Source organism: Calonectris borealis, chromosome 12 (assembly GCF_964195595.1).
Source record: "Calonectris borealis chromosome 12, bCalBor7.hap1.2, whole genome shotgun sequence".
Classification (NCBI taxonomy): Eukaryota; Metazoa; Chordata; class Aves; order Procellariiformes; family Procellariidae; genus Calonectris; species Calonectris borealis.
The window spans coordinates 7,119,332-7,263,510 of record NC_134323.1 but is presented as its reverse complement, the minus strand read 5'-3'; the positions used below and the strand labels follow the sequence as shown (position 1 = coordinate 7,263,510).

The 144,179-nt window shown below is 39.9% G+C and overlaps 1 protein-coding gene across 1 annotated transcript; it reads left to right on the top strand.

The window, feature by feature from the left end:
- Positions 1-26,726: 26,726 nt before the first annotated feature.
- Positions 26,727-135,664, top strand: NKD1 (NKD inhibitor of Wnt signaling pathway 1). The gene is made up of 10 exons (XM_075161175.1): positions 26,727-26,990; positions 27,131-27,163; positions 27,369-27,526; positions 97,525-97,582; positions 116,434-116,540; positions 119,130-119,225; positions 127,748-127,895; positions 128,941-129,025; positions 134,064-134,194; positions 134,956-135,664. Exons 1-10 carry the CDS (start codon positions 26,966-26,968, stop codon positions 135,528-135,530), a joined length of 1,416 nt encoding a protein of 471 aa, XP_075017276.1. The 5' UTR covers positions 26,727-26,965; the 3' UTR covers positions 135,531-135,664.
- Positions 135,665-144,179: the final 8,515 nt, after the last annotated feature.

The window sequence follows — 144,179 nt, the reverse complement described above, 5'->3', positions numbered from 1 at the left end:
CCACATATGCACAACATGAGATGACAGTGTCTTCCTCCACTGTAAGGTGATCAGTCGATGACTTGTGTTATTCAGAGTTGCTTTGAAACTAAACAATAGGCTATGAGACATTACATATAAAATTTTTCTCCTGTTTGTGAAAATTAGAAAAACTAACTGTGCAATAGATTCATACAGAAAGATGTGCTGTAGTTTAGTGAACATTTCATTGCAATCAATCTCAATGAATACCACAAAAATACTTCAGGATGAACATAATCACCAGAAATAAACAGAAATTAACTTTAATGATCAGCTTTTAATGTTTGAGTATCATCCCACTCTTATTTTATAAACATGCTTAGGTTTTCATGAAACTTGGCATGCTTTATGTCATACAATACATGTTGCTTTGAAAACAATATGTGCTTTGCATCTGGAAAAAGAAGCCATTTGGGGGGGGTATAAGAAAAAGTAAAGTCTATATGTTCTCCATCATTCTGCCATGGAGTAGATGTAGTTATTTTGAAACATATGCAACTTTCATTTCTTGGTGAAAGCAAGGAATTGAAACACAGTTTTCAGACAGAGTAAGAAGTAACATCACATGAACCAAAATTAGATATAATTTTTTAGTTATTCTACTAAGTCTGTGCCAGACTGTGGAGCATGAGAATGCCATTCTGTACACCTCAGTCCTGGTGGTACGAGTGTCCCAGTCAGTTCCATAGGATGGTGCGCATCTTTGTTGTGTCTTCATTTGGAGCCAGAGTACATCCTTGTGAGGTATGTGTACTGGTCCCACTGTAGAGTGCACTTGTCCTGCAGTGTAGACCCACTATTTACCATAGCTCTGACTATGCGAACCAAGATCAGATGGTGATTCTTTCCATTGCCTGGAGAGATGTATCAAAGGAGTAGGGCCTTGGCTTTTGGAAAGAAAGCATATCATATTTCTCTCCAAAGTCTTTCTCCAGCTGTCTAGGAACTGCACAGTGAGATTGTGGGATTATGTCTACACTGTGAGATGAAGAGTTGTTGAAGCGTGCTGAACCCTATGACTCATGCTTTCTTTCCCAATGACTATTAGCCCAGCTGCAGTTTAGACTTAGAGCATTCACGTATTCAGGAAGAGTTGGCTTGTGTTATGTCTTGGCAGACTATTTTGTAGCATGTATGGTTTGCTTGTGTCTGGTCCATCCAGACTTATGAACAATAGCTTGCGCCCGTGCTAAAATATCAGGCATGCTTCAGCAGCTATGGGCACTGTTTCCTGCTCTGATACCTGCCTTTTATTTTCCTTTCTTTTACTATCAAACACAGCTTATGATCTTAGAACTGATTTACTGTTGCTGTGTAAACTGCACAAACATTACTTTTTTTTGTGCCTCACAAAAGTACAGAGTTTGGGCTGAGACAGACTCTTAACATGCCATGAGATTTTCGCTATGAACTGGGGGTGGGCCAAGACCTGAAAACACATATAAAAAAGTCAGCAAAGCTGACTTTGTGGCCATATGCTGTGACAGAGTATATGAAGGATAAGGGCAAAAAAGCTATTGGGGGAGGATTCTTTAGGGTGGGAGTTGTTGAGTTCAAGATGCAACAGGGCTAGGCAAGAGCCCAACTTGCTGTCTGCAAAACGTTGTTCCCTGTCCCTACAAGAGCAAGTTGGGAGGGAAACTGCCTCCAGTCACCTCGCAGCTGTGTTTGGAACCAGACTGCACTGCAAGTTTTGAATGCTTCTTGCTTTAGTTCCTGTACGGTCAATTAGCAAGGGGAAGATATATATCAGAAGGACAGATGCAACAGTAATGACAACTAAATCTAGGGAGTCGTTATCTGGGCAACTGTTCTCTAGACTCTTAACTTTTATGTATAGAGAGTAGTCCTGAGGTCTCTAAAAACATGAGCATGACTGCACCGTGAAATATGAACAGAGCTAACTTCTTTGAAGAAGAGTGACATATTTTAAAGTTTTAATTCTAATTTTTTTCACCAGTTCATTTGTCTTTCTACTTTCCTATCTAATACCTCTGGAAATCCCCCTGCTTCCACAGGGCCTATGGATGCTCCTCACAGGCTAGCATCACTCCCTGCTAAAACACAAAAAGTTAAAAAGCTTTATGCTACTTCCATTCTCTGAATCTCTTGGAGTGAGTCTGTTTTATCTTCTATGCCTTTCAGTTTGTATGATCTTTTGGCAGGAACTGTTGGCCTGATTCTGATCTTATTTGAAGTGTGTAAATCAGAACAAAGCTCTGTGCCTTTGAGTGAGATATGGGAGCAAGCACCCTGGCACGGTGTATGGCATTATGTACTGCCAAGAATTCCATTTGGATTCGCAGCAAAAGGGAATTGTTAACCAGGTTCAGTTTATACAAAGGGCAGTTTGCTACTACAAAGGGAGTCAAATAAATAGAATGACTCAATACTGAAACAAAAGTGGAGGTAGGGATCACAGCAGTGAGTTTTAAAGGCATTTATTGGAAAGTCTATAGAAGGAGGAGAAAGTGAAAAAGAGGATAAGAGGCAGTTCAGCACAGGCATGAACAGTCAGTATAGACTCATTTTTCTGGAACATACTAAGCTGGTAAGAGACCTGGTATTTTGGCTAAAATCCGATGATTATTCTTTCACTGGCTATTATGACTACGCCTAAACTGTCAGAAAGGGATGGAGGTATGGTGGCATCAGACCGAATGGAGAGCAGCCATGGTAGTTAGCATAAGTAAAAGCACAATTTTAAGAAGAGTGATTTTCTATTTTAAGGTTCAGCGTTCTGGCGAGCAGTGATTTGGGCAGGAATATAGAAGAAAACATACAGCATTTTAAAGTGACTAGTGGTAACACCACAGTATTTAACTTTTAGTTTTAGACTGACACTGCTATATTTCTCTTGATAACATCTTTGCAATTTGCGATTGATCTTAAAAGTGGGCAAGGAGTTGTCTTTTAGGGGAAAAAAAAAATCTGTTTCCAAATTTCTTTCACTGCATTTAGGCAGTCAATGCTTATGTACATGTATTGATTTACCAGCCAATCTAGAATATATTATCATATCTGTATTGGTGTAAAATGAGGGTGGACTGGCCTATTTTGGAATGTCTTCACATGAGAAATTACACCACTAGAAGTCTAGTGGAAAAACATCACTGGGATAGTTCTGATGGTAAATTTTATTACGCAGAGAAATTCTCAAAGGATGCTAACATTTGCTATCTCAACAGTTTCCCTGCACTGGAAAGTTTGAAAACATCCTTGAGATCTGTTGCCACTGAAGTTGCATGAATCAGCTAGCAAAGTCATGCATCTTAGTCTCGCTTGCTTCCAGTACAATATTGCTAAAACTGAGAGAGCTCGGTTTGTTTCACTTCAAGAGAAGAAAGCACTTCTTCATAATTTATAATTCAACTACAGCACTTACCACCACAGAATTTTGTGGAAACAAAATAGATTCAGGAAAGGATTAAACCTATGTCTAATTAAGCACCACTGCTGGGTTGCAGACTCTAACTCAAGGAGTTCCTAAATTTCCACTTGTTGGAATCAGGAAGGATGATGGAGATAGACCTGTGCATGCCTTGTTCTTCCCTTAACAGCTTGTAGCGCTTAGAAACATGATACCGAATCATTAGCTTGACAAAGTGTTGCAGATGCTACACTTTTAATGAGACTCTTCCCAGAGGTGCACAGTGAAAGGTTGAGAAGCAGTGGTCACAGGTTGCACCAAGGGAAATTCTGAACAGGTATAAGGGTAAAAACATTTACAGGAGTTTGGACTAGATGACCTCGAGAGTCCCTTCCAATCTAGATTATTAAATAATTCTGTGATTATCAAATTGGAAGGAACTTGGCAGTATGTCCAAATCACTGCTATTGCAGGAAATATCCGCTTTCTGTCTCCAGTCTCTTTCACAAGTTGATCAAATTCCCTCTTCAAAATAGTTGGTAGGGTCAGTGGAAAAAAAAATATCGAGGGAACTTTCCAGCTTCAGCTTCTGTGCACTGCTCTTTTCCTCTTCCAGGTTAGGTCCAGTCTTTGTAATTTAAATGGCTGTTACATTTCATTGTTTTCCCCTTCACATAGGACCAAGGACCAGATACCATCAATCTAGAGCTAGTGCCCTTTGACCCACACAGCTGGGGATTCCCTAACTGAAGAGACCTCTCTCTTCCCTCCAGTAACTTAAGAGTAATAAGAGTTTATGACAGTGTGTCAACTGAGAGATTTCTAACGGCATATATTTGCCAAAATTAGACTTCGGTAAGCCTACCAGAAAGAGATTAGGACTTTTTCATTAGTATCCTTGCTTTGCCTCTTCATAAATATTGTAACTAAATTCCTTTTCCATTCATTATGCCTTTTGTTCCCAGACTACCAAACTGAGGATCCTGTCATGCCTGCAAATCCCCCGTCACAGCACTCACTCTTACCTCATTAGACAGCTGGATGAACTCTGCTCTGCTTTGCTGATACAGAAGCCCTAAGCTACTCAAGGCTCTGCAAAAGTGCAAACATCAAAACATGTGTTTCTCCATGGGGAAAAAAATACCAAGAAAACAGTAATTTTTTCATTCTTAGTCTTAAACCTGCGCTATGGTTTTCAGAACCCAAAATGTTATACAAATGTCATATATATTTCATGTATTTTCAGTATTTCACCATACTTTTAAAGAATAATTTATGCTTATTAGTTTACTCAGTATTGTTCACCCCCGAAATATTTTACTTTAGAAAAAAATTTTTAAAAATTGTCATTATTCCAGCATGTGCAATGTCATGTATTGTAGAGGTGTTCACTTGAAAGGAATATTTAATTTAAATACAATCTATCTAAATGTTAGAAATGTTTTTCCTTTACCTGGCTCATCACCTCATTGTAGTTCACAAAATACAGGAATTTATTCATAGTACTTTAGTTCATACAGTTTTTATTTTGAAAGTCTTAGATCTTGCGATCTGTACTTCAAGTCACAAGAACAATACCATCAGTCTTAACTTTTTACATCTGCCCGGTCCTCTTCTTGCTGATTTCTAGTTGATTTAATACTCTTCCAGATGAGCAATTGATCCCTTTGTCTAGTCTCTCATTTTCCAAGTGAAAAGAAGTGACCCTAATAACGTCCACGCTCCCAGCCCAGCCATGACAGAGCTCCCTGCCTGTTCCATGCAGCACTTCTCTCTCACAGCAATTTGCCTTCACAGGAATTTGTTTCATAACCAAGTTTGGCTGCACGAGAACGGACTGTGGCTCTCCCCTGTGGGTATGGAGCCACTATTTTTGTTTTGATTTGTTGTTTGGGGTTTTTTTTATGTCAGTGTTCTACATATTTGGCCTTGTCAACTATGTTTACTCTAGAGTAGGAAAAGAGAAGCTGGTCAGAAAATGACACAGAGTTGAGCAGTTGCTGAACTGCTGCTTGTATCATTCTTTAACTGGGTTATCAGTTCACATTCAGAGAGCTGAAACCTGATATTCCTGCATTAGGGGCACAAGAAGAGCTTTTGTTTTGAAGTGTATGTCCTCCATATCTAACTATTTCTTTATGATATTCATCTTGAGATTTCAAGGGGAAGATTAAATTGGAGACTTATTTTATATATGGCTTTAGGCTTTATGCTATGTTCACTCATTATGTGATGGGCTTTTCCTGTACCAGTGAAGTTCTGAGCTCTTCCGCAGCCCAAGGTGCGAACTCCAGTTTTCACTGTTCTGACCTCATTGTCAGAGTGTACTAGCTTTTCTGCCTTCTTTGCCTCTTTGAAGTGTAGAAGTTTGTAACCCAGAGTACGCTGCCAGAGAGTGAGGGACATCAGAATGAAAAAATACTGCGCCGAAAATATAATCTTAATGTTGTGTTCTAGTGTTAAAATTCATGTAAGTAGCTGTCAGCGTATGCAGACCAGGAGCTAAAGCTGTTTGTGTGCTGTGTAACATAGCAGGGGAGCCTTTTGATTTACTGCGCGGCTTTGTCTAGATCCATAACTGATTCTTTGCATGCTTAATATTATCTTTACAGTTCTAAGAACAGATGAGCTGTTCTGACCCTTAACAGGATCATCAGATAGATCTTCTTAGCAGCTATTATACTGATTATTTTTTTTTTGATAGAAAAGGCACTCACAATTCTGCATTAACATTGGGATTATTTTCAACAAACACCCTCAGAAGAGCCTTCAGAGTGAATAGGGCCGTTTTCCCATTCCGTTATCTTTATATCATCACATATAATCTGGCAATGAGTTTATCTGCTCTGATCATCCTCTCAATATCAGTTATTATGCCCCCATAGTCATGGGCTGTCATTGGCTTGGTACACTAGAGATTCATCTAGAGTATTAATGCTTTGTGGGTATCAAGGTTTTGCATACTTGCTAGATTGCTTTCAAGTTTTGTAAGTGTCCGGCAATGATAACTGGATAATTTGTGGTTTTATGAAAACATCTGTATGGTTAATACTTCAGTTAAGCGTGACTAACTTATTTCTAAGGACCCATTTAGTGACCTACTCGAGGAATCAATCCTCTTATAAACTATAGATTTATTTCTGTTACAAGAAGCATCTGTTATCTGATCACAAGCTAATATTTTCCATTTGTTCAATAGCCCTACTTTTACATGTGACTCTACTGATAAATACCTGGATTCCAATCATCATTACTGCTGTGATGCTGCTAATGTGTTTCATCCCATGCATGTTATACCTGAACCCAGTATAGTATCTTCACTCTAAAGCATTCTAGGCTCTTAGCTGGCTTAAGCAACTTTAACAATCTCTTCCACATAACTTCAGCATTTGTTTAGACCTTCTTCCTGAATAAGACTGTAACACAGTCAATTGAGATTATTGTACAGCACAGTTCTTCAGTACAGGTGACTGCTCCTTACCATTTACCTCCAACTGGCTTTCCTTTTCTTTCCATCATGCTCTGTGACAAGATGAGCTCATGCTCCATATTTTGTTAGCTGAGGCTATTTGAAATAATATCTAGGCTTTGTTAGGATTCATAGATGTTAACGCATTTGAGGAGTATAATAAATGTAGGCAGGGCAAGATGGCATTGTGGCAGGAAAATGAATTTTGCATGGATACTGTGAGCTGTGTTAAAAGGGTTGTCAGGCCCCAATTATGCTTAGCATGTGTTTTTTTTCCTGTGATGAAAACAGGGCCTACAGAATTGGATCTCTGAATCACTGTTGCCATTTCATATGGCTAAAACTTTTGGGAAAGCTTTGAAAATAAGAAGGAAATGGAGGTGACTTGACTGGAAAGCAGATATTGGGAGCTGTTAGCCCATAGGTCCCTTGATAAAGGCCCTATTTTATAGCAACTTTTTGATGTCTGAGCTGTGTGAATGCATGTCTCAAAGACACAAAAGTGTTCAAGTGTCCTAGAAATGTTTGTTCTAGACCTGGAACTAGCAACTCAGGGGCGCTTCCACTCCACTCTGTTTTGGAAGTTGGAAGTTCATAATTGAAATATGGTTTTCCTTCTCCTTTGTGAAAGGAGACCATACCTTATTTTTGCTGCAGGTCAATCTTTGTTTAGTAATCACATAATAGGATGAGCAAACAGCTTCAAAAGAGAGCTAATGAAATATTCATTGCTGGTCATTCAGAAAAACTCATGATCAGGGTCTTTAGTAAGACTAAAGAGTTCATCATCTAAACTAACATACAATATAGATGTTTGTCAGCTTGCCAGCTTCAGTGGACTCTTAACAGCAACAGCTTTAACCAGAGTATTTCAGTCACGTAAAAAGGCCAGTAGTAACAACTCATACATAGTTCCATATCCTGCACCTTTATTTCAGTTTGAAATACTGGGATTTCCTTCTGTGATGGAAAAAGCATTAACCATGATTATCTGAAGACGAACTGCATATTGGAGTGGAGTGCTTAATTTACCAGATGATTTCACTGTGGCATACTGTTTTGATATGGCATCCCTCTTAGGTAAGTATTTTAGCACTCTATAGGCTATTCTTGAAGGAAGAACTCCATTGTTCCAGTCAATGAAGTGGGAACATTTTCAGTAAATTCTGGGTGTACTCATGGTTTTTGATGAGCCAATTCTTTCAGGTGTATTTACCCTAGATATTAACAGGAGGCACAAGGAGCCATCTGGTTTTTGTCGTATGTAGTTTTGTTTGGATGACCTCACCTGGTAATTGCTCTGGTTGGGATAGCATTTGCTGTTAATTTTTCAACCTAGTGATAATGGACAAAGCATTATTACCATTCTTATATGTGAACCTGTTTGCGGTTTAAATCTATAAAGCTATGCCAGCAATGCACGGTTAGTCCAGATCGTCAAGTAGAAATGCCTTACTGATCTAAAATCTGTTGCCAGGAGGCAACTTAAACATTACCTTTACTAAAGCACCACTCTTAGTTCTGTTGCATGCTCACCCCCCCATCGCTAGACTCTGGGTTCATTCTGTAAAAACTTTGAATCATGGGTAGGCTAGAAAAGGAGCAGTCTTTGTGTGTGCATGCATGCATTTGTATGTATATGTGTATGGAAAGGATGAATGAACTCTTAAAACCACCAAATCACAATCTGCTGACCACTAAAAGGGTTTCTCTTTCTCATCCAACCTATGCTGAAGTTTTCACATACAAACTCAGAAATAAACCTCCCGTACCCTTCGAAGCGCTGTGTATCTATGATCATTTGGGGACTTGGCCAGTTCTTTTTAGGGAAAATTTTTTCATGCTACCAGGTTTAATGACTTCATTTAATGTTTCAATTGTTCCCATCTACTCTTTTTTCTACCGACTGAATTGATTGCTTTTGCTAATTGCACAAAAATATTTCAAAATACCTGAGACTTCCTCTTTCCCAGAATACAGATCAGGCTCTGCGTTGTGCTGCCTCACCTCACAGCAATCAGTTGGCATCTTTTTCAGCTCCAGTTGCCTTCCTGTTCAGTGGGCTGCTGAAAGGGAAAGGGAAAGTTTCAAGTTCTGTGGGAAAATCCACAGCCTCTTGGAGTGACTTTTGCTTCTTTTTTCTCACCTGATCTTGATCTGCAAGTCCAGATGCATCTGAGTGTGTATAAACTGGTTCAGTGCCTGTTTATCCTGGAAGACCTTACAAGTACTTGAATATGCCAAAAATACAAGTTTCCTCAAATCCTTTGCCAGTTCAAGTGGGGTCTCTTCCTTCCCTCCTGACTTCCACCTCTTAGTTGTGCTGTGGCCAGCTATGCCCTATGCTGGCTGGTTCAAGCATATCAAGGGCTGGTCCTGGATTGGAATAACTCCGTTTTTTTGGAGGGGAAAAAAATTTTGCAACATCGTTGGTGCTAGATCAGACTAGCTGACTGCTAAAAAAACTTCTGCCCTTTCTGACCATCTTGTGAGCCATTCATTTGGGTTTGACACTGAGCTGAAAAAATGCCAGAGCTTGCACTTTGGTTTAGCAGGGATAGCAACTTGAAATTTCTGTGCTTATACTTCACATCTCATTGCTAACACCACTAATCCCTTTTTGACCTAAGGGGCTTGCCAATTTTAGCTTGTTTCTGTTGGGAGAGGTTGACTATGGAGTGAAGTATTTCTCTGGGACAAATCTGTTTAGTTACAAAGAATATGCACTGGGGCCTGTTTGCCTGAGCACAGCTGGGATTAACAACAGGACTCGAAGATCCAGGCCTTTGTCCAGCCAGCCCTCTACTCTACAACTCTTTTTCTTAACTCTTCTCAGATCATATTGCCTCTGTTGCTTTGGATTTCTTTTTTGCTGCCTTCATTTGTTCTTTCACTGCTTCTTTCACATGCTCAAAGATGCAGCACAAAAATTCAGTACAACCCCCTCTATCGTTGCATTTTTTAATTGAATTCCAATTCGATTTTTGCCTGCAAGAATCAGCCCATTCCCAAGTTTTTCCAGGGCTTCTTTTTTTTCAGCTGTAACTTAACCAAAGGAAAACTAATGGAAATTATCTCACATTCAGTAGAATGACTTGCTTGTCTGGCGCCAACCAGAGTATTTTGAAACAAGAATTCTCCATTGATGTTCACTAGAGCAAGCAGCTAATAAATGCGGGCATACCCTGGAAGTTCATGCATGTCTGCAGAAACTTACCCATTTAGGAATTAACTGTGATTTTGGTCTTCTTGTGATGAAAGTTACAGATGAATTTATGGAGGTGAAAGTAGAATGAATGCATCACTTCAGTTTGGTAGAATGGTGCATCACTTTCATTCATCTACCCCAAAAGGACTTACCTCAGAAATGCACGCCTATGAAATCGAGTTGGGAGTGACTTACTTTTGACTGTATGTTTCTCAGATATCTTTTAGTGTTTGGGGAAGAAGGTGGAGGAGGATGTTCTTAACAGAGGATGTTGTGTCAAAGATTATGTCCTACTTCTTTGCATCAGCTGAATTGCAAGTACAAAGTGAGGATGGGCATTGGATTTTCAGGTGTAGTGGATAACCTCTAAAAGAGGTGGAAAAGAAAGTTCTGGTGACTGTTCAGCCTACAAGTTCATCTCTAGCAAACTTATGAACTAATCACGATACCTGGTCTGTACTCTAACTGTCTTTATTAATAATTTAAAATAATTTGTGATGATTTCATCCCAGAGAAAATAGCAGATTACACAGAAGTAGTGGTATCAAGAGCACATGGTAGTATATTAAGAGGTATTTTTAAAGGTTCTGTTGGGAAGGAAAAATCTGCAATCAGGAAAGTTTCTACAGCACAATACAACTCTAATATTTTAGTGGTTATGATCATGTTTCATTTGACTTCTCAGTGTGAGCAGTGCTTGTCTTTCCCAATGGAGGGCACATGTTAACTTCCATGGTCTAGAGCTGGAGCTGGTAGCTATCAGGTAACTTCCTTGTGACTGACCAAACATAGACTGTCTCACATTCAAATATTAAATTTTTATTTCATCAGTTATAACTGGGTCCATTATAAATGCTCTTCCTGGAGAGCTGATAGGAAGGCCAGAGCCCTACTCATGGCAATTTGGAAGTGTGGAGGCTCTTAGTAATTATTAATTTTAAAAAAGAATACTCTAAGGAACATGTTTAGTGAGCAAAAGAGTCAATGAAGGGCTTAACTGTAGAGACGATCAAGAGATATATTTTTGATCCTCAAATCAATGGAAGCTGAAAAGAGAAAGAATTCTCAGGCAAAATTCCATCTTTTCCAGTTTTGTGCCGACATTATTTTCTAAGTTCTTGATCTTTATATACCATGAACAAAAATTTTTCATTAAAATTTTTGGGTTTTTTACCCAAAAAAGAGGAATTTTTTCACTAAAAAGGCTGAATAACAAATTTCAGCCAGCCTCATTTAGTTTTTTACATATGTAGCCGTGACCTGGGATGGTCATGTGTTCAGAATACATGACATTTCTGATGCAACCCTGGAGTTTTCAAGGATGTTAAATTACTCATAAAAAAAGGAAAATTAATCTTTTTCCTCCCAGATATTTTGTTGCTGCTGAAAAATCAAACTGAGAAGCAGGACACGCATTACTTGGGAAGGAGGGAATCTTTCAAACAGTTTTGGGTTTTGAATAGGTTCACCATGATGTACCAAAGAGGTGCTACCTGAAAAGTGCTATGAGCAAAGGAACGGGTTTTGATGGTCCCTATGATTATTTATTTTTCCCCTGAACTCTTAGTACCATTTGTCATTCAGCACTACTTCCCCTGGACTCTTATGTTCTTGGTAAACATAAACCCAGTTCTATTTTGCATAGTAGTATGCTTCTGGCAATCATTGTGTACTAAAAAATGCCCGTCAAATTGGTTGGAGAAAGCCCTTATTTAAATTTAAAATTTGTGGGGCACCTATTAAAAACTTGGTCTGCCCAGTAAGACCAAGGCACACAATTTTAACCAAATGCTGCTTGGGGAGGGCCTTTGAATGAGAATATTCAGATTCCAAATCATAATGGCGCTCATTGTCTTTCACCTTGTCAGTAAAGTGATTTGAATCTACATGAGTAAATAAAAAACCACAAGGCAAATATGTTCAAGAACACAATCCTGTCATCTATAATTCGCATGACATCAAACATCAGAAGTGTACCCGTCCCCCCTCTCCTCCTGAGAGACAATTCAGACTTTATCACTATTTCAGACCTTTGTGGAAACAACCATAAATACATGCATTTGGGTGACAATCATAAATATGTGAAATGTATTGCATACTTTGAAGTCTGTAGAGTTCAGTCCCTGGAAAAAAAAGGTAACATGTAAAGAGTTTATAGAAATGTAGGAGCAAGGGAAGGAATTTGTGCTGAAAGCGAAATCCCCAACTCTGTAAATGTCTGACCATTTAAAACTAGGGGAATCACTGTAAGTGCTTCATATTCCCCAACACATCCATTCTCATATTAGATGATCTCTGTAGCCCTTTGTACCCATTGTGGCGAATTGCCAGAAAAAGGCATACTTTAGCTGCTCCTCATTAAGAAAAACATCTGAGGAAAATTTCTGAGAACTAGACTTTCAGCTGTATTTCTTCTACATTTTCATGTTCTTAAAAAAGAATTTTTATTGCCACCAAAGAATCTTCAGCACAAATATCTCCAGGCTTGAAAGCAAGAATGGAAAGCATTGTTTACCGATAATTTGTAAAGTTTTGTGTGAATTTTAGAGCACATTTTATGTATAGAGAATGTGCACATCTGCCAGCAGAATAAGGGCTCGTGTCTGAACTGCCAACAGCAATAGACTGCGCATGTATCAGGAAGGGTTTGTCAACCGCTCCCTTCTTTTAATTTGCACGGTTAGTGCTGTGAGGTTTATGCAAGGCAGCTCTCAGGGGAGGGGACTGAAAGTTCTTTGAAGTCCTTTGTGGTGGCTGTCTAATCTGGAGAAGAGGATTACTTTCTTTCTGCCAGAAGCACATGACAGTTTGGTAATTAATGAGCATCATAAAGTTCTCTTTTTCTATTAGATACCCATTAGTAAACCTGGGATGGTTGTCATTTTGGACAAAACCATGCATATCCTCATTTTATCCCAACATCAAAGGGGATCTCCTACTGTCTGATGCTGAATGCTCTAATTGTGTTTGCGTTCAGTGGAGTTGGTGCAGAATGCATCTGAAACAAGTCTTGGCATAAACTGTAGGTCCTGTGATTGGACACACAGCCTGAGCCTTCCCAGAGCTAACAGCTTAAATGGGTGGTGGGTATCTCTATTATTTTAAACATACTGCTCTCTTCCTCTCCCGTCCGTCTGTTTATGCTATTTGTTTTCCTTTGAGAATACAGGAATTAACATACTTTCCACATCCATATCATGCTGAAAAAAGGAAAGCACTGTGTTGGACTATTTCCCTTTCCCCTTTTGATATAGTATTACAAAAAGTCTTTCTTTAGGATTTAAGAGCATTTCAGGTATTAAAGCTCTCTTGGGTTGTCTTTTTCACATTATTCTGAAAGTACAGAATGGTTTCCTACTCTTTATATTTGGCTCTTTTATACTGAAACAGTTGAAAAGTCCTAGTCTGTGGACTTTTTCTTTTTGAGAAAATGTCACCCTTTCTTCCAAAGGGTCCAGTTTCTGAATGCAGTGTAGTTTCTTCAACTGCATTAAATCTCCTTTAGAAATAAGAAGAATGGCTAAGCAGCCTGTTTTATACATTCTGAATTTAAGATTTTTTTGAAGGTCAGATGCTCATCCTATACTTGAAATCTATGCCAAATACAGACAGGGAAAGAACTGAAGGATATGCAGGCGCCTTTTCTATAAGTGAGGTTGGACCAGAAAGCTCCACTGTCATGAAATGTGATGGCTTCAGAGGGACTGTACAGTCATAAAGCCAAAAGAGGAATACACATACTTAAGATTCCTTTTGTTTTGTTTTCTCTTATATTATTTTATCTTTTTAATAGGATTGTGTCTGTATTATTTGTGGTATCTGATGGAGACAGAATTCTTGTTCAGGGTTAGTCTGGATGCTGTACGTTGTGACTGTTAACTCAGTATTAGCAAAGTATTATTAACTTTTGCATCTCATGTGGGGAAAAAGCCCTGGTGTTCTAACAAAGCAACTGTAAACATATTCAGTATAAAAATACATAAAATAAAGCCAACTGGCTTTAGCTAGCCAAAATGTTTAGCATAATTGGAGGCACCCTGGAGTATTTCTGAAATGAAAGTGTACCTTCCTCACTAAAATCACTGGGAAGATAAAGTTAGGTAAATAAAGAGTCAGATGAATCAGAATTGGAAAGTATTTTTTTCAGATGATATCTTAAATCTTTAAAATATGATAAAATAATAAATATGATTATTATATTTGTTATATCGAGGGCCCGGACTTTCAATCATGATTTTCTGAGTCATCCTTGCCCTTAGGAGATGAAAGGGATGAGTAATACCATTGAAGATACAAAACCACTTGTAAATATAATCCCTGTATTCTCTCATGTTTCAAATTGGAACTGGTCAGAAAATTTGTTGTGGAACAGCTTTTTATTGCAAAATGGCAATCCATATAAATGTTTCACTTTTGACAATTTTCTATGTATCAAAAATATTGGAGCAGGATATTTGAATAGACTTGAAACAGAAGTTCTTTATATTTTTGGAATAGAACATTTTGACCTTGTGAATTAGCTTTTTAGCCCGTTGTTTAAAATTAAGAAGATAAGCTGTGCTTTGAAATATAAAAAGCCTAAAAATCAGAATGATCAATTTCAATCCAAAAAGATCATTAAAAAAATTATGAAAATTTCAAGGGTTTATTCCTCTTCCAGAATGATTGAAAAAATATTTGTGGAATTTCCTACAAAGCAGAAAATCTACTTTCTGCACAGCTCTGATCCCAGCTATAAGCTTGAAAAAGGCTTGGACCATTGTAGCAGTTTTAAACTCTTATATTTGCTTGTAATAATGAATGCAGGGAATCACATCTGGATTCTTTTAATTGCTAAAATGAAAATTGGGATGACTGGGATATTTTGTGGTCCTTGCAAAATCAGTCTCTCCTGCCAGTTTGTACACAAAAGACCATTCAATGTTTACTTCTGAGATTGGTACGTTACATTTGTAATTGACTCTAGACACAAACTCCAGGCGTGTTCCACAGTGTGGCCTCTGGCAACCCATAACAATGTGGGGATGGGGCTGGGAAAGCCAAAGCCCACCTGGAGTTGAATCTGGCAAGGGATGTGAAGGGCAGCAAGAAGGGCTTCTGCAAGTGTATCAGCAGGGAAAATGTGGGTCTGCTGCTGAATGGGGCGGTGGGCCTGGTGACAGAGGACACAGAGAAGGCCAAGGTACTCAGTGTCCTCTTTGGCTCGGTCTCTACTAGTAAGACCAACTTTCAGCAATCCCAGGTTCCTGAGTCCAGTGAGAAAGTCTGAAGCAATGAAGACTCACCCTCAGTGGAAGAGTGTAAGGTTAGGTAACATTTAAAGAAACTGGATGTACACAAATCTATGGGAGCTGATGGGATGCATTCACAAGGGAGGTGGCTGATATCCCAGCAAGGCTATTCTCAATTATCTTTGAAAGGACATGGCTATTGGGAGAGGTTCCTGAGGACTGAAATAAAGCAAATGTCACTCCTATCTTCAAGGAAGGCAAAAAGGAGGATTTGAGATATTACAGGTCAGTCAGCTTCACCTTGATCCCGGGGAAGGTGATGGAGCAAATAATCCTGGAAACCCTTTCCAAGCATGCTAAGGACAGAAGGTGACTGGGAGTGGTCAGCACTGATTTATGAAGGGGGAGAAATCATCCCTGACAAACCTGGTAGCCTTCTATAATGAAAGGTGGATGCTGCAGTGGATAGTGTTTATCTTGACTTTAGTAAGACTTTTGACACTGTCTCACCTAACATCCTTACTGACAAACTGATAAAGTATGGTCTAGATGAGTAGACAGGGAGGTGGACTGAAAACTGGCTGAACTGCTGGGCTCAGAGTGTTGTGATCAGCAGTATGAAGTCCAGTGGGAGGCCAGTCACCAGTGATGTACCCAAGGAACCAATACAGGAGCCAAATACTGCTTAACATCTTCATTAATGACCACGATGAGGCTATGTTATCTTTTAGGTTGTTAATCCTGTTTGACCTGATTTAAGAATGATATATTTAAACTCCTTAACTATTTGGCAGGGTGCCATAATTCTGAGTATACATTTCAATTGCATGAAAGATTAGTTATTAAAATATGAGACTTTATAGTAAAGAGAATATAGAATTTATAAACAAAGGTTACATTATCCATCTCATTGGTTTGTGCTACAGAAAAGAATTTGTGGAGAACCATAGGGTATTCAACATTAATCCAACAGTGGGGAAGAGCTGAAGTATATTCTTTTTCTGTAGAGATTTATGCTGATTTGTAGAATTTTAAATCCAGTTTTATTAATGCCTTCCCACTCTCAGTAGGAAATACTCAGAACGTATGAGGAAACTGTCTTATAAAACAAGATTTTATTTTAATAATGTGGATATTATTGCACAGCTACTCAGACTTAAAGAGAATGAATTGTACCTCGTGGGTCTCTTGGAATCAGTACGGAGTCTCCAGACCAGCTCAGTCGCTTAGTTGAACTCGGTGCAGGAATTTTCTTCCTCTCCTCCATGGGAACAATACTGACTGAACTTCTTCAATTGGTCTTAAATGCTCATGATCCACTTTATTTTTGGTGGTAGGTAGTTTAAGAATTGCTGTACAGGATGCTGGTCTCTAGCGGTGACCAAAGGCAGATGCCTAGGGAAGAATATAATAATAAGGTTACATTTCATGATACTTCCACTCAATCATCTCTCAGTCTCTAACAAGTTGTTATTTGGGGAATTCTTGAGTTTGAGATGGCTTCCATGTATTTAGAAACTGTCAGTAGATTTCCCTTATGTTGGTTTGCCCAATCTTTCCTTGAGCCTGTAAGCTAGGGTACTCCCACTGTTTAGTTGGTTAGGAATATCAGAGGACCAGAGATGACATAGCTGTTCTTTCATGTATTTTGTTTTCTGGAGGTCGATGGGAATGGTTGGTCTGTCGCTGGACAGTGCTGTTCCTGTCTGCACAAGAGATCTGATTAGAGCAGACCCTAAGATCAGAGCAGTTAGAAAAGCTTTTATTGATACAGTGGTTTTTATGCTATTGAAACTTTCTGCGGTGACATTCTTACTCCTTGCAGAAACAAAAAATACACCTTAAAACGTTCCACAACAGCCACAAGTACATGTACAGGAATTGGCTTAACGCATATGTAACTTACACGTTGACTGTCTTCTGTATGATGACAAAGGTGTGAGCTTTTATATATGGTTACTTGAGCCTTGTTTAGCTTAGTAGCAATTTGTTCCCTCTGATCTCCTAGATGTTTTGCAGCATGTAGCATGCGGGAGTATTATTTTTGTGTTTAAAAAAAATCATCTTTCCCTTCAAGACCAGAGGGAAAAGGAACCTTAAGTCTTACACCATGTACAGGGAGCGGAATGCACCTCACCCAACTCTAGCTGCCTACAATATCTTCACTTCATCTAGTCACCCAGTCTCCCCTTATAGCCAAGGGAGGGGAATAGCCATTTCATCTGACCTATTTTAAATGTCTATATTAAGATGAAAAAAATCATGTCCTAATAGGTACTTTTAGAAAATGATTCATGTCAACTTAATATAGACATATAAAATAGGTCACATGAACCACCTATTTCTCTCCATTGACTGTAGAGGGAGATGAATTCTACCTAGTATGTTTTCAGGAATTTGTTTGTATTTTTTAAAATCTAAATTTGGTTGAATAAATAAGAGACTGGGCTATTATTGCATGAAGGCAGTATTAGCCTCAGTGATCCAGCCCACAGTCCTATAACTGCCTCGAAATACTGAAGGAGTCCTATAGGGAAAGATTCCTTTAAGACATTGCAAGAAAATCCCACAAGTGGGGGCAGTAGGTAATGCTATGGGGAAGCCCGGGGTGTGTTGTTAATGTGCCAGAGGTCTTTCACCTGTCTAACCTTCTGCTGACAGAACAGAGACAAAAGGGAAAGCCTGCTATGATGCACCCTGCCTTTGCAGGATGCTGGCAGAAATGCTGCCTTGGTTAGACGTGGTCTGGCACTAGTTCAAAACCACCATGGCAAAATTACTGAATGCCAGGAGAAGAATTGGGGGCTTGTTAGTTTTATGCAAATCCCAGAATTCCTGTAGCTTCTGTCATGTATTTGAAAACATACAATGCAAAAGGACACAGAGTGTGGAATAGAGCAGCAAAGTGGATCTCCATGGGTTATCTTCACTTCATTCAAACTAGCGCAGCCTATCTGAATGCAATAATTATGTCATTAATGCCACAAGAAAATGTTGCAGAGGTACAGTGAAGAGGTCACGTATACAGCACACAAATTAGATCAATGTGCAACGTGCTGGGTAGATGCAAGGTCTTGTAACACGGACAGTTAATGGTAAAAGAAAATCAGAGAAGTATAAATTAAATGTTCAAAGAGTTTACTTGGTCATCTTATATCTGTCCATCTGCCAGGACTTCAAAAATTTCCTTGTAGGAGTGAAGAAGATTTTGGTTTTAAGTTCATTTAAGATAGTGTCTTACCTGTATGAGCCACTCTTGTGGTTCCATTGGATGTATTTTGTAAGAAAAAACTAAGTGAATTTTGAAAACAGAACTGCTTTACACAGCAAAGTTTAGAGAATGCAGGTAAACAACAAGGCCCATTTAGATCAAGCTGTGCTGTGTTGGTTGCACCAATATAGTTGCATTGCACTAGTGATTTCTGTTTTCCCTGCAAGGAATTCAGAGCACACAGGGCTCAGTCTGTGTCTCATCACCTGGAGCGTGTGTGTGTGTGCTGCTGGGCAGTGCTAATGGGCCCTTCCTTCTGGTGCATGTCGCCACTGCCCTAGGTCCGTGTCTGAAATGAGTGTATTACTGATTCAACAGCTGTGGTAAGCTGCACAAATGCTGAGTATTGAGCCAGGACCATGCTTTCTGTGCCCCTTGGATGAAGTTACAGAGAACCTGTAGTTAACAGTATGGATCTTTTCTGTTTTAAGTCTTGTGTAATTCATCACCAAGACTGTCTGTAGGCTACAGGCAGCCAGGCTCTGCTCTGTGTCCAGCGGAGCAGAAACACACATACTGAAATGGAGAATGGCTGTTGTCTTTGCCACCGTTACTCTATCAGTCGCTATATGCCTGCTGCATCACAAGCCTTGCATCAACACCATTCCCTAGTGTAAACAGAGCATCTGTGGGGAAAATCAGTAGTAACCAGATTCCACGTGTAAGCAACTTAAAAATAGACCTGAAGGTTTATTTTGCCGTATCTTAATGTTCAGAAGAAGGCATTCTTTTATAGCCAAGTTTATTTTAGAATGACAAAATACTTGTGGCAAGTTACTGGTGCCAGATTTGTACAGTCACTTGGTGGCCCAGGCATATTTTTTAGAGGGAAGTTTTCTTTCCCAGTATGATATGGTTATGAGTGAGTTTGCCAAAACACTTTGGAATTGTTATAATTCACTCAGAGCTTAAAAGATAGTTTTACTAACATTTTTTATCCTTTTCAGATATCTATTAAGTTAAACACTACTTATACTTCCTTATTTGTAAGCACAGCACCAAGCCTGCTTACTATAGCAACACAACTTCAACAAATATATGCTTATTTTAAAAAAAAAACATAGAAGTGCTGTGCTAAACCAACACACATTGAATTCAGGCCTTTCACGTTTCATGAGAGTTTTGCAAAGGTTGTCATATTGAAAATCAGTCCCGGGTGTCTGTCAAACTCTGTAGTTTCAAATCTGCTGGTTCCAGAGATGGAACCTAAATACAAAACATAGGTGCAGATCCTGATTCTTACATTCTCTTTCCAAAGTTCACAGCTTTGTCACATGTGACAGTATAACTAACTGTATAAGACTTTACCAGGCCATAGCTGCAAATAATAGGACGGTGATCAAGCAACTTTCTTTCTCCTTCCTCCACTCCTCACTCTGGGTTGCCACTTCGTCAGAAGTGACTTTACACAAGCAGTGTGCTCTGTGTGTTAGGTCTGATTGGTCTTATTCTGTACTCATGCCAGTTATTTTTCCAGACTCTTTTCTTAGAAAGAAAAGCAACAGCAAGTTACAAAATGAAGAATGAAAAAAAAATCCAGCTTCTTGTAGTTTAAAAAAACTCCAACAACATTGAGCAAGCAGCAGTAGAGTGGAGGAGCACAGCTGGCTTATCTGACAGTAGCCGTCTGCTTTAATGCAAGACACGTTTCTTTTGTCCACGTGCAATGAGTACCCTCTAGAATGGATATGAAAAGTAATACGGAATTGTATGATTTAATGGTGACCCTCAGTGCCATGCTTTGAACAGACCTATGTTGCCTATGTTGTCAGCTGTCAGGAATGGGGCTCTCTTCAGTCATCAAAGCATTTAGCAGAGTTTACAGTCTGCTGTTTACATTACTGGCCAGTACTTTACTCTCCTGAATACAGTTTAACTATTCCACCACCCCTGTGATGAGTATTCTTTTCATTTGGCGGCAGCAGCAGTCCTCACGAGAAAAGCCTTGGAACGTTGTTTTTGGACACAAACATACACAAGTTATTAGAACTCAAGATCAAAGGAGGTGTCCCACTGTCTTCCTTTCAATGCTCCCATTGTGTTTGTATGCTGAAGCCTGCTAGAGAGTTAGAACCAGAGAAGGGGGAGAAAGGGGGGGAACCTTTGTACAAAGGTACTTGTCACTGAGAGAAGCCCATAAAAGATGATGTGAGAAAAGACACCAGGTGGAGTATAAACCACCCTTATTGTTAAGAAATGCAAATAAAAATCCTCTCCTATATTAAAACTTTCTTACTTGTCATTTCTTAGATGCTAAAGGAAAGGTTCTGATTATTGAATTCATGGCACTACTTTTTACTTTGCTTCTTTTCTTTTTATATGTAGCACACTGTACATGATGTCGGCAAAAGTTATTTTTCCTCTTTTTCTGCATATTGTTATAGTTGTTAGCAAATTTCATGTCAGCAAAATATCCACTGGAAAAAACTCTCAGAAAAATCACACTTTAAAATATCTCAAGAATTGTCTTTTTTATGAAGGACATCCACAGTGTTTTGGATTTGTAAATAAACTGCAAGTTCATTTTATTTGGGAAGGAGCTGTGTTTTCCTTGGGGAAACTTTGACAGAAAAATTCCTGGTAATTCTGTACCATCTCTGAATTCTTTCTAGTGGATCTGCAGTCAGATTCCCAGCAAACAGATTCTAGATCCAACACCCATTAAAATGTACTGAAAGAGACAGTTGCTTCTAAATTGCTGGGAAAGCCCTGGTCCAGCTTCCTTGGTTATAGAGAGATAGATGGTAGCAAAAGTCTCTCGCTTCTTTTTAGGCAACATCTATTATTGTTTTCACCTTTTCCAACTTTTCTGATGAGCTGAAGCCTGCATTATTGAGTTGGTTATGCAAAGTCCTTTGACAGAAAAGATGCAGGACAAAACAGGTGACAATTAGCAGTTCACAACAACAAAGCATTTCTAACAGAAGCCTTCCAGCTGCACCAAAACTCAGGCCTTTACTGAAGGCAGTCGCTGACGTGGACTTTCAGAGTTATAGATGGTGAGAACAAAGATTAACCTGGCATGAGTCTATATCATCATCATTGTGGATTCTTCCATTTAAAGACTTTTTAGATTCATTTCCCTGAATACAATGCAAAGAAGATGTGATACTACCTGAAAAGGAGTATTTTAATGGAGGCAGTACTGAATCAGCACTTGTCACCCTAAACGATCACTCCTTAAACCCAACAGCTACCTCTACATGATGGGTTTTCTTGGCTTTGAAGAGAGGTGAAAGAGAAAATACTTTGATGATGGAAACTATATCCACTGGACTATGGAGACGTAGTGTTTTAACAGTCTGGGACTATGAAGTTTGCCAGGGTTTTCTCCAGCCCATCATCACAGGGTCTCAGAGGAAGTATAGGGATAATCTTGAAGAAGGCCTGGACAAATTTCTCATGGTACCTGAGCATATGCAATATCTGGCACACTTACACAGAAGGGCAGGTGATGTAGTGAATGTGCTCATTTCTGATAGACATCTTTCTGCTGCACAGACACTGTTTGAACTTGCTGATCAGTCTTTCTTCCCCCCTAGGGTCAGGGCAGTTGCTGACATCCTGAAAAAAACCAAAGAAAACCTGCGAAGCAAGTAGGTTTGGAGTTGAAAGGATGCCACAGTGCAGACTCATGCCAAAGCTTTGAGGCAATAAGCCAAGGCTGCAAATTTGCTAAAGCTAGTAGGTGCTGACATGCCAGATTGCAAAAATGCCTGAGGGAAAAATGCTGAAAAAACTGCCAAGACCATAGGTACCAAAGACAAAGACCCAAAAGCTGAAACAGTGTCTTGTGACAAGCATGCCATTTGTGTGTCTTGGGAATGAGCGATCAAAGCACTCATATGGTCACCAAAACAAATTTAAATGTTATTAAAAGGATCAGTCATACCTGCAAGACCAGGATTGTGACCCTAAATGCATCAGCAGGGTAGTAGTGGAAGCAATTGTTGAAGAGGTATTGCTGCTGTGGGCAATTCTTTGTTGATGGGAGTAAAAAGGATTTGACTGGAAGGTGGTTGACATGGAGGTTGAGTGTGGTTTGTGCCCCTCTTTGCAATTTTGAGAGGGACGGTGTTCAAAATTTTGTATCAGTTGGGTCCTGGAAATCTTCAGAGCTTAGATATATTTCAAATTATCCCTGACAATGGTGCTGAGAGCACCAGAAGCATCTTTAGAAACATGAAACTATATATATTTTTCCTTTCACAACTGAGCAGCCTTTTCTTAGAACACTTCTGTAAAATATAGACAGATCATTTAATGCAGAGGAGGAGCAGCACAGTTTGCATGTTACTGCCTGTGTGTGTACAATTTTTGGAGAATTACATGTTTTTTCAACTTTAAAAAGCACAGTTCAACCCTCACTTCTCTTGGAGGTGGTCTAGCATGACCTGCATGCCACTTCCAGGTGGAAGAGAATAGCACCCATCTGAGACCTTGGGAGGCCAATGCCAGACTTCTTTCATCTTCAGCTGGATGGGAACATGGCAGGAGAGTGGAAGAAAAGGAAGGAGATAAAGCTGAAGAACTGGAAAGCAGTATCCTACCACTTACTCCATTACCCAGACAGGAAAATCAGTGTGATTCTTTCATATATCGTGTGTATTTGCCCTCCTCCCTCTGCTCCTACATGTAGGAAACAGCAGCCTGCTGGAGGGGGTGCATTGCTGCTGTCCTGCCTCGGGCACCAAGCAGAGCCCCACTCTGCGGTGGGTGTCAGTGGTAGGCATGTGGCTTGTGTGCTGTGCAGGGCTGGGCCTTCTCCACTGGCCATATGGACTTTCTGAGTGTATCAGCAAAGCCTGCATAATGGGGAGGTGAACCCCATCAGCTATTTATGTTTGCCATGATCGACTACATCTGTAGGTCCATGTCTCATGTGATCCCTTACTAAATTTACCAGTCTAAAGCAGAGTACACCATTAGCCTGCTGTTCTGTAGCTAATAAGCAAATACAGAATCAAACTAGATATGTGTTGTTTTGGCTGATATCATTGCACAGAAGAACTCCACTCTGTCAGGACACCAGAACAACCTTCCGTGGCACAGGGTTCTTCTCCATCTAACTGATGATATAACTCTTGCTATTGCAAGTATTGTCATCAATTTTACTATGCTATTGAAAATTAATTCCTGGAGTGGTCTTATTCACTTGCTTCTTGGCTAAGATATATTTATTTCCTATCGTCAACTAGTTTATACTATATCAAGGTTCAAAAGGGTTTTCCCTCCTCTGAAAAAGTAGAGTCTAGTCAGCATTAATGAAAGGGCAATGAATAATACTCTACGTCATGGCTTTCAAACTTTAAGAATTCCACAGGGGTCACTGGGTTGAATTAGAGACCCTTTAATCATTAGTACAGTTTTATGAATGGTGTACTTTACTCTGATATTTTACTAGATGTCACTACTTAACACACTTCTGGCTCCATGGAAGGAAAAACAAAAGGCTTTGTGTGCCTCAAAGTCCCTGTAGTTTTGAGGATCATTATAATTCTACTGAGTAAAATCCTGAGGTCCCTGTTTTGTTGTTATACCATGCTAAATCCTCCTGAAATCAACTGGAATTTGTCTGAGCTAAAACACGCTAAGAATCTCAAGATTTGGCCCTTGAAGAGTAGCTAAAACTTTCTCTCTCCCAGGCAGAGGAAGAAATAGCTGCAGATGTAGTTCCTACTCAGTGTAACGTAACCAGCTTGTATTTGTGTTACTCCTGTGCCCAAGCATTGCAATCATGAATCCCATTGTACCCAGTCAGTTACTGACATTTGGGACTCTTTTGTCAGATTTGCTCTCCTGTGAAAACCTTGCTTTTGCAGGGTACATCACTGACTGTAATTAAAAAGGGCTTACTTTAAACTCTAACTAATGTTGCATATGTGAAAGCAATACTGCACAACAGTGACTGCATTACAAATGCAAGTCCCTTCGACTCCGTAACTGTGACACAAGTGGACCTCTGTAATCTGCTGTGAAAGCGAGGGCTTCTTCCCCCAGTTGCTCATTCAGACCTGCTGAACTCATGACATTTCTAAGGCCTCGTTTTGTTCCCAAGAGCTGAATGATGGGGGCACCACTTCACAAAATAAATGAATAAATCCATGCCATTTGGGGGGCACTTCCACTAAGGTGTTCTCTATTTCTCACCAACAGTGAAGATAAGTGATATCCCAAATAAAACATTTGCTGATGAAGTTAAAAAAGGGTATTCGAGTATATGCTAAGCTGAGGAGAAAATAAAATTATTATTACAATTTCAAATTTCTTAATATGCATCAGAGAGTTTTTACAAGTTTTCACAGTCTAGGTGAGGCTCATGCCCCAAGGAGTCTGCTTCATCTAAATCACTTTCTTCCCCTCTTTCTCCTCCCCAAAACAAGAGGCAGTCTTCAAAGGAACAAATGTGTCACTTTAAATACACAACATAAAAAATGGGCCAAATAAATTATTAAAATACATAAAAAAGAGATTCAAAAAAAATGCATGTTATTAGCTATTTTGACAAGCAATTGATGCTGTTGCAATGGCTGCATTTCACAACGCAAGTGTTTTCTTTGCTAGACAGATAAATAGTTGAAATAACGTGAGAAATAACTTCGCAGTCATCCAAAGAACAATTTGGCTTTAAATGGTTCATTTAATGGCTTTCCACTGGCTGTGCTGCGCAGTCGTTTCATACCAGACCTTCACCACATCCATGTGCTTTGGAATTCCTTCTCAAAATGAGCTCCAAGCCTGACCCTCCTCTCCCTGTCCCAATTCCCTGCAGAAGTGTTACTACATATGCTTTGAATCTTTTTTTCAGATGAGCTCCCAAGTCTAACTCCTTCCTCCCTGTGCTTGAAACGTATGGATTTGAAAGCACAGATGTGGCCTTGAAGTTTTTGGACCAGGCCCATCTGGGTCAATCCCTACATAGTTTGACTAGCAGTTTCTTGAGTAAAATTCTCAGAAGCCTTCATTTTTTCTTGTTCTGAATCTACTACACACACTCTTTTATCTCTCTTAGTTGAACTACAAGGATCTCAAGGGAGATGTGATTTTCATAAACAGAAAAATAATGCCCAGCCAGAGGAAGGAAACAAATTTTTAATGACTGTAAGAGTTGTCTTTATGAAACAAGTTTCCTTTTAGTTTAGTCTATATGTAAAAAATATACCATTGATAAACTGGAGAAGAAGGGGAGATGCTTTTTAAATCTTATCTACTCAATTAGTAACAATAATTAAAAAAAGCTGATAAAGACTTTGTCCTCCTGTTGCCAACATTTTGAATCACTGAGAAAGGGTTCTGGGTCTGACCCCGAAAGCTGCATTTTGGCATTAAGAGTGACTTCAGTAGGATCACTTGTGTGCGCAGAGCTGCCCGCGAAAAAACAGTTTGCAGGACAAAGTCAATAGAACAACTGCTTTTCCAGACATGCTGGCTTCCTCCTCAGCCAAGATGCTGCTAAGCAGGGGAGCGAGGGGTTCGGGAGCGCTTCGTCACCGCATCCCAGTACCGGCGGCGGCGGACGGCAGTTTGCGAACATCGCAAAAGGCGCGCAGGGTGTCCAGTGTCCGGGTCCCTCCTACACCCCTGAAGGGGCGGCCGAGCGGCGGCTGGAAGGGAGACCCTCTGGCCCTGTGGGAACGCTGCTTCTCCGCGGATGAAGCGGGCAGGCCCCCGGGGCGACGCGGCCGCGGAGAGCGGCAGCCGCCACGCCGGCTGCCCGCGGGGGTCGGCGCAGCCTGCGCAGGGCGGCGCTGCCCGGCGGGGCGGCAGCGGCCCGGGCCGGGAGCCGCCGGCAGCGCAGGGCGAGGCGGGCCGGCTCCGCGGGCGCGGGCAGGGCGGGGGCCGGGGCCGGGGCGGCGGGGGGCAGCGCGGCGCACTGCATTGTCTGCCCGGCGCCCCCGGGGCTGCGCGGGGAGCGGAGCGGGGCCGGCCCCGCCGCCCGTGCCTGGCTGGAAGTGAAACGCGCCCCGGCTGCTCCTTTTTCTTTTTTCTTTCTTTCCCTTTTTTTTTTTTTTTTTTTGGAGCCTCCAAAAGGCTCACTCGCCCCTTTCATCTGCCGCCGCGGCCCAATGGGAAGGCGGAGGCTGCCTGCAAGTGGTCTAATCTCAATGAGGTGTCAATCATGTTCCCCGGTGGGTGAAGTAAGGTCTTTTGTAACCGCCTCTGTCTTTGGGAAAGAGAGGAGAGAGGAGGAAGACTGGAGCGGAGAGGGGGACGCCGGACCGTGCTGCAGGAGAGGAACTGAGATTTGATCTCGCTTGTGCGTTAGCAGGAAGAAGCGGAGCACATGGATTTCTAAACGCGCTGGGATTTTATACATCTACACAAATAACAACAAGCGAACCTGACCCTACTGAAAACAGTCAAATGAATCGTAATTGCAGATCAATGCAGAGAGATGGGGAAACTTCACTCGAAACATGGTTAGTTCCTTTCACTTGCTACTTCCTTAGCCCCTTCCCCTTACTCGGATTTTACTCGGTTTGTTGCTGTGATTTTATACTGGTGTCTAATGATCTTCCTTTATTATTTCCCCCACACACTTTCCTCCGGATCTGCCTAGCTGCCGTTTGTAAACCCAGAGAAAGTCCAGAAGGTAGGGATGGCTCCTTACTGCTAATAACTTTGAACGCCTTGCCCTGGTCCCTGCGGCTGCCCCTGTCCCCCTGCCCTCTCCCCTCAACTTTCCGCCGCGGCTTGCGAGCTGCCTGCCCAGCCCCGGCCCCGGCCGCGGGGGTGGCCGCGGGGGCCGGGCGGGCTCTGCGGGCGGCTCAGCGGCGGCATTGTCTCTTCTTTTCTAGGTGATAGTTTTGCGGTGAACGCCTCTCTGGCTCGCAAAGGGCTGGAGGACTGGATGGTGAAGCAGAAATACTCCGGGGGCAGCAGCAGCGGAGGCAGCAGCTCGGGACTCCAGCAAGGCTGCCAGCACCGGGCTGTTTGCAGGCTCTCCAGCGCCAGGGTATGTTAGCTTCCTCGCTGCTCCCACCCCCGCCCCTTCTTTTTGAAATAGGGAAAACCAAAAGCTCTTTCTACATCCCTCTCTCCCTCCCAAGGGCCGGTTGTGCAAAGGAAGGGTTTTCTTTGCCCTAATGCTGCTCCAAGGGGCTGCCCCGTGGGTGATTTCCTTCAGTCCTTTGATGAAGTTAGGAGCTGCAGAGCAAACTTGGTGCTGGTACAAAAGCCAGAGGAGTAAGGGGACCTGTCTGCTGGTGTCTGGGCAGTACGATTAGAACAAAACCCTTCACAAACAGGAACAAACAGAGAATCTCTGGAAAAAGCCCAGCACCCTGCCAGTGTGCGCAAGTTTGTCTGACATTTTGGCAGAGGAATTCAGGAAAGGAGAAATCCCCAAAGAGTGTATTGTTATTTATTTGCTTTTTGCTAATAATGCGTGGCAGACTTTCTCCATAAGAGTTACTGCACATGTCACTTGTCCTGGCTGTTAGCACACTGGTCACTTCCCACTCTTTCTCTTTCCTCCAGTCCTCCTGTGTAAAGCTGGGCTGAAGGAAATGTTTAAGTTACCTTCTATTTGTTTTTTTTTTTAATGTCTCAAAAAGGCATGATGGGAGGTAAACAAACTTAACAATTCTTAGATATGGTCCTCATAGTGTTTCAGAGTATGATCCGGAGTTTATTGATGTTTACTGAAAGACTCCCATTGACTTCCATGGGCTTTGGATCAAGCCCTGAAAGCTTCATCAGTGGAAAAGTAACCTGAGAGATGGGGAGATTGGAATCTGTGCTTCCCAGCAAGGAATGTGGCTCTGAAAGCACAAGCAGAACAGGGCCACCAAACCTCCTGCTGGCTCTTCGCTTTGTTAGCCACCAGTTTTATTGTCAGAAGCCTGGACTTCTCATGTCTCAGGAAAAATTAACTCGAAAGTGGAGAATACTTCATTTTAGGTGGGGTGTTAAAGTGTGTAGAAGATGTGTAGAATGGGAAAAGCTAATGATGACTTTTTAGATTCCACCAGTATTGTATTTAGAGGAGGATAAATTGTTTGGGAGTCACTAGAAGTAAGGTGAAGGAGTGGGTAAGATACTGATCTAAGTGTTTGTAATTGATGAGCATAATCAGTTCACGTTCAGCTTGCAGGTATGGTTGGTTGAAGTGATTTTTATTGTGCTTTACTTGGAGACAATGTGTCCAAAGAAAGAAGTTATCATTAATAATGGTACATACACATATGATACAGATGCAAAGAATAAAAACACATGCTTTTAATTATTTTTCATTATCCCCCTTTTTGTGAGTCAAGCTTTTTAGATATGTTCTACCTTTTACATATATATATTTTCTAGGAAAGAAGCTCAACTCACCAAACTAAACATGGGTTTAAAATACAAGAGTTAAAGGTCAAAAACTCTGACTTTAGCTTTGTGAAATGTATTTTCTTCCACAAGGACAGTTTGCTTTCTGAAAAGAAAAAAATAACTTCTGTCAAAGATACTTTGCTATCCACAAAACTCTTCAGTTTTCAGTTCCATGAGGTCTGCTCAGCTGGAATGACAGTAGAACAGTATTTCTCATCTTACTCAAGGTGTCCTCCTCATGATAGCTCAGCAATTAGCAAGCCATTAACTAAAAATTAGTCTACAGTTTTGCTACATTATAAAACGGGAAATAGGTTTAAGTACGTTTAAAAGCACTGTTCCCATGAGGCTTTTTACTGTCATCCTGATAGAGATGTTTCTGAATGTTTGAAAATACTTGCAATTTATTGCCTAAAATATTTGTTGGTATCTGTATGCATATATAGCCTGCTAATTGATTTAGTTTGATTGTCATCCTGTCACAGGCATACTGTGACAGCTACATTAAAGTTCCTTTAAAATATGAACTTTTGGTAATATGGAAGGATGCATTTCTAATCCTACATTGGAACCAGATGTGCCATATGTACAGTCTTTTTGACAAGGATTATGGAGTCACAGCTATTGACTCCATAACTGAGATTGCATGACTTTCTCTTCTGAGATCTCTTTGATCTCTTGTATAATTATACCAAGATACAAAGCAAATTGTAGCCTAACCTCTTGGCTCTTCATTCACCTCAAGATGTAGAAATACTAGTCACTTCGACGAATGGTTAGTCACATGGGATTGTGTGGGACAGTTGTGTATTCCCCAATAGTGTAGTACTGTTGCACTTCAATTGACCAAGGACTCTTCTCCTTACTAGTTCAGAATTCCTACTAAAATGTTCAATTAGTTTACAAGGCTCTGTGGAATGGTACAGTTTTATTGTGTCACAGCTGAAACTTTGGCTTCTCATTAAAACGTGTTTTTTTCCTCTGAAATAGGTCCTAATTGCTGCATTTGTGACTTATGGCAGAAGGAGTTAGATCAAACGCTGATGAAAATACCTGCATTCAGAGAAACATTCAGTTGAGTTTAAAAAAAATAATGGTCCTAGAAATAATTTTCCTCCTAGGAATCCTTAACCAGAGTTTTGTTGATGGTGGTTTCATTAGTACGTAGGGCCCTATTTGGTGAAATCCAGTGTACTTCTAAAGACCTGTTGATGGGAGAAGAGAGCTCTCAGTTGCTTCCAAGTCTGAAACTTCAAAGATTTGGATCATTTTTATTAGAACTCGAATGTGATAGTGAAATTTGACTTACACTGCTCCCTATAAGCCCAAAATTCTGACTTTGTTGTAGTTGGAAGGCTATTTTCCTCAAGAACAGAGACACTGAATTGTTTTGCTGAAGTTAGTCATCCAGGGGAGATGACACTGAAGTTCAGGGGGATTCATGTAGCGTTTTACAAGAGGAATGAGTGACTAATAGAGAAAAGCAATAAAATTTCATTTGTGCTCCTCTCTAGAATGATTGAATTTACAATAGTTGTGGAGGGGAGGTCTTTTACGTCAGTTCACTCAAAGGGTGTTTGACACAAGGAGGATTCAAGAATACAACACCTTTTCTCTTCCTGAACTGAAGTTTTGAGAGTTTCTTGGTTGAGAGTTTCTTGGTTAGAGCAGACTTCCCTCAGCTGACGTGTCCTGTCCATGTCGTGTCCCGTCCACCTTGTGTCTTCTTCCCTGCCCAGTTCACTGGAAGAACAGTAATTAGTGTCCAGCTATTGCCAAATGCATCAGTCACCTGAGAAGGACCTCATAGTAAATTGTCGGGTGAAGGCATGAGCCAGGGGAAGGGGAGTGTATCTGAAATACGCACTTCTGGTGTGTATACAACTTTCTGTTCTGCTCTCATCTCATTAAACCATTGCCAGCTGCCCAGCAGGGGCTGCTCTGCTCTAAATGTTTTAATTACTGTGGAGGCTGAGGGCTGGGCTGCAGCCTTCCACATCATGTAGAATTAAAGAAAAAAGGAATTTTGTTGCATCCATGAAAAGTATGAGGTCCAGAGTCATCTTCTAGTTTCAAAGCTAATTGAAACCACTGGGGCTGTAAATCTGTTAGAGTAAGTGAATACACTTCTTTTGCTGCTTTATGAATGAGTTAACTTGTGCCCAGAAAGGTTTTCTGATGCTGTGGATTATCCTGTATAATTCTTAAGTTTAAATTTATTCAGTGTGTTTACTTTTACAAACTATTTTTGGAGATCAACATTGTTTGCAAATATCCATGTATTTATTTATTTAACTGAGAAATCGTTCTATGCTAGAGGGGAAAATATTAAATATGACATTTGCTTAGTTCAATTTACTTTTATCTTCAAAGCCATAAGAAATTTTACTAGTTTCTTGCACGTCTTATTGAGATCTGTGCTTGGAATTGGAAAAAATCTCATATTGTTAATTAAATTTCAAACCAGCTCACAGTGAGCCAAGTTGTAAGTAATCATTTTAGGTAAAATAGAAAAGACTTTAGCTTACCACTTCTGCTGGGCTCTTTACTGCTAGTGATCCTCGTGTTCAACCCTAATTGATATTAATTAGAGTTGAGTATCTAGTCTGGGAATAATACAATATGAAATGCTGAGGCACATCAGTGCTTCAGAGGTGGGGCTTGTTCTCCATTTGTTCTGTGCCTGTAACTGCCAGTGACATTAATGGGCATTCCTTGCATGGCTGAGAGGAGACTACACCAGTGTTAACTTCACTGCTCCTCTAGCATGATCTTTCTTAATTTTTTTTAAAAAAAAAAGTCCTTCCCAATTCCCCACTGTTAAATAGCATGTGTGTGTGTGGATATAAAAAAATATAGCCTTATGGAAGACACAGCTGGGTAGGTCGTTCATCCAAAATAAAAATAATAAACAGAAAAGAGCCTTTTTTGGTGGTCTGTATATACTATGGCTTAAAGGCAGTGGAATTGGAAGATCTAATTGTAGCACTACTTTGGGGTTATCTCATCGGTTGAATGACTACCTTCTTATTCATATGGTGACAAGAGTAATGAAAATTTCCTTGGATGCTATCTTCTGTGACTGCTTGAAGTGATTTTTTAAAACTGAAATATTTTCAAGTACATTAATGTCAGTATTATATAGATAATTATTTGTATTGACTGAGGATTAAAAGAAACAACACTCAGCAGTGCTAGATATTGGTATGACTAAAAAAAATTTTGATATACAAAATATTGTGTATGGCATTTAAAATAAAATTGCCAAACTTTGTATTGAAAGAGAGAGAAGCAGAATCTTATTTAGTGTTGAAATTTGGTGCCAACAAACCAAGATAATTTAATTAGTGGTGCACATAGTCTATCTTGACAGCTCTGGTTTGGGAAAATTATAACATGAATATTAACAATCAAAGACTCTGAAAGTATTAGTGCCATGGTGATGAGATTAGTGAATTGGCCAATACTGTAGCAGAAAGCTGAATTCCAAGGGAATTATCCTTGAATGATACCAGTTGGTGCAATTAAAAGCCACAATTCAGTTGCCATATGGAAAGTGTTAGGCATCCTTACATGGTTTCAAAGCTATGTGCCGGAGGTTAAATTGACATATGAAGAAAAGCATAAATTAAATATTTTGTGTTATGAAATTAAAAGTTGACTTTGCTTGAGCCATATGGAAGAGGTGGATGGAAGACAGTCTGTATTTCATCAGGGCTTGTTTTATAGGTGTTTCAGATTTAATGTGGTGCACTTTTAGTTTGGCATGTTGACTGGAAAGCTGAATGGCCCATGAAGTTTCTGCAAACAATCTCGTTAAAGTAACTTTTTTTTGATCTCTAGCAACCCTCTTTCTCCCACCCCCTCTAAAGTGGAGTTACTTAGGTTGATGTTTGTAAGAAGGAAGCATGTTCTGTGTAGTGGTTGGGTGAAGTCCTCATCTAAGTGACGCAAGCTATGTTTCTTGGGCTACTGATAGTCCCTCTTGGCTTAGTGAAACCTTAATTCTTCTGAATGAGAAGGCCTTGGTTATGGAGTGTTGGTTGATGAGAAGCTCGACATGACCTGGCAAAGTGCACTTGCAGCCCAGAAAGCCAATCGTATCCTGGTCACAGAAACGACCCTTCACTATGAAGGTGGTGAGGCACTGGAACAGGTTGCCCAGAGAAGTTGTGGATGCCCCATCCCTGGAAGTTTTCAAGTTCAGGTTGGATGGGGCTATGAGCAACCTGGTCTAGTGGAAGGTGTCCCTGCCCATGGCAGGAGGGTTGGAACTAGATGATCTTTAAGGTCTGTTCCAACCCAAACCATTCTATAATTCTATGGAGTACATTTTCTTCTGTAAATTGGGATGAAAAGTAACAACAGTATGTTATATTCTTTAATTACTTAAATGTAAATAATGTAGTCCAGACTTTACACTAAAACTTTGGTTATAACAAAAATGGGAAATTTGTAGCACGTGATTGTCGACATATGGGAATGTTCTTTACAGCAGCATTCATTAACAGAAGGGTTTTCTGTAAGTTTTGTAAGATCTGTAATAAGACCCAGGAGGAGCTCGGCAAGTGGCTATTTGTAGGCACCCTTCAGAAGAAGATCTTAGTTGACTTTTATGGTTTCTTTTGAATTGGGTTATGAACAGAGGAAAGAGAAGTAAGTCTCTTGAGTACTGAAACTTTGTAAGAGTTAGTTTTTCCAAAGTTGGGGAAATAATTGTTCGGTGATGATATTTAAATCAAAATGGAACATTGCTCCCTGTGCTGCAGATGTTGGCCTTTATAGAAATCCTTGTGGACGGATTTTGCTTCGTGAATGTCAGCATCAAAACCTGGTTGGAAAGTAAATGGTAGATGTTGAAATGTACAAAATACTTGAAGTATTTTTTTGTAACTAAACCACTTTTCTAGTTAATATACTAGTTACTCTGAATACTCGGGAGTTTTCAGACTGTGTGATATTTATAGATATCTTTTAATGGAAAGTGATGTATAGTTTTAGTTCAAAAAATTAACGTGAAGAAATGGTCAAATAGACTTTCTCTGTGAATTTATTTAGTCATATCTGCCAACATTGGCAGCAAAACTAAGCTTGTATTTACTCCTACAGAGTAACTACAGCTATGGGAGACCAAGTTGGACTGTATTCCATTCAAGAATTATTAACCAAGTTCCAAATGCAAAATCTTCATTGTGTCTGATTTCTGAGCCAGCAAAGCGTGTTTGTGTTGGAATATCTCATGACATTTGTCTTGCAGTGGTGGAACGCCAGTGGTGTTAGCTGTGGTGAAAGGGCTGTGCTGGCGCAGATACTTTTACTACTGCGTAATCTAAGAGAGAGGGAAAATGACTTATGTAGGTTCAACTATTGCTGTCCTAGTCTCTCTGCAAGGGGTACAGCCATACAGTGCATTTGCTTTTTGTAAACTTCTGGATTTATTGTCATCAGAGCAATATGGCATATATTTTGTCTTGTAATTTGCAGAATAGAGATGACACTTCTGAATGTGTGAGACATCCTTTTTCGAGTTGGAAAGTCCTGTATAGTTAGTGTCTTGCAAATAGACTGCTGTCATGTAACTGCATGTCCACTGTTTAAGTAGGACTGGTCCATTGGCTTGTCATGGGAGTTGGCATTCAGACAGGCTTATATCTGCAAGTAAGTGTTCAGCCAGATTCCTTAACACCTATATGTGTGTGTCTCACATGACCTGGTATGTGCCCATCATATGTGAGAAATAATTCTGTTTTAGTCATACAGAATCTAATCGTTTGAGGAAGGGAAGGATGCAGTGTCTTGTTGGGAGGTCCTGTAACAGCTGTGAAACTGAGTACCACTGGTTTTCTTTGTGTGGTGTGGCCTATTGTATGTTATAGAGCAATAAATGATCCTATTGTTTCAGTCTATAAAGCTTTTGGTGGAGTAAATCCTATTGCTCCTCAGAAGACCAGACTGTGGCCACAGGAGACTGAAACACCATCAGTGCCTGAGAAGCTCCTCAATGGCCAAGAAGAGCCCTGTAAAAATACATGTAAAAGATCCCACCACACTAACCCCTTGGCAGGGATAACGGAAGACCCTGTGGTTCCCTGGTTCAAACCAAGGTCCCTGCCCAACATACATGTGAAGGAGTTGTTCCTTAAATCTGAAGCTGTTGTTAATAAAGCATAATACTTATTCACAAGACTTACCAGGCCTTGGTAAGTCTTTTTTTGCTTTTTGTCAAAGCTCTGAGTTTGATAATTTTCTCTGATAACCCTTCTTGATCTGAAAATTCAGTGGAACTCTGAAACTCATCGAGCTGACTGTGAAAGGGTGTCTTGCTTATACCTTGAAAAGTGCCATGTACCAGTCTTGCTTTTGGTTGTAATGGATTTGGATTTAAATGCAGGCTCAGTGGCACTGGTCCCTTATATAATTTGCAATGAGAATCCTTTGAGAATGTGGGATCCTTCCTTGAAATGTGGGAGGAGATCAGTTATGTTTTGAGCAAAATTTGCAGCAGAGAACTTTTAAAGTGCCTGGAATTTTCAGCCATGTATCCTTGGGCTTCAAACTAACAAATGCAGGCAGTGTGTGTTGCTTTAGCTCCGAGATGGATTGGCATGTGGTCAGAACAGTCTATGCACTGTCCACCGAGAGAAATACTTTGTGTTTTGCGATTAGGGTGGAATTTAATGCATTTGGGGACATTACTGTGGCAGCTTTAAAGGGATTAAGTATATTGAGGTTCCTATTAAAGTATAACATTGTGATTCAAGATCTGTGAAAGAAAATCATGCATGGGTGTTTGATCTTGGGGTGCAGCCACACATGCTGTGAGGCATAAAATAAGGGGATAGACTCAGTAGGGAAGTGACAGAACAAAGTACTGTCTTGCAGGAGAAATGGGATTTGGGAGCAGCCTCGGATCTTTTGATCCATACTCTGATGCGAATGATAAGTGCTACGGAGGCGACAGATTTGTCTTGGGGGGGGAAGGAGAATGGTGGGTAGTGTGTCGCATTGCCCTCGCAGATAGTTTGCTGTCTGATTCCCCGAAGATTTGATAGTGGTAGGTAAGGATTAAGCCACTTCTTGTTGTCCTGTCTTAAAAATCTTTTATAATTCTAGGGCGGTTAGTTTCAAGAGAGTTAGGTAAAGGAGGTAGTAGCTGTAAAGCTAAGCCTTATGCGTTAAATGCTTATAAAGAACAAACGCCTGTTTGGGGGAGTGGGAATTTTGTCTCAGCATAGAGTGCCCCAGTCCTGAGCTTACAGAATAACAAGCACTCTCTGTATTGCGTAAGATGCTGTGGTTAAGCCTGTATCAGTGTTTCCGTAATAAACTACTCTTTTTTGAAACAATAAATAATAATTTTGCTTGTGAACTTTCCAAGTCTCTCTCTGTTCACATAGCGTACGTGTGTATAAGCTACAGACACTCATTCCCCTATAAAGAGAGAACATCATAGTCTAGCAAACAGAATATCTGTCATTCCAGCTGAGCAAAGGTCTAAGGCAATAACCCAAAATATCCTGGAAGAAATTCTAAAAAGCATTGAAGAAATCAATCGTCTGATCCTAGAGGAAGGTCTTTGATGTAATCCTGGTAAGTTTATACTGGGAGCCTGCCTATTTCTTTATGGTCAGCCCTAGACTTTCTATATGAAAAGTGGATCAAATAATTTCATATGCTTCTGCTTTAAAAAAAGATGGTTGATAGTTTTCTAAAGCGTACACACTGTTTAAATGTAGATTGTGGCTTTTAGCCGAAGCCCAGGTGGGGAGGAAAGGCTTTTCAAAACAAGTACTTACAGAAAAATAAATAATACTTTGATATTTTCCCATGGAAAAAGTGTGCCTCATTTAGCCATCGCGAATATTTAATTTTATTTTGAGGATAAACTTCATAGGTTATCTCAGTTAAAGCCATTTTTATTTATGCAAAGCTTATGTGCAAGGTCTTGTTCCTGAGGTGGATATGTATGTAAAAGGAGTTTTTCAGAATACCATAAATAAATTACTTTTAAAAGTATATTTTTAACTAACTCAGTACAGTTAGGTAAGTCTGTCTTTATCATCTTGAAAAATTCTGCAATATTTCTGTTATGTTTTGATGAGAAAGCCCTGCTGTAATAGAGGGGAAACTTCTCATTGCTTTCAGTGGTTTTGTATCGCGTTCTCTGCCACATCAGTGGAAGACAGGGGAAGGTTCAAGTGGTGAGACTAATAGTCTTTTCATCTAGCAGCTACATTGCTGGTGGAATGGCAATGTATTTTCCCCTGCAGATGCAGTTTATCTGATCATTTTATGACAGGTTCACAAAAGTTTTTCCCAGTTGTATTGCCACTTAAATTCCCATTTGTAATTAGCAATGTAATTTTGCAGATAGGTTTAAAAAGCATGTTTTGAGAGAGGCTGTTCCCACAGCACTGCTTAATACCCATTAAAATAGCACATTTTTATTGTATGAAGGTGTTTTTTATCTAATTAGGTTGGTTTGTTAAAGTATTGCACTACAGTCTCATTCTTTTTTTTCTTTTTTTTTCCTTCTACTCTAAGGCTGGTTTTAATTGTTTATTTATGATCAATAGGAAGCACACAAAATCTTTTAACTCTGGATTAATGCACAGCATAAAGAAGTAAATGAGACCTTTTTCTGCCTAAGCTATTGTACAGGACTTTTCTTTGAAAGGCAGTCGCTCTTGGATTATAACATAGTGATGTGTAACAGAAAAGAAAGAGGAAAAAAAAAAAAAAAAAAAACCCAAACAAACAAACAACCCAGCATTTGGAAAGAAAATATCGTATTCATTGATGCTACATAGACTTCATTGGAATTTGGTCATCAACCTTACCATGGCACTCTTTTCCAGATGTGCTGTTTGATTTTTTTTTTTTTTTTTTTTAAAAATGCAATTTAGAAAAAAATGAATGAAATCAATTTTTGTGAGAACTATGTGATGAAAGTCAAAAGTAAGGCACATTGAAGTAGCTCTGTGTCCTTGGACATTTGCTGTTATCCAGGAGGTACTAGCTAGACTGCAGCATGCAGGTGTTGCCCGTGCTTAGTCAGTGAACATACACGTGCTGTTTAAACACAGAACAAACCTCTGCTTAACCAATTAAATCTATGGCCACCTCTGATTCTCCCCATTTTTGGAAAGACAGAAACCAAAGACATTGGAGTGGGAAGCCCCGTAGATTTGCCAGTAAATGAATAAGAGACAACGGGTAATGTCCTGTGGGAGTAGCAAAAATCTGTGAGGTCCCTTATTAGCTCTGCAACAGTAATCTGACCCTACTCATGTGTGTTTCTGATGGCAACACCAACAGTCCTGGTCTCCTCAAAAAATGAGGAGAATTTCACCGCCACTGGGGAAAATAGGAAAGCTTCTCAAATACAGAAGAACAGAATGGTTAGACAAGAAAAATGCTACTGTCATGCCTTTAGGGGTATGTTTTAAGCAAGGAAAGAGACTTGGCCTGCTGTACAGTCATGTGTCTCCTAATATCAGCAGGAGCCCTATCCAAAGACAGGATGAGGCTTCCTCCTTCCACGCTCTCAATAGACATGGGGTCTATTCAAAATCTGCTGTTATTGCGTATCAGTTCCAATATCCAGTAGCATTAGGAATGGGTAACTGGTTCTGCTTTCAGTTAGAAATATGTACAGAGACTCTTTTCTGAGAGGCGTGCCAGTCTGAGAGACATGCCAGATCAGGGGTAGGATTTGGCTTTAAATTGTGTTGGCACGGCTTACTGATGCCAGCGGGCTGGGTACTAATCGCTGACAGCAGAACTGGGTGGAGGGAAGTAACTCAGCTGAAAAAGCAGTTTCTGATGTCCAGTCTCATCAGTCTGTAAATGGGGAGGGAAAAAAGTGTGTGTTACCTGGACTTAGCCATGCACAGCCAAGGATCTTTCTTCTCATGATGATGGTGATGAACAGAGAGTATTTTGTGTCATACCCAGCTGCGTGCCAAACTATATTGTAAGTTTTGTGCAACTGGTTTGCAGTGACCCTTCTTGCAGGGCAATGCCTTCCTTCTGTAGAAGTGGTGCTTTGCCCAGGTAAAGCGCCCTTTCTTCTGTTGACCAAGTTCTGCTTACAGCAGGGTTTACCCAAACTTCACATGCCTGTGTTGTACAGAGGGTGCAACAGTGCCGGTTTTGCCACGCCGTTTTTTGACTGTATGCTCTTGATAGGACAGATTTTGGAGTGAGGAATCTTTGTGGAATATAAAGGGTTATGTTGTTGAAGTTACACAGGCGCCAATCCACTGGCACACCGCAGGTGATCTCGGAGTGAATGTTGTTTAAAGCGCCTGTCCCACGGTTTCACAAATGTGCTCTGACCAGAGGATGTTTTTCTAACTTCAAAGGGCTTCTCAGGCTGGCTCGGTGCCTCACAGACTGAGTCCACAATTCCTCTCTGCTCGTGATGTGTTCTAACCATGTGTGAGTTTTTTGGTATGTGATGTTTTCTTAAAGCGACATTGACCTGTGTTCAAGTGAAACTTGCTCTTAAGCTTGTAAACACAAACTTGTCGTGTGGGCAGTTTTCATCTTAACCTGATGTGTGTATTTTTTTTAAAAGTAAGAATAGACATCAAAAGGAGGAGTAATTTATGGGGGGGGGGGGGGAAGGGGGGGAGGAGAAGAAATAAACTTGCAGCAGCTTTTTGAGTTGCACCAACCAGAGGCTTTTCCTTGAAGATCAAGGTGTGGGTCCTTTGCTGGCCGTAAGGAGAAGAGCGTATTTCCACCTCGGCAGTGCTAGTGTTACAGTAGGTTGCTTTGTCTGAAATGTGCCTCTGCACATGGGGTGTGCAAAGCGGGAAAGTAAGGCAAAAAGGAGTAGAAAGTGGAAAGAACCTAGGACACTTATTAGTGACCTGATTTTTTTTTTTTTTTTCCTTCTCCCCCTGTTTAGCAGTGTTATATTAAAATAAACTGCTAGGAACATGTTTGTATGTTTTTAAATATTAAAGGTTTCTTTTTCTTCTGTAGTACTTTGTGCTGTAGTTTTCTGAAGGGGATTATTTTCAGGGTAATGCAAAATATACTTTCTTTTTGATGCTGAGAATTAGAAATGACTGAGTCTTTGTGGGCCAAATTCTTTTACTGTTGAAGGCCATTAACTCTCCATTAAATCTGCTGAGAGCAGGATTAGGCCCTAAAATACCTCCTGAAGTGCACTATGCTACCTTAGCTAGCATTGTGAATCTGAGAAGATCTCATGTTCCACTAAGTTGCATTGGTGGGCAGTGATTTTTGCAATGTTTGTGCATTCATTAAGGCTAGAAAAAGTGGGCTAGTTTGAGGTTTTAAAGTCATCATTTTTAGTTTACTGTTATTACTATTAGGGATGTTTTTGAGTATATTAAAAAAAACCAAACCAACAACAAAATAAACCCTGTCTTCTAAGAAAACAATACCTTACAAGCCAGACCATAATACTGTTTGCCGAGTGATTGAACAGGATCATCTGCTGTGGGAATAAAACATCATACTGTGAATGGCGTGCCGTGAACAATGTATCTCAGCTGTGCAATGAAGTTTTGCTCCTCATGAGTAACAGTACTGCAATCTAGCACTTAATAATTAATCCAGCTTTCAGATGCAGCTTGATCCCAAGGTCCTCATCCAGACGAGATCCTGGAGAAGTTAGTGATCTCTAGGACCTAAGCCCTAACAGCAAACAACCTGTGCTACCCTGCCATCCCATGGTTATCGGCAGGAACCATCCCACCACGTTTATTTTGGCTAGTTTTAAAGCAGGTGGCCAGGATGAATTCCTAGTTTCAAAGTCACAGCTGCTGCTTTGAAATTGTGTAAGAAGGGCTTTGGTTTCTTAACACGAAATAACTGAGCTGCTGTTTGGTATTAGAGCATCATTATTCTGGGAAATGCACTCTTGATTTTAAAAATATCTTCTGTATGGAAGTTGAAAGTTTATACCTCATGATTCTAAGGGCAAAGAGCTGAAAAGGTTCCTTGTTTGACTGATGATTGTAAATACTTAAGAACCCCTGGGTGACTTGAGTGAATGGAATCTGAAGGTAGTATTAAAAATTAATAGCAATATTAGAAATACAGAGTTAAATAATTTCTGGGTTTCTTGGGGGTAACTATAATTTAAGATTTTTCTCTTTTAACTGGATGTCTTTGGCGGTTAGCCCAAAAATGTTGTCTTTATCATTAAATCAATTACAAAGACCAAGTGGACTTTATACTATCACGGCAATAATGCTGTGATTAAGTAGGAGGAAATGTTCCGTTACAAATCCCCATTTCCTCTTCTTGTAAAATTTTATTTTAAAATGAGCCTTCTTGGGTGACTTTTTCAGTAGCGTCAGCAACAGTGTCAGCAGAATGGTGAATTCGTGTCGCTGGAAGTATAAAGAGAATTCATGAAGGAGTTTGTGTTAAGCATAGTTTTCTTTTTTATAAAAAAGGATTCTATTCACTGTGGTTTTTTTCTTCTTTTGTATTCCTTGCCACCTTATGATATTATAATGTTTTTTGCCTACTTTCAAAATTCCATAGATATATATTTATAAAAAATATATGTCATGTAAGCCTTTTTCTAGTGTAAGAGAAAGTACATTTTATGCAAGGTACACAGCATGGGGTTTTCTGGGCCTTCAATCTCACATGATCCGGTCTCACAATAAATATATCAAACAGGAACGAGAAAAATGCAATCCTCTCAGACTGGGTGAAAATGCGCTCTTAAGAAAGAAGACATGGGAGGGCTGCCTTTCCTCTGAAAGGAGGCCTGAAAAAAGTGAGTAGGCAGATGATGGAGTGTTTCTTTGGCTTATGTAGACAGGCTTGTTAAAGGATGCAAAGGACAAAATTAGGGTTCATTTGGTATTGGGGAAACAGTCAAAGAAATGAACGTAGAATTCGCATGCATAGGATGAAAGAAAATAGTTGACTAAGGGGAAGCGGTGAGAATGGGCACATCAGAAGTACAGGCAGTACAGATGGGATATCTGGGCTGTGCCCTTCATCTTTTTTGCTTCAATCATAAAGTAATTCTTGTTTGTATTTTTATCTTGTGATAGTAATTACTAGTAGCTCTCTTGTCTCTTGGAAGCTGGATGTTCTAGTGCAGCCCTTCTTAGATTTATCCATTAACAAGTGGTGCTGGACCATATTTTACATACAGGTATATATGAAAGAAAGATCCCTACTAAGTTAAAGCTCTCAGTGGTTCAGACACAGGCTTACGGTGCAATCCCTGCATTTCTGATAACAGGGTGTGCCTTTGCTAACTGGGCTGACTAGTGTAGCCCCTTGGCTTAGTGTTTGGGATTTTCATGGCTACGATGTCAGTCCTGTTGTACTTAAGGAGATAGGGTAATAGGTTAAATACAGCTTTCTTGAGCACTCCGAATCACAAGGTAGGTAGGCTTTGAAGTCATCTGAGATTAGAATACTGGTCTATTGGCTTGGATGTGAAGTTGGGCGGTGTTTGTGATGTGGGTTATCAGTGATGGATAGCCATTACTGAGGTGCTATCTCGTCTCTGAAGCTCTGAATTTATGGCTTAAGAATGAGATACGGGAGCCATGTGTTCTAGTCTAGACCCTAGCTTTTAGCTATATCCTTTCTCAAGTTTCTCAAACGTGAATCTTCACAGAGACCCACACTCATTTAGTCTCATTTGTCTTCTCTTTGAAACTACCAGTTTTATCCACTTTTCCCACTTCCCCATCAGGGAAGTGGGATAGGTTTTATCCTTTTACCTGCCTAGGCTGTTGAGGTAGACAGAGAAATATTTAAAGTTCATGAAGAACTTCAATGCCAGCTGTACGCTTAATTCATTTCTATGTTTTTATGAATAAGCCAGGTATTTATCACCTACTTTCCTGAGCAAAGTAAGAAAATAAGAATGAAAAAGAATGTTTGAATTCTCCCTGGAGTTTATATAATCTCCCTTTGCAAAAAAAAAAACCCTCTTACATTGTTTCTTCTTTTGCTCTACAGTAATCTTCCTGAAATCCTTTTGGAAAGGGGCCTTTCTGAACTGTCCAGCTCTCATCACAATCCAGTGGTCCAAGACGTCTAATTCTAAAAAGTTTGTATCGAAGCAGCTTTAACATATAGAGAAACAAGACATTTTACTTTCCACTCATCTGAACGAGAGTTTGGACAAGGTTAGAAGGTGGTGGAAGGGACGTGTCTTTAATGCGTGAGCTGAATCTCCGCTCCTTGTAGAGGCCTGTCCAAGGACACGTGCATTCAAGTGATGTAGACTTCCTGCTTATTGCTCTACCTTGCTTTTGGTAATGCATATAAATTCAGTGCAAGATTAGTAGGAATGTAGGAAGAGAACATATGGCTAGCACATGTATAAATCATAACAGGTAAATAATATAGGATGAGGAGAATGCCAGACTTTTACCACTGTGACTAGATGAAATGGACTACACAGACATAACTAAAGGGCGAAGGAAAATGTTTGTTAAAAATGAGACTGAAGATGAGCTCTGATGCACCAGCTAGACTTGAGACTTTGCAGGGAGATGAGCTTTTTTCTGGTGTTTGCTTGAATAATGAAATTACCCTCTCTTGAAGGTTATTCTTCGGAGCAGCAGAGTTTGTACATGAGTGAAATGCATGTCAAAATGTTTACAATGAACTGAAGTGGAGTGGTGAGTCAAAGCAGTAGGCTTTTGTTTGCACTGGCTTTGTAATGGAGAGCCTTATAATGAGGGTGAACTATGCCTCCTATTCTGGTGGGTCTTTGTACTATCTGGAGCACGAAGTGGAGCAGGTTTACAGGTTAATTAACACCTCTTCCCTCCTCCTTGTGGTGCTGGCAGTGATATATCACCCACGGTCATGTTTAGAAAGGGTGACTGATGGTTAGTTATGGATACTCCCAAGCTTTTTAGTTGTTGGCACTGGATTCTCCGCGAATGTCATGTGTTCTTTTAAACAATGGAGAGCAGAGTTAAATGTATGGTGCTGAAGAGGCACTTGCTGTCCTGTTGGCCTGGCAGCAGTGAGCACACCCCTACAGCTGTGTGTTGCAGCCAGGCACATCCCAGCCTGTAGCCTCCCCGCTCCTCCCTCCTTATAAATATGAAGAGAATTCAGACAAATTCTGCCTGTCTAAAGAAGATTTAATGGCATCTCACAACCCATTATTATGTATTTAAGGATGATTTCTCTGAATATTGAATTGTAAGGATGGTTTCAATCTAGTGGCTCTGTGGTTTTGGAGAGTTTGGTCAGTCTGGCTGGAATCATTGTACTTTAGTCTGTGTGTTAGATATGGGCATTTGTTGTTGGTTTTTTTCCCCTCTCCCTTTGGAGACTTAAAGTTTTCTTTGCCACCTATGGCCAACAAATCACACTTTCTCAGCAGTTGCTCTGTGCTTCTTTCTTTCCCTCCCAGTTCCTCAGGTCTCAACACTATATGTGTTAGACACTTCTATTTTAACAGCTATTGCCTTTGCCTTAGCTTAAATGCTACATTGTTCAGAAACTAAATCTTGGTGGAGAAACAAAGCCACATGGTGATCTAACTAGCAGAGTGCACATTTGGGTGTGGAACATCAAGAATCCTTTTGCCATCTTGTATTGGCTAGCACACTGTACTATAACATTTGAGGCAAGTATGTACCATACATACTGCCTAACCATACCGTACCCATGGTACAGATTGCTAACAAAAACCATGTATAGCATATATGTATTTTTGGGGCTTAAAGAATTTCTCCTTGCATCTCCTACTTCCTTACTTGCCTATTTGTGAGTGGAAAGGTGGTGGAGCATAGCCCAGCTCAGGAGCAGAATCATTCCGGGAAGAGGACAGTGCAGAGGCAGAGTTTGCTGCCTTCCTTGAGGCAGCGGGGAAATTGGAGAGGAAACTGTGATTCAGTGAATCATAGTCATCTCTCAGACAGCTCCAGGGGCAGTGCAGCTCTCAGCTGCTGCCTTGCTCGCTGTGGATTATAGGGTCATAATACAGCCCACTGTGCTGAAGCAGAAAAGCAGTAAATTCATCCTCGGGAGCTGCTTTATGTTGTCTCGAAATGAAGAATTCCTCTGTAAGAATGTAATGCTTTTTATCCAACTTCCCAATTCCCATGCTTCAGCAGTATATTTATCTTCACCATTTTCATGCTGTGAATAGAGGAAGGCCAAGAAACATGTATAAAGGACTTCCTCTACAGCCAATGATTTGTGCAGTATAGCATCCTATAAAGTTAACAGGGATTAAGGTGAATGACCATGTGAGCAAGGGAGGCATCCCATCAGGAAATATGTCTGTTTCTGTGTAACCACTAAAGCAATACTATCTACAGACTTTGCATCAAAGGCTTGGACAGCTAAACAAAGCTAATCCCCAAAGATGTACTATTAAACTCATTTCCTGTGTATGGAACAAATATTGTAGGAGTTTTGAAAAGCATTTTCCAGCCATTGTTAAGAGAAGAGTTGGGGTGTGAGCTATAAAATTCTGATCTGGGTTCAGACTTTCTCCATATTTGTGGTTTTGGTTTGAGCCTGCCTCTAGTTAGCAGGGATATAAATGTTAAAATTTACCCATGTGGCTTGAGAGCAATGCTGCGTTGGTAGTGTAAGTCTTGCTTTTTGAGTGCATCTTTATTTTAGAAAATATTTCTTTCTGCTGGAGTCAGATCCTTTCTTTTACTGGGCAAACTCGGAATATTCTGGCAGTTAAGGACAACTTGACTAGGCCTTGTACAGCTGCAAACGTAAAGTGTTAATTGTCTATAAAAAATAATGTTTATCTCATAAATTCTCTCAAAGTGAAAACTCAAGTTTGTATGCCCTTACAGAGAAGAAAGTAAATGTCCTATCATGTTATCTTTTTAGGAAAGCTTTTATTTCTTTGTTTCTTTGCTTCATCTTTGATAGCTTGTTATGTTTCATTGCTCAAGCAATTGAAATTAATTGATAGATGGGGAAAGGTTTAAACTGAATAATGAATATCCTTGGTTTTTGAAAACTTTAAGTGAGAAACACGAACACTAAGAATTAGATCCTGTAGTGAGCTGAACTTTTTTTTTTTTTTTTACTGTGAGGCTAAATGCAATTGGAAGAACAACTCTCATTTTGGGTAAAAGAGCTGTCTGCTCAGATCTGTTAGGCATAGAGTGGGAGGTTAGGGCTCTAAATTTGAATTCTTGTCAGAAGACATAATTTATAAATGGCAGTGAGAAATGATTGCCCAAATGTGAACAGAACAAATAAGCTAGGCATTGAACATGCTTTCTCCTGGGCTGTCACCCATTGTATCGGTAGCCTGGTGTGTGGCACTTAATGTAATTTCAGACTGGCTTCATTTTGAGCAAAAGCTGATAATGTGTGAACATGTGCGATGGTCCTGAGATGATGGCAAGCAAGCCCATCAGACACTGCATGGTGTCTGTTTTCAAGGGGGATTTTAGCGCTGACTTCTGTAGAGTTAGGCTCTAGCAGTCATAACTGTGTAGCAGAGAATATTATAGAAATGGATATACAGGCATTCTCAAATGCTTGGCACTTTGTCATAAATTTAATCTATTTACATATTTCCTGTACCACTGTACAAACAAACCAGTGGGCAGAGTCCTGAAACCATTTTCTCAGGCAGAGTTCCAGTTGATACCAAAGAGGTCGGGACTGAAAATAATCGCTTGTTTAGAAGCATTTGAATGTGACCTTTAGAGAAATCCTCTTTCCTTTTGCTGACTTTCTGAACCCCTCATTAGGGAGTTATTGAAAATCAGTAGGAAACTTCAATGAGTTCAGGCTACAACCCCAGCTGAGTTGTCACTTGCTGTTCCTTTTGGAGCATTGCAGGGGACATCGCTTCTTCAGAAACTAGCATAGACCTAAGTATTGTTATTATTCCCTGTTTCACATTCCTCGTTGAATTTGCAAGTACTCTGTTAGCCGTATTAGATCTGTGGGTAAACGCATGTGTGGTGAACTTACGCATGTTTCAGTATAGGTGCTGAGGCCAGTCCAAGTCTGGTAGTGTCTTGCATGCATGTAGAGATCTTATCGCGCAAGCAGTCTGCAATATATGGTTCTCTGCCACCATTACAATATCCTTTTGTTCCTAGAGAAATCCCAGAAAAGATACTGGGCAATCTTGAAGAAATTCATAGCAGAGCTAAGGGTGGTTGAACTAGGACGACTGAAAGAGCAAATTATTTGCTTCTTGTGTACGTAGGGAAACTGATAAGAAGAGTTCTTGTTACAGACGTAGAGTGAAAGAATAAAAGTACTTTTATTTATCAGCACAATTTATGTGCTTACTTGTACAGACTTTTATTGTGATACAGAGAGTTTGCACAGCAGCTATTCTGGAATACCTATTGCAAACATATGTAAACATGCCAGTAAATACTACTGAAGCAATGACCAAATGAGAATTTAGTCTATATTGTTTGAAGCTTAAAAAAGGTTATTTAGAACTGTGAAGGAGTATGATTAGGAATAGCAACAGGGGAACTTAGGAAAGATTGGGCGTAAAGACATGGTAATGGAGGTCTGTTTGAATGCGGAATAATTCTCGGAAAATGGTTCAGGTTTTATTTTCTCTCAGAATTGTTAAAACTGCACAGTTTGCATCTCTAAGTTTCTCAAGTATATAATGGAAAAGGGTCTTCAAAGTTGAGTCCATTGAACTCAGTCCATTTTAGTTTCTTCTACTGAAAACATAGAATAATCGTGTGCATCTACATCAGCAAAATTGAGATTTATGGGATTTTTCTCCCTTTCAGTGAGTATCTTGTACATGATACCATTCAACATAGAAGTGCTGTTACTTTAGGCATGGCTTTAGCAGATTATGCTGACAGCAGTTAGTTGTAACTCAGAGCTCTGTCCTTTATAAAGATTAATGATCCTTGAAATAATAAATATATTGGAAATGCCAATCCTGGAAGTCGTTTTCAATTCATAAATAGGATTGTTTGTGTAACAGCAGACATCTTCCCCTGCTATTTCCTATAATAGAGCAGAAATGAAATACTAGAGCAGTAAGGTTTCAGTATCTCAAAGGTGCTATTGGAGATAAAAGATCCCTTCATGAGGGATATATGTGTTGGGAAGGGCAGGAAGAGGGTGATGACAAGCCATTTTGCAATATCACATTTGCTTATGGCTTATGGGGAGTGCTGCAAAGAGCTTGAAGCTTTTAACACATCTGAGCATTGTTGACTTATCCTGGTTGCCATCATTCAGTAGGCAGAAAACAGCCCAGCAGGCACAGGGGCCAAAAGCTTGCCTTCTGTGGGTGGGCATTGTTTTGGGGGAGAACCAGTATCTTATTTTTAAGTTTGTTACAGTATAGACCTAGCAGTAAATTAATCATGACATTAAGAGGGAATGTATGTATAGACATTACTTCACAGAGTTGTCATAAATTCTGCTCTTGCCATATTTTAATTTCCAAGGCTTTTGAATCTCAGACAAGGTGCTATAGATGTAGTTATTAAATTCTGCAGAAATATTTTTATTGGGTAGGACGCTGCTTGATGATGTAGCTGTGAAAGCCAAATTCAGAGACTAGCAAAAGGTTCTTTATTCATGGCTTTAGGAGGAAAAATATTATTTTGTAACACTCACTTATTATTGAAATACTTGTTTTAAATTTACCTTCTTTTTCCTGAATGTATGTTATGTGTGTGTATATATATTGTGTCACAGTCGTGACAATGTAGGGTTTATTCTGTTTGTTATTGGGTCATCAATAACATTGTCGTCAATAACACACAGGTGGAAACACAGCTTTGGAAATAGCAGAGTGATTCTAACTCTTGTGGCTCAGCAGACACTTGTTATTGTAGAGTGACTCGAGGACATACTGCCCTTTTTCAGCTTTTTTGAATACTCTTGACAGAAGACACTGGATAGGATATAAAGAAAAAAAACTCTTAAAAAGTTTACACAGTGTACTTCTTTCAGCGCAAAAGTTAACTTATGCGGGGGCTGAGTTAGACTAAATATTGCTGAAAAAACAGGGTCTAGTTCTCTGCTTTTCCAAGATTTTTTCCTTCATGTGCACTGAAAGGGGAAGCCATGTTCTCTGCACCTTTCTGTACCAAAACACATGTTGCTAATTATTTGTTTTCTCCTGGGGGCTGTTCTTTTGGGTGGTGGTTTGCCTTTCCCTTTAAGCATATAGGGACAGCCAAATGTCAGAGGAGACTTAAAATAGATTATCTGCACTGAGGATGTATTTGCAACCAGGCAGAGAATGGAATGGCGAAGTGCTGGAAGAGGTAAACCTCACCTCATCCCACCTTCTCTCTAGCAAATCTGTGCCTGACTGCGGTGGAGATACTTAGGATCAAGTACCTTGAAGGCTGATATGGGAGTTTGATTGCAGTTTTGGGGCAAATGGTCTTTGGGTAAGCAAGGCTGTGGACACACCAATAACTGGCTGCTCCATGGAGTCCTGTCTGCGTTCCCTTATACTCCATGGTAAATACAAGGTAATTTGAGGCAGCTTATACCTTTATTTACCCCAGTGGAAGTGCTGACATGAGCTATTACCGTGGAATGCCTGCCATGTAGCCATACTCTCAGATGTCCTAATGTTGAGAAACTAGCCCGAAGCACTTTGCTGAGGTTCATCCAGTAAAATTTCCTAGTTCTTAATCATTTGCTCCATAAACCATGATAGCAGAGCTGTATCAGATGGCAAAGTCCTGCAGCTCCTTGCTTATAGCTCAGAACAAAATTTAAGAGTTATGTATCGAGTTTAATTTGAGGTAATAATAATTTTTATAGTATAAACACGCTATATATATATATTCTGTTGCTGGAATTAATCGGGAAAAAGTCATGTATGTAGAATTCTCCCCTTTGTCTTTCTTTTAAAAACTCATGCTTGCTCCTGGTTCGTATTTAAGAGCACTGGTAAATGAAGTTCTTCACCACAAAACAGGTGTAAGCCACCGTCCTGCCCTGCCAGCACACCTCGATCATGACTTGGAAAGCCAGAGCTTGGCCTGTCTGGTGAAACTGCCAGTTGTGTTGCAGACACCTACTTAACAGAAACTGGAAGTGAAATCGCTATTTCATTTGACATTTGCCACCTATTGGATAATAACTTTCAGTCACCATAAGACTGGGCTGGATTTGAAACAGCATCCTGTTATTGAAAGACTCTGTTTCCCTTTCTGATCTGCTGAGCCAGCTCGTCCTCCAGAAGCATTTGAAAAAATGTGAGTGGAGGGTAAGAACATGAAATTTCCCTGCCTCTTCAAATGTGTTTGCCTGTGTCTCGTTCTCACATGCACTGCGTAAGCCTTCAGTTCACTGTTCAGTCTTTAGTTCTCAGATGCCATTTGGCTTCAATTTCCATGCAAAATTCTTGGAAACCAGAGATGATTCGGAAGGGGATGAAACCCTTGCCCTACAAGACTCTTCTGAAGCAGACAAATGGTTTCCTTTCTTATAAGGAGCAAGCGAGTACTCTGAGCCCTTGAGAGCCAGCTTGGTTCTTCGCGCCTGACACACACAAGTCAGGACACTTCTGCCAAGAGTTTTACTTGCACTTATGTTAGTGGAAACGCCCCTGATAAGAAATAGTCGTTGAAGTCTTGTGGCTTCGACCGTGAAGGCTTTTAATTTTTTTGCATGAAGACTGTTGATCCATTTATATTTGTTGTTGTTGTTTTTATATAAAAATGTGAGTGCGGATTTATCTTTTCCTTTGAGATGTATGGCGCAGGCTCTGGAATTGTTTCCAAGTTTACAAAATGAGTCTGTGGTTTAGACCTCTGTGATAAACACTTTCTGTTGTTGTTGCAAAGTTGGATCAGATTTTTGTTGTCATAATGGTTGGTGCACTTGGCAGCTTGCATTTTAAATAATTAGGAGATAAAATTGGACTGTGTTTGAAATCCAGTATGTCTGGTATTTTCTTGCTTTACTTAATGATGTTTTTAATCCCCCTTTTAACTTTGAAGACTAATGTAAGGCAGTTAAGAACGGAGGGTTGATAATTTTTTTGTCATTCTTGAAACCTAGATCCAAGCCAGCTTCTCTTGCAATATTTCAGCCTCACCCTCTCAGGACGCTTTGAGATAAATCAGTGTCTTTATCAAAAGAAGTAGGCCTTTTGTGGTGGTAGCATTGTAACATTAAATATTCATTCTAATTTGCAGAGTTGAGACAATTATATTGAAGTTCCTGATAAACTTTACTTTGGATTTTGATGCCTTAAAAATATGCCACTTGTTTAACGTCATTTTACAGTAGCTAGTAAGGGAGGTTACAGCTCGGATGCAACGAAGTGAGATGTTTTGGAAAGCTTGTGAAAGCTCTTCAGGGCCCTTCATGGCACATGAAACAATATGACAAACTGAAAGGCAGGCATTGGGGTTTTGAGGGGTTTATCTTTTTTTTTTTCTTTTTTTTTTTTTTTTTTTAATTCCCCTCTTCTTTTTGCTGGATGCAGTGCCATGGGAGTGGTGAGGGAGGAAGCAAAACAGCAGGCTAAATTGGGAAACATTCTTCCCACTTAAGGAATCTTCACTGCATGAAATGTATATGTCGAAAATATTCTTTTACATAATTTTGAATCCAGTCATGGATGAGGAAAAGGATCCTCATTCGCAATATTATTCTGCACCTCTTAGGAGCTATTGGTTCCAGTTCTGGTCTAGAAGTGGATGTATTTTAACAACCGGAGATGTAATTTTCTGTATCATTAGAATCAAATTGTAAAAGAAAACCACCAAAAAAACCCAAAACAAACAAACAACAAAAAAAACCCAAACTTGACCTAACTGACCATAATTTGGCAATACACTCTGCATTCAACAGAGGATTAACAGTACAAAATTCGTAACAACGTGGCTCAGACTGTGTATTCTATATCCAGGCTTGGGGAAGGAGGTGTATTTTGGAATTAAGTAACATAGACTGTAAGCATCAAAGTATAACTCATACACAGATTTTTTTTTTTTTTTTTTAAATTATTGTCTTGATTTTACTTAGTTAACTTCTTTAGGCCAGAATAAATCATGTGAGGAAGGAGAACTAGAAGTCTTGTTCATAGCCAGCTATATAGCTACAAATGCCACTTCCAAAGAAGTATTTTATGTTAACAGTCTACCAAATATGCCACAGAACGATAGTTGTGGCACCTGCTCTCACTTCACATTCTTGTAGGCATCTTCAAACAGAAAGCATAGAAATTCAGGGACTTGGAATTCACCTTGTTTCCTTTGTTCTGACGGTCCCTCAAGTACGGAATTGAACATGGCAGCGTGGAAGAACATAACCTTGCTCTCGTCTGAGCTGAGTCCGTTCTGAGGATAAAAAAATCACTTTACTCTCTTTACAGTTGATTTTCTGTAGAGATTGGGCCTCCCAGTTTTTTCCTCTGGGCAGCTTGTGGGAGGAGATCCAGATGCATAGGCAACTGGCAAAGCAATTTTGTTCTGCTGCTGGTGGCCATAATTAATTTTGTCTAGATTAATTAGCTCATCCATTTGTGGATGCAGTGTTTGGGGAAGAAAGTAACCATGAGTATTGTGAGCCAACAGTTAGGGCTTTTGCCCAAATATGAATAAGAAAACATACACTAGCTGATATTCTCAGAGCTCCCTCTTCATGCTTATTGTGCGTACATATACACAATTCTAAATGGTGAAAATAGGAGTTTAAAAAAAAAAACACTGAAGTTTGAATGGTAAAAGTTATATACATAAAATCAAGCTGTTTCCTTGTGGAATGTGACTTATGGAGAGGAACACCCAAGTTTTAAACTTCCTCCCTTCAAAATTTATGGAAGCCTCAGAAACTTTCCTTTTTCTTTTTTTTTTTTTTTTTTTAATATGTCAGGATCCGTTTCAGGATTTAGCTTTTTTTTTAAAAAACATGTATAACCCCAGTACGTTTCACAACTTGATTTAATGCAGCTTACATGTGTCTTGAATACAATAGTAACTTCTGAAACCAATATTTCTTTAGAGAGCAGTAAAGTTGTTTCTTCATGACACCAGTAAGTAGTTTTCTTGCCAAGAAGTATATTGTAAGATTTATTAGACTCTCCATTGCCCTCCCCCAAGTAACCCAGATTTTAGCTTCAAGTAAAGCAAACATGTTCAAAAAGTACTCTTTAACTTCAGGCTAGGCGGATACAAAATAAAATCCTCCAGGGATACATTACAACTAAAAGATTCACAAGCCCTCCAGGGGGTTTAACTTTTTAAGTAGGCATTTCACAAGTATTTGTTGCATAAACCATTATATGCTCCAGGCTGGGGTTCTTGGAGATTTTTTTTTTTTAAATGTAAGACATGCAGCAATAAATGTATTTTTATGAAAAATAATATCTCATTTTTGCTTAGAAGTGATGTTCTGTGCTTTAGAGCATGTGTTTTCTTGGTTTAATATTTAATATCAAATTTCTTGAACTGTCATTTTAGTCTACTCAGTACCTTGGGGTGCTGCTGTATGGAAATGGGGATCATACATTCCAATTAACTCCCTTCACTCATTTTTCTAGATCGAGTGCTTTTGGTCTGCTGCAACTCCATCTTTGGCAGTTGGAAAAACAGGTTTGGGAGTCGGCAAAGGCAAATTATAGCCATTTATATGTTGTCCTCGCATAACTGAATAGACCAGACGGGCACAAATGCCCTGGAAAATAGCGTATCAGAAAGCGGAGATAAGTAGTTTTAGGAGATCTGGCCTCACTTTCCATATCTTTCAGGAACTTCCTTGTAAGCTCGGACAAGTCTTGTTTCTGTATTTTACATGTTGTTCATCCTTCCCACATATATAATTATCCTTTATTTGTTTCTTTCAATTTTTAACTCCTGGGGCAGAGTCCCTCTATTCTAGTGCTGTAATGTGCAAACCGATGTCTACAGTTTCATTGGGACCTCCAAGTGCTACTGAAATGCAAATGACAAATAAGAATATGAAGAATAGAAAACAAGTAATGTAAGACAAAAAAGGGTCCTTTTAAGATTGTAACAGGAAGCAATAGAAGAAGTTTAATCCAACCCTGAGCCTTCCATAAGTGAACACGATGATCTTAGAGGTCTTTTCCAACCTGTATGATTCTATGATTCTATGAATGAGGAGCTGTAAGTCAAAAAGATTTTGGAAGAGAAGCCCTTGAGTATTACAGGCTACCAAGTGACAAGAAAATGTAGGAAAAGGAGTCTTGATTGTCTTTTTAGACAACTTGTTAGTTGAAATGTTGCATTTAAATAAGAAGATGATCAGTTCTAAGTAGAAAGAGTAATAGAAACCCATGTAAGAAGGGAAATGATGTGTCTGTCAGAACAGTGATATTCAAATCATCAGACGTGAAGGATAAAGGCAAAATGCTGAAAGCTTCAGAAAAACAGGAAGCGAACATAAATCCCAGCAAATTTCTTTCTTTCCAGATCTGAGTCCCTTACACAAGAAAGAGGAGAGCCCTGATACCTGTAAGAATACCTGCTTGAAAGAGGGGTTGAAGTCAAAATATTGTGTGCATCAGAGCTGAGAGTCATAGGTATTTGATAGACTGACAGAGTTCTTGGTGGACAGAGACAGCCATCCTGTATCCAGAGATATTTTGAAATCTGAAGGTAGAATGGTAACTACTAGACATTACTGAAGTGACATAGTGTTTGTCTTGAGACTTTAGTGTTGGAAAGGCACTTGGTAACAGTAGCTCTAGAAGTGGTCACTCCCTACACCTCCATTTCCCAGAAGAGAGTAGTTCTGCCTCTTTTTTGCAGGAAGATCTTTATCTCCAACAGGAGCTCATCAAGCTCTGACAGCAAGACAGCTATAAGTTTGTTTCTACCAACCAGTGCTTTCAAAAGCGTAATCCAGGAACAAGCCCTGCTTTAAAGTCCCAATTTGAAGATGAAGCTCTGCCTGCAGATGAAGCTCTGCTCTGCCCAAGATGAAGCTCTGCCTGCACTATAGTTTAACTACTTCTATCCTGGCTACATAAAGTTCAGTGGTATATTGTCTGACTGCCAAAGGACTGTGCTTCTGCTTTGCCTCACACAGAAATTTGAAAATTATTAATGAGAGAGCAGATTTGCTCAATTATTGATTCATTCCACACGCTGCATGCTTTGTAAGTCATATTTTGCATAAAAGCACAAGGCTGGTACAATCAAGGGGACATCACTAGTTAATCTGGCTGGCGTGGTAACCTGGCTGGATTTGTGCACAGCATAAATATGATTGGCTTAGTGCCTGGAGAAGTATGAAATTGTTCCTGGTATGGGCATATGCTGGTTGGGAAGGTAGCAGTAGAAGGTTACCATTAATTAGAATATAGTTTGATTTTTTTTTTTAAAGCAGGAGCATACTACTTGTGATAAATCTCTTTTTTCACATCCCAACTTCTATACTCTGTATTAGTTTTCCTGCACTGGAGGAGTTAATTATATTAACAGGCTTGTACTCAATTATTTATTTTCAAGGATGTTTCTCTGTAATTTCTGTAAATGTTTTGATGTCTGTTGCAGATCTTCTTTGAGGTTTTAGTGTTCTGGCCCTGTCATTTCCATTTGCATTCTTGCATTTGGACCTGACAAATTTTATCCATTTCTGTTGTTGTTATAGTTGATGCTGGTTTTCCATTTTATGGGCCAGATAAAGTCCTTGGATGCATATGTGCAGTTCCCATTGACTTCAATCATCTATATATTTTATTTATAGTCTTTTTTTCTCCCCAGATGCTCATCATTTGAACATGACAGTAGTATTCAAATGTTGCAACCTCCTGGTCTTCTATGGCCTAAATAAAGTGAAAATGAGCCAAATTCTTTTCACGTTTACACAAACACAGTGCCTCACTTTGGGAGTGAATGTGTGAAAAGGAGAGATTTGTTTCAACATGCCTGAGGCTTTTACGTTTCATCCCTGTTCATACAACTTGTGCAATTTTTGCAAAGTCTAACTACATTAATGACAAAGCAAATTTGATTATTAGGAAGCAATGCTGTTAGTCACATAATATGCAGGAATGAGATAGTTGACAGTAATAACTGGTATTGTTTCAGCTCTGTCTCATTGAAAATTACTGAGGTGAAATGTAAATTACATAAATAAAATTGCTAGAGGGCCTTTGAGGGCATCACTGTTAGAGCAGTGCATTCATTGTTCACCTGGGATAGAAAGAAATACTTGAATTTGAGAGGACACGTGTACTCTATAATTCAAACTGTCCTGCTTCACGGGTAGAAATACAGCATAGCCAACTGAGGACTGTTCTACTTGTTTAGATACACATTTCTAGTGTCTTAATGATCCTCTAAGAGTTTTTTAATATTTTTTTTTTTTACCAGATGCTTACTAGAAATAAAAGCCACTAAAAAATTTACTTTGCATTTAGCTTGGAGAGTGTGTTGTTCATGACATAATCTGCAGAACAAACAGTTCTACAAGCAAACTGGAGATTCAGGGCACAAGATCAGATTTTCTCCATCTGTGGGAAATTCATTGGAAATTTAACATGGAAAGAGGAGGAAATGTTAGATAACTTACATAACTTATAACAAATATAGATATATTTGTAGCCATAGAGGTGCTAGGATGCTGCCCCAGCTTTGGCTCCTGATAGCTCACCAGCTCCTCTGTAGAGTACCCTCTTGGTTGAGACAGTTCTCCTAGAGAGTTGATGGAAAATCTAAACCGACTTTAGATTGCATTATCTCTTCTTTGGGGCTAAAGAAGATTTGGAAGGGAGACAGGGTGATGAACCTCATGGGTTTTCTTTGATCTCTTCCTGCCAGTGTGATATGAAGCATTTCCTTAGGACTACAGAGCAGGAGCCAGTCCTGTGGATGCAATTGAAAGTCATTTTTGTGTTGCAGATCCAGCTAGTCTCCTTTCTACATTTACTTACAGGAGAAAGGGGGAAGATTAACCTCATTTTACTGCCCACATATTACCTTGAACAGGATGGACTGAAATCTCAATTCTTGCTGGTTGATTTCTGTGGAGAGCCTACTTGCCTCATTTTAATTTTTCTTCATTTTTTGATTTTTATTTTCTCCTGATTTTTCCTTTTTTCAGTCATTTGAAATAGGGAATGTAACTTGAAACTGGAAGCAAAAAATTTGCTTTGAGAGATCAGAGTCTTTTAAGCGGCTTACTGGATCAGCACTTGCAAAGTTATCATGAGGCCTGAACTCTTTCTGTGGGTTTAATGGAAGCAGCACAGTGCAGGAGCAAACATCACAACTCTGAATCCTCAAGGGAAGACTTAGTGCTTTACACATACAAGCAGAACTAAATACTGTACTTTGATGTACTCCTTTTATTTTTGTTATGAGTTTCAACCTGTTGGGAGTAAGTTTTTCTGCACTCCTGCTTAAGATTTCCCTTGACGTTTTGTGGATCTCATGTACATTATATAAAACTGGAAAGAAGGACACTTCTTGTGGATGGTAACCATCCTAATAGCTATAAGGTATGGGTTTGTGTCAGTGTGAGTTTTATACAGTTCCATGTGTAAAACAGTAGTCATCATGTGACAGGATTATTGCAATGTGTAATATCTGATGTTTGCCTGGTACTCTTTGCCATGTTTGGTGAAAGCAGAATGGATGCCCAGTGTCCATTTTGCAGGGGCAGGTTGAGCTATTGCTCCATGTGTTGAATTAAACTCAATGGGTCTCTGATCAGATACGATACCAGGACTCCAGTTTTCAGACTGTGTGTATGTGGTGGGTAGTTACTACAGCACACTGTACTCTGTTGCTAGTCACTGTATTATCTGGGTGTAAATCTGGGTGCTGACAGGTGGGATAGCGTGGACCTCACTCCTGTGAAAGTGTTTTTTTAAAATTCAGGGTACTAAGTTATAAGAGCTATCTTGAGGTAAGAGCACAGTGAAGACAAAGCACTTCAGCTTTACCAGAGGGTTGGCTACACAAGGTCAACAGCTGCCAGGGGGTGACTCTATCCAGCTTGCCATGTGTTTAAAAACCTTCTATCTCTATCTAGGATGTCTCATGTGCATTAGAAAAAATGAGGCAAAGGGCTGAAATAATCCTCTGGATTGTCAAAGTTATCCCCTGTGGTTACAGACAGCCATGCCATATAAGCACATTTATATACTGACCAAGATCCATTAAAATAAAATAACCTAACAATGCTCCAGGTTTTTTTATTGTTTGTTTTGGGGGGCAGGGGAAGAGGAGATTGCCCTGTTTTTCCTGTTGAAAAGGTGTTCTGTTGCCTAACCTTTGGGTAGGAATCTATGTCTAATTTCAGCCTAAATTGGTTATCCTGAAATATAGAAGCACCCCTTTTTAGCAGCAAAAACAAGGCCTCAGAGAAGGAAAACTAATGGCTGGTTCATAGAAGCATCAGGTTTCAACCACTGAAATGCCCTGGCATGACAGATCCAAATCCTGGCAATGTCTGTGTTTGTCCTTCAAAGGTAAATAAATTAAGCACCATGGATTTCACTGGCTGGAAATCTGTCATGGGAGGGTAAAATTTCCTTTTGTTCATCTTCTTTAAAACCATAGGATAGTGTCCTTAATAAATACAAATTGTCCTGATGTCCCTGATTCAAATTTTCTCTTTCCCATTCTCCACTGTATAATGCATTAAACTGATTACATCAATTCACTAAATGCTGTATGTCAGATACAGGCATGTTGAAGACTTCTACGATATAATGGTAGTATGCTGTGGAAATTAGTGCAAAATAATAATAAAAAAAGCCTTTATTGTAACAGCTGAAATATATGCATTTGTGTCAACATAACAAAAAGGTATTTTGAACCTTTCCCAGGGTTTTTGTGGAAGGGAAAAATTTACAGTAAAAAATCTGTATGTATTTCTTGTGAGGTTCTGCAATACCTGCAGTAGTGCTTCACATCTTGAAATCTGGACTTAACTAAATTTCCTGCTGAAATCTTGCTTAAATAATATATCAGTAAAGATAGTGGGACAACCCAAAACTGATTTGGAATCCTACTGTGAATTTTATTTCCCAGACAATATGATTTGTCAAAATAGACACACTGTGTGATAAAGCTTAATTTCAAAAACTGTCACATTTTATTCAAAATTGCTGGAACATCTGATTTTTACATGTTTGAAATGAATCTTTATTTCTAATGTTTGAGCAATTTTTTGTTCAGATATTTCACTTATAGCAAGTAAACAAGCAGAGAAGATTGAAATTGAAACAGAACTGTTTGAAAATTATCTAAATAAATCTCTGGATGCTTTGACTGACCCAGGAAGATTTTTAGAAAAAAATTAATATGTCACTCGTGACTTTTTTTTTTTATCCTTCCTTAAGATATGTAATTTTTCTGAAGTTTTGAAAATTATTGTCCAGCTCTCCAAGGTTTTTGGCTCACATTACTGTATGGAAGTCCATGTTTAAAGTTTGCTTTGATCTTTCCTTGTGTATAGAACTATATGCTATGAACATTTTATAGTTTGTTTGTAACCCAAAATAATTGGGACCTACAATAATGGTATATGCAACAGCATTGTAGTGAAATAATGCTGAACCTCCCATGTGCAACACAAATGTTGCCTCAAATCCGAGGACTCACGTGACAGCTCTTCAAAAAGGTTTAGCTATACTTGGCTTTAAAGGATATCTTAGCTAATTAGTGTATTAGAGCTCATGGGCCACGGCTTGTGAGTTCAGAGCTTCTGCTAATTAAGTTTTGAATGTAATTTTAGTTAAACTATTAAAGCTTTGTCCCAGGGCTGTTCTCATTAAGCAGAACTCCAGCTCTCCTGGATTTTCTTTGTTCAGAGCTCTCTTGCAAGTGCATGGAGGCACATCTGGTATTTGCTATGGCATTCACATGGGTCTAAAACTGCTGTGAAAGAAACAATACAATGAAATTTATCTGGAAAAACAGTGAGATCATAGCATAACATTTCCCTGGAGAAAAGCTGCAACCTTTTTTATGATCTGGCTTAGTACTTAGTACGGTACCCTTAACCATCAAACTCCAGGGCGTATGAAATCCCAAAGGATGGAAATGGAAATATCTTTTTGTTTAGTGAAGGCTAGGGTACACCAAGATAATGATTTCATCTCCTCCTCCAGGATTCATTTAGGGGCCTAAGCCCCACTGAGTAACACGTATAAAAAAAGTACAGTAGGTCGTTACTGCAAATGGGTACGGGCTCACATACTATGAACCACCTGTGGCTTGAGTTACACTGAAACCTCACAAATCTCTGTTATATTTCTGGTGTCATAATATCACTTTGTTTACCAGCTTCGGGCTTTTAATTAAATTTTACAGGATACTTGCCCACAATATGGATTAGGTCCATTATGTTACTTGGGGAAAAATAATAATAATTATTATCAAACATGAGGCTTTAAAATTGGCAGTTGCTCAAATTTATTTTTTCTTGAGACTTAATAGGCATGTCCAAGTGAACATGGCAATTTCTTTAGAATAGAAATGAATACACTGTTTTGTTCTATCCGAGATCTGTGTAATAGACTGTGACGTCTCCTGCTGTGGTACCAGGTGAAAAATCCCTTTCGAAAGGGCCAAAACCCAACTGTTCCCATTGGCCTATAATGCATCATTTTCTAGCTGGTGGCCGTGGCCCGCTCCCGGCAGCACTGCTGCACGCAGGGGAGAGGCTGCAGGTTGCTGAACTTTTAAGTTGGCTGAACTACCATGCTTGTGTGCTGCATAGCACGCAGATATGGAGAGGTAAGTGGAAGATGAAACTAAGATAGAAACCTGGGAGCTGATGTTCCATGGAGGTGGATGGAAGTAGTTCATTCTAATTAGAGGTAAAATTTTTCTCTTTGCATCTCTATGGGGAGCCCTATGTAGCAAAAGATACCTGTTACTGTTTATCTCTGTCTTCAGTCCTTGTGTACTCACTCTAATGCCTTCCCCCTCCCTCCCCACCCCTTCTGAACTAGTTGTTTTCTTTCCCTGTGGTTGTGTAGTATGTTGTCTTCCTAATTTTGGTGTGGGGGTTGTTTTTTTTTTTCCCCTCTCCTCTGTACCTGCCTTTCCCCAGATCTTTCTTTTTTCCTCTCTACTTCTCATTTTTCCTTTCTGTCACCTTTTCTTTTTGCTTATGGAGCAAGAAGCTGCTGGAGTGACAGCACAGAGTTTGGCCTGGTATGCTAGGGCTGCAGCGGCTGGTCCCTGCGGTGGTTCACCACTTGGGGGGATCTGGAGGCAGCCCTCCAGCTGGGAAGTGGAGAGGGAAGCCAAGAAGGTGTATTTGGTTTGCCACACACAAACACTTTGCAGCAAACAGTGCCTGGCACCTCTGCACGGAGATCCTACCCTGTAGATATGCTGACAGACCATTACCTTTTCCTGGGTATAGCTTTACTAGGGTGTTTAGCTGTGTTTCTGTGTATGATGAAAGTGAGTTTTTTCTCGAGTGTTGAGTTTGGCTTGGAGTTCCTGGATTGGGCCAGTCTGAAACTCCAAATGAACTTCAGAAGCTGCTCTCTCAGGAAACCATAGCCATGGTCTTGGTTTATCTAAACAGTGGGAACTCGGAGTACTCAGCTCTTGGAGAACCTTTCGGTCATGTTGAAGGACAGTATTTGCCCTTACCTCTGACTCGCGGACCTGTTCTTTTAACTTCTCTTCCATCTCAGTCATAGTCCTCCTGGTTCTTCCTGGGGCAAGAACTCAGCCCGAGCACTAGCATCAGTTCAGATTCCAGCTCTTTCTTCATGTTGTTTCTCTGGCAGTACTTGTCGAGACTGTGGCATGTTTTACTCAAATTCTGGTTTTCTTTTTTACCAAGGAGAAACCACACCGTTCCCTCAGCTGGCTTGGCAGACTACCACAGTGAGTTAGCAGTCTGAAGCTCTGTGAAGCTGCTGTTGCTGCTCAAATTTTTAACCCTTTTATTATGTGTCAGGGAAGAGTTGTTGCTTTTGAAACTGTAGCAAGATACCTCAACTCTCATCCTGCCAACCTGATGGGCTGGTTTTGCATATCTTTGCTTCCTCTAAATTGGCGGCATTGAGAAACAATTTTGGTTTTTCTATTTCACCTTGTATTAATTTTTCTTTTCACATACCCCAAGTTAAACATCAAAAAGAAGATAATGGGTTGTGGTTTAGTTTGTCCTGTAATAAGTCTTTTCTTTACTTATGTCTTTGCTATTAATAATCTTTGATTCCTTTTTTGGAGGGGAGCAAGTTTTAATGACCAACAGAACTTCATGAATATGAGACCAAACACAAGGACAGTGCTCATCCTCCTACAAAGGAGATCTTTGCATAATGGATGTATTAGTGTATTTATTAGATGTTGCCTTGGGATGAGACTACAGCTCTAGGGAGGCAATAACCAATTCGGCTCTCATTTCCTGTCAAAGACTAGGACCATGTGATTGATGGAAAAAGTGAACGCATCAGCAGATCTATGTTTTATGTACAATCTGGTTAGTGTGTTCTTAACTTACTCTAATCGTTGTTCCTAAGGAGTGTGATGTCCACGTTGAGGCAGAAGTTCATGTTAATTTGGTGGTGAGATTATTACTAATAATATTAATTGTGTCTAAATGGTATTAGGCATGATAGTCTGAAACTGTGAGTGGTGTGGATGATTAGAATGCTACTGTATCTGGCAAAGAAAATACTCCTTGAATGGCTATAACTGTGGTCAGAACGGGCCAGCATACACTTGTATGCCATCCTGGTTTTTCTAAGGTAAGCCACCACTTTCCACAGAGAGAGAATGAATTGGACTGGGCCTGTTTCCTCAGGCTTTTCATCCTCTTATTCCTTCCCCCCACTATAGTAAAACAATGTACGGCAGCAGGTCTCTCCATCAGCTCAGTTACTGTGAGACTGCTCATGACTACGCTCAGTGCAGAGCTGTTTCTTACAGCAACCTGGGGTTACTGGCATATCATTGAAAAATGTGCCACAGAAAAGAAAATGTCTTGCTGAAGTTGTTGTGGGAGCCTAGTATTAAGCAGAGAAATTGTCCTAAAGCCGTGGGCTAGTACTTTTTAGTATATAGCTAGTACGTTTAGCTATATTAGGTCTTTGAACTGATATTTCCCTTTCCTATCTCTCCCCACTTTTTCTAATTCTTCTTTTTTCCAACTCAGCCTCTAACCTCAGCCTGTCATGGACATTCTTTTTTCACTCCCTCTTCCATGTCTGCTCTTTCTCTCTATGTTCATCTATGTTCACATCTCTGCTCTCTGAAAAACAGCAGAATATGTTTTGTGCCCTAGAGTGTGCCCATGAGAGATTTCTGCTCCAGCACCACCAAAGCTAGACCTGAGCCTGCCTTCTCTCTCTTCCTCATAGGCGTAAAATATCCAATATAGAGATGTGGGAAAGAACAAAAGTTGAACTTTTCTTTGAGTAATGCTAAAACTGCCTGACATTGTGTCTGTGTCCATTCAAGAAGGGTGACAAAGCGAGTATTCTATGGAACATTTTATCACACTTCTGTAATTATATACAGCCTCAGGGTTCATCATTCAGGAGATGGGATGTAGGGACTTCCGCACTATTTTCGGTTCTTGGCAGGATATATCTTCCACTTTTGTTTAGAGTCTGAATATTATTTGTATTTTTAGACACTTCCAAAATGCAACTGATATTTTCAAAGTTTGCTTAATTGTGTAATGAACTGTATTTCAATGATCATAAATTTCTCTGTTGTCTTAACCATGAAAGATACTCTCAAATCTCTCATATGTTCTGTCCATTTTAGAGGAAATAGACTGCCTTTTGTATATATCAGATTTGTTTAATGGAATTAACCATCCTCCTTACCAGAATTATTTTGATGATTTAATCCCTGTGGAATTTGATAGGAAATGTAATCTTGTTCTTGTATGTAGCACTTTAGTTATGATCTTCACAGCTGTGAACTGGGTTTCCCTTATGCCTGTCTTACTTCCCCTGTCTCTGTTAATATGAATTTGGCCAAGTGTGGTTTATAGTTAGATTTCACGCTCATTAAAGTGTGACATGAACTGGTAGCCTGCTGAAATGGGCATTCAGAGGCTTAAGAGACGGGAAGGCTTGCTAGTGCGTTCAAAAAATAAACACTGCGAGGAAATTTCTTCATTAGATGGAGCTGAGAACTGTAAATCCTGGGAATTTGAGAATTATCTATGTACATATCTGAGCACTTAGAACTAAACCAGGGAAGGTGTGAGATTTCAGCTTTAAGTCATACCTGTCAAGGGTTAATGGGAGTTGAAGCTGGGCTACTTCCTTTGCAGCAGTATCCTTTTACATACATGCTTTTAAAAACCTGCTAACCAAATACAATCTGGCCCTCGCTTAAAAACCCGTTCTCACTTTACTAAGGTTTAACTAGGGCTGTCTGCCCAAATCTGCTCACATACCATTTGATATCACATGGAAGAATCATAACTACCAGTGGAAAAGGCCACAGATTTATCCTAAGAGCAATGTCTACCAAGGGTCCATATCCTATGTGACACCTGAGCTGAGAACTCAGGATTATACCCACCTGGAGATGTTACTTTGCAACTGAAGTTTCCCTTAGATTTGGTATTTGTATAAAAATGTGCCCAACATAAAACATTTAAAAAAATATTTTCTTGTGTGTTTTCCAGAATTTGCCTTTATCATATAAGTTGCACTGCTTATTAATTTTTAATGAGGACATCTGATTGCTTGCATGATTGACACAATGACAGGAAAACTCAAAACAGAAATGCAAAAGCACACACAAGTTGATTAAAAAAAAAAAAGTAGATTATAAAATGAATTAAGAATTGCATTTTTTATGAATTTTCATTTAGGAAGCTATTTTGCTGAATGGGGGCAGAGATTTGTCTGTTACAGCCTTTTCCTATGACTAAATTTGCTAGAGGCAACTGTTCTCTCTTAAATCAGATCCATGAATGAGTATCATGAGTGTTGAGAAGAGCTGTTGGCCAGAAGAAAATTGGGTTGTAAAAGTAAGAGTTCTACAGGTTACCAGATGTGCGTGAGTTCACCCTCATTTTAAAGTTCGAGGTTTGATAATTCTCTGTGACAGGTATAAATGACTGCTCAAATCAGTTAGAGGGATGAGTGTAAAAATCAGGCTGGCTGCTTGTTTTTCGTTTTTACGGTGGATGGTGGGCTAGCCTCTGAACTCTGTTATCTTACTGCAAGTCCAGGGTGTGCCAGAAAACACGTAGTGCCTGAGTGTACGTCGAACCAAATAGGGGTGAGAGTTGCTTTTCCTTTTTTGCTTTAATTAAAGATTTTTCTTCCTAAATTATATAACAATTTTTCAGGCATCTTGTTAGTTCAAAAAAATTGCTCAATGTTTGTAAAACAGCGAGAGATAATTTGACTCCTGCCTTTAATTTAACCACAGCAGATGCTGCTAACTATACTCTGCTTCCCAATGAAGTAATTTACCTTGAAGATGAGAAGTGGAAACATATTGTTTAAATAGCTGATTTAATTGCTCAGAAATGAGGCTGACCAAAATGAGTTGATGACTAGTATCTTAGGACTAGGCTATTAAACAAAGCTAAACATACAATAATATCAGCAAAAGCTGTCCGGGAGAATCAGACCTCATTGCAATGGGGATGTTATGAGTATTTTTTTAAGCAAATAAGCATGCTGAGTCAAGCAATAATGAAAGTAATGCTGCGATTTGTCTGCAAAACTACTGTTAGAGGTCAGGAATGAAAATAAGCGGGAGAAACAACAGAGAGCCAAAAAAGAGGGTAGTGGAGGCATGAATGTTGCCTATAACAATGAATAATAAAGACAAACGTGCTGCATATGACACAATACAGAAAATTATTCTGGATTCGTTAATGACTTGAGCTATCAAGAATTTTGTAAATTATAACTAAGCTGGAAAAGTTTCAAATGCTCAACTGAGTAAAGTTGGGGTCAAAACCTGCAGTGCCTACTCAGATAAATTGCCAGGTGACTTTATTCTAAGGCTTCCAGCTTCTACAAATAGGAAGTTCATTACTAATTTGGTAATACTTTTTGCTATCTTATTTAAATAAAATGGGCATAGGAAAACTCCCAGATTTTATACTTTATACTACTTGCCTGCAGAATCTGCATTTAATTTATGGTTACCTTTTGTCTTGCTAGCACCCCTCATTGCCACTGCTGAGGCACTTTGCAAGTACTCTGTACTTCTTGTCATGTCTTGAGCTCAGTTCATCTCGGCTAACTTTAGATGTCTACAAGGTAAATGTTGACATCCAAGCTAGTCATGCTGTCTCCTTTCATCAGTGGAAAGAAACAGAAGCTTAAGTGAGGTCAGTTTTAACACTTGTGACTGTTTCTGGTAAGCCACGTGAGCAGGAATGTCTATTTTGCTGTTTGCGTTACGTAGAGCAGAATGAGACCTTGTCTCTGGCTGGCTCTCTGGATGATACTGTTATATATAGACTATGGGTGAGAATTTTCTTACAGCATGGAGAACGTTGTTATTTTTGAATATATAGCAGGAGGTAAGTGAGGTAGGATTAGCTGCTCAGTGTCTAGCTGTTTTGAAATTTTACAGTTAGTTGTGCTATTTTAACCAGAGGAGATATATCTGTGTGTGCTGGAAGTCACTGCTGTGTCCAAAAGTGTCACCCTCTCTCAGGGAAGACAGAAAACGCAGCCATGTTCTGTGGCTGAGAAGGAAGAAACTTACCAGAAGAAACACTGCAATAAAAATCTGGGAGAGGATATGTGTATGTATAAAAGGAGAAGAGCAGATGACAGAAAAAGGAGAAAGGAAAGCTGCTGACTGTCCTTTCGTTATTCATTGCTGCTTTAAGGAAGGCCATTAAGCTGGAGAGCAAATTGGAATGTCAGCAGCGACATGCAAGCATTAATCTCGCATATCTGAAAAGGGGTAGATTTAGGAACCTTTGACTGCAAAGCTTGGCCTCTGTTGCACTCTGTTAAGTGGGGGTGTTTAAGGGAGAGTGTGTTTGTGTGTGCATGTGTCAGAGAGAGAGAAAACAGAGGCCCAAGGACTTATCTTTGCAGAACCAGAACATGACACCCTCTATCAACAGTGGGTGCATCTCCTATACAGATAAAGGGGTTTTGTCCATTGATCATCTTGTTCTCTGTGTCTTCAGTGTTTGCCTGTGTGTCACAGAACTGGATAAGCACTCGCAGTACTTCTCAGCCTTGGGCTCGGACTATGACCTACCCCGTATCTCCTTGTATCTGCTTTTTACATTGAACAGACTGAATAAATCCTTGCTTTTTCCCCGGCAGCACAGGTCAAAGTAACAGCTCCATTATGTTAGAGGTGAGATGTGCGCCTGTAGGAAGAAGTGTGTGTATAAATGACTCAAACAACTTTAAGCTCTACATTTTTTTCCAGAATGGTTCAAAATATTAAACGTCTTTTTCACCATATGTATAACTAGCGTAAGGAACAAGTAATAACCCTGTCACTCTGCTTTGGAAGGATTATTGGCCAATGGTTACAAAGTAGGTGAGGTTATAAGAAGTCGTGGGTTCTTTGCTCAAGTCCTCTCGAGCTCTTTAACTTCTGCGTGCCATGCTTTATCTGTCTTGAAAATACCTTTAAACTTTTTCAGCCCCCATTGCATCCTGTACCATTCTATCATCTGCCATCACTGCTCACTACCACACTGGTTGTCATACTTATTTCACAAGGTTCTGTTAATGTCTGTAAAGCAGTTTGTACTTACTTTCAGTCATGAATTTCAATATTTTCTTAATATCTTCCCAATGGCATGGTATTTAGGGACAAGATTTTGTTTGCTGAATAACCTTTCACTTCAGAGTGAGTAATACCAGTGCTTGAGACTTTCTTGAACAAAAGATGATGTCAGCCTCTCACAGGAAGGAAGAAGCCTTGCCTGTATTTTAGTGGCATAGATAAGGGGAGGAGGAAAAAAAATTCCTTCTCTGAATACTTGTGCTTGAAGTAGGAGGAGCTCCTATCACTCAGATCTTGAGCTGCTTTAGTGTAGCCTGGTCTTCCTCTTTGATGCCTTTTTTTTCCTTTAGAGCCCTGTAGTTAATTAACTCACTTGATTAAAAGCAGAATGTCCAAACTCACGGGTCACCACACTTGGGAAGTTTAGATGTCCTGTTTAAAAATAGGCATCAGCACCTGATATGCCTTTTGAAAACAGCGGGAGCCAGTCCTGCATGAGCTGGCTAAATATAGCAGCAGCCCCACCACTTGCCAGAGAGATTAATAAAGGGAAGAAATTCCATTTGGGCAGGTAGGGTGCAGCAGATCCAGAAGATCTCCCAGCTGTGCTGTCTGGTGGCACGGGCTCTTAGTAAGAGGAGAATTGCTTTGATTTTTATTTTTCAATATAGCAGTAGAGAGAAACTTGTTCTGTCAGATGTTGTCAAGTTGTGAACAAGAAGGATTTTATATACCTTTTACTCAGTTATTACTTGGACAGAGCAGAAATACTTGAAAATTGCTTTTTTACTTCGCAGCTACTTGCAGAGATCAGCCTTGCATGCAACCTTCACTTAATGAAGTGAGAAAACTAAATGACCCTAATTGCACAGTGCACCTTGACTCCATGTTTCAGCTGTCCTTCATTTTAGTTTTATATTTACTACCATTCTGCACAGACCTATTTTTTTGTCTTATTTGTATTATTGTAAATTATTGGCATCAGCTGAAAGGGACGATGAAGGTGAAGTTAAAGGGGCTGGACTGGTGAATTACTTAAAATTGCGGAATTAAACTTTAGTTTATTTCTTGTGTTCCTCAGTTTAGGCATATGTTTTAAGTCTGTGAGATTTGGCAGGTTTTGATGTATGTTGACTTCTGTACATAAACACAAGCCACCAACTGTCCAAAAAAGGAGAAGCTAATCCAGTGAAAAGGCTAAGATCTGAAATGAGAAATGGAAACAGTGGGTAAGAGGAGAAAGAGGAGAGACTAGCCCAATTAAAGATGCAGGAACAAATTCTGAAGGCTCACAACTAGGTTTTGGAGTGCTTTTACTCCACACACTTACACTAAGTAATCCATCCTCCGAAATAAAGCCTGAAAAGTTTCACTTGCATCAGCCAAAAAAACCCTTTAACTGAAGTGGAGGAAGAGCACTATTGTGCAATTTTTGATCTGTATGATCAATATAAACTTCCTTTGCCTGACTGCAAAGTTATGCTAACCTTCCAGTTTTGGACAGAGTACTGCTGAGTGTAATGTCCTAATATCTGCCTTAGTCCGCAGGCAACACCGGAGCTTCTTGTTGCTGCCACAGTACTCTTACATTTCAGAAGTGTGAGCAGTAAGTGTCCAGGACAGTTTGGAATAGCATCAAATAGTCTTCTGCTGCTTAGGAGAAATTTGTAAATCCTTCATATGTCACTAAACTTAGTGCTGACCAGATTTTGGCACACAATGCAATACAATAGTCCACTGTCATAATTCAGATTCATCAAAGATCAATCAAACACAGCAAATAAATCCAACACAAGAGGCCCTGAAAAACTGCCAGAGACAACGCACCTCTGGGAGTGTGGCACCTCCAGCAACTGAGAAAGAGAAGGTTGATATTTACCATGATATTATCTCTGTACAGATATAAAAATATGTTGATACAGTATTATTTGACCATATCGTTGCATTCGGTGTATAGTGAACAGCATATGGTTACCATGTACTCCTTGTAATTATAAAGCAGGTTCCTTGGGAAAAAGTTATATCTGAAAAGGAACTTTTTAACCTTGATTGGTAGGGTTAGTATTTGAAGTACGTGGTATGAATAAATCTTTCACCTTTGTATTTGTAGATTATTTCATCTCTTCTCCAAAAATCTGATATTTAGGAACACACCTACTTACTGCATACAGATGTTCTGATCTGGGGATCCTCTTCAGGTAATAATTTGGCCTCTTTGAACATAAGAGCTTTTTTTCCCCACAGACCATTTGAAGCTGAAACAGATGCCTGCCTGACCAGGAGGGCATGCTGATGAACACCAGACTGTCTGAATACTAGCAAAAGAAGGAAAGAATAGTGATATGAAAGGGTGGGGGAAAACATACTCTAAAAAACCTTCTATGGGCTCTGTATACATGGTCAGAATATGCTGAGAATTGCTCAAACATTCATAACACAAAGGTGGCACTCCTCTTGTGAGCTCTGTCCGATATTCCCTCCCAGTAGAGGTGTGATGCAGGCAGGCAGATCCAACATTTCAGGTGGGGCTGAGAGCCAAAATTTCTTTGCTTTAATTTCTGAGCTCAGATTAATGAGCCTCAGTATCAGTTGCTGATGGAAAGTGTTTACCAATGTCACCTTCTCCCTCCACACTGAAATATTGCTGTTGAAATAATGCCTCTCTAGGAATTGAAAAAAAAAAAATAGAGACACAGAGCTAATTTTGTTTTGTCAATATTGTTGCTAAAGATGGGTGGTTTCAGCAGTTGCAGGAGAGGCTTAGGATCCAGATGAGTACTGCAATTGAATGGAGAAGAGGCTGAAAGAAGTATGTATTCCATGGGGACCCATCAAATAATTCTCTCCTCTTTCTTAAGAAGGAAAACAAAAGCATATTCCCCAGCCTCTGCTGCTGTTCTGTCCATTCTCTATTTATTCCTTTAGTATGGAAAAGATAGATAAGCTCTTTCCAAAAACCTGTCTGTATTAGGCAAAAAATAGATGTATTTTTAGTACTTGCGCTGCCCCGGCAGTGGCTTGTCTCTAGAGAGCCTCATCTATAGCTGCTCCCCTCTGAGATAATCTGGTGCAGTTAAGGCAGGGTGGTGATGATTCCTGGGGGAATGCTTTTTGTATGGGATGACAAGGAGTCGTCTGCACACAGGACAGCCAGGAGCCTGGTCAACACTCACAGGCTCATTTAAGTGGTAGTTCAGTGCTTAATGCGAGAGGGTTCCAGCTCATCGCCAGGGAATGTAGGCATGGCTGCAATGCAAATAATTACTGTTACTGGCTGTCACATTTCAAGAGTAAATAGACATGGAAGCTAAAATGCCGTATTAAGTGAAGTTTGAAATAGAGGCAGCAAGCAAGAGCTCTACAGCCAGTACTGCATAGGGGAGCACATAGAGGCTGTCAATCTCATCTACTTTCAGGGTGCTTCCCTTGTGCAGTATGTTTATATAGAAGTTAATACTCTCTCTATAAAAATCTACTTGTATTTGAACCTTCTGGACTCTTTTGCTGAAATTTTTACTGTTGGGAAGCTTGAAGAGAGGAGAACTCCCTTTCTTTTCAGAGTATATGCTAGTAGCATCTTCTGGATGCTCAATCTCCTCATTTTTCCTTTGTAGTTACATCCTTTCCCCTCTTGTGGAAGCGGGTTAAATATTTTAAGTGTGTTATATTAATCTTTTTCTAAGAAAAGAACATGTGGTTTGAAGTATGCAAATTTCAGGTTGGCCTGGGTGGTTGTTATTATTCTCCCAAGACATTGACAGTATTTCTCATGATGGCTTCATTTTTACACAGATATTATTTAAAACAACAAAAAACCCAACCTTCTGAGTTTCTTCAAAACCATATTGTCCTTCTGCCTGTATTTTCCTTAAAAGTAGTCACCCAACTCTGAAGTCTCATGAAATTGCAGAAAGTAATTTTTTCAAATGACATCTGGTCTTAAGAAGATGTTTTCTATTGTCTGTGCTCCTAAAAACAGTATTTCCCTTTCTGAACTTTTGAGCTGCTTTTGTTTCTGCTGGAAAACTTGGCCCAATCAGATTTAAGAGAAAGATTAACAGAAGTAAGAGGATAGAAGGTCAAGAGAGAAGGAGAGTATTTAGTGGCATCACTAGTTTTAAGAGTGTTGTACAAAGATACTGTCCTATCAGTCTTTGTGTAGTCTGTGCTCCTGTGTAATTTCTAAATGTGTGTGTATCATGAATTTACGGTAAGGAATCTATTAATTACTTTGTTTAACAGGAGTTGTTTCTTTGGAGCCTTTCCCAACATGTCTTTGGGTCCCAAAAAAGGTGGATAGAAGCTTTTGGAAACTCGCAGCATTCCCCTATGCTGACTGTGGAACAGATAGGTAAATCCTGATAGACCAAGACAAATTACTTGCACTTGCCTGTCTGTAAGAGACAGTAATATACTGGAAAAATATTTCTTTGCCAGCACCTTTCCCACATTGATTCATCTCGTTCCAGCTGCTTAATCATGGCCATTTGAATGTGCCATTGCAGATATTAATTCAGTTTGACACATCCATTTTCCATACACTTGGGAAGGAAATCTCTTTCTGCTGGTTCCCTACTTTGAGACACAAAGCAAAACCAAAAAACAAAGGAGTGCTATGTGATTGGTACCAGCACTAGTTGCTCTATTTGTTTGTAAGTTCTTGTTCCTTTTGAAATAAGCTTTAGTGGCAAGAGAGGCCTTTAGACAATATGGAGGGGATATAAAGAATGTGCTTTGTTTATACTGAGCAAAAATAATTGAGCTTTTCTGTTGCCGCCTGAAAGCCACATCTCCTGTTTCTGAGACCTGTTTACTGTGTACTGTACAGAGCCTGCAGCCTTTCTGCAGCAGATCGGGACTCCCCTAGCCTTTCTGCTGTTTCCTTTTTTATGGTTGGGCTTTTGAGCAGCGCTGGTATGCCCCGAACACCTGCCAGATTTGCATATCATTCTTGCTTGGCTTGAGCATCCACTGCAAAGTTGGCACATGAACTGTGGAGAAGCAGGGCTAGTGTTTTGATTGTACGCCAGAGCCTGATACTGAAATAGGCAGTGGGAAGGAATCCAGTAATTGTTGGCCTCTGATCAATGAAAACTGTCATTAGGCCAGTAAATCGTCGGTATGTGGGCTTAGTTCTATATATCATCTTTGGGCTGGTGTCACCCTGACTCCAGGACGAGAACATTATCAACATGTCATCAAGTCTGCCAGAAGCTTTTTATTACTTTTTCTCCCTTTGATTTATAGCCATACTCAAATTTCACACAGGTCAGGTTCGACAACACACTGGAGGGATGTTGAGGGGATTGTTTCTTTGGTGCAAAAATAGATTTGCCAGCCCTGTGTAGCAGGGAGCCCCTCTCCCCTGTACACCCCAAATTGCTGCTGGTAGAGCTCTGGCCTGGCAGAGCCTTCCTCCCTCGTTGCTAATTGCTGTGGCAGGAAGCAGAGCCTTCCATTATCTCCGCTTAGACTGTTCGCTGGAATTGTGGTGAGACAACACCTGATTAGCTTTGGCCTTGTCCACACACAAGAGTGGCACAACTTTAGTTTAAATAAACTGCTACTTTAATTTGGATTGAATGGTGAAGACTCTGTTGTGGCCATTAAGGATTCTGGCTGTCTTTTTTGATTGGCTTAAAATGATTCTGAATCAATTAGGCCAAATTAAAATAAACCACATGAAATAAATGCCCACATAGCTTTTTGCACTTTAACTCAGTTTAAAGCTAAGCCTCCAGTTTAAATCCAGCAGAGCTTTCTTTTGCAGACAAGCCTGTGCCACCTGTAGTGCTGTGGGAGTAATGCCGGAGCAGCCCCGCTGAGCAGAGCAGATGTACCGGCTCAGGCAAAACTCTCCCCTGTTGCCATTGGGAAATTTAAATCTGTACTGGCTACAAAAGCTGCAGCTTCTGTGGCTTTGCTTATATTTTTCTAAACAGGTAAATGGGTGATCATTGCTATGTGTGGATGTGGGATAATGTAATTTCTTCATTAGGGTAATTTATTGTGAAATAAAGACTTTCTGCAGTAGCACCTGCAAGAGGGAGATATATTGCTAAAGCAGTAGCAGAATAATTGTAATTGTGACAAAGACCTAAACCTGCTCTAAAGGAAATCATGAATGTTCTCAGTGTAAAATACTGGCCTTCTCTTTGAGCTGGAGATGGGGAACTAGGTGGTATTTCTTCAGTAACCTTTTCCTTTATTCCTAACTGTATCCTGTATTTTCAAGGCAAAGTAAGGTTATTTCTCAGTTACTACTCATGAGAATGATTAGTGTTTAAAAGTATATGGTGTGTGCAATTAAAGCCTATTGTAGCATAAAGGTTTTAATTTGACTTCTTTTGCACGCAAGTAACGACTGAAGATCATAGCTGAAAAGAATTTGGCCAGAAAATACGGATGTTGCCTGTTGGATTACAAAAGCAAGACAGCACGTTCAGAGTTAAGGCTGAATGCACAAGTGGCTACGGTATGCCGAGGGATTATATGCTGCTGCCTTCTACATATAGGCACAGCGAGTCCGGATACGGTTAAGAGTCCAGGCCCTGATTTGTCCCACATTTAGCTGAACTTGAAATGTTCTGTTTAAAATAGCTCTTCCTTGTATGTAAGATAGCTTTACTTAAAGGCAAAGTAAGATAAAAAGTTGCTGGTTAAGGTGAATGGCTAGATTTTTATAGGCTGAGTGGCTTTCCTGGAGACATTTTATTCTAATGTGTAAATCCTCGTTAAGGGACACTGTTTAAATCTGATCATGGCCCATTTCAGCAAAGCACTTAACGTGTGCTGAAGTATGCGGGAAAGTCAGTGAGATTACTTGGATGCTTGAAGTTAAGCAAGTGCAGTACCGAACTGGGATGTGCATGAGCGCAAGGTTAGTTGCTGCACAAGTACAGGCCTTATTACTCAAAGTTAAATATTTTGAATTCTTTTTTAATCTTCTTAATGGGAAAGTGAGTAGGTTGCCATGAAACTCCTTTCTTGCCAAATTCCATTTCTTAAATCAAAGCTCACATTTGAGTTACATGACCACAAAAAGCATTACAAACTAATAAACCTCTGCGTTTGTTTACAGTTGTGTAAACTGAAAAACAGACAAACCAGTTTAAGATTTCTTTGTTCTTATTTTTCCTTTTCTTTTTCTTTTAGTATTTACTGTCAGGCTTGGGCCTTTGAACTGTGTTCTTTCCTTGGCCGCATTATGCTCTTCCCTAGCTCGAGCAGTCAAGGGGGGCTTGTGACAGCTGCCTGTACCGAACTACACAGCTAGCCTTGTTACCTCTGCGCGCAAAACTCTCTTCAAAGGAGCTACTGTTTTCTGTCAATACAGTTTAATATGTCCAGAGTGACGTACCTACCTGACCTAGCTGTTATCAGAAGGCTTAAATGCAGCCCTGAGCATAGAGGGCTGCACGACTGCTTCCAAATGTCCATGTGGTGACTTGCTCTGTGTATAATTAGGAAACTGGTGTTCTCCCCGATTCCCCTCCTGCTTCGGTGAGAAGAGCAGAACGTACATTGTAAGTGGGGAGCTAAGGCTCTATGTGCAAGGGTGTAACAAAAATAAATACAGTGATAATACATTAGGAAAAAAAAGAGCAGAGGTTTCTAAACAAGCTTTTGTGTGTTATGTCCAGCAAGCTTATAAGAGAATTCACAGCATGAATTTGTGTATGTGTGTGATCATTGGCTTGAGCATGTAGGCTGTAAAGTCTGGTACAAATTGTATTTGTTAGTGTTGCCTCTTGTCCTAAATTCTATCCAGAAAGTGAGATCTTGAAGCTATGATAGTTTCCTGTTCCATTTATTTATTTATTTTTAAATCTTTTAAGTTTGTTACTCTTAAATGGAAAAGACACCAAAGCAGAGGAGAAGGAGCTCTGCCCATCAAAACAGGCCTATGGAAATATCCCTAGCTAAAATAAACAGAACTTTATTGGGCACATTTAGGATTCAGTCAGGATGCAAAGGAGTACCCAACCCATAACAAGCTCAGCAGCTGCAAAGTTTGCTTTGCAGGCATTGTGTAAGAAATTCACAGAATTAAGCTGTTAACAGGGATTCTGCTGCCACGTTACAATTGGTAAGTATTGGGTATGCATAGCTATTTGCCATAAAAGCAGAGAAACTTGAAATAAAATGGTCTGTTAATAGTGTAGAGACAGCAAACGGAGAATACCTCAGACTTCAGTGCAAAATCCATATGCTGCCAGCCTATGTGAAACACGTCAGTCCATCCTAGGCCAGAGACTACCAATTTTTGAACTGGTGTGCTAAAACTATCACATAAAACACACATGTGTTTTATGATCTAAGCCAGGTTATGCTCATGTTTCCTGAAGTCAAAAGCTTGTCACGTGTTGACAGACACTGTCCTCCTAGGCTTCCTTCCAATATTTGAGTCTACAATATGCGTCAATTCAAATGGACCAGAGAGTTGTGTAAAGTTCTGTTCCTGTGCCCTGTGAACCCCTCGGTTCCTCGTTTGCGGATCTTATGAGTCTGCAGCAGGTGGCTTTTTAGGGACACTGTCCTCTAGCTCCTCTAGCTGGGGCTTCTGCCCTGGAGACCTTGGAAAAACTGTACAAATAAGGTTTACAATGAACATCTGAACATTGCATTTTTCCATAAACTTGGTGTAACTTTCAGGGCCTTTACTTCCATCACGATATGTGTTTTCCTAGCTTACCTCTATATGCTTTTCCAACTCCTTAGATTTTTGTTTTATTGTTTTTTAGCATCCCTGTTATAGATTATTGCCTTTGAGCAGTGTCATTAGAGATGGTTATTCCTTTCTGCCTCATACAACACATATGAGGGAGATGTCTGCATAAACACTGATGTAAGAGCAGTTCATGTAGAAACTTTGAGAATTGCTTTAAAATGGTTGCTCAGGTAGCACAGCCAGGGCATGGCAGCACAAGGGAGCTTGGTGGTGGGTGAGGTACTGCACCATCAGCTGGGCACGCTGCTTCAGCAGGGTGACACTGTTCACAGAAATTTGTTAAGATGGACGCAGAATTAATCTGCCTCTCTTTTCAGCAGTATAGAGTTGTAGAAGAGCTTCATTGAAAGACATCATCCATAGAATTTTCTTCATACCCAGTTTTCTTTTGAATTCTTGATTTTTTTTTTTTTCCCAAGGCAGCTCTATGTATATGTTAGGTGTTGATACATAACTTTATTTTACATATGCATGATCTGAGGAAAGCTAATTCACATGTTAAAGAAACTTTTCTCACTGGGGCAGTGTTCTCAGTGTTTTCTGAAGCGTCAGCCAGCAGCCCATCTCATTTCTGTCAGGTAAGCAGTAGAATTTGTCCATAATTTCTCAGAAATCCCAGTCTTCACTGGATATCTGTCTCTGCATTGCACCCCATTTTGTCACACTCCCAGCAATTCATTCTCACTTGGACAAAGCTGTGGTTGTTGGAGCCATATTGTAAGAAAAATGCAACCCTGAAAGGGCTGTGAGCTAATGACTAACGCCTGCAGATGCACGTGTGTATATGCATGTGCGTGTGCTCATTCACAAGAGAAGCCCCTGCAACTCCAAACCTAAGAATGTCTTTAAGAGTTAGACCCAGGTCATTGTCATTCACAGCAATGGCCATGGCTTTAGTCTTTTCATCAGATGTTAAATGTTTGTGGGCTGTGGCTCTGAATAGATGGGGGATAAAGACATGTGGGCATGTTCTTTCTCTACACCCATCCCATTTGCTTTCCTGCTGTAGCCCTTGCTTCTTTGCCTTGTTTTTGTTTCAGTCTTTCCGATTACTCCCTTTTCACTGCATATTCTAGTATATACCTTAGCCTAGTTTCTATCATCACTTTTAAATCTTGCCTATATTACCATTCAGGTTTCTTGTCCCACTTTGAAGTTTATTTTTAATGAGGGATAATTAACATTAGTGTTAGCGTGATACGGTATTTCATGTGCGGTTATTCTGTAAAAGATTCCTTGTATCTTTTTTCATTGTTTTTAAGCATTCATTTTAAATGCTTGATCCTGCAAACTGTAAAATTTACTCATTTAAGTAGTCACATTGGTTTCAAAAGAACTGTTCGTTTGAGTAAGATTTAGTGTTTGTGCAAAGGTTTCCATGACTTTAGTTTCTTCTGTGCATCTGTTTTCCAGTCGTCTTGTGTCGCTGAGCCTTGTCTCTAACTTCTCCCAACCTCAGTGTCTTCTGTGGATTGTTTGTTTGTTTTTTTAAAATAATACACACACACACACACACACATATATATATTTTAAAAAAAAAAAAAAACCTTCCCCTAGATTTCTTACATTGTTTTCTTCCATCATTGTCACCATCCTGGTTCTGTGTGAAACTGCTTTGCTCCTTCAAAAGAAGTCTGTTGGTAGCTTCCGGTAATAACTGTAAGGTAATTGTTAAAGCAAATAAAGGTAGATTGACAGCAGTTTGTTTGGGATGAAAGACAATTGTAGTCTGAAGTGAGACCTGCAAGGCATGACATGTGGTCTGGGGTGTTAATCTGCAGATGGCCTATGCTATGCAATGGAAATAAGGTCTCCTTCCATTAAAATCAATGGCAAAACTTCCGTTTACTTAAATTGGAGAAGTAGCAAATCCACAATGTGTATTTTGTATAATTACACACATCAGAGTAGAGTGACTCAGACATTGAAACTTCTGTTTTAACCTTTTGAGGAAGGTATGTATTTTCCAGTGCAGTGTATAGGTAAGTTTGAATGATGAGGTTATCGGTGGCTCAGCTGGGAGAGTGTGGAGGCGAGCAGTGAGGTTCCAAGCTGTGCTCCTCCTTTTCCAAAGTCCTCAAATATCTTCTTGCTCCACTCAGTCATTCCTCTTTTTCTCTTTCTCCCTCTCATAAATTTCTCTTTTTTAAGACGAAGAGGAAGAGGAAGGCAGGCTTTTATCCAAAGCAGGTAAATAGAGCAAAGTCTGCAAAACTCGAAGGCTGGTGATGGTGAAGAACACTAACATTGACAGACAGTTCAGGTATCGTAGTCCTCTGTTTTTTAGGACCTGAGAGTGGAATATATGTAAGAAATGAAGCAATTGGTTAGGGATGAGTGTTGGTGAGAAGCTGTGTTGGAGCTATGCCTACCTTGCTTCAGTTACATCTGTCAGCTCCAGAATAATTCTTCGCACTTTGTATAACCCTGTGCCCACAAACTGAATTGCACAATAGAAGACTTGATTGAAATCAATTATGAGATAAGAAATCTTTCTTGCAATCTAAGCTGCATCAGTCCGTGTGGGGAGAATTGACCAATCTTTGTTCTGCTTTTCCCATAGAACACTAAAGGTGTTCATTCATTTGCAATATCGAGTCTTATATTCTGTGTGCCTCTAAATCAAATCTGTATTTAGTTCAAGATGCCAGTGTATCTTTAATAGGAGAGCAATACCTTTTCAATAACCTTTGTTGGGATTTATTAATGAATTTCTATCTTAAGGCAATACTTCATTTAGCTATTGTACATGGTTACAGCCCTGGACCAGTCCACTGCTAACACTAGTGGCTGGGACAGCTGGAGTAAACCTTAATAGCATCAGTAGGAAAAACGGATCAAAATTTCAGGTCATTTGCAGCCTTGTGATTCCTTCCTGTGTATCAGGAATTTCTTACTCTGTGCCTTCTTTCTTTTTTGTTTGCAATGTTTTTCTTCATGGTCAAAGAGGAACTGTAGCCTCCCAAGAGGTAAAGAAAAAATGAGGAAACTCTTCAGTGACTAGCATGAGCAGATGACTGTTTCAATAATGAGGTTCATTAAATATGGTACAAATAGCGGTGTAAATGCCTTCGTCAGTCAAGTGGCCCTTTAGAAGACTTTCGAGCCAGGATATTTCCTTTCATCATCAGGGCTTTGTTGAGGTGCACTGTTGATTAGGAACACGAATGTCAGGCTGTCAGTGTGCTGAGCTGGGAAAGCGTGTCTGAACACACTCCCAGCAGGAAAATCACTGAGCTATGCTTAACAGGTGAAATAAGGTGGGAACTGAGAGAGAAAACCACTGCTAATAGGAGGCAGCTGACTGGGGAAGAATAGTGGCAAAAATCCTCATTATGATGACATCTATCATGAAACAAATAATCTTTTCTCACTGCATAGTAAGTGTCTTTTCTAAGCAAAGACAGTGCACAGTAAACAGAAAGTTCACTTTTTGCACCTTCACTGAGACTCTACACCAGTCACTCTTGCAGACACTTGGGGTGCTCTAAGAAAGCCTTTTTGCAAGGTGCTTTTCTCCATTATTTAGCAGGTAGAGTGACTGTCCTTGCGGGCAGTGAGTACTATGGATACTGCTGCACTGTCTGGCTACTCTCTAAACTTACACATGAGGATGAGTCCTGAACAATACAAGATAGTAGAACTGAAGAATCTTTTAAGGTCAAGGCCGGTAATTTAAAAACAAAAACCCTGTTGTATGGCTTTGTGATATTTACTGCGTGTCAGAAAAGAATGACCCACTAGCTGTAATTATTTCTTAAAAGAAAAACCAAGAGGCACAATTTTTCTAACACAGGGTCATCAAAATGCACACCTCAGTACTGAGTCAAGATGGAGTGCCTGGTGTCGGTGCAGTTGCTCCTGGACTTACTAGGGTATACTTAAAGATTGTAAGGCTTATCTACCCATGGCTGGCAGGGCAGAGACTCCCAGTCTAATACTCACCTGTGCTGTCACATTCGCGGGTTACTATGTCATTTGGAAGTACTGGCTTATGCCTAAAAGCATTTCTTTTCCCTGTGATGCAGTTAGAACCAAAATTTGTCCTTGCAGTTGAGTTAGAAATATGAGCTATTGCAGACCAGACCACGGTCAAGTGTTGCTTATACTAAGATCCTTTTATGGGATCTTTAATACAGATGTCTTAATCTCTGCTTGCTGCTTCTGTTTTCTTTGGTTGTGTTGGCCCCTATGTGCACTTCTGGCCTTGTCATTTATAGATTTCTGAATAACAAAAACTCAAGTGCAGGCAGCAGTTTGAACCATTAGGCCATGTGCGTGGCAAGATAATGGCTGTTGTGCATGTGAAGTGGAGGTGACTCTATAGTCTTTGTAGGAAACCCAGAACATGATGGCTGAAAAATCCTTGTTAAATCACCCTCCACCATCTGTGAGAAGCATGGGGGTGAGGTGCATTGCAGTGGCTTCCTACATCTTCCCAGTGAGTGTTCCTGACTACACAGGGCCAGGCAGAAGCACATGCAGGCAGTGTAAAAGGCCTGGCTACTCCAGTGCTGGCTGTGGCAGGTACGCTGCGCTGTGACGCGATGTGACCGTGGTACTGACAGTTGTGGCAGTACCGGTGGGGTGGGCTGCTCCAAGGGATGGGGGTTTATGCAGCAGCTTGGTTTTGGAGCAACATAATGGTGTTGGCTTTGTGCATGTTTAATGGAACAGCTTCTTCAAACAGCTCCTAGCCCTTAGTGATTTTTAAAGAAAAGTTTTCCTTTTAAGAAAGGATGTTACTGGTTGTTTTGAATGCACCTATTTGCAGAAATGGGTTTCATTTTCATCTGCTTTCCCCTGCCCTTTTTTGTTGTGTGGTTTGTTTCTTTGGGTGTTTTGTTTGTTTGTTTTTGCTGAGACCTTTTTTTCCTTTGCAATGTGATTGATCCTCCTTCTTTCAATTCTGCATTGGCTGGCTGCATATGGAACCCCGCTTGGCTTTAGCTGAGACAAAATCGACTGCACACAATTTCCCTCTGACAGCTTGTACAAGAGCAAACATTTCCGAAGAGCTGAAAGTCTAGAAATTCAATCAGCGGAAAACCTACTGTGTGGAACAGCTTTGCTAGTGCTACAGCTCCCTGCTGGGTAGAAAAGCAATCCAGTTACAATAAATCCTTAAGAGTGGAGTCATTTGGGTAAAAGGAAAAACAAAAGCTGGTTTATACAAACTGATTGAAGTCAGACGTTTTGACTTCCCATTGAAAAGGGAGTCAAGGCCCAGGCTTGCTTGGTAATTTAAAGGGGAGATTGGCTCCTTTCATCTTTCACTAGGGCAGGGTTCTTAATACTTTGCTTGTGGAATAAACATAAAGAGTTTTCAACTTAAGTTAAAATATCTACTTTGGTATCGATATTGATGCTGTAGCTGACTATAAAACGAGTTGGTCCTGAATGCTCCGGCAAGAGGTGAAGGCACAATTCTGTTTCCAGCCAGTCCGATTTTGTTCCACTGCAGTTACAGAAATGTGAAACTAGGGTAAAACTGGGATCAAAATCAAGGCTTGCATGTCTTGCCAGGACAGCTTGGGCAACAGTCTGCGTTATGTTGCTGGTGTGTCATGAGCTTATGAAGCTGTTGATGCAATGTGGGCTGCCCGACAGACTCTTCTGACTGAAGTTAAGAGTTGTGCCTAGCGAGAGAGGAGAGATCTGTTCCGTTTGTGTTAATTTTCTTTCATTTTTTAAATACAAGCAATTAAAAATTAGCAGCATTAAAAAACATTTGACATTACAATAACAATGTTAACTGAGATGCCAGTAATGACTGTGGTGAAATATTTCTCCTAGTTTATATTTAAAAATTTAAATGAAGGTAGCTTGGGGTAATAAAGTCTCCTTGTCATTTTCCTTTATTTTAGTAATTATTTGCACCAATCCTTTTTGTGCGCCTTTCAAACTGAGGCATATTAAATGGACCAAAACAGGCTTGAATCGAAAAATTAAGGGAACAATCTTCATAAAGTCAAGTGAGCAAAGTAAACTGACTGGAAATGTTAAGGTTTCCTTCCCCCTTTAATGCCTTTCAGGTGTTTGCATAAGACTAAATAAAACTTTTCTGGGCAAATGTGAATTTTAAGATGCTGCTGTCCCTTTAACAGCTGCATGGGGTCAGTCAAGCCTGCTGCTCTGCATATAATCTGCATCGGCTGTCATCCCTCCTCCCTCCCCTCCCAAATGTGTCTGGTCCTCATGGAAAATATTAAAGATTGTATAAACATTGTAAAGGATTTCCACTAGCCCTTCTGTTTAAATAAGATGTTATAAATCATAGCAAATGGGTACAAATGGGTACTCCATTGCCACAAAGATGGAGTTAAGTTGCTTTAAAAAAGGAAGTAGGGCAGGATGGTAACCTGATAAGACTCTTAAAACGCCAGTTTGTGTCACTTGCTAGTCACCAACCACATGAGGAAGACTTTGTGGACCTGTGATGAAACTGAAGTACCTTAAGTTTCTCTTCCAGCTTTCTCCCACCCTCTATGGGAAGAGAAAGTGGCTGTTAATCCCAAGTGATGCTACTTTTGTGCTAGTCACGGAGTCATGTTTTCTATGCCACCTGTTTAAAGGGGGGCTGTGTGCTTCCAAGGGGAGCACACTAAGGACTTGCTAGCCTTAGTGATGTGCTCAGAACATGGAAATGGTGCTCCTACAGCTTTTGACAACATCCAATATCCCTGGTTTGCTTGGCTTCTCATAGTGCTGGTTTTTGCCTCTCCCATTTCATGTGAAGTCTGACACCAAGGCCAGCTTTTGTCAGATACATGCGCTGTATCTGAAATCATACATAACATCGTGCCTGGAGATGGATCCCTGGCATTCGTGGTTGATCTTGGAGTACCTGTGCACTTGTGAAACCTGGACCGAAAGATCCAGTTTGGTTGCCCAAGACCTGTGCACTCATCTTTCTCTGGGCTAGGTCACCGCAAGAACTGAACAAGAGAGCTGCTCCAGATAGCGATGCTTGCTGGGGTCTTCTCTACTGCAAGTACCCCAGGTGGCAAGAAATAAATCCCCTCATACCTTCTGGAGTGCATCCTCCTGGGGCAAGGGAGGGTTTGTGGGTCTTCATAGCACTGGAGGTCTCTGCTAGAGTATACTGCAGAAGAGTAATAGGTAACAGTAGTACTTGTTAATGGAAATAGTGGAACAAGGGAAAAAAGGCATTGAAAGAGATCCTACAAATATAAGCTCCTACAGTGCTTCAGAAACCCAGGCGTGGCTTTGTCACTGCAAGATAAATTCCTTTGTTTCAGGCTAAGGAACTGCATGTATATTCTGTGAGACTGAATTATGTTTTTCTATCGGTGTTTCTTGAGAGGAAGCTTAATGTTTGGCAAAATTAATCTTTAAACAAACATACACACTCTGACAAACACACACAACCAGAAAACCAAATATTTTCCCTGAAATGGTGAAAAACAGCCATAAAAGCCCTTCCAAGGTCTTTGGATGACTCTGGGCATCATTCTGCCTGGTTCAGGAGACAAAACCATACCAATGGCCCAATGTTCAGAGTTTTGCATGTCCAGAATGTCAGAGTTGCATCAAAATGAGGATCTGCTCCATCATGGCAAACTGAAGTAATTTCTTCTCTTTCCTCCTATCTGTAGCATGGTTCCTGTGTGTATCAGCAGAAGTCCTGTTTGAATGCACATCTGAAAGATTTCTGTCTATACTTTTAGTGTTCAGGGGGACACAGCTGAAAATACATTGATGGTATCTTTGACAGTTTAAAAAAAAAAAAAAAGCTTGGGAAAAATTTAAAGAATTTTAATTGCTTTTAATTTGTCTGCGTGAGATTGGAAAGGAATTATGAGTTTCTGAGAGCAATCAATACTGCTGGGCCCCTACTGCTGAGACCATTTGAAGGAGATACACTTGAAAGGTTTTGTGGTCTGGCTTGTCTATAGGTTGGGTTTTTCCTTTGACAAATTCCAGCAAAAGTAACTTAGCCTATTGAATGTAAATTTTCAATGTATGGAAACGGCTGAGACAGTCTAGCAAGGTTCCTAAAAAGCTGGATATATCAGTTCCTCTGTAGTTAATGTTTTGAGTATAGAAAGCAGAAACATGGTCAAGAGTACTGCTATGGTGCAGATTTCTAAGTCTTTATTCAGGCAAAGCATCACCAGCTTTAGGAGGAATCTCCGATTGTCGTCCTATTATTTTTTGATGTAAAGCCTCAGTTGTGGTGCTGCTGCTGTTGTGCTTCCTCTTATGCTGGGGAAACTTCAGCTCTTGCTGCCAATAGCCACTTTGAGGAATAGTTACTAAGTTTTTGTTGGTTTTTTCTTTTTTTTTTTTTCCCTAATTATAATTTGCTATTTTTTTCATCCTAAAGGACAAATTATTTTGCTGCCAGAAAATAGTCCCAATAGGGCTCAGCTGAAACTAAAACCAGGCCATTGCCTTTATTTTATATCATGTATTTTGGGATTCTTTTTTTTTCCCTCGCTCTGCTCTGGTATATGTGAGACAGAAGGAGCATGTAATTAGCCCACGCTGGAATATGCTATTTGACAGCTGTAAAAAACATGGGAAAACATACAGTGTACTCCGAAGGCGGTTCCTGGCCCGAATGCTGCATCCTGGTAGCTCAGAACCTGCCGTTTGACGGAGACTGGAGTGTTGCCGCAGTGCAGCACCACAGACGCGTGCACAAGTGGTTCTGGTAGGGCTTCACAGCCTTTCCGCGCACTGAATAGTCCTCTTACTCTGGATCTGTTGGGATGTTTTGAGGAAACTTAGAACCCAGATCTTACAGGTGCGCTATTTGGAGAGTTTGGTAAGCTTTTGAATTTACGGAATTGAATTTGAAATCTTCTGATTCCGTGCTTTTAGCAATAAGGACTCAGTAATGTTTTCTACTTCCGTGTTGTCCCCTGTCTCTTCTCCTGACTTTCTCCATCTCGGCTCTGCTCTGCCACTGTGGAAATCTCCCAAGTCCACAGACTAGATTTGAGTTACCTGAGCAGCTCTGCCGTCTGCTCTCCTGCTGAAGTTTCCTGCCACCCTGAAATGTGGTGGGTGACCTCAGTAATACGGTATTTTACTTACAAAGCCACAAGGCTTGAGGACGCCTTCCGTGTTATTCCCTGGAGGAAATGATCCATCCCCAAACAGTGAGGCAGGAGAGATAATAAGGAATCATTTTACGAGTAACCACATTTTATCCTGAACAAATCTGATAAAAGATTTTAGTTCTGGTTTTCCTAAGCTGTTTATCAGTGTGTTTGGGGGATAATTATGCTGGAAGAAGGTGTGCATGGGAGTAGCAGCAGCTGAAGTGGGGGGACTATCGAACTGCTACAAGGAAAATTTTTATGCGGATGAAAGTGGATGCAAAGTGTGGTGCTTGGAAATGAGCAGCAGTGAAAAACTAATAAATCCACATATTGTGCTACGGTACTATGGTTCGTATTTGAACCGTTCTGAAAAAGAGAAGAGAGACCATGTGTTGTTGCTGCTGCAGGAGTAGGGCTGACTCTTCCCCCCATCCCCCCTTCCATCTACACCCCTGAAAAAAAAAACAAGCAGGAGAACACACCTGTTTGTCTAAAACCCTTGAAACTCTCTACATTTTAATTGTTAGATGAGAGATGCCTACAATTGTGTAGTGGGATAGATTCCCTCTGCGGCCCCCCCCCCCCCCCCCCCCCGTATTTTCTTTCTCATTGTTACTTGTTTTGTGTGAAATCTGCAGTTCACTGGTAGGAACTTTATACAGACTTCTATACAATAACTGCAGTGGTGGATTTTCAGGAGTTTGTGTATGAGGGGGAGAAGGAATTTAACACTGTTGTTATATTTTCATTTGTTTTGATTTGATATCCATCCCGACGGAGGGCAGAGCACCACTGAGAGAGGTGCTGCCAGGTGTGGCTTCCTACTGCTTTCTAATTCTGTGATCACAGAATACCCGATTCTGCAGTCCTTGCACAGACAAGTCTCCCACTGATTTCAATGGGAAATTTGCCTGCATCAGGGATAAAAGAGCGGGCCCCAAGTTGTGTACAATGATGCAATCTGATCCTCCTGCTGTGGAAATTGATGTAATCGCATTCTCACCCTCCCCCCTTTTCTCAACCCTTCTCCCTACCAACCCCAGTGACTCCTGGGGGGCTTCTCACCAAGCGGAAAGGAGGATGCAGCTGTGTGCTGAAGCAGCAGGGGAGGGGAGGAGACCTGCGAGACAAATTTACGAGGGGTTGCATCCTAGGTGTAACCCTAGAAAACAGCTAAGAACACGGACCTGCCTGCCCTGAAGAATGCAATCACCTGCTTTTGCTAAATGAGCAAATGTTTCTTCACTATAATTGTGACATCCGTGACATGTCCTCCTGTGAATGTTGTAAGGCTGAATTAAAGTGCTCTGTGAATTGAGCAATCTCATCGCTGCCTGCTTTTATTCCCTGCAGAGGGACAGGGTTAGTTTTTTCTAGGGCTCTCTGTGTTGTTATTGTTGACGGTCTCCGCTTTTCAGCGGTGCTTTTGTGCCCTGGCACAGTGCAGGTTGCTTGGGAATATCGAACCTCGAGAATGCTGCGCTTTGTGGCTGGGCGAGCCGGGCGACCTCTCTGATGCTTCCCTCTGCTTTGCCATTTATATGGGGTTTGGGTTTTTTTTTTTCCTCTGGGAATTCTAGGCTCAGCTGAATTTGTTCTGTGTTTTGCGGAAGAAAGAGCTTGTTAAAGAATTCCCTGATGACTTTGAAGTGAACTATTTATTTTCTCTCAAGGGTTATTCAGTGTAGCCATTTGCCCCCTCTCCTCTGTTTTTTCACCCCAGTGTTTCCTGAGCTACAAGCATTCTTGGAATATATTAGTTGTAATGAGTTATGTGGGCATCAGAAGTTTTCTTTGAAACTATATGGCATCAACATCTGTTAGCTCTTAGAGAACAGAGACGCAGACAAAGGGGCTGATGGGGGGAGGGAGGAAAAAGATATTAAATTCTGGAGTATGAAGTCTCAAAGACTCAGGGGGAGGGGAAGGGGAAATCTGCTAAACTCCGCGGCTTTGATGTGGTCCTCTGGCCCTGTGATTCCTTTTATGGGAATGTGCGTGGCAGACGGTCCCGCTCGCCCTGCCTGCCTGCCCGCTCGCCCTGCCTGCCTGCCCGCTCGCCCTGCCTGCCTGCCCGCTCGCCCTGCCTGCCCGCTCGCCCTGCCTGCCCGCTCGCCCTGCCTGCCCGCCCAAGCACTCCCTCCCAGCCTGCCCGGCCTGCAGCATAAATCCTGCCACAGCCCTTGTTGCTACAGTAACATTTTCAAGGAAAATGCCGTGTGCTCAGTTTTCAGCTATTGAGATAGGGAATCGAAATTCCTAATAACAGAGGTAACTCTTAATAAAAAAAAAAATGTTTAGAAGTGAACTTTTTATTTGCTTGTAATCCTCCTGACCCTGTGGGTCAACATGCAACTGTTCATCTAAATCAGGTTTTTAAATGGTGTGTGTCTGTGGTTTTTTATTGCCTGTAATTAAAAAACATGTGTCTGTTTCTATGTACGCAGCATCAATCAGCATTCAGGCATGATCACTGATGCTGTACTCCTTACAGGAATGTGTGGGGACGGGTTCTGCTTTTTCTTTTATCTTTTTTTCTGCAGAGCCTCACAGTCCTACGTGCCAGGGAGCAGAGGAGAAGAGTAAAAGAAACCTCTATGTCTGTCTTCCTCTTGTTGGCTCCGTTTTTAGCCATGATGCTGGTGGCACTGTGCTTCACTGTGACTTCCTGGCCCATTAAAACTCTGACCAGTTATAAAATGATTAGTTGACATACCTGGGCTTTGGGGACAAAGAGGTGGTTTAAAAAGGAATGTGAACCATCTGTTTTGCCAGCACCTCCTGTTGACAGATTTATGGATCAGCATTAGCATATGTGTCCAGGGTCACACACCTGTGCTTCCTAACAAGGTAATATTATTTAGCAGGGTATGTTTTCGTCCTGAGGATTCAGAGCTCTTTGCAAAGGTGGGCATCAAGAATTCCGTTTTACAGTTGAAAAATGAAGGCACAGAGAGATTTAAGTGACTTACCCTACACCACACAGTGAGTCTGTGGTGGAGCAGTTATTGAATCCAGGTTTCCTCCAGCTGCATAAATATACGTCATCCATTAGCAGGAAAAGACTTAGAGCTATAAACATAATAGAGGAGCATTGATTATCATTCTAGGGGAGCTTTAAGCCCTCGTGCTGTATGAAAACCTGAGCCATGTAGGAAGACACAGGCTATTATCACAAGAAAAGTTAAGAATGCAGTATGTTTAAGCTGTAATGATCACTGAAGTCGGTGGAAAGAGTACCCTTGATTTCAGTGATCGCATCTTAAATGAGCAAGTTATTTTGTAGTCGAGCTCTGTAGCCATTTTCTGCATGCTTGTTTCCCAGCGTATGCCTGGGTAAAATCACCTCAGTGCACTTAAGTCTGTTTGCTAAAGAGTTTCTTGGTAACCAAATCTATCATGAAAGGAAATCAGATTTATTACATAGCTATGCCCATCTGTCTGCTGTGGTGAAGAAGCCCAAAATAAGCAATTTGGAGGAGTTAATGAGCTTCTCCAGGCTGGAAGGTAGATGAAGATTTGTCCTCTTTCATACATGTCCTTAGACTTGTTCATCAGTATAATCTATATTTAAGATAAGATCTTGGGGGACATGGGACAATTGATTTTGCAATTGGCAAAGAGATTAGAGGATAGCTAGAAGAACAAAGTAAGGTAAATAGCTGAATCTGTAGAGTGAGTTCATTTATCCTTCTGAAGTAGCTTTGAAGTGAATTTAAATACAGCAAAAAGCAGTCATTTCTTGTTTCAGTCCTATCTAATCTCAAAGACTGATGATCTTTTTTAGTTGGAGATGGTTGGACCCTGCAGTTGGAAAGTAACTGCTGAATCTAATATGTCTAATTCTTACAGTTGCTTTCAATTATATCTCTTATCTGGCAGAAGTCCTTGAAAAACTGTGTCTCTCCCTATCACCTTAAAAAGTAGAAGCCATAATAGTTCCAGAATTCCAATAATAGTGTTAATGGAAGATGTCACTTTGCAACACCTAGCAAGAGTTTCTAAAGATCCATGAAATCCAGGGTGAAAACATCGTAGAAACATTAATGTTCTGTCTTGAAACTGGAATGATCTAAATAAAACTGTCCCCCTTCTGACTATCTACAGGTCTTAATGTACATTGGATAATTTTATCTGTTAACACTTTTTTGCTAGCTACAAGTAATATTAAGCAAGTCCATAGTATTTTAAGCTATTATTGCTGTTTTTTTTTTTTTCTTCTATAGATCTTTTTTTTCGTATACAGGATATAAATATATATTTATGAGCATGCTTATCTTCCACAGCACGTAGGAATCTCGTGATTCAAGTTAAATGAGCAGGTTGGTAGCGTTTGTTGAACGCACATTGCAGTGACTGACCACTAAAAGAGGATGGTCATTTACCCACTGCAGCAGAGATTAAAAAGCTACCTGCCAAGAGCATGTTCTGAAATCACTACCTGATTTTCATAGGCTGGAGAAAAGAAATATATCAGAAGAATGAAGAAAGGATTTGTGGTTTATCCTGTTGGAAAGCCTGGTCCAGGTGTTGGATTGGGACAAAAGAGATTCAGCTGCATGTTGCAAGCAACCTGGAGCAAAAAGTACCACATTTCCTTTCTTTCTTATTCAGATGTCCATCATGAAGGCTTTTGAGTAAGTGTCCATCTGCTTTGCACTTTCACTTCCTCAACAGCCTCATGTTTGTGTTTCTATGGGTGGGATATCCTTAAAAGCATATCATACAACTGCTCCTTGTACCCATTTGAGGGTCTGTAACAGGGATATAAAGATATTGGGGATATTTTTTGCCTCATAAGCCTCTAATAGTCCACAATCCTTTGTGACTGGAGAGTAAGGATTGGTGGTGTGGAGTTTTTTTTTTTGTTGTTATCCTGTCTTTATCTTCACAGTATTTTACCCGCAGTTGAAATTGCTCTACAGTCACCTTCTGTGAGATGAGACTGCAGGGGCTCCAATTCTGTCAAATTGGTGGATATAGATGCAGTGATTTCAAACACTATTACCATATTATTATGGCTGGGAGTTACTGCTCCTAGAGCAGAGGCAGCTGAACTGAATGCATTTGTGCGTTTCACCATCACAGTTTTTGAAGTGGTATATTAGCGTGAACTTTGTGCTAAGGTACCAAAGGATGAATTTCAATATCTGTTGTGCTACACCCGTTGTGATCTGCTATCTCTGTTAGGAAGACTATAACTTTGGACATAGAGGCCATCATGGCAGCTAAAGACAGTAAAATCCTAAACTGCAGCAGCTAAACCCATCCAAGATCATCTATCAGAGATCTTAGAGGAGAAATCTGTTTTCTTAACAACTCTACCTGCTGCGATTATATTATGAAGAAATTTTATCTGAGAGAAGCTTTCATGCATGGTAGAGGAAGTAAAACCCATGTGTAATGGATCACAGAGCACCAGGTTCTTATTTCAGAGAAAGAAAACATTATAGAAGTAGAGCTTGCTGCTTCTGCTTAACCAACTGCATTATTGCAGTTGCAATGTATATTTTAATGTTCGTCTAAAAGTTAAAATCACCTTGACTTCTTCTCCAAGTGTGAGCTGCTTTACACATTCTTTACAGACAGTTGAATACTGGTGAGTTATCTTTATTATTAAATTATAAGGAATGGCAAACTCAAAAAGAAAAAGTAAAACCTCATGGTTGCGGAGGGAAAGGTAAAATATGCTGTAGGAGAAACAATATTAGCCTTAAACCAGGCATAAATGTGTATTGCTCTATAGTGTTTTTCTATATGGTACATGCTTTAATTCTTAATTTTATTTGCTTGGTTTCAATTTTCATTATAGTGAGACTTGGAATATATACTTTATCTGTGTAAGGCCCTAGGTATATAGATTACTTATGAACAGGGAAGAAAAGGAAGCTCTTGTCCTAAATAGGACACTGTAATACAGAAGCATATGGTTTATTTGAAAAGGCTTATGAGGGGGATCTTCAAGCATTTTTGAAAGAGAATATTAATATGAAGGCTTCACTTCCAAATGCGGAGAGAGCCAAATGCATGCCCAAAACACATTCTTATCTTTTGCCTGTAAGTAGCGATCACACAAAATTGTGCGCACAAACGTCCACTTTTATGTATATTTGACTGCATGGGTTTGAATGCAGGGAAGCTGCTAATCTAGCAAAATATCATCTCCAAGTATGTCTGACTACAAGCAGTTTAATTTTTTATTTGTTTATTTAATTAATTTTTGAGTTTTAAGCCTGGCTGTAAAGCTGTATTTGTAAAGAATAATCATCTCAGATAACTGAATATCTACTTTCATCTGCATTATCCTAAAATAAATGATACCATTTTTTGAGGTGTGAATAGGTTTCCTAGTAGTAAAGACTAGGCTTGAGTTGATCGTAGTTACACATGGCTGTATTTCTAGTCCATGGGAAATTTCAGATACCCAAAGAGGAACTAGGTTCCTCCCATCAACTGTTTTTCGAAAAAGTCTTTTACCTCTTTCTCTTCAAGTCTAGACAAGATTAAAAATAAAGTAAAACAATAATAATGACTGCTTTGGGATTCGGATGGGTTTCCTGAAGCATCTTCAAGAGACTAGGTTTTCAAAATCTGCTAAGGACTTGCTATATGAAAATCAGACTGATTTTGGAAACTTGTTTCCTGCAAGTGAGACTGAAGCGTTCAGAATAGCCACTCAGCAGTTGACAGAGCCCGCAGTCGTTTGGGTGAAAGGCCAAAGGGCATCCTCATTCTCTTGGACCTCTATTGCTTGGGATTGTTTTTTGTCTACATCAAGAACGGAAGTTTGTGCATAGGTGACACAGCATTGTTGTTGGCAGCTATTTTAAAACCATTATAAAATCCACTCCAGAAGCTGTTAGAGTTACCACATATCTTGTCCCTTGCAGTCCTGTTGTGAAACACGTTTCTTCAACTTTGCTCTTTCCAAAAGTACTGGAACTTTATTGCATCAATATAAGAATAAAGAGAGAGAGAAAAAAATCTGTTTCAGTCAGATGGTTAAAAATAGCGAGGAAAGTTTTCTTGACAATTTGTCATTCTTCATGTGTTTTACTCGGGGAAAGTGGTGAATATGATACCTTGATAAGAACTTCACTAAAACAGGAAATGTGTGCATATTTTCTTTCAAAATATGGAAAATTGAGTATCTAAAGGCTAAATCAAAGGATTTTAATGAGATATTTGAAGGAGGAAAGGTAAAGCAACTTGTTTCTACTTGAGAGGAGCAACACCTTTTAGAAAAATGTTAATTAACACAGTATTGACTGTGATGTAATACAGGGAGTAGGGGGGTCTAAACTTTAAAAATGTGCTTCTTATCATGATAACCTACCTAAATCAAAGGTTTCCTTTGATATATCTAATACATCTATGGATGTAGCTGTCTGTACTTACACCAAAAGCAAAACTGTATTTAACACCATGTTAGTCCAAATGTGGGTTGCTAAAATACACGCTGTTTGCATTCTGTAGCTTTGGCTCTTACGTGCTGGCTGCTGGGTGTCGTGGGGAGCGGCATGAAAAGGCAGAGCCAGGACGGGTAGAAAGAGTCATACCAAGATGACCAAGATTAAAGGAATCGGTGGGCATAGGGGCTGGGAGGTAGGGCTAGGAGATGTGTAGAGCCTGGAAAGTGAAGACAAGGAGAATGTAGAAGCAGAAAGGGAGCCAGCAAAGGCATTGGAGGAATAAAGCTATGTAGGCAGAACGAAGATTTGGATTGCAGCGTTTTCAGATAGCTCGTGAAGAGGAAGTCAATAGCTGGAAGCCCCAGAGTGAGTGCCTGGCCTTTAGTCTCCAGCGACTTGTATCAGTAAGAAAACTGCACAGGGTGGTTAGGGCTGAGGTTGGGGTTAAAAAAATAAAATTCCCAGCGAGTTAGAATTCATCGGAGTCTGATTGCACGGCAAAGGTGGGAAGTGAGTGACGATTGCCTGACTTGTAACCAGCTGAATAGAAGCCCTGGGGTGTGGGAGCTTTTAAAGATTGTTTTTCTTCCTCGTGTATGTATATACTCAGCAGCATTTCTGAGGGAGTTGCACTAATTAACTCTTCTCTCCACCCCCACTCTCTTAAATCTGAGCTGAGTACAGCAGCATCTATCAGAAAGGGATATATGGGACACCATATACCATATATCTTTTCTACCCAGGCCAGGCAGCCAGCTGTTCAGAGTTTTGAAGCAGATGTTTGAGCCTGAATCTTAGTCATTCTGCGTGATTTGTGTTGGTAGCTAACGGAGGCCAACTTATTTATCTGGGAAACTCCAGTGAGGTAGAGACACTTACTCTAGATGAGTTCCTGTTTAGCAACCTATAGAAATGGCATGCTGGAATAATCCTTCTACGTAAATGTTTCTTTTCTTTATTCTTTCAAGTGCTCGCTGACCTCATTTATATAGTATTTCACAGGGTACATCTGGTTTTGGTTGTTTCATGACTCAGTGTTCCAGTCTGAAAATGCAGCGCTGTGATTTAAAACATCGTGTCAGGACAGTGATATACAGCTACCTATGACCTAAATGTTGTTGCTTTTGCTCTCTCAGGCACCGCTCCTGCCGCGGGCCGGGCTCCTGCAGCTGTGCGGGGCACGGGGAGGCCCACGCTGCGGAGCCTGGCCAAAGGCAGAGCCGCTGCTGGTCTTTTCATCCCCTCAAGCCTGTGTTTCCTTTGTGCTCGAACACGCTTCTCCCCAGTGTCAAATATTCTTACCTGGCTATAGCATTTGCTTTCCACTAGAATTTCTTGAGCTGCAAGTTATGTTTTACACATTTACCCTTTTCTTTCGCTCTACTCCATTTTCTGACTAGAGCTAATGAGAAGGCCGAGCTTAACATTTGTCTGCGTTACATTTTTTTGGTTGATCATCTACTCTCAGAATTACCAGTTTCAAGGGAAGAGAGACAGAAGATTGCCTCTTCTTAGCTCCCCTCCACTGCGCTGTACTATGTTTCCTAATATCAGCTAATTTCCAACTGAGTGCTTTTTCACAGTGACTATATGAGATTTATGACGCATCGTCTACAATTTACTTGTATATTAATTGTATTTCACTATTGCTTGTGGTGTTTTCACTTCATCTCCTGCTTTTCTGCTTCTTTCTCTTTTCCAAAAGTACGTGAAACCCTCTCTGCTCCTGCATTTGAACTCCCTGTTTGGGACTCTGCATTTGGCTACCAGCATTTTATATCAGCATGGTGATAAACCAGGTGTCATGCTCTCATTTTGTGTTTGTGGGGCTGAGCCACCTGCTCAGAGTCAGAAAATGGACACTGGGGGTAGATGCGCTATTTTATTGACATTAAGGCAATTTTACAGGTTACTGGGAGAATACTCCATTATGCAGTACAAGCTGTGGTCAGAATTGTTTTCTCTGATGCTTGCTCAGCTTTTGTACTTTTCTGTTGAGTGTGAGTTTACACTGTCCAGAATCCTTTTCTCAAGCAGGTGCATTTTGGTATTTATCCAGCTTGTGACATCTGTCTCAATGGTGCTAAAAATACTCAGGTAACTCTCTTGTAGTTTTTTTGACAGAAGAGTTAATGATAAGAAGATGAATAATATAGTTTCTTTTTTTTCCCCTTCTTTTCTTTCCTGTAAAATCTTACAGTTGCCCACACCTTTCGCAGATACACATCTGTCTATCAAAGATAATACATGTCATAATCTTACACACACAGAGGAACACCTTTGAATGGGAGCTGAGGAATTCTGCTTAAATGTGTCACTAAAATCGTCAGACGATGCTCTCATCAGTTTCAGGACAGATTGTTAAGTTATGTGCTATTTAACAGTTATATTAGGGTTCAACATCATAAAAATACTTTTCTAGAATTTGGTAATTTATAATAATTTGGTTTAAGGCAGAAACACTTACTGGAAATTTGCTTGCATTAAGTTACTACTTTAACTTAACTAGGAGCTAGAGAAGGAGTGAAACTAGACTAGAATATAAAACATATTTACTTAAGACCCATGTAATGATTAAAAGTGAGAAAATAAGGAAGCTAGCTTAGTGCATATTACTGCTTCACTCTGCTGGTTTACACCTCTGTCTTCCACTCTTTTCCATTGAGTTACTTGATGGTGCATTTTACATCAACAAATGTATGCTCATTTTTAAGTGATATCTTTTGAAAAATCGTAAAAACTAATGACTTGTGGGTTTTGCAGAGGATGAGATTAATGACATCATTTTAACAGGCAACATTTGATACCCAGATGCCCTGCTTGCTTTGCTAAAATTTTAAGAGATGAAGGCTACCGGCTAGATAGTATTCTCCTCAGAGGTACATCATAAATAAGATCATTGCATATTTGCTGATCAAGTTAACAGAAAATACTTTTTTTTCCCAAGAAAGCAGGAGGGAGCAGGAATTCTGAGTTTAGTAAAAAAAAAAACAAAACAACCCTAACAAAACAGTTATTAAATATTTAGCATTTTGAGAGAGAGCAGAGGTGCCATATATGCCTATGTAGTCACTTCTATGTATCTCATTATCTATGAGAGCAGTCAGAGATGTGCTCTCAGCTTCACGGAAAACGATGACATGGGGGAATTTGATCAAACAAAAGTATACTAACTTCTACAAGGCCTTGGAAAGACCATCTTCTTGCAGAAATATGATAAGTTATGCCAACATTTAATGGCTGCTTCTCATTCACTATCCATTTCTTCCATAATTTTTAAGGTAATGATTGATATTAATCAGCACATGCTCAAAAAAGAGACCTTTTTCCTTGAGAGACCTCAAGGAAACAAAATAGTTTTTGTGATTTGCTTCTTGGAAAGCTAAATCCAGAATGACAGCTTTTATAGCAACATTGTACTGTGCAGAATCCTAGCATTCTGGGCCAGGTTGCCAGCACTTCTCAGAGCCATTTGGCCCGTGAGTTCTAGCTCATGAACAGAACAATATTTTCAGGGTCTCTGGGCTAGCTATCTAGTACTGTTTGTGAAATCTAATTTTTAAAATGCTGTTGCAGAAATTGATACTGAAGAATTCCTAAGATATGCTTTTGTGGCGTAATTACTTTCTGATCACTGATCTCAAAGAATAACATTTGGGCATGTGGAAGGCCGAAAAGAACCTCTGTCAGCTTTTTCAAGAAGAAGAGGTGAACTGCTTTTATCATGATAAAATTGCTTAACAATAGAGCTAATGAATACAACCAGACATTAATTTTCACAGGGTATTCCCTTATTCTTATCTTGTGCAAAAAGCTCCGTACTGTCAAATTCCGGTTCACAGGTTGATGCTGAGAATGCTGGGTCTGTGTTCTCGGTATGTTTTTGCGGGTGAAGTTAAAATGGCCATGAGTTCAGCATACCAGCTTTTTAGGAGCATATCCTTCTTTATCACCATAACTATTTATCAGTGGCAGAGAGTGGTTGTGGAGAATCTAGGAAGCCAGACTATAATGTAAGGTCAGTGACGTTATGGTGATGCTAGAGTCTTCGGAATGAATGGGAGAAGGCAAAGCATGAGGATAGCTGTCATTGCTCAGCTGGAGTGGGGGGATGGAGCTGGAAGGGTCGCTAATAAGAGAGTAAGAGTGCTCTTCAGGGTCTTTGTAAGTGGGATTAGCTCCAAATCCCACTGATGCCTTTTATTACTACTTCAGCACCATTAGAGAAATGTTTTTTGGGTCTGAGATAAGATCATCTGCATATCTATGGCATCTGCTTCTGTATTGCTCTAGACATACTGGGGCTGACAAAATTTCATTAATTTTGGGACTGGAGGATCAGGCAGCTCTTCAGAGTCTGATAACTGCTTTTCTTGGGTGACCTCTGGCATATGAAAGTTTTCTGTTTGTTGGTGGAACCAAGTGATAACATTCCTCTGTGGGTAGGGAAGGGCTTATTTCTCCTTTATCATTTCCGTTTGGAGGTTTTTTATCTTGCTTGATTGACAGAACGTTGAAATGCTAAATTAATATTAATATCTACTTTGTGAAAGGATTTGAATATGAACACTTTTTTTTTTCTCCTGTACAATCTATTAATCTCCATTAAATTTTTGTTGTAAAGTATGTCCAGAGCATTGTAAAATAGCACCAAATGCAATGATTACCACTAATAAAGTGATTGACTTCTTTCCTGGAAAACAACTTCTGTGCTTTCATTAGTGTTTTTAATTAATCCTGGCAATGATAAATACATAGTCTTAGCACCTAAATGCTTTGTATATAGTATATTTGTCATTAATTTTTTTTTTTTTTTTAAACAGGATTTATCTGGGGAAGGCTACAGAGACACTATTGGTGATGAACACTTTCATCTAGAAGGTATTTAAAGAACAAAATTTCTTGGTTAATATTAAGGGATATTGGAGTAAATCAATGAACAAGTCAGTGTGAGAATGCATACATGAGAGTGCAGTTCTTGATCTGCTGATGTTTTGCCTGGCAAAACTGTTAAGATGGGAATAGGGTATTATTTCTGTATCTCCTACCACTGTCCTCCTAGTATAGAAAAAAGTCTCCCAGTTGTGTCATAGGGACCAAGTGTTTTAATTGAAGGTCTCACAATTTTTTCCCAGGTACTTCTCTTGGCATTGGTAGCAGTAGTGAATATCACTGTCCCCAGCAGAGGTGGTAAAAGTGATCACTGAAAATGTTAGCATTGGGTTTTGTGATACACTGCACACCCTTCTGTGTTACACAAACCAGACTTAGAAATTCCTGCATTAGTTTCTAATAAAGACCAGAGACTCTCTTGAATATGAACGGCATCATTATTGCCTCAGAAAGCATCTTCTTTCATCTCATCTCATCTCTTCCTCTGTGATCAGGCCTCTCCTCGCAGTGGAGATGGAATCATTGTTGTGGTGGGAAGGGCCCTTGGGGACCTTGGGTATGGACACTGTATTCTGTGTGCCAGAGAAGACATCTGAGGTGCCTTGAACTTCAGTTGGGCAAGTGGGGGTTGATGAACAGAAGAGATTAATTTGAGGACATTGTTGCTCATTCTTTTAAAAAAACAAGGAAATGACACTTCAGAAACTCTCTGGGAAACTCTTCAGTATAACAAGTGTTGCATGGGCTGTGTGCTAGATTTATATTATAGGCTAGTGGGAACAATACGCCCAACTTATTTAGAGCAATGAACCGTGTCAAGCTTAACTTGGAAATTTCTGTCCTTTTATAATCCAGTCATTTGTTTCTGGTGGTAGAGCCTTCTGTCTAAACAGAACTTGAAGGATTCTCTATGTTAAGAATGTCTGTCTTCCAGCTCCTTACCTGTGAAATGTGTTAATATACTGTGTTTCTTGGATCCCATGTTTCTGTCATGTCTGTAGTTTACAAAGAATGTTCCCTTGTATGTGCCTGCAACGTAGGAGCTGAATTTCAGCTGGTGCTTGTAAGCTACTGTTAAACACAAAAGCAAGATATACTTGCCACGATGGAGTCCGTGTTTGTTAGAAGTGTTTCTGTATTTAACTTCAGCACAGTTTTCCTTTCTGCTCATAGTAGGACATACATCTAATAAAGGGTGGCTTTTTAATTTTCAGAATTATAGGAGTATCTACTTAACACAGGATATTAAATGTCAGTGAGGTGAATAATATCATTTTTCTGTGTCTCATTCTACCTTTCCTTGCCTCTAATTATTTCTTACTTTGCTGTGTAGAATTGTCTTGCATAGCAAACATAATATCCAATATATAATATTTCCAAACTAGTCAGCAGCAGGATTGTTTTTATTAGAGTGTAAAACCTTTTAGGCTACTGTAATTTCAGTCTTTCGGCAGTTTTACATTATTACTTCTGATGCGTCTCATTTCTTATGAAGTAGCTGAGTAGCGAAGACAAGATTTAGATACCAGCAGGTGATCCTTTCTTTGTGTGCTGGGGAAGAGCTGTTCTGTGGCGTCCTTCCAGTTGGGAGGCAGGTAGCTGTTCCCACCCAGTGCTCAGGCAAACATGTGCGGATTGCCAAGGCTTGGTCCTCGTCCCTTTGGCTCTCAGATCTCCAGGCTATACTTTCCATGCTGGGGACAGTGTTAGCCACTTCCCTCTTGAATGGGATATTGAAAATCTTATAATTAATAAGATGATACTAGAAGCATTGTGTTAAAGCAGGATGCTTTCACCCTTTTTGTATAATTTCATACTTTTTACTGGCATAATATTTTTGGATGATTGTGATAGTACTAGCATAAAATTGTGGTATTAGCATAAAGTGAAGCTGAAACATCATTTGAGACCTTTGCTAGGGCACAGCTTGAATTCTGTGTGGCTTGGGTACAAGATGACCACTGTCGTAGCTCTTTTCTGCATAGAAATGTTTTTTGTGTGAAAATGTAATTAATATTCTAGAAAGTTTATTAATCTTTCCATCTAAAATAGTTGTTCTGCCTTTATTTTGCTGCCTCACAATCTTTACATATGTACTGGTGCAACACATATATATTGCATGATTATACATTCATATGTCATAAGATAACATCAACATCACTGATAACTAGTTTCAGAGACAGGGAGCTGTTAGACACTGAAGCATGGTTGGGTGGGCTAAGCTCACAAAGGACATGAATAGCAAAACAAAGACTTGAACCCAGCTCTACCAAGTACCAGGCAAGTGTCTAATCAATGAACTATATTCTGTCTTCATAAATACAGGGTAGGGATGGAAAAAAATGAAGAAGAAACATTTCTCAGATTTGCAAAAAAGCATAGCAGGTGCCACAGTTCTTCTGGGTTAGGGGAAAGTTATAGCCTTCACACTCAGAGTCTTTATTGGAGAATAAATCTGAGTTCTTTAGAAGACTCTCACTGAAAAGACAAAGTGGCAATAAGAGAAATAATTGAATTCCTTATTTTGTTTTACATAGCCAAGTTCATTATCTTTTTTTTTTTCCCTCCCTCTCGTTTTTTCCCTCCCTTAGCTGTCTGAGCAGTACAGATAAAAAGAACTCTCTTTGCTGGATTTAACTTTTGTGTTGTTATGTAAAGCTTGATCAAATCCTTTCGTCTTAACAGACTTAACTGGCCAACAGCAAAAGGCTCGGGATTCTGGGATTAAGATTGTATTTGGTAAGAGGACTGGTGCATTAGTGCTTTCTTTTGAACTATAGAAAGAACAAAGTAAACATCAAAAGCATTAAGCCATGAGAGCGGATTGTTGACTCAATGTTGCTGCATGACAAGAGGTTAGAACTCAATAGTGGTGACTGTTTACTGAGTGCTGTGCAGAAAGAAACAGTTTGACCACTATTGTCTATTATATCCAGCACCTGCCTTTGATTTTGCTGCTGGACAAGTCACTAAATTGAAATTTTTGGATTTTCTTTTACATGGTCAGTGATTTCCTTAGATAAGAGACATCAATGGAAACCTCAGTCTCTTCTTATATTACTCTTACTCTGTTTCCCTTCTTCCTCTTTCATTAAAAACTTGACAATTGGGCATGCTGGATACAGGTTCTGTAGAGGATTCATTTGCAACTTTCATTCAAAGTTTAGCAGTGCTTCCCCACTGCATTTCAGACACTTCCACTTGCCAAACTTAGAGTACTTGTGCAATCTGCTGTGGCTGTGTATGAACTCCTTGTGCTTGAACTTTCTTGTCCAGCAGTTTCTGCACAGGAAGCATGTGCTTTATCACTCTTCATGTCTAGGATAAAAAGCTTGCATTTTCTCTTCCTTGTCCCTAGATAGAATAGTAGGTCGCAAGAACTGAATGACTGGAGCTGGCTCTGGAAGAAGTCACAAAAACTAGCACAGACATTGGGAGGTATTTTTCATTTCATTTCAGTGGAGAAGCTAAAATGGCAGGCAGGAATTGAATGTAGCATCAAACAGTAAGTCACTCTTCCATCATGGAGACATGCAGGTGGCTCAGAAAGATATGTGCTATTAGTGTGTTCAGTAATGACATCCAAGTTCTCTCTCTGCTCTTCAAGATGTAAGTAAGCTTTTTAATGACTCATTCAAGAGACTTGCTCTGTTTTCCAGAACTTTTTTCACCTCCTTTCCCTAGACCTTTTGGGAAATTTTCACAGCTAAAGCCTGTAGACTAGGAGAGCTTTCTTATCTTGACCACTCCATGTCTTTATGAAGTGAACTGGGGTTCCTCCATCTTATCACGTGAACATTTAGAAGCTTTTCAGAGTGGCCTGTTTTCTCCCTGCTTATGACATCTGAACCAGAAGCAGGAAAATTTCCCTCTGACACAGACTGTGAAAAAGAAGCAATTTCCTACTGGTCTCAATACAAGCTCTTTAGAGCCCAGCAAGATATAGCTATCAGTCTACTTCAGCTGCCTTTTGGAGTTTAAGGTGAAGTCCTTAAGCTCAGAAGACACCTAACTTATCACCCCAATTAGTTGTGTGATAACGTGATTTCTCATGTCACTGTTGTCCTGGAAAGTATGACTTAAGTGTTTCTACCAACCAGAAACCTTGCATCTCTGTGAGATCAATCTAGTCCTGTACCTGTCAGAGGAGCTGCCTCTTATGCTGATAGCAATCTGTTCCCTGTTTCATTCCCCTGTTTCATCAGCCGAGGGTGATGTCTTGAATATTACTCTCTCAACAGAAGACTGGAGAAGATCTAAGCCTTCCTGGTGCCTTATCTGAACGTGATATCCAAAGTCCTGCTGAAAGTAGTGACAGAGCTTGACCTGAATCAACAAACCTATTTTTTGATATGTTTCCCAAACCAGATGTATCCAAATCCCTAGATGTAAGGACAAAATTATTCAGGTCATCTTTTTGCCCACAAATACTAGAGAGCCCTCCAGCAGAGTTCAAAGCACATGTTGTTGCTGAAAAAAAAATCTATCATATCTGTAAAAGAGCTACTTGTAGCACTTTTCACACATTTACAATACATTATGGAATTTCTAAACCTTCAAGTAAGGCATGCTGTATTCAGCAAAGCAGAGAAATAATTCATTATATTCTTAATAATATTATATGTTTTTCAAGACGTTACTAGTATGTCCAGTCAGTCCTTCATCTCTTGTCCTTCGTCCAGCGTCCAGGGAATCTGTGGTCAAGTGGGAGCTGAGGCATGTTTAACAGAGTTCCACCACGAAGAGCTGTGTTGTTATTTTTGGCTTTAATAAGAACTGATAAGCAAACAAGGAACCAATAGTAAATGATGAACTAGTGGTTTAAGACTGCTGATCTTATGCCCAATGCTGCCAACCATCTTGGTCCCCACACAGCTGCACATGCTTCCCCCCCCACCACACGCACCCCAGAAACCCAGTGAAGAGAGCACGTTGGCTTCCACGCGAGCACCGAGTGCTGCCGAGGTGCCCGTGCTTACCCCGGGCCTGGGGTGGAGCATGCCTCCCCCACAGCACCCTGCAGCAAGGCTGCTCTCATGCATTGCAGGATAATTCCCTCTCCTCTGTCTCTCCATTCAGGAAAAATTCAGTGAAGACTTTAGTTCCTGGACTTGTTTCTGAAAGTGGTAATCGGAAGAGTATCATCTGTTGAGTTGTCAGGTCAGAGGAAGGGTGGCAAGGTATGGTACTTGGGCCCAAATTGTTTATAAACTTGTCAGCAAAGGAAAACTTGAACAAGCATTTTAACTAGTTTTAGCTGACCTTCTATTTGCCTGTGAGACACTTTTCACCATACTCTGATAATCTCTTAGCTGTAATAAATTAATGTATTGTGCTAGGCTGAGCTATGAATGGGTAATAAAAGGCAGTTATTTCAAACTGCATGCTCCTTTCTAGTTAATGCCTTCAATTATGATGGTTATTTCATTTATTTTCTAAAGCTTAAATAATTTTCTATGTGTTATGTACATGAAATTCTGGTGTATTTATAGAAAAGACATCGATTGCATCTTGCACACAGGCAAAGTTGCTTTATCTCAGCACCGTTGTTGTTACCTTCCTAGTACTATTGATGCAGGCGTGGTGCTTTGCAGAAAATGAAGGTCCCTTATCTGTCATGTTCTTAAACCAAATACCTATTCATCACTGACACTGCAAACAGAGTGCTAATAATTCTACCTTAAAAGTGCTCTTGTGGTCAGCCTTCTGGGATGTTATATGGGAACTCTGTGTTTTAATGACTTGTTGCTAATCCTACGCACTTACCATAGATTTGCTATGCATGAGTATACGCCATGTGATCACCTTTTTTTCGGCTGTCAAGAGGTTTCTGCTATACCCTTTCCTGCTACTCAATATGGCATGAAACAACTCTGAAAAACGTCTTCAGCTTCAGGGTGACCCACCGGCACCAGCCACCATTATCTGACAAACAGCTAGTCCCTGCCTAGGCTGGAAGCTGATAAGCTGGTTGCTGTGGATTGGAAGGAGTACCAAAGAACATGGAGGGGGGGAAAGCAGTGCAGGGTGCCAAGAGAAAACTGCTTAGTTTGGCAGTTAGAATAAAAGTCACCAAAGAACATGAGACTGGTAGGATTAGCAGAAGTTTTCCTGTGGTCATACACAGATCCAGGAAATTATAAGAAGCAGGTAGGCTGTTTGCCATGAGTGGGAGGAAAATCTTACGGCATAAGGCACTTTAAAAAAAAAAAAAAAATTAAAAAAAAAATAAAATTGTACAAGTGTTTCTTAACATTAGCTGTTCCAATTGAGAGGGGTTGGTACTTGGATCAGAAGCTTTTACTTTCAGAGCTGCTGTTTCAAGTGCAGCCAGGTAGTAGTGATGAAAGACTGTTGCCATCCAATGGCTGTCCATGGCCTGTGTGTAATGAGTTAGTGGTCTCCAGGTGTTTCCAAATGGACCTTTGCAGTGTCTAACAGCTCCCACCCATGTTGGCAAGCGGAGCACAGAAAGGCAGTGAAAAGTGGGCTGTTATGTCACCTCGGAGGGTGAGCTTTCCTCCTCGCACTGAGCCGCTGCTGTGCGGAGGGTATGTGCTCTGCTGCCCGTGCCGTGCTTGTTCCCTGCATGTAGGGTATCGCTCTCTTTAGCTGACAACCCACCAACTCCTGCGGGTGCTGCCTAAGATTTTGATAGATGATGTGTTTTGTCTACGGTTTGAGAGTTTTGTTCTGGGTTATTAATCCTCTGCATTAGACTGGGAAGATCATACCTGCTGCAAGTAATAGTTTCACATTGGTCTTTGTATTCAGATCATTCTACACTGTTGGATAGTTGTTATCCCTGAACACAAGCAAGTTGCATGTTTGGTTCAGGGACACAATAGCAAAGCTGCGAACAGAGCCTGGGATTTCCTGTATCCATGTCTGTCCCTTACAGTATGACAGAGAGAGGGTTTCCAAGTATAGTACACAAGAAAAGCTTCCAGACTTACAAAGGGTCTCTATTCTTTATGGTGGCTGAAGAAAGCAAAATGTTAATTTAATTGTGTGTAATGTATAAAAAATATTTCAGCAGAAAACTGAGGTAATGAAAAGGGAAGTGAACAAGCACCTCAGAAAAGCAAAGCGTTGATCCTCCTTCTGAACACCTTAAACGTGGAAAGCTTTAATATTATATGCATGCTTGGTATTTATAACAATATTGGTTTTCCATACTCTTTCCTTCTGCCGAAGACGGGCAACTTTTCCTTCTTTCACAGAAAAGCTAATCCTCTTTCTGAGTAGTCATTAAAAAAAGAATCAATTAACAATAAGAATATTCGTTTACTCTCAGCTCTGGGGTAGTCGTGAACTAGTTTGCTAGGAGGCAAAAAGTCACTTGTGGATATAGCTGTTGAAAACCTATGTCTACAAATCTCTCAAGCTGCTTCTCTTGTAGCATGTAAGAGGCAGACAATCAGGGTGCATGTGGGAAGCAGGGCAATCAAAGGGCAAAAGTACATAGCTTAGGGAGATCTCATCAAAGGGAGGAGGGCTCTTGCGTTTGCCCTCCACATGCTGAAGGTGAGCGAAGCATCACAGCGGCGCTTAGGCAGCAGACCATGCACCCGACTGGTTGCTCACACCAGTGAGCGAAGCCTGAGGGAGACTGCTGTGTAGCAGGACTGAGATAGGGGTGAGAAATGGGTGCCGGTGACACCATGCTCATGCTCTGTGCATGAGGTTTGAAAGGGCTGGGCCTCAGTAATCAGGACTCACCAAATCGGTCTTGGTCATCGTTGTTTCCCTTGGGCTGTCAACGTTGTGATTCAGAGGAGGAAGGAACTGTAGCGTGTGTAGGCATATCTGGGTGAGCTGTTCATCTAGCTTAGGCTGGGTAACGATCCCGCTGAGCGCACAGGAATGCAGGCCGGTGTACAGCTCTGCACGAGCTGCCCACCGCATGGGTACACTTGTCAAACCCCTCGCACCACCCAGGGGTGGCTGGGTTACAGCTAGCCACGTCCGTCTGCATGTCCTGCTCTCCTGCCTCTGCAGTGCTGACTAATCTGGGAGGCAGGGTCTACCATCAGATATACTTTGGCAAACTGGTGGACTCGGGTGTATCTGTGAGAGACAGCTGATCCAGTGTGTATGGTACAGAGATAAAGCTGCATTACTGTACGTGTGCAGTAGTATAAAAATGTACTTGAACTTTGCTCCAGGACATCCACCACCAAGAACAAAGAATGAAATATGGGAACAAGTCAGGAGTTTGAAAACAATCTCTCTGGAAACATGATGAATACCAGTGGTTTCATTTATCCTACTTGAAGAACAAAGGTCCTTTTCTACTTTTAATTTCCCAGCAACGATTATTACCAGTTATTTTTCTTGTAGCTTTGACCACAGTTCGTGGAGGTTTTATTAAACATGTTTTTGAAAAGTGAGTCAAAATGCCATTCTTCTCTGACTCTCTTGTGACTCTCTCTTTTTTTTTCACCCATGTGAAACTAGAGCATATTTCCAGGCAAAGATTTAGGGCCAGATAATACTCTCATGCTGGTGTTCATGGAATTATTCCAGTTTTGAGCTCTTGTAATTGAAAGAAGTTTTGGCCCTTGCTATTTCAGAAGACAATATATTTGTTTCACATCCCTTGCCTTTACATGAAACATGACATACATTTTTAGAAACCTTGAATACTGCATTTAATAGTCAATATGTTCTGCTGCAGCTCCTGAATATTCCTAAAGTTGCCAGTTTTCTTGTGTTTGACTTGACCTTGACACAGCCAGGCAACTGAGTTTCAGAGTGCTCCCTTTGCTGGGTTTTTGGCAGCTTTCTGCAATAGGCTTTTGTTTAGATCCCATGCGCATGCTCCTGTAAGGCCCTTCTCTCCTGCCCGTAGGGATTTCATATCCCAGTGTGTCTCATCTGAGGATGCAGTTTTATGATAGGATTAAATAGTTCTTGCATTTCTGGGATCGAATTTAAGAGCCATCGTTTTATATAGACGGCTAGATAGATGTAAAGCTAGATAGATGCCCGAACCTTCGGGCTGGATAGTTTAGACACAACAACCTGTCATCCTGCTGAACCTTACAAATACACAAGCATGTACGTGCAGACTTACAGAGGCAATTTCAGTGAAAAGCATATTGCTTTTGCCAGTTGCTGTTCCAAATTCAAAGTGTGTATCAGTCAGGGTGCTTTTGTGTGCTTCAACTCCACTTCTGCTGCAGTAGCTACAGAAACCCAAAGTTTTACCTCACCAGGCAGAACAAGTGCCCTTTGTTACCTAGACAGATTACAGCTTTTTCTAAAGTCTGCTCTTCATAAAAGCCCAGCTTGAACAGTGGAAATTCTGACTTGCCTCAGATACTGAGGAGACTTTTATAGTTTCAAGTAGCTCGAGGGTTATATTTTAAAAGTTGAATTTCATCACATGTTTCAAGTTTGGTGGAAAAAAAAAAAGGCATGATATTTTTAGCAGAAAAAAGTCCCCCCCACACCTTTTTTCTTAACAGATGTTTCATCTCAATCATATCCAAACCTCAAAGCACAAGTAGCAGTCAACCTTATTCTCCTGTGGAGAAAAAGATAAAATGTCATTTGTTTGGAAGAAGGTTTTTTTTGTAACCACAACTAGTTTGTGAGTAAAAGCAAATAATAAATGCAGCACTATGGGGTTGTGGAAATGAACCTGGAGCAACATTTCTGCTCTTGAAAGAGCTTGGAGTCCAGCTGCTCTTGTTAGGTGGAAAGTCCCAACCCCCAGCCTACCAAAAAAATAAAAATACCAGTAATCAGGTTTTTCTTACTTTATAAATCTGATCCAGCAATCCAGGTCCTTTCACCAGTAAAATGTGTCATACAAAGTGCCCAACTTTGTACCGAAAAGAACTTAAAACTGTAGAGGTAACAAAAAGTGAGGAAAGGAACAGTAGTTGTAAAACAAAATATCCAGAAGCAAAAGAGCTGCTACCCGAGGAGTTTTCTCAGGGCTCTGGAGGAGTGGAGAGCTTTGCTGTGCCTTGCAGCCGGGGCTGCGCGCAGGGCTCAGCGCCGGTGGGAGAGTGGCCGAGGGGAGCCGAGGCAGCCGTGAACTCTGGGTGCAAAAGATTTATTTAGGGGGGAGTTATGGTCCCTCTTAAGGATTTGGAGGCATGAAGCTAAAGTGTGGTGCTGCAGACCTTTTCTTTCGTTTTGTTATTTGAATGAGCCTTTACAGAGAGTGGAGCCATCCAGGTGTGGAAGGATATTCTTGGCAAATCGGTGTTAGAGGAAGATGCTCTATGCCTGGTGCAGGATCCTCGGGAGTTGCACTGAGCACCCACCCGCCTGCCCTGTCCCAGGCCACCGGAGCCCCTGCAGGGGCGGCTGCCCAGACCCCACTAGCAAGTAGTGATTGCTGCCCAGATTTCAAGATGCTACATTTGAATGAAAATTCACAATAACACTGTCTAGGAGGGTATTGCAGGGTTTTCCACCAAAGGGGTAACTCCAAGTGGGAAGCTGACTCTTGAGTTGCAAAACACATGGGCTCTCTAGAGCAATAGGAAGGGCTGGCTCCTCGCATAAGCCTGCTCCAAACCATCTCCTCTTCTGCATTTTGAGCCATACACAGTGGGCTTCCACCTCTGATTGTGATCTTTAGGCTGCGCTATAATTATTAATAGTGGTGAGCAGTTAGCTGTGTTTGCTCGATGGGAATAATTTCTTGTGATGAGATCCTGTGTGCTCTCTAGACTTTAAATAAGGTGGTGGGGTCAAGCCTTGATGAATTTTATTTCTCTGCATGTTTTGCAGTATGTGATGTATCACCTTAGTACCATTCCTCACCTATGTATAAATACGAAAAGGGAAAGAGATGTATGCTTGTGCGCGTGCACGTATATGCTGGACTATTAGTCACTATATTACTTTTCAGTTGTGTTGTGAATCAATTTCCATTCTCCCCCACCTCTCAGAGTAAGATGTAGGGCTCTGAGGATGGGAACGCTGAACCTGCCACTGTATATTAACTATGGGAGAGTTGTCAGATATGCAACTGATTCATCACAGCCAAAATAATGTTACAGTACAGATCCGCAACATTGCTCTCTATAAAAGGCTAGCTTTGTGAGGGTCAGAGCGACATTCTTCCTCATGGGAAGCAATCCTGATGAAATGAATCTTACAGTTCAGCTACCTTTAGAGGCCCCGTTATCATAGCAAAGATGGTGGAAACACGATTTTCCCATTGAACATCTAAGTTAGACGGGAGCGAGTTGATATCAACGCCTACATTATTAATAACATTACCTATTCAGCCTTCATATGAATAAAGGATTATGTAGTGGCTGTGTTTTTTTCTTCTTTTTCTTCCATTGTGAAACTCAGGGGAAAAAAATCCAAAGAGACAAAGAAAATTTAAGACAGAAAATCCTTGTGAACACGCATATCTGCAACTTACACTGAGAAGGGATTTTTAAAAAGCAAAATTATTACCAGATACTAACCAAAATCAGTGTATGGCCGCCTTCTTTAGAGAAGAGAGGTCTTTCTTCTTTTGCTTTAAGTTACAAATGATCAGTTGGTGTCCCCATTTGTCACTGTTCAGCAATGGAATTCAACACTTCGCAGGCCCATTCAGAGCTCCAGGGACACATAATGCTGTTAGAAAGTGGTAAGTGGTCCATAGACAGTGACAGTTTTCACTTAAGTCCTTACCCATGTTAAATGATACAGATAGTTATAGCAAATTGCATTCTGTTAATGTGGCTTTTGATATGCCCACTGATCAAACACAAATCTTGCTGCTACAGGTATCATCCTGAACTATTCTGACCAAAGCTTATGCAGATTCTCCCCCACGGCGTCCCGTCCCGTCCCCCCCTCCCGTTTTTGGTTGGTTTTTTTTTTTTAAAGATAGGGGAGGGGAGCGAGAAATGATCTTCTTTGATCTCCAATGAGGAAGAGAAAAAAAAGACTGTTCTGTTCAGGCTTTTGGCTAACACAACAAACAGTGTTTAAAATTTAACTTTGCTTAATTAATTAGTAATTCTGTTTAGTACTGTCTGATCTTCATCCAAAAGGTATTTTGAAGCTTGAGAACTGAACATCAAAGTGTATTGGGTGAAGATGGTCAAGTAAGGCATTTAATCTGGCAGTTGCTGTTGATGAAATACAGCCAGTTGGGGAACTAATTGGAAAAGGGAATCATAATCTGGCAAAATTCAACAAACTCCCTCCCTTCGGCAAACTCACTCCAGAGGGAGTGTGAGAAACGTAGGTTTAGTGTTTAAGCATGTATGAGTTACACCCTAGCTAGCAGAGAGAGACCGTATTGTCCTTTGTATCTGCATCTTTAGTACAAATCTTTTTTTGGTAAGGAGATAGTAAAAAATTTCCCCCCCCCCACCCAAGCCCAAAAAAAGACACCAGACCTAGACAGAAACCTGTGATTCTGTATCAAGGCTTGGAAATACTTCTACTTATATGTCAAATTATTGGGGTTGGTAAAAGGAATTGAAGCTTTAAGGGAGGTGGTGTTGCACAGACCTGTGAGTTTGACTACTTTTTATTCAAGAGAGAAAATGTTGTCTGAACATTTGAGTGAATTTCAGTTTAGCAATTCCCAAATGTCCTAGTGGTGACTTACCAGTTAGAATTATTATCTGATGCCTGAATGTTTAAAACATATTTTGGTTGTCTATTTTTGTTGGGGTTTTTTTGCAAGACATCACATGGTCTGAGTCACCACCCCTCTGTTCTGTGCCTGTCTCCCCCAGTCAGGTGCTGGCAGTAGGTCTTGTGACATCTTGAATCTTTTTTTTTTCCACTCCGTGGTGTGCAGTTGAACCTTTAATTTGTGTTGTGACCATCAACAGGAAACAGTGCCATAGAAGAAAATGACTTCTCTCTATATTTTCAGGCTGAGATACCCATCCCAGACTAGTACAAAGTACTACTAGTACAGCTCTTGCTAAATTGGTTTTGACTTGTCCCACTGGAGTTAAAATGGACAATAAATTTCCCCACAGTAAGTTTCAGAGAAGGCAGCTTGATCTTTGTTGTTTTGAAGGGTGTGTCTAATTCATCAGCTTCAGCTTTCAGCCAGAGAAAGTTGAATACACGCTTTTGGCACTGACCCAGGACGAGCCTGTTTTTCTATGCGCTTATTCTGGTGGCTATGGAACAGGAATGTTACTGCCTTGCTGGTCCTGTTCTGCCTATGTTCATTTGCTGCCAGAGAAGAGGACCTTTGCTCAAGCAAAGTTATGTCTCTGTTGGCGATGTATTTCAATCAACTTTGTGGAATAAAACTAAAATGTGTGCTTAATGGGGGTGATATTTCTTAATCCATGGCCTCCAGGAGAACTTAAAAGTGAAATCTGAATGTGAATGTAATTGTTAATTACAGGACTTCTCAATTTGGACTTTCGAACATAGTTGTTATTGCTCTGGTTATCGTGCAGTCAGCGAAGAATGTCAGTTATGTTTGTCAAACCTGATTTGCAATGAAAAAAATGTTGACAGAACCAGATAATTTAGACATCAGAGACTTCAGGAAAAACAACACAATTAATTCTCTTTCTATCCCTTTGGTCCTCATAGTCTCTGACTTTAAGTTTTGTTGCGTCTGCTAAATCTGTAAATTGGAAGTGAAACCCTTACCCTATTGACGTCAGTAGGAATTTTACTACTGAGCTCGGTTGGACCAGCTCTTTGACGCTCAATTCCACCAGTCAAATATTGCTACTGAAGTTTAATTTGAGCTGTTACAGAAGTGCTTATGACTTCACCTCCTTGTCTTGATATGTCTATACATTTTTTAATTTTCCTTTTATCCTACTCCCCCACAAGTCTCAGGTTCTAGTGTGTGGTTTGTTGTTTTTCCCCATGTACAGGTAATTCTGTCCCTTTCTTTCTGGTAGTAGTTTTAAAGAATTGCCGTGGAATCCAGTCTATCCAACTTCAGGGGAAGGCAAATAATATTTTGCTTCAAAGGGTTTGGTTTCCTGTATGCCAGATGCTGACTTTCATAGGTGGCATTTTTGTCAAGTTCTCCAATTTTACCTTTACTCTGCTTTCTCTCAAAAATTACACAGTAATGACCCTGATGTTAAGATAATAGTCACTGGTAATGTCCAGTCATAATTTATCACTGTGGAGTTGCATAGCTTCTCCCATAGTTCTGCTTACTGAGTTAAGGCCTTGTGATCCATCACATACCTTTTGGAAGGGCTGTCATCCCAAAGAGGCTCTGAAGTAGTTCATCTTCAGCCTGAGTCCTCCTAACTGCTGTGCAAATTTGGACTTGGTACCTGTAACTTAGACCTGAACGTTCATCAGAGTTGCATCCTTTTTTGTTTCTGGCCGCAAGATCCTCGTAACCCATCTGACTAAAATGCTCGGGACAGTTGAAAAACAGAGTGAAACTCCTTACTTTGAGAAGGAGGATCATTTGTTAAAGAGCACGGTGCTTTCCTTGAATGAGGCTTTGAGAAATCTGAAATGACAAGCCACCTGAGTGAGGGTGAAAGTTTAAACAGTCATTTTTCGACCTGACTGCAGCTGTATTTTGGCGCTCTGTTTTTTTCCCCCTTATTCTCAGAAGCAGGATGGAGGTGAGTGAAGAATAGTTTGGCTGCCTGAAGCTTAGTATTCTATGCTCATTCAATAGACGCAGCACAGCAATCAGTTTTACCTCATTTCTTGGATTTTTTGGTGATTCCTAAGGAGCAGTTGGAATTATTACCCCCTTATTTTCTTAGGAATGAATAAAACCCTGAAAAAAAGACTTAATTCTTCAGGGATGAGTCTTAATACCTTTAAACTGGTGTTCATTCTCTCCCTCTCTTCCTCCCCCACCTCAATTACGAGCAATTGGGTGGTAGTAATTAACAATCTTAGAGAGAAACATCTGCTAGTACACTTAAGCCAGTCAGTTTGTTTTTCATGAAAGAATGGTATTTCACAATTTTTCCAAGTTAATATTTTTCCTTTATTGTCTTTCCAATTTCAAATATTGTCCAGACGCATTTTTATAGTGTCTTAAGGTTATAGAAGCGAATACAAGACCATTAATAATGAACAAGAAAAGAGAACATCATAAAGAAAACATATGCAGTATTTCAATTCATGAAACATTCTGTTAGGGAACATTGTTTTTGAGAGCATATGGTTATTCCCATGAGAAGCAATAAATACACATTTTTTTTTTCTCCAGTTGTGGATTCCCACAACAAGGGTCGGTTTCGCTGTATATTCATCTGTATAGAACGTTCTCTTTGTCAGGACTTGTTATCTGAGTGGGGAGGTAAGTATTTTTGCAGAGATGATATATTGTACGTGGACCTATTTCTGATGGCCTAGACTTTGGAAACACAAGTCTATTAATTCTCCACACTCCTTTGAGATAGCAATCTTGTCTGGTCTAGTTTAATATCATTGGCAGAGCTGAAAGGAAGTTCACATTGTGAATATATCTGAACCTTGGCATGCGGCTCACTGGTGGATCTCTGTTTACAGGCTGCCAGTTTTAACTGTCCCAAGCAGACATTCTCATTTTATTTATAAGTAGGTTCAGCATGTGTTTGTATCCTTCATGAAATTGAGCGCATGTCAATAGTCAAAACTAAGTATAGAAGCAAGATACCAAACACTTATCCTTCTCTTCTCAGACAAAACAGTCGTACTCCAGTATGTATTTTTAAATGTTCATTGGGTTTGGATAAAGCGCAGGAGGATATATGCACAGGCACATTATTTGATCATTCGTAAATATTATTTTAATACCTCCATATTCCCCTTTAAAGTTTCCTCATTTAGATTTCATTTTTCTTTGCTGAATGAAACTTGACATCAGGATGAGATCACCAGATTTCCCCATTTCATCTGGGCTCCAAAATGAGTAACTGATTTCAAAGGATAATTCCCTGGAGCAGCAAGGCCAATGAGTTCTTTGGATCAAAGGTCAGCGAAGCTCAAAGAGGATAATTTCTGGCATACAGTATTTAAACTCTCTCAAGGAGTGTACTGCAAGATGTATCCCCTCCTTCCCCAATAGTTGAACTCTTGTTTTTTGAGAAGACTAATTTGTCAGAGCACATTTTTTCCCGTTACATAAATTACACATTAAAGTGAAAGCTTCCTATCTGAACACACAAACTTTACATCCAGAAAGGTTATTAAACGTGCCAGTGGAAGGGCTATTCCTGAAACCAGAAGGTAACTTTGTGCCGTTCCTCTCTGAAGCACCCTGCGGACTGGAGAACTCTGGTGCTCTTTGCACAGGCCAGAGGCTTTCAGCACAGTGCAAGAGTGTGGTGGTGGAGGGGAGAGAATGCTCTGTAAGGCACTTCGGTTTGACCGAAAAACCCAACAAAGGGCATTGGGGCAGGGAATAGTCACCTTGTGCGGGATCTGCTCCTCAATGCTCTCACCCTAATGCTGTTTGCCATGCCAATGTCATCTGGGATGCTGTCCCTTAACAGATAAAAGACCACTGTAGAAGTCTTTTGGCCATTGTGTACCTTTATACATTTAAAAGTATGTGTAATAACAGGTGTGGACTTTTTTCCCATAATTGGTTGTCCACTGTTCCAACGAAGCTAGGGGTCATACCAGCCCAGCTTTCATTTATTTCACATTCCCTAGAGCGAGATTGTGAGGGATTGCAAAAGCCTCTCATACAAATGTTTCTATCAGCTTAGTTAGAACTGTTCATGTGAGAAACCGATCACTGGTACACATGAGTCACTGAAAATCTAGGGGTATATTTAATAGTTATGAAGAACCTCTGTCAATAAAACTGTCCTTGTTATGAAGGCCCATGTTACCTTTCCATGTCTTGTTGATTTTAGGCGGAAACAAGGCTGGACTAAGGTAGACAACCAAATGTATTTTGTTTTATGGGCGTCTTTTTGTGGCCTTAGCTTTGAACTTCCAGGAATATGGAGCTATATTTATGGACAAAGTGAGTATAAAGCAAATGACCCTGCTTCAGATATACTTCAAAGTTCTGTATTGTAAGTAATATTTATCTTACTATGTGCCTTCATTATGATAAATGCTATACAAAACCCTCCTAATAAACAGTCCCAGTTTGTTTGATAACAGCAGGTTAAAAGGACAAGGAAAGAAACTGCTGTGAAGTGAGCTTTCTCTTCCTTCAGCTGACCTTCCTGCGTAGCTTATGTTTGGTGTAGGGAATCCTAACGTGGCTTGGAGTAGAAATCAAAGTGTATCAGTTGTATGTGTATAATAAACTCCATGTCTACTTGCATTTGTACAGCGCAAACTACATGAGTGTGCTGGGAAACTGGCCTTAGTATAACATCAAAACTGCAAACAAGTATCAAAGTCAGGAAATGCCAAAGGTTTGGGTTTCTACCTCATTCCCCCTTTCTTTACTGCACATCCAGAATCTTTTATAGTATACCACAGTTTTGAAAACAAAAAAAAAAAGTGATACAATAGTGTTAAATTTAAACAAAGAAATAAGACTAGAAAATGTTATATATATTGCAATGTGGCAATGTGAATGTTGTGGCAGAAATCTTAGCTTCTGGAATTTCAGAGAGTATAAAGCTATGGTAAGGGTAGTTTTGTTTTTTTTTTTAAGCTAATTGCTCTATTTTGAATGTGAAAGAAAATGCTGAAAAATGACTAATATAGTATCTTAATTTCTAGTGACTTGCTTTCCTGGGAGAATGCTTGGGAGGTACCTCAGTAGTGCCGAATGCCAGGAGAGCCACAGAGTAAACCCAGTCTGAAATGGGTCATCCTGAACTAGAGGGGATCATATCTCCTTTTTTTGTAAGGAATCTGGCTTTACTGAACTGACACCTATATGAGATCTTACTTACAAAGGCATCCCCAAGAAACAGTTCCTACATAGCATTAGGACAAAGGCTTTGGGTAAATGCAAATACTGCAGTGCAAGAGAAAAAATGCTGACTTTATGACCCACATTCTCGCAATATCTTCTATTTTTTGGGGCGTAGGCACGATTACTGCTATGCCTAATGAAGTATGGGCATAATATTGTTGGCAGAGGTATGTGGATGTATAAAAAAATCATATCTTAAGAGTTTGAGGGTACGGTTGAAAAAATCTGTATGTATTTCCGTAACGCTAATGAATATAGAATTAATTTTCTTCACATATAGGGTTCCATCATGTGCAAGGCTGAGTGCCTCTGCAGGAGCTGAAGGCACAGCTATTAAGCTCCTGGGCATTTGTCTTTTAATCCGCATGAGAAGTATATGTATCTTTCTGTTATATATTTGATACATGATATGTTGTGATATATGTCTGATAGATGTTAATATTGATGTTCTTTATGACTGCTATTGAATTACGCGAGTGCATAATGTTTTCAATTGAAACTTAGGTAAAATATACTTTTTCATACATACTTGCAAAAATGCCACTTAACCATTCTGGCAGGTAGTGTTACCTTTTTGGAAGGTAGTAAGGTTTGTGTGTGTTTGAAGAGGGAAGTTGGAACAGAATGAGGACTTCATTTCAGCTTCATTACTTCATTCACTGCTGGTGAATGCAGTGTGTTTTTGCAATGTGTCACAAACTTTCAATATTTTGCAAATTATTCAACTTATTTACAGTAACAGTTCTGCTGATTTATATTCTCATAAAACTGTGTTTGAACTTCCTGTGACTCTAGTGATGTTTGTAGGAGAGGCTGTGTACCAAAAGCTGTTGGTAGATTGTCTGCTGAAATTATCCCAGATGTGTAGTGAACACAAAAGCAAATCAAGTATAATGATCCTCTCATACAAGTTTGCTGAAATCAATTTCACCCTAAATATAAAGACAGATTTGCAAATATAAGACTGCTTTGACATTTCCTTATAAGCGTTTTTTCTTAAATATATTTTTTGCAGTGGCTTTGCCTCCAGAGAAGACAGATGGAGTTTGCAGTGGAGATGAAAAGAAAGCAGAAAAAGAAAGTGACACACGCACAGGTTCCAAGAAGCAACTGAAATTTGAAGTAAGTCCTCTATATTTTAAAGTTTCACTGTACTGGCATAATTATGGTAGAAAAATAACCTGTGGACCAAATAGTGTCCTCTGGTGCACGTATATAGCTCCCAACAATTGTAATGGGGACAGGAGGAAGCAGAATTGGCACACAAGTCAGTGTCTTGCTATTGGTGCTCCTTATGAGGTGATTAGTGAGATTTATTTCCAGGTTTGGAGAGGATCAAATGATGATGATTCCTCTGTAGGATCTGAAATGTATAGTAAGAAGAGGCATTCGGTTTAACCTTTTATCTATGATCCTTTCGTTAGTAATTTATTATGCCAGCTACCATTTTATCAAATCTTTAGATTGATTTTCATGGACTATTGCACTTGATTAAATCTGCCTAGTGTAAAAGATGTTTGCGAAAGCTTCCTTAACCATCGATCTTCTGTGCCTGGGCCTCCAAAGAGAAATAACCCTGACCTGCTACGCGGAAATCCGTCTGATCACATGGCAGGAGGAAAGGATCCTGGAAGGCAATGGGTCTGACTGTCTATTTCCTTGTAGACTTACAAACATCATAAAACTGCCAGACATTGTGTGTAGTTGGCAGATTTTGTTTATATAGGGAGTGATTTAATAAATATGAGGATTGAAACATGCTGTCATCCAGCTAGAGGGTTGTCTATCTTGGTGAGGAGGAAGAACTCTGGTACCGGCAAGAAACAGCACGAATTTTCATCTCTCTGCACTCCAGCAGACATGGCAAGCTTCTACCTTTCAGTGCTGTCAGCCTGTCACAGTAATGAGCTTTGCGTTCCTCAACTGTTATTTAAAAGACCATGCAGCCACCTTGCAGCATGGCTCGAGTGTTCGTTTCCTTCTCTAGAGCAGATTTAGTAGTCTGGTATGATTTATTTTTTACTGTTTTAAGACTGATAAAAAGGAGGTAGGTTTCCCATAGGCAGTTCAGGTGTTGCTAGGTGCTTGTGTGCCTTCTGGGGGGAGGTGACTTTTCCTGCCTTTTCTTTTTGCACAGGGATAACTTTTTCTAGGCACATTTTATATTCTACCTTGAGTAGCAGACATTTGCAGACAGGAAAGGCATGATAAATTGCAATTAACAGTGCCTTGATATTTGAACGTTGGAGGACACCTGTCAACATGGTTGGTGCCAGAGTAGCTGGAACTCCACCGTACCGGCAAAGCCTGTGTTTGTTCCCAAGTAGTTCTTGGCATGCCATAAAGGTTAGCGCTTGGTACTAGGCACCATGACTAATGCAGGGAAGGTTGCCATGGCTCTTAACTAAGCAGAGCACATCCTCACATAAAGATTTTATGTTAGGCAATGTGGGACAGGGAAGTATTAATATGTGGCAAGAAACCAAGTATTGATATTTTTTACCTTGTTCTACAAATGAAGGTTTTCCAGCTATGTAAGCTAGGAGCTAAGAGACTGGTAAATGTTTCAAAGGTATAAAAGAATCAGAAACGCAAGTGTCGAGGCAAGAGGGCTAAATCTGAGGTGGATGTGATTTGGCTTTTAAAAGCGCCGGGAATGTTTATGTAAGGTGAAACTGTGTTTCCACAGTAGAGTGTGGGGCACTTGGCAGCTTGCAGCCCGGCTTGTTACAACTGGGAGAAGGCTGCCTTTGAACTCAGCAGGGGACAGGGGGTACCGGTAACTGCTGTAGGGAATTGGTTTCAAGTCAGAAGATCAACCAGGTATTTTGAACTCCATCATGCTGAAGCTATTTGGAGCTGTTTATTTTACTTGCATACAGTGGCTTTCATTTTAATTGCACTGTAACTTTTCTGTTTTGCCTTGTTGTGGCTCTGGATAACTCTACACAGGTCTTGAGAGAAAGCAAACGATTTGCACCCAGGTGACTGGAGTCACTCAAAGTGCATCCTTTGTTCTTGACTGAAGTCTTGGTTTTGGTTTGGGGATTTTTTTCCCTTTAACAAATTGATTCTTTCAGGTTTTCCACAGATCACACACTCACTAACAGAAGCACAGTTAAAATAAGCACCAGGCCCTATTCCCAAGTTGTTCTTACCTGCCAGTTCCTAGGCAGGCTCCATTTGCCTTCAGTGGCATGATGCTGTACTGCGCTAACTCTGACAACCTTTGGGTATCAAGTATCTGTGTCAAGGGCAGGTCTCACTGGTGGGGATTTGTGCCATACGTCCACTTTGTATTGTTGACTACTCCTGGCACTGTGGTGTACCCCCTCATTCTGTGACTCGCTGTCATCTTTCTCTTCCTGAGTTAAGCAGAGTTTTCTTTCTCACTTTTTAGTGCAAAATCTTATTATCTTTCAAGAGCTTCAGGGAGTAGTTTTCTTGCACCTTTTTGTGTTTTCTGCAATGAAGTAGAAAGCATCTTGCAGGTTCCCTGAAGTCTAGCCCAAGGGAGTTAGGATTCTCATGTGACTGTGATGAGACTCCTTCACTGTGGTGGACGGAGGCCTCCCCGGGACATATCCTGAAAGCTTCCTCCCGCCAGGGAGGGAGGAAGGAAGAAAGCAAGCAGCCTCCTTCTATGGAGGGTCTCCTCTGCAAACAGGCCTTTTGCTCTAGGTAATCAGCTGCTCTTTGCATGTTTCTTAGGAATTGCAATGTGATGTGTCTGTAGAGGAAGATAACAGGCAAGAATGGACCTTCACACTGTATGACTTTGATAACAACGGAAGAGTCACACGCGAGGTAAGCAAAGTACAGCTGCCCCTTTGTGTGCAGCGTTTGCTAACAAGAGAAGTGTTTTATAACAGGAACATTTTTTCTTCTATGATATAGAGGTGTCATGCCAATTAAAACAGCAGTTTCCATGGACCCTTCCCTCCTAGAAACAATCCCACCAGTAGTTTACTGTTTTCAGATGTACTGTACCACTTTTTAAACTGGTTGTTGTTTAATATCTGGGATTAGCCTTTAAAAAATAGTACTGGCATTTGAGGAGGAAAAATGTCTGAAACAACTGAACAACTAAACACATTGTCAAAATAAACCCCTCCAAATGTATATTGTTCTGGCTTCTATCCTGCTTTTCAGAGTTAAGCTAACCAAATAGCAAGGTTGCTTTCTGACATTCTTTCCAGTAGGACTAACTATACTGCTCTGTTGTTTTCATGAATATTAGGCTGATCTCTGCCTTCTCCCTCCAAGTATAAATAACATTGATGATACTTGCTGGAGGACCATAGTGAATGGCTGTCAAAGCATACCCGTGTGTGGTTTTTATTATCAGGATGTCTTCAAGTCATATTTCCTGTGCAAATAAGAAGCCAAATAAGAGGATGTATAGATTAGAATACAGTCCTTTTTCAGAACTATTTCTATCCACATTGAATGATACTTCTTCTAGAGGAATGTCTTTTACTGAGATTTACTGCAACGTGCTGTCATTGATTTTTTTGTGAGGTGTGTTTACTGGCTCCCGTGCCTTCAGATAATCAGCTGAAAATTGACATTTTTTGTCTCTCTTGGCTCTTATGCTGGTGTCTGTGAAAATTACTAAGAACCGATTGAAAGGAATAGGGTAAATACGGAAAGTGTAGTGGCCTTAGACACCAAATGAGGGCAGAAATTTTTCCCAGAAGACTGGAGCAAATCTCTTTAAACATTTATGAACAAATTGGCAAATGTGGTGGTTGTTCAGGGTTTTTATCATGTATATGAACATCATTACTAGGCTTTTTTAATTGTCTCTACTCTGATAGTGCTTTGAACAGTTGAATGAAATCTGTGCCCCTCATGCAAGAGAATAAGCAGATGAAACGTTACAGGCCAAGTCCAGAGTTCCAAATGGGAAGATGAGATACAGAGAGAGAGCAAGGAGAACGGGGTTGGGGAAGTAGTATTGTATTTGTTAATGTATGGGGACATTGAAATGACTTGCCTGAAGTTTCACAAGAACGTAGTGGCAGATTGAACCCAGAGCTTTCGAGACCCAAGGCTAAGTCTTCATTACAAGATTATCGTGACTCTCAAAGAATAGGGGAAAAACACACAAAACCCAAACCCACACACATGGGTGTCCTTTACATTCAGGCATGGAATTCCCATTAATGTCAGTGGGAGTTCCATGTGCTGAACGTAACAAGAATATGCTTTTAAGTATGTATACAATAATTATTTGTGATTATGTGGTACACCAAAGAGCTTAATTTGACTGTACTTAGAGAATATGTTACAGCCAAATTCTACCTCTCCCTGGTACAAGAGCAGACTGCAGCTTAACTGAAACCAAATCTGTGCAGGGATTGAAAATTATACTACTCTGAGGTCTGGAGGTTGCTATATTCAGGCTTGGACCTGTGCCAAAAAAAATTCTTTTAACCAAGGAACCAAATAGGTTGATAATTTTCAGCTCTTTACATGCGACCAAAGAGAGAAACAAATAGTATGTGCCATTGCAGAGTTTCCCAGTTATGTTACACACTTCTTTTGCAAGCTGGTCAGTGCCATTTGTATAATCCATCTTGTTGATTGTCTTCTGTTGAATCCAGATGGCAGTTTAAGAGTGTTTGTGCAAGAATGACTAATGATAGCAGCTCATAGATAATCTTAGCCACAAAAGAGGAATTTCAGTCTCTTCATATGACATAGAATTTCTTGTTCTATTAGCCCCTGAGAGACTGGCAGTTAACATAGTGGACTTGATACTGTCGTTTGTTAAGCAGATCTGCTCCTGATCCAGCAAAGGACTTAACAACGGTGAACGTTAAACATGTGAATAGTTTCAATTAAAATGAATGGCACACATGCTTTGAGTTAAAAGTATGTGAAGCACATTGCTGGATGAGGGACAGAACGGACAGTCTGAGGAAGAGGGCTGGTCTGTACCAGTGCCATTTAGTGAGCTGATGAAAATGCTTTCAGAACCGGTCAGCTCTTCTAAACAAAGGTCCAGTGTTCTGGTGAGAAAAGCTTAGTGTGGACTTTTTCTCCTTCTTTGAAAATTTCACTTTAATGTCTCCTGGATTTATAGCCGGATTTAACAGAGAGATGAAATTTCTTAAGTCAGATTTCCACCTGTAGACCTTGAGGTGCTTTACAAAAAGAAGTCAGCCTTATCATTCTTGTTTTTCATGTTGGAAAAGTGAGGCACTGAAAAAGGAAGTGACTTTGCCCACCCACATCAATTTCATTTGATTCAAAGTCATTGTGTTTAAAACATTGGACCTCATGTCCAGAGAGTTTCCAAAGGAATACACAGTGTTAAATTAAGTTTGTAAGAGACGTGTAGGTGGGGTGCAATTTTACAAGTGGACTAAATGTTTTTTTCATTAAAATGTTTGAAAGTTGTAAATAAGATATGGATTTAGTTACTGGATAAAATTTCCCTTGGGTTTTACACAATGACAGATCACCGCAAGAGTATTCAAATTCCATCTTAGTGAAATTTCTTCTGGATCTTAAAAACATCTTCAGAACTTAATGCTGCTTTGATTTCCTCCTAGAGTCTGTATGACTTATTCCGTAGTCCTTATAATTAGAAATTCAGATCTAGTCATGCTTCTTGAAGAGATACACCCATTATGAAAGCATAATTATTGGGATGGCAAATTATAAAATTAGCATTACTGTATGTTATTAAACTACTGCTTTTTCTGTCATAGAAGACGACCATTTTTCAGTCCTTTTGGTGTAGTGGGAGATAACTTTTCCTGCTCTAATATGTATATTACAAAACTTGGCTAATAATGTTTCCCTTCATTCCATAAGCCATAAGAGGACAATTCATTATGTACTGCAGGTCTTTTTAGAACAGCTGCACTGTAATTATCTTCACAGGGATATTTGTAATCGGACTTGAAACTTGGATAATTGAACTAATGTGTTTTGATCCATGAGGTTTTATATTGAGCTCTCTGAATGTAATTATACTTCATAAACACTAGCCTTTTTTTTTTTTTTGCAATCAGGTCTTTCTTGGAAAATTGAGTTTCTTTGGTGAGTGACTGCACAGGAATAAGCACACAAGAAAGTTGCTTGTAGGAGTAAAAAAAGGGAATTTCTTCTAGACTAGTTGTTGAGTAGATAGCAAGTGAAGCTCCTTCCAGGTTCCAAATAAGAATGATTCAAAAACGTGTGACGCTATGTCAAACAAAGCTGATGTTGCAATAAAAACATCCTGCTGTGTGTAAAAATCAGACTACAAACAAAGTACAAATGAGACATTTGTACTTTTATTTTTCTGAGGGAAAGGTAATGAACTGATATTGATGTTTCTCTTCATGCATTTTTAATGCTAAAAATGTTCTTTGTTTCTTACATTAAATACCCAATTTTTCCTCTTATGTTTCCTTTCTTTTTTGTTCTTTCCCTTTTTAGTTATTTTTGCTCATATCCTCTGTAATGAGTGAAAAGGTTTGAGGTTATTTCTGCATTCAGAACTCGGCACCAAATCTTTGACTTGGGGAAGGATACTGGCTTTTCTGGGGCTACCATTTATCAGCCTGACCCTTATCTTGAAATTTGCTGGTTTTCACTGTGTTTGTCAACATTGTATTAACTCATGATACAGAAGCAGCAATAGAACCAACAGATAGAGGAGTAGTGCCTGTCTGTGTCAGAGGGGCCATCATTTCAGCCATTAGATTTGGTGGATTTGTGCCAGAGAGAAATAATAAGAGAAAATATGACTTTCTCTTTTGGTTTTGAGGGGAACCAAAGACACGTCTCCCAGACAAGTTACAAAGAATCAAACTGAATGTTTTCTTTTGGTCTTATTAAACTCAGTGGGGGTTTTTTTGTTGTTGTTTTTCTGTTTTTTTGGGTTTTTTTTTTGTGCAAATGTCTCATTCTGTTAAATTAATTTCTCTGGAAAAGCCTCTTAGTTTCCTTTACAGAATCTCTAGTTTGATGATGATGTGATGATGATATGCTATGCTAATACTGGAAAATATAGGGTTGTCCCTGTACCACTAATGTACCTTCAAAGTAAAAAATTAATACCTGGAATAGGGACTTTGTCAGTCACATGAGTTTGGTAAGGAATGAAGAATACTTCAGTGTAATTTGCTCTTGTTCTTTTTTACACACCCATTAGTTTCTCTGAATGTTCTAAAATCTCCTACTGGAGATCTGTAAAGTATTCTGCGGATAGATGTGTGAGTGCAGCATACGTGTGTGACCTTAACTGTTTGCTTTTTAGTATTTGTAATGCAAGTATTTCTGGCAATCTATTAAAGTTGCTCTTTTTAATATACTTTGTTGTATTAGCTGCTTGATAAAATAGGGTGTGAAAAACATAGAGATTAACACTGTTAAATCCTTCAGCCCTGGAAAAAACAACTGTAATGTTCAATAAGCAAGACACAAATAAATCTGGGTATGGCATGTGCTGGCTGTTTGGATACTACCCAGCAGGCATTTGCTTTCCTCTTTGAGGAAAAATATAATAGTTTCAGTTTTCTTACTTGATTAAACTAGCTATACCAGCAGAAATTCTGCACACTAGAAGCCCTTCAGAAGTTAGTTAAATTCATGCAGCCGACTTCCCCTCTAAATATAATCTGTTTGCTATAAAGGAGAGAAATCTTTTTTTTTTCTTTTTAATTCTTATTTCTCTTTACCCATGTAATATACTAGTTTAAAAATCCACAATGATTTTTTAACTAGAAATGGTTTAAAAGTACATTTCAGTAAAAAAACCAAGCAAATGATATTTTTGGAAAAATGGGAAACACTGAAAAATCTGTCCTTGTTTATTTTTCATGTAAAAAGGGAGGAAGTTTGAGAAATATGGGATGAAACTTTTTGTGCGGGAAGTGCCAAGCAGTCTTAAGCAAAGCAGTTGCAAAATCATGCGACTAGTAAAAATTGTAATCCATTGTGTAGAAAAGTTAGATTCTTTGGTAGGTGGTCTCTGGGACATGCTAGTTGGTGTACCAGAAGAGAGGAAAATTTAACTAGCTTTTATTCTTGATCTTTGATGCTGAATTTCTTGAGGACAGTGAAATGCACAAGCTGGTGTGTAGAAGGTAAAGCTGCCTCAATGGTTTTAGGCAGTTCTTTAAGGAATTTAAATACCGATAACATTCAGTGGGACAGCTTTCAAGGGGAACATAAATTGCCTCAGTCTCCTGGCAGACTACTGGAAGATGAAAATTCTTGTGGAGGTAAATATAGACATAACTATAAAATACAAATTCTGTAATGTATATTTTAATGGTCTAGTGCTACTGATTTGACAAGAAGCCATTACCATATTAGCTGCCAAAAAAGGGCTGTGAGAAGGTAGTTTTAGTCACAGTTCAAAACTTCTTGACGACGACCATTCCTACCAGATCAGTGCCTCGGTGATTTGTATGTTACAGTTGTGAAGCAATAACTGGAAAGCAACAGGAGGTTCAAGCTGCCTTGTAGCTGGTACCTACTGAGCCAGGACCTTGGTAGACGACAGAGTAGCAAATGACCCAGGCAGACTTGTTTGACCAAATCAGAACTGTCAGTTTGCTAGAATTCCCAACCCCAAATTAGGACCACAAGTAAATGAATCCTATAATAAAAATGTTGTTGTTGGTATTTAAAAGATCAGCACAAGCATTAAGCGGTTACTTATGGATATCCCTAACCTCGATCTTGGTATATATCCAGTCTCACGACCACGTTCGTTCAGTGCCAGAATGCAGAGCAGTTCAGATTGTCGTGGAGGAAGCTGGGTATTAAACATGTAACGAAATGCAAAGGCAGCAGAGCATAAGGCCACAACGTGTCCTGATACCTCTGTGCAGCCTCTTAAACTGCTTGGAGCCTGGACATTAATTTGGGTTAATTCGGGCCTGTTTGGCTGAGAGATGTAAATTGTCCTGATGTGATATGTGTGTGCACATATTTCTGACTTGCCAAGTATGTGTCACACAAATGCTGCATCTGGCCTTCCTTGACAGAGTCTGGGAGCACTTTTTAAACTGCTGAGTCAAGCGGCTTGTTGAGAAAGACCCTCACAGCGCACAAGGGGCAGATTGTATGCCAGTTAGCAAGTTAGACCTCATCACTGGAAAAAAATCATGTAAAAGGACAGTGGGAGTAAAGAATTTTTGTCTTTGCCTATTGAAGTTAAAATAGACTAGATGATCAGCTTGTACAAACATCTGGCATAGCTGAAAAAAGGCAGGGGGACAGATTATTGTGAATGAAAGAGTTGATAATAACCTCTTGACAGTAGCCTTGTGTGGAAAGATGCCATGTTGGCTAACCAACACTTGTTAAGGAATGTATGGGAAAGGCTCCATTCACCAAAGTGCTGAGTGTATGAATCCCTGTTAAGAATAAATATAGTGCTTAAGTATTCTGCTGAAGGGGAAGGTTTGGCTTATCGAGGTGTAGGATTATAGCACAATGCTCCTAGAACATAATTTATGGAGGGCGTATAAAACAACAGATATGTTTTGGTTTTCTGTCTATGTTCTTGCTTGGGTGGGTTTTTCTCATAGAGGAAATAAAAATTCAGGCCTTCAAGCTAGCTGTCAGATATGGCTGTGTCTATTTAGAGGTCTGGCTAGGTTTCAAAGTAGGGTGGAAGTGTGAGAAGTGAGATGTGTTAAAGAGCTGTGAGGTGCCCACCAGATTGTCACTGAGCAGTCTTTCCCTCATTCAAGCTTTAGATGGTGGCTCTTGTCAAGAGGATGGAAAGCAACTACTGACGTGGTAGTAACAGCTTAAATATAGAGACTCTTATGGCAATGGTAGAAAAAATATGTCAGTGGGGAAATAAAGGAGAGACTGCAAATTCTGCTCTTTTTTTATGAATATGTTGTCTTGAACTCACAAGTCTGGAGAAATTCCACTGAGTGCAGAAAAGTTAGAGAAGGTACATGTTAAGACAAAGTCTGGACCCTCTAGGATTTAGTTATTCATTCTACCTATTGAGCTGGAAAATAATCTACTGTAAAATAATTTGTCCTGGCCATAAGGTCAGTATTTCCCTAAATTCTGTGTGAGTAGAAATTAGTATTTCTGTGTCACCTTTAAAGCTGGTTAGATAATGTGGTATATTGACTACTAAAGTGCTGGAACCCATTAGGGCATACTAAACTTGGAGCTGCCGTTGCTAAGGGTGTGACCCCTGGACAAAGGAAAAATTGTAGAGGTTTTGAATTTTTATAGAGCTGACTCTTAATCCTCAGAACCAGTTATACTTAACAAAAGATGATTTAGATATTTCCTTTGTGCTCACAGGCATCTGGAAAGAGCTTAGGTACTAGGATAGATCAAGGAATAGGAAGACCAGCATGGAGAAATTCTCAGATATACGTTGAATGGGATCTTTATAGCCTACAATGATCAGTATGCTTTGGCCTTAGGTTGGTGCCCAAGATCAATTTGGGTGAAATCCCTTTGAGGAAAAGCCAAGTGTGGCTCACTTTGAGGAGTGAGCCAAGAGATCTCCTTTTCATCCTGGCGATTTAAGGTAGTACCCTATTTGAGCCTGGCTGGATTAGATCAACCTGAGAGACCTTTGAGCATCGCCAGTTACTAAACAGTGTTTCTCCTGTTTGAAACAATTGGCTTATTAAAATTGGCTAGTGTTCTTTCTGATATAGCCAGACACGTATGCATTTGTTCACGTCCCATTGCCTTCAAAGAGGTGTGCGAAGAATGTTCTGTAATAGACCTGACTGGATAATCTCTGGTGTTCAAAAATGTAAGTACGATTAGAACTGGTTTGAATTTTGCAAAATAAGCTAGACCCCAAAAAGTATATGGTAGAGTGACATTCAGACATCATTTATTTCCAAACCTGAGGCTTACAGTTCTGCCACTTCTTTTACTGGTTTTCCTCTATGTAATCAACCATTTAACTATCCCAAGAAAAAACCCCAAGAAGTAGTAAGACTGTAACGTCCAAGATTTTCTTCAATTGCTGTATTTGTTTTGGTCATGTGAACTCAGTTTTTAGTGCAGTATGAATGATTATCCCTGGGTTCTGCTGAAATCAAAGAAAAGAAAAGGCAGAATACAATTTTGCTGATTCACAGTTTGGGAAACCTGAATACCTTCTGTTGTTATTGTTTTGCTCTGGTTTGCCCCATTTCATAAATCTTACGCCATTTGATGAAGATTGTAAAGTTCTGTGCAAGTTCAGCCCTTTAAAATTCAGTGACTTCTGAGGATATTTCATTTAATAGTGCCAAGTCCAAAATAGTTTCAAGTATCAAAGCTGTAGGTTTCATACCATTTTCACAATAGTGTGTCTTTTTGTATTTCGATCCAACTAGGATATTACCAGCTTGCTTCATACCATCTATGAGGTAGTTGATGCATCAGTAAACCATTCTCCTAGTTCCAGCAAAACTCTGCGAGTGAAACTTACTGTGGCACCAGATGGCAGCCAGAAGAAAAAGAGTATCTTGTTAAATCATACTGGTAAGGATGTACAATCAGCCATTGGAAAAAATATGAAAAACTTCAAGAATCCCTTAAAAATCCATCTTCGTATTTTGTTAATACAAATAAATATATACTTAAAGGCAAATAATTACATGGGTATTTTAAATCCCATGAACCTGCTTTATGATCTTGGGTGCAAAATTGCCTACCCTCCTTTCAGTGTCTCTTAAGCAAATTAGGGTTCCCTCTCCTAATTGTTTCTTTTTGGAAGCAGCAATAACCCATATGTTGTGTAATTGTCTTTGTGTACTGCAAGGCAGATTTAAGGCCTTTTGGACTTGTACCACTTTAACTCTGCTGATATTCCAGCACTCGGTTTGTGTGGAAACAGGTGTAGTGGTATAAAATGTTTTTTGCAAGTGCATAGCTATCCCTGCTGCTGGTTAAGAATAAACAATTAAGCATAAGTAATCTTTATGAATCTATGCATAAAAATTGCACATTTTTCTGTACTGGCAGAGTCTGCCATTATAAAATGGCTTATACTCTGATGGCTTATTGACCTTTATTCACTCCAATGATAGTTGTATCAGCATAATTACTTCAATAGGTAAAGTAGTACTAAATTAAAATACTTAAAAGTATTTAAAGTAATACTTTAGTAGAAAATATGGGCACCTTATCCAAAAGGAGAGCCTTGTTACCTCAGTTTTAATATATACATCCACTCAGTCAAGTCATAAGCATATTTGCACTGCTGGGGAGCTATGTGATGCATTAGTAGAGCATTGAGCTCCAAACTACCAAGCCCTCCTGAGGGACAAGTATATCGGTTTGAATGTGGCTCCATTTAACCTGCCACATGGCTTGCAGCCTAACCCTGACTAATGTCCTACAGTCAAGGTTATGTCTGCCTTAAAATCTGTCGTGTGGACAAACGCACTTTTGAGAAGGTTACACGAAACGATACATTACATCTTGATCTACCAACAAGAAAAAATGTATTTGCAATGTAGCATGTTAGTTATGCTGATCAGCAAGGACAGTAATGTGAGAATAATGTACTTTCTCTTGTTGGCAGATTTGCAGAGTGCCAGGCATAGAGCTGAAAGCAAAGCTAATGAAGAAGTAAGAAGCTCTGAGAAGAAGCAGCGGGCTTCTCTCAGGTAAGGGAGAAGAATCCTGTCTCCTGACAGGCACTGGGTACCTCTGAGGAAACCTCAGCCACTGATTTCTTGCTTGTTTGCTTGCTTTATTTTTAAAAATTGTGTTAAAATAGAGGAATTACAGAATTTTTCACTGTGGAACTGTCAGCAGATTCCATGGGTGGATACTATGTATATTAAAACAAAAAACAATAAAGCAAACCTGTAGCACCCATTACTCAAATTTTCTTCTTCTGTTGGCTCTTTGGAGGACGTGCAATGTCTTTTTAGATGCCATCTGCAAATATTGTGCCTACTAGTGGGGTTAATAGCACAGCCTTCTGGCTAAAAGTGTCCTAAAACCTTTTCTTCTTCATAGAGGCCAGCTTCTGCCTTTCTCTGTCCTCCTTCCAGCCCATCTTTTTCACTGGTCAACTCAGTTAGCTCCAAGCTTTATTAAGTCAATCTTGTTTACCATGTCATAACCAGACCTGCTTCTCCTTACCACCTTTCATCCTAAAGGAAGCAGCTTTGAGCTGGCACTGGGTGTACAGTACCTAGCAGAAGGAAGAAAGAAGGGAGCTTGCAGCAGAGCAGCAGACAATCAGCTCTACAACAAGTGGTCTACGTAGGCTACGTCCCGCAGAGTAAGCGACAAGCAAGAGCTTCCAGCACGCTGCCTGCTCCATGCTCCGTTCTGCTGAGGTGGTTCTGGCTTACAGCAACTGTGGGGTGGCTCAACTCCACTTACAAAGTGTGTTTGTACATTTAATAGGAGAAGTAAATTAATCCCTTTCTTACCTCACAGTGACTTAGCAGAGTGGCCATCTCTGCTGACTCCACCTGCCAGAAACCATGCTTCCCCGCTGCCACATCAGGTCAACTTCTTCAACTTTAGGTCAACTTCTCCCTTACAGAATTAGTTATTAGGTAGTACCCATGTAGGAATTAGCTTCCTTGCTTAGAACCAACATATTTAATGTAATCTTGCAGGAAAATTGGGATAATTTAATTTATCTTTTTTTTTTTCCCCCCTTAAGTTTCAGAATACATTTCACCACTTGAAAAAATACCTGTCCGTTGTCTTTCAATGGAATCCAGCCTGTGTGACTCAGAGTGCATCCATTTCCAATAAAGCACAAGCACAGTGGTTTCTTTTATGACGAGCTGCAGGTACACTTGCAGCCATCTACAGATTAGATAAAAAAAAGTTTTTAGTTCTTCCCTAACAGAATGTACAATATTATTTTGGATGCCAGTCCAGAACAGGCCTTTTTCCTCTGAAAAAGGAGGAAATCATGTGTATCTATCTATCCTGTTACCATGAGTTCTACCTGCCTGATAGATATTACCTGCACTGAACTTCAGAGTATGTGATAATCATTTGCAATGTATTTTTCAAGTATTAAAATTTCTTACAGCTAAGAAAAATGTTAATCTCTCAGTCACATGTAGGTGTGCTATTTCTTTTCTGAATTTGGTATTTTAATGGATAGAAAAACAAATCAAAAGCAGATAATTTTGATGCATTTTAATGTAGATCAGTTGCTCCAAACAGGTCATCTTGGTGTATAGGTTTGATCTGTTTTAGCATTTTATGTTTCACGCTAAGGCAGAGGGAAGTGTTTGCTGAAATGCTACAGTAATGACATTGAATCATTAGTTGCATTTGTTTCTTCAGCTGCAAATTTAAAAAAAAAAAAAAACAAACCACTTTTGGCTTTTCTTGGATTTAGGCATATTTGTCCAAATACATAATAAATTTATCAGGAGAAGGAGCATTCAGTCTTATTAAAAATGACAACAAAACAGTGCCTCCCTTTTTTGGATACAGTAAAAATGCTAGTGAGTTATCCCAGTGAGTAAATCCCAGTACAATCAAATTTCAGATTAAAAGAAGACTAAAATGACTTCTAATCTTCTGTTAGCAACTCTGTACAAAATCTTCTGTGAACTAAAGAATACTCCGTGGTTTTGCTTGCTGGCCTAGATGTGGTGTTCATATTCCCTCTGCCCATTAGCAAAGGTTTGCCCTGTGTGAATTTAATGAACTGTTTTTGTTTGATAATCTATTAGGGCAAAAATCCCCTTTCAGTTTGAAGTCCCCTTCCCATCCACCTTAAAGTCCTGGTTTTGCAAATGTAGTGGGTTTATGAACAGCAGCCATTTCCACTTAAATCCACAGTCACAGAGGCATCAAATGTTGGGGTAGAATCTTGGCTCTGCTGCATTTGTCCTTCTCATCCCTTTGGTTAGAGGCTTCCTGGACAGAAAAAATCTGTATCTTGAGCTGAGCAGATCAGCATCAGACAACTGTCAGCATCTGACAGTTTTTCTGGCATCTCATTAAATGTGGACAGGACAAAGAATGTCCTGTGCACACTGTGCATGGTGCAGGGATGTTTGTGCACTCTGGCCAAATTGCTAACCCTCAGGAAAGCTCCCTGAGGCTCATATCAGAATCTCATGATATTAAGGCAGAGACTTCCCCTTCGAAAGCAGCAGTGAGGACTTGTGAGAAGTGCATACATTTCACAAATTCAGTCACTTAGGAATTCTAGGCAAGATGTGATTAATATTCAACATAAAATGGATAGAAATGTTTTTATGCTGGAGGTGGGAGATAGATGGGTTAGATTTTTCATCTGCGGGAAGCTGCAGGCAGGCGTTTTCACCTGTAGGGCTAATACAAGTATCAAGATCAAGTACCTAGATTCATAGCTAGCTTGCCTGGCGTGTGTGGTACAAAATGGATGGTAGAAGAGCAGTGGCAGGCAACTTTGTGGATTGGGTATCTTCTTGCCATTTGAGTTTATATTTCGTTTAGTGCAACAGGGAAAATAGGATGCACACCAGCCTCTAAAACATCTTCCTTTTACCCACAGATACACATTCTCACTCTCTCTTTCTTTCCTGCTGAAGTAACTTCTCCCTGACTGGCTTAAACTCTATGTTATCAGTGAGCGTAGCTTTCAGGAAACGTCCTTGCATTTTTCTCTGTCACTGCCCTATTCCCCTTACCTACTATATTGCTGTGTGCTTATTACCATCAGGATGACACTTCAGCGTGGGGATTTTAGAAAGGGCTTTCATACACTCCACAAACACTTCAGCAGATGCCTTTTTTTATTAAAAACAAAACAAAACCAAACTAAAAAACAGTTACAACATTGTATATTTTTACACACTGTGCTTGATGCGTGGTTGATGAATGCCTTCCCATGTGTATGCAGGAGAGCTTTGTGGGCTGGATGCCAGACACTTCAGTTCTCAGAAGTACTTAAAGTTCTCTTTGACAGTGGAGCACATCTCTCATCAGTATATAATTGCTTCACTGTGTATATTTGCATGGATATTGTTGAACGTCATCTTGCATGTAAGAAAGCTATTAGAATGCAGGGCTGTGGCGGTACTGGCGTAGCTTTTCTTCGTTGTCTTGATGAGAGATGGAATTTATTACAGTAACAAAAAGACAGGTTCCCTATTAACTTAGTTTTCAAGAGACAGTGCTGTATACAGTGTTGCTTAATTGTGTTGGATCAAACCCAATGATGTTTTTTCTGGGTTAACTGTGCATTGTCTTGAGCACACGTGTGCAAGTCCCAATGGTTTCCATAGGCAATTCATGTCTGGCAAATTCAGTTAGCCACGTTCTAGCCCCAGAGATCTTTTATGTTGACCTACTAAAGTGTGACAACCTGTAAAGGTGTGTCTGAGGCAGGAAAGGTACCGAGTTGGCTATGTATCCAAAAAAATAAACAATATCTGGACATTCCCTCTTTTTTGACAGTACCCCATGTCACTTCTGGAGTTCAAAGCTGACTCAGAGCCTTTAAAGCTTACCTGCTTTCCAGGCAGACTCTCCTCCATTCAGGAGACTCTGCCTCTATCAAAGTAGAGTGAAAATGATCTTCCAGGTAGGTCAAGTCTTGCGACTTGTATCAAAGAAACTGTAGACCTGTGTCTGACAGAGACACGGGGAACTCAGTTCTGTAATGTCCCTGAACAGTACTATGCTAGACCAGGAAAGCAGTTTGTGCCAAAGCTCAATGGGATCAGCAGCCTCTGGAAACCTGGAAATGTGTTAATAGACTAAAAGCGGAGTACTGGGCACCGTACAGTACAGAGCCCATATTTAGCAACTGGTGTAGGATACAAGGCCAAATTCTGGTCTTAGGTTGACATCAGTGCAATCGCACAGAGAAAGAGCAAAGCCCATCTTGCGGAATTGGAGACTGAACTGTCTGAATGAGAGGCAGTGACTTAATCAAGAGTTTTCTGCTTATTCTGTTTGTTATATTGAAAATACTGTTCATATCTGCAGACATCCATTTAAATTGCTGAATTAAATTGTTCAGCATTATGGGCTATAATACTGTAAACCTCTGTCTGATTTTTTTCTGCCTCATAAATGAATGGTATTTCAGATATTCGTTCTCAGGAAATAGTTCTGCTATAAATAAAATTGCAAAGCTGAGCAGGAAAAGGAGTCGAGATTCTGAAGCCAGCGGCTGATCTGACCTTATTAATTGTATTTTGGAAAGCAGCCGTTATCTCTGGGTGTCCTACCAACACCTTCTCTTCTCAGGCTCTCTCTAGTTACTACACCTGTGCTGTTGCCTGTCTTTCTGAAGCAGATACACATGAATGTTTATCTGACACGAGGCTTACACCAGCGCTTCCTGACAGCGGCGGGAACAGTCATGAATCAATCAGCAGGTTTTCTTTGGCATGACTAAATTGGAGAATCAGTTGAATGGTTTGGCCCTAAGACAGAATGTGATAAACCCTCGGAGCATTTTTGTTTGTTTTTGCATGCATGATGCAATTTGAAAGCCTCCTTTGCTTTGCAATATTAGGGTCGATTTATATGAGGGGAAAGAACAGTCAGTTCAGGCCTACCGACTTAGCAAATCCGGTCATCCAGAATTTCAAGCGTTTGTTGTTTCTTTGTGAGCAACTCCTGTCACTTCGAAGTGGCCATTAGTTGTTGGTTTGCAGATGGTGATAACAACTTTAAAGAAGTTCTGCTGAATTGTAATTTTGCTTCCTGGGACAGATATCACCAGAGTGACAACAATCCAGAGCAAAGTGGGTGCTATCGTCATTGTGTTGATGAGAACATTGAAAGGAGAAACCACTATTTGGATCTTGCAGGAATAGAAAACTACACGTCAAAGTTTGGGCCAGGTAATCTGGTAATTTATGTTGCAACCTTTTTGTCTTTTCTTTCTTCAGTTGCATGTTCCACATCAGGGGCAGTGAATTCTGAACTTGTGTGGTTTGTCTGTAGTGACTTACTGGAAGGACTAGGACTGTGTGAATACTGCAAGATAATTACGGGTGAAGGTGGTATCACAACTGAGTGGCTAATGTGCTGCAAGCCTGCTTTGAAGTAGTTGTTTGTGTAGCTAAACTTGGAGGTGAGCCTAGGAGAACAATCTTTACATCTAAATTATTAAGTTTAGTCTATGGGTGAGGCGAGGACTGATTTTTGGATGTTGGAGCTCGTTCCCAAGATGATACCAGCACATATTTTGTACTCACTACTGGCCCAAAAATAGGAGAATGTGGGTTCATATCTGGAATTTTGGCTTCTGTCCCCAAATTAAAGGGATTTGGATTTCCTCCCTTTCCCTGTCCTCTGCCAGTATTTTACTATTCCACACACAGTTATTTTAGTGAATTTCAGATAGATGATGACCAAGAGAAGGTAATGTAAAGACTTTTATACACACACACACATTCACTTTTATATAGATACGTACATATATTTGTGTGTGTATTATTTACTAATCAGAATTATTAAATGTAATTAAACTAGACAGCTATAATTGCATTCACTTCCTTAGGAAAAATTCACTCTGCTGATAATGCTATCCCTGCCAACTGCATGCTACTAATTAAAACTTTGAAATACTAGATGATTAACTCAGCTTGTTATTTCCTAGGATCTCCTCCAGCAGTTCAAAAACATGACCCACCAAGCAGAGTTGTGAATCAGACTAGATCCCGTTCTCACGAACCTGAAACCTTCCATGCTCACCATAGGAAATCTCAAGTGGTGGATCCAAGCCACATCAATCTGGCTGAAAGTTCATATGCCAAGATTGCAGAAATCCAACAGAGGCTCCGGAACCAGGACTCAAACAAGCACTTTGTGAGGTCTCCCAAGGCCCAGGGCAAAAACATTGCCCCTGTGCATCCCGGAAGGGCAGTTAGAAATAAGCCTTTTCAAGGGGCGCCCATGCCAATGGCTTCCCCAAGTGCACGGGTGGGCCAGAATCTTCCTTACCTGCCCTTGCAATCTCAACAGGTTCACAAGAAGCATAAGCAGAGGGCAAAGGAGAATCACCAAATGTGCAAAACCTTCCAGTCTCCAGGAACAGTTGTGGAAAAGGAACATGTGAGAGACCTGCCCACAGTCATTTTATATGAAGGCCAAGTTGGACAAATGATACAAAGACATGAACACCACCACCACCACGAGCACCACCACCACTACCATCACTTCTACCAGACATAGAAGAGATCCCACCAACATCCTCCAAGAATCATCCCATATGAAGGAAATGCGTTCTTGTGATACCAGAACTAAGGCATTACTATGATTAATATTATTGTTACTCCATTAATATTCAGCTAGCATATATTTTAGAGGTATATGGGACTCCTGAAACTTACCCTATTTATATGTTGTGAAACTGCATAGCTTACTTAAACACCTTGTGGTTTTGGTTTTGTTTTTTTTTTTAAAAAGTGGCTTGTAAAACAGCAAACAGCCATAGCTTTTTGAGCTGTGATTTAATACAGGTCGTCAACGCACTTCTTTACAAGTACTACTTCCATTGTAGTAGGAAAGATTCTTCAAACACTATTGCAGACATCTAGCTTACCACTCTGCTGTATGTCGGCTGATCGCACACAAGCCTTTTATCAGGGGAGCAATGTTCGAAGGGTTGGACTCCAGAGATACTCAGAATAATGGAAAATACAAACAGCTGCTACCTCTAGTATTATTCAGATTTTATTTTCTTTTTATTGATTGTAATGTGCTACAGGGGGGATTTTAATATACTGCATTCATGTAGCCTGTTTGTGTTCACATCCTTTCAAATTATCTTAATAATTACAAGGAAATATTAGCTATACTTGTCAACAGAGCTACATTTGTACAACTTACACTTTATTTTCTTGGAGATTCCTCACTGACACAAGTACAGTCTGTTATATACTGGGTAATATTTAAGTATACTTCTTTTATTTTTGTGTTTTCTTTTGCTTACTCTCCATTCTGTTTGGGGTAACCATTTGAAAAGAGGAGGATGTGAAATGGGGTTTTCAAAAGCATCACTAGACCTTAGTGCTTGGGCCATAAGTATCATTCATGGGGGTTTGAGAAGGAGAGGGTTTGTTTGGGGGGGTTGTTTTGTTTAAATCCACAGTTCTTTGTTTTGAGAAAGAATTGAGGAAAATATACTTTCTCACTTTAAATGTTGGCAAATATATATAAAATATAAATATAAATATATATATATAAATATGCACACTCTCAGGTACATTTTGTTGTGTTTTAGAAATCTGTGGTTTGAATATTAACATTATAATTTTTTTTTCCACAACACTGACTTTTTAGAAACATATGCCATGGCATTTTCTTAGGTGCCTCCAATTTAAATTTCCCCAGCACCTACCAATTTGTGTTTCTCCCATTTTAGAGACAATTCAACATGTAAAAAAATGTCATTCACAATCATTCTGGCCTCTTCTACTTTTTCCGTATCAAAGGGCTTCCATTCCATGAAGGAGAATGAGACCATACTCACAAGACCTTACTGGCTGCTGAGAAATTTGAAGGTCAAAAGCAAATTGGAAAAATGAAAAAAAGGGTCAGTACATTCAAGTTTTACTTTCTGTGGGGCCCAGATTTGTAATACATTCAGTTGGGTTTTGTATAGATCACCATTCTGCAGGTAGAAAGTGACTGAAAAACACCTACGTTGCTTTTGGAACATTAAAGTAGAGAACTCCTCACATAAGAACATAATTGTTCTATAAAGATATTTGCTTTTGGTTTTAATTATTTTAAATGTTGTGGTATTTTGTCTATAGTATATATTGTAAAATGTAACTATCCCACAATGTTATAAGCCCTTTATGATTAGGGTATTTTTTTTCTGACTAGAGTTTTGATTAGTCCAAAATGGGGTATTACCTTACTGCTGACCAGTTTTAGAGGGATGTTGTCCTTTCTAAGAACATGGAGACATCAGCTTTTAAAGAAAAGTGGAAAGCCTTGCCTTCTTGTGGAATTGGAATAGAATGACTGCTTCATGGTAATTAGGTCCATCTCTTGTCTCCCTGGATCAGCAGTTGTTTAGACTTATTGTCCTCTTTAAAAAATCTGTTTTATTTTATTTTATTTTTTTTAGCTGTCAACAGTGTTCTGTTAAATCTAACAAAATGTTTTTAAAATGTGTTTGATCTGTGTGACAACTTACTGTTCTGTTTATTTTTAAAATTCCTAAAGTCCAAAAATATTTATATGCAGAATTTTCTGTATTGAAAATATGAAAAGGCCACAAATTTGGTTAGTTACCACTGAGTTGTTCTAGTCTAAGCCTTTTTTGCTGCTTGTGTATCATTCTTTTTCAATGTATATATAATTATGGACTGCAAAAAAAAAAAGGCATTTATATGTCTAGTAGAAGGAATAAGCTTATTTATATTATAGTGTTAACAAAGTCTGATGTATTCAAGTGACTTACATTATACCGCATGCAAACACGCAAGTGTACATTCCATCTAAGAAGGGATGCCATGCTATTTGTTTTGAAGATGTAATTAAAGCTGTTCTCTTTTCAGTAGAGCATATGCCAGAAAGACTGGGAGGTGGAAATTGTTTCTTAGTCAATTTTTTTAATGCAGATTGTTGCTGAAAAACAGAAAGTGTTCTGGAAAACCAGAGTGCTTTCAGAACTGTGGGTTTTTCTAAGAAAGGGCAGCAAAGGGGCATAAATGCTCTTTCACCCAAAGATACTTTGCTGGAAAAGATAACAGCACCAATATCAAAATCCCATCTGATTGAAAAGTGTGCAGTACTAACTGTGCCAAGCAAACTCTGAAATGTAACACAACTGACCATTGGTTACGACCTTGCATTGATTTGTTTTGGTTTGTTATATTTGAAGATTCAAAAGACAAATTCTACCTTGCTCAGATTCTGTGAAATACAAATACATTTTAATAACGTGGCATCCCCATACTAAAACTTTACACCAGCCATGTCTGAACATACAGTATCTAAGTACTGTGTTGCAGTTGTGTTACCTGCATTAAGTGTGAATAACATGTAGCACAGTTTCTTTTCACAGAACCTTAAATTTCCATATCTTTTAAAAATGTTTGCTTTTCAGTATTTTGTATAGTAAATATAGATGGTTTTGACTAAATGCTTTATTTATTTAACAGCAAAAACTGTGCCAAGAGAACCCCCTGTTAATTAAAGTTTTACTAGTTCAGAAAGTATATTTCCTTCTTCTTGTTGTGGATTTCAGGGGCTTATTGCAATTGCTGTCAGTGCTTGCAGATCCCACTGATGAAAGAGCTTGCATTAACATTTTTGGGAACAGGATCAGGCCATAAGGTATGGACTGGGTATGCTTTGGTTTTATACTTAAACTATCAAGTTTCAAAGTTAAATTTCTTGTCCCCCACTGTTAGACCTGTGTTGATTAACTGATTTTTCAGCTTGTTATTAATTCTGAAAACCTTTTTATATATATATATATATATTATTTTAAGTTGCTCAAAACTGTGGCCGAATCAAAATTTAAAATAGATTAGTTTCTGGTTAAACAAAAGATTTCATTTCCAGGAAAAAAAAATTCAGAGTTGAATGTATTATTACTATTTAAAAGTAAAATGGAGTGGTGTGAAGTCATTTCAAATGAAAACTCCAGCCTTTTCACTTACTTTTTCTGTTTTTACACAAAGCAATTCAGGAAAACTAAGCTGATCCCAAAATTTGCACTATTAGCTGAAAAAATTTCAGCTGAAAAATTTGCTCATCTCCAGCAGCTGCAATTTTTGGGAAGCCAGGTGTTTGAAAAGAAGGATTGCTAAGCTCTTCTCACAACTTCATGACCACCTAATACAAAGTAAACTAAGCTAAGGATAGTGAAGTAAAATCTCTGTCCTAGTGAAATCTCTGGCAAGACTGCCAGATTCCCACTGGCTTCAGGGTGCCTATAATTTCATTCCAGGAATGTGGGTTTGAAGTCTACATAATGTGCAGACAGTGATTTCAGTATTTATTTTTTATGCATCTTACTGCTGATGGTTTTGTAGTAGCTAATATTAAATGGAAGTTTTGCTGTAAGAGATCAAGCTGGTAAGTTAATTAAGATTAGCAGCAAATACTGTGCTTTATACTCTTGTCATTGGAGGACCTCAAGGCACTTCCAATTGTCTTTGAAACATTCACACATCATTTAGTCACTGTTAGAATTTAAGACCCAATTCTGCCCTTGGATGATGAAGTACAGGTTCTCCTGGCATATTGGCAGACCAGCCCCTTAAGGCCATACCAAATTAAAAAGCCACATATATGACCTCTATAACTGCCTTCCTACTCTAGTCATCATGAGCACAGAACAGCAAAGTATAGCTGGAGAAGTACCTTAAAGGTGTGTGTGTATATATGTGTGTGCGTGTGTATATATACGTGTGTGTGTGTGTGTCCTCTGGCAGAAGTTAGTGAATGGCACAAGGTGGATTCTGACAGAGGTCATCTTTTATAAAGGGATAAGTACTGTGTATGCTCAACAGTCTACAGGTTGCCACATAAATATACAGATATGATGAATGCTTACTGTTCTCCATATGTCATTGTGTACCTCAATTATTGAATGACAGATTTCATTTGTATACCAATTAACAGGAAAGTTAGGCCCCTTGGGGCCTAGATTATACTTGAGAAAAATTCATCATGCTAGAAAATTTGCAAAAACATTCACCATAATTTTTGCCTGGAGTACAGGCAAGAATGTTCATGTTTGGAAATGTGTCAGCTAATCAAGTCTCACCTTTAATTACCTTGATGCAATTCATCAAGATCTGAAAATATGTTTTCAAACATGACTTATTCATGGTTTTGCTGGGAACCAAGTCATATTCAGCATCCTGTTAGTTGTCAAACTTCAGGTTTTTTTTAAAATGTACCAAGCAGAAACATGTTTGAAAATCCATGAAATAAAAATTGAACTTAATGTGTTTTCTAAATAGCTTCTGGAAGAAGATTTCTTTTCTAATGCACTTAGCAGCAAAACCAGCCTCAATTTATCACATAATGATTTATTTTCTTTGCATATTTGACAGCTGTTTGGTTGATTTGACTTGGAAGGGGCTGTTTTGGGAGGTTTTTTGGCTTGTGTACATTTAAAATGTGCTCAAAATGGGCACAGATGTAGAAAAGCAAATAACTTTATATTGAAGTTATTCAGTAGACATTGAACTGCATCTTATTTGAAGTTTGGATTATAGTTATTAAATAATGAGGTTTTCAATGATGTTTTAATTTACTTCTATATTTCTATATAATTCTAGATAATTTGATCTTACTGAGCTAAAATGATAGAAATCATATGGATGAGGTCTTCTAATTTCTTTTTTTTTTTTAAAGTAGCAGGACTTAAGGACTATGCAGATGGGTTACTGTGAGGGTTAGAGCTGTGAAGAAAGACTGGCAAGGGAAGGACGGAAAGATTTGAGAAGTGTAGGGATAGGACAGAACTGTCCGGCAGAGGGGTGAGGGGAGGCAGACGAGAGGCAGGAAAATACTGTATGGAGAAGCTATATTCATATTACTTTTTTGAATCTGTTATGGTACATTTATTGCTCATAAAAGAGCAACAGTAATTCACAGAATGTTTTTCACTGGGAAAGCTTGAAAGACTTTCTAGAAGAGGTCAATCTCCAGTGTGCAGCAGGAGGAAAGCTGTAGATGATCACCACTAAGGGCTGTGGCAGAATAAGAAATGATGCCCCAGTTTCCCGAGTCCCTGTCCAAGCTGAGGGAAGCTTTTTCAGAAGCGGAGGTATTTCTACCTTGTTGATGTTTTCAATATTCTTTAGAACATGTTTTGAATAGTAGTATCAGTTCTTTTTCTGTTTGATTACAAACACACATAAGTTGGTCAAATGTTGCCCAAAGCTTTGATATCTGTCCTGATTTTTCTAAACATTAAGCACTAACTATGCCTTGGAAATCTACTGATACAAAGTATAATCTTTGCATCACAAGAAAAGGCAGACTGGACCTATCGGCTGTCTCGTCAGCGTAGTATTTTGGGGTCTGAAGTAGGAAGTTCCAGAAGTTTCGTTCCAGAAGAATGTTGAAGGTACCATGTTAAGGGGCTTCATAAATTTGGTAGTGGGCAAACCTTAACAATATCAGGCATACTGGTAATTATGTGCACTGTGCTTTCTGTTTTTTACGACATGCTTATGAAGTGGGGTTTATGTCTTCCTTTGAGTGCCTAGTCCATATAGACAAGGCAGCCTGTAATTGCCACCAGCTAAGAGATGTACTGTTTTGGTGAGCTTGTACGTTGTGGATGAAGATATGGGATTCAGATCCTTCTGGTGCTGAGTGCTTATTCTTGCACTTAATCCTTCCCATTGTGTTCTATTCACGAGGTATAGCACATTGAGGCTTTGTGAATTTTCTAATAAAACACCTAACAAACTGGGCCAAATTTGTCTTCAGCTTCACAAGTGGAAGCCAGAAGAGCCCCATGCATGTCTTGGAATTTGGACCTTCAAATGCAGTTTGCTATATGAGTCATCATTTTTTCATGTACTGATTTCAGATATTTGATAAGCTCTTTTTATGGTTTACAAGTTTAAAAAGACAAATAAAACTTTGTAGATTAAAATGTTGGTTTGGAGGTTGTATTTTGTCTGTTCTCATTGGAGTTCTGTGGTCTTTTTCTGTGGGCTTTAGCTTAAACCTACGAAGTGACTTTGGAGTGGGTGTTTATAGTTCTTCGCTTGCTTGTTCACAGGATAAGACTGTTGATAGATGAATAAAGTGCCACTTGAGGTTGTTAACAACCACAACTGGTAACTCTAGTTCAACTAAGATAAACAGGGAAATGCTATGGCAATTAGCATTAAGGTCTCACTTGGCCAGTGCTGATTTTTAAAGTCGTAGATATGGTGCTTTATAGATACCCATGGCCATGGGGTCTGGAGCTATTTATTCCATCCTTGCTCTGAGTGCTGCATGGGCTCCTTTGGGGTGCGTGCCCAGGGCATCCTTGCATGCTCAACGTGCCATTAGGAAGCAGGAGTACGAAAATTGTAATGTTTCAGTCCGAAGCAATTAACCCTCTCACCCCGCAAGGAGTGGAGGGGAGGAAAAGCTCAATTAAAGAGACTCGGAGTTTCCAGTAAGTGCAAAAGTATGAAGGGAAGCAAAAAGCAGCACTGTGGGCCTCACATTCCTCCTGTCTCTTTACAGCCTTCTCAGGGAATATTTTTTACTTTTGATGTCCGTAATCACAACTTGCCGTTTGAGTATGCCATCTGTTAAGGCCATAGCCCTCAATGGCTCTGCACATGTGACTTCCATGCGTTTCAATGGAAACTTTGTGCAGCTTTACTGGATCTGCAGATGTAAACAGAGGTCCTTCAATTTACACTCGCTTGGAATCATGGCCCTGGGGCAGTCATAGCCTGACTGATCAGGGACAGGTTTTTATAAGAATTTTCCTGGTCTAATAAATGGATGCTAAAATCAATTAATTTAAAGATTACAATCTTGACAACATAAGGGTCTGAAATACGGAGTCATTTTAGCTAGTGACTATGAATTGAAGGAGTAAGTCATAGTGTTTTCAGGAGAGGGACAAGACTTTTATGCCTTACTCTGCTAAAAACATCATCACTGCAACCCTTTTCCTTATAATTGATTCATAAATTCAGCATTCACAGGATACTATGTGTCTGCTGATGTTTCTAACAATAGTTAATGAAGTTTATTTTACTTAGAGCCTTTGTTCGTATAGATGCTGCTTTTATTGCCTACAAACGTAAAGGAAATCTTCTGAACAGCAGACCTCACCACGAGCACCCTGCATCCCCACCTCCCCAAGGATGTGCAGGATGGAGTCACTCCAAAGAAATGGTCAGAAATTTCTGTTTCCAGGCACACAAGAGGTACGTTCACTGTGTCTGTAACCCCGACAGAGAAAATTGAGGAGCCAAAGTGATTCTGAGGCAAGTAACTGTTCCTTTTCCTCACGAGGGGCAGCAACGTCTCGTACTGCCTAATCACTCCCCTCAACGCCAGTACACTGGGTTTCTGCAGATGCTCTGGGACATGGGACAAGCGGATGCTCATGCTCAGTAAGGCCTTTAGATTCCAAAATGTTCTTCCATCTCTTTAGTCAGTGATAGGAAACATTCGGAAAGATGTCACCGTGAAAAGAACTTGAACGAGACAATTTTTTGCTGTTGACTTTCTGCTGTGTCCTTTCATGGGTTTAAAATCCACTTATCTGAAAGTGTGCAGTTACATTTTGTCCTTTTTCATCATTTAAATGCATCTTCTTGATCTGAAGAAATAAAAGCAATTTAAAAAATTAGAGATTTTGTTTTTGTATGTGCTGCCAAGTCTGATACTGCAAAGTAACTGCTGAATTGGCACAAGTAGTTTGAGAGAGCCAGCAGATTTAGGAAGGGAGAAGATAAACCTTCTTTGCCAAAGGAGAAAAGAAACGATATTGACTTAAATGTGGGAAATTTAAAAGGGGCCATATGTTCTCACTTTGTGCTTTGTTTCTAATAGATAGACAGAAATCTTTGAAGTGTGGATTGGCACAGTAGGGTGCATGCTTCTGTAGAGAAAAGATGCTAAATGGGGAGGATGTGAGGGGGCACATGAAACTCTATTAGCCATGCAACAGCAAAGAGAGAAAGGCAAATCCAATGATAATGTACATCTGTTTCAGGGAATTTATAAGCTTTGAACATTTTTTATGTGCAGATAAGTGGATCCTTTTCTTACCATAACTTAGAACTTCAAAGCAGATTGTGTGGATAATGCAAATTGCTGAAATATGAGATTTTCCTACAAAGAGGTTTCCAAAAAAGAAAAAAAAAAAAAGAA

What these genes read in the sequence shown, in the direction of transcription:
- NKD1 (XM_075161175.1), top strand. Translation starts at nt 26,966, where the DNA reads ATGGGGAAACTTCACTCGAAACATG. An exon ending in GAAACTTCACTCGAAACATG is followed by an intron (nt 26,991 to 27,130) that starts GTTAGTTCCTTT and finishes GGATCTGCCTAG; the next exon opens with CTGCCGTTTGTAAACCCAGA. An exon ending in ACCCAGAGAAAGTCCAGAAG is followed by an intron (nt 27,164 to 27,368) that starts GTAGGGATGGCT and finishes CTTCTTTTCTAG; the next exon opens with GTGATAGTTTTGCGGTGAAC.